General features: G+C 45.2%; 2 protein-coding genes across 6 annotated transcripts; both read right to left on the bottom strand.

The window, feature by feature from the left end:
• Positions 1–41686: 41686 nt before the first annotated feature.
• On the bottom strand, positions 41687–53651 carry SPP2 (secreted phosphoprotein 2). 3 transcript variants are annotated; one of them, XM_056350010.1, is made up of 7 exons: positions 53487–53651; positions 53258–53382; positions 51771–51893; positions 50111–50221; positions 48427–48481; positions 47957–48046; positions 41687–41986 (listed from the first exon to the last, which is right to left on the bottom strand). In XM_056350010.1, exons 1-6 carry the CDS (start codon positions 53533–53535, stop codon positions 47967–47969), a joined length of 543 nt encoding a protein of 180 aa, XP_056205985.1. In that variant the 5' UTR covers positions 53536–53651; the 3' UTR covers positions 41687–41986; positions 47957–47966. The 3 variants fall into 3 exon arrangements, with proteins under 3 accessions (XP_056205985.1, XP_056205983.1, XP_056205984.1); XM_056350008.1 differs by having other exon boundaries at positions 47957–48064; XM_056350009.1 differs by having other exon boundaries at positions 41687–41989; positions 47957–48064.
• Positions 53652–71555: 17904 nt separating this feature from the next.
• TRPM8 (transient receptor potential cation channel subfamily M member 8) lies at positions 71556–120773 on the bottom strand. 3 transcript variants are annotated; one of them, XM_056350268.1, is made up of 26 exons: positions 120732–120773; positions 115239–115343; positions 113629–113702; positions 110648–110804; positions 106670–106847; positions 106140–106312; positions 104771–104945; positions 103632–103699; positions 101546–101743; positions 99146–99248; positions 98059–98177; positions 97465–97755; positions 96243–96338; positions 95271–95400; positions 92545–92690; positions 91694–91806; positions 91001–91217; positions 87307–87398; positions 86205–86346; positions 84648–84819; positions 84238–84415; positions 81401–81591; positions 78975–79074; positions 77362–77395; positions 75351–75437; positions 71556–73430 (listed from the first exon to the last, which is right to left on the bottom strand). In XM_056350268.1, exons 1-25 carry the CDS (start codon positions 120771–120773, stop codon positions 75387–75389), a joined length of 3345 nt encoding a protein of 1114 aa, XP_056206243.1. In that variant the 3' UTR covers positions 71556–73430; positions 75351–75386. The 3 variants fall into 3 exon arrangements, with proteins under 3 accessions (XP_056206243.1, XP_056206241.1, XP_056206242.1); XM_056350266.1 differs by lacking the exons at positions 98059–98177; positions 99146–99248; positions 101546–101743; ... (6 more) ...; positions 115239–115343; positions 120732–120773 and having other exon boundaries at positions 91010–91217; positions 97465–97844; XM_056350267.1 differs by lacking the exons at positions 71556–73430; positions 78975–79074; positions 98059–98177; ... (8 more) ...; positions 115239–115343; positions 120732–120773 and having other exon boundaries at positions 75350–75437; positions 97465–97844.
• Positions 120774–137483: the final 16710 nt, after the last annotated feature.

Genomic DNA, 137483 nt, shown 5'->3' on the forward strand with positions numbered 1-137483 from the left:
GTCAGGACGGATTCTGTTGACGACTTTGAGGTGCTTGCTCTAATTATCTCATCATAGTGACACTTACCATGCAATGCAATCAGCTTCCAGCTAATTGTAGAATATCCCCAGTGAATTCAATAACAACACAGAAGCCGCGTCAGCCAGCATGTTTCCATTAAAGCCCTCGGGCAGTACAAGCCCACCCATCTTTGAACAGCTGGGGAGCAGCGAGGCAGGTCCGCAAGGAAGAGACAGAGGTTGGAAGGGTCCCCAGTGGGAAGGGCAGAGCCCTTGGCCAAGCCCAGCGGGTGCTGTGGCACAGAGACAAGGATGCAAGAGGGGGGCTTCCCAGGCACGCACCTCCTCGGTGTTTTGTTGAGGAGCTGGCTGGCTCCCCACTCAGTGCACCAACTCTGGCGACTGCTGTTCGCAGGCACTGCTGGTGGGCGCTCAGCTCCATCCTTGGTGGAGGCAGTGGCCCTGAGACCAGGAACAGCAGTTTGGAGGTGGCAGCAACTTTTTGTGGAGATCTTACCAAAAAGACAGCAAAGAGAATGAAACCTGAATTACAGTCCCTGTTACCCTGCTTGTCCTGGGAATACTTTACAATCCCTACAGACAGATCCCTAAGCCTTGCACTTTATCATCAGCATCATGGCTTCTCAGATCCTGACAAGTAAATACATGGTTACTTTGATGCCTTTTGCCACTAATGCAGAAAGGGCACAAGGACGAGGAGAGTTCTTTTATTACAGTCCTTTATACAGTAAGTCAAATTCATCTGTGTGTCAGCAGCTGAAAATTCTGTGCTTTTCCCCCTCCCAAGATGTTTTTTGGCTGTATATTCATTTCTCCATCAAGGCATCTTAAAACCTCACTATTTCATTTTATATGTAATGCATGTTAAAGTTTCCCACTGAAATTCACTGCTCTCCATCCCCACTGCTGTGGTATTTTATGGGGCAATTGCTTTGAGATACAGCAGCGCAGAAGAAACAGAAGTTTAACAAGCACAGCAAGACACCAATATTTAGAAAGAATTAAAAAAAAAAATCTCAACAAGAAAGCTCCTTGGAGGAATGCAATTGATTTTCCGGTCCTTCTGCAAGTCTTTCACACCAAGTATTTTAATTAATATTTACCCTACCTACTTAAATGCAATAATGTGTGCAATGTTAAAACTGCAGTACTCAACAATTGATGCTGTTAATTCTACCCACCATGGCATCTCCCCATTCCAGCTACAAGGTAAACCACACAGCAGAGAACAGGCATATTTTTGCAATCTCGCACATGTGCTGAAAATGCAACAGCTGTAATAACACGCTCAAGAAGATAAACATTACAACACGGGAAAGCTTCCCACGTACCACAATGCTTCTTTAAAGCACTGATTTTTGTCTTCCCCTCATTTACAAGAAGTGCCTGCTGTCAGCCGAACTCAACAACTATTTCAGCTGGTGCTTTGCAAAGCCAACAGCTAACAGGCCACCGAAAAGGGCTCTCCAAAAATTCAGCTTGCGCTGTTCCATAGGTGAATTGAAGCTGTATAACCCCTGGAAATAAGGAGCTGGCATGAACAGTCACACCAGCTGTCCTCAGAGAGCACTGGCAGGCATCTGGCCATAGCGTGGTGACCACGAAAGCCAGAAGTAGCAGTTATTGCCACGGGAGAAGTTTCAGCAGAGAATCGGCTCTTTTGGAAGCTGATAAGAACCAGAAACATTGACTCTGCTTTCACTGGCTGTGGCTGTAGGTCAAAACTGGGGAAGGAGGCAGCTCTCCACGTGGACTGAGCAGGGCAGGCATGGGGGGCAGAAGAGCATAATCATGCTTTGTGCACCCAGGGGGACCAGACCCCTCCAGGGTCCCACAAGAGCAGACAGGAGACATCAGAACAGCCATATGTGGCAGCAATCCACATCCCCAACAGCGGCTGCGAAGAAAGAAGTCCATCCAGAGCACCAAGGGGCAACCTTAAATTTGATATGAAATGGCAATCAGCCAGAAGTGGCCCTTCAGCTGTTCCTTTGATGTCTGGGGCAGCAGGAGAGAAACTAAAGAGGGAAGAGCCCTTTCAAGCAGCACCCCGTGGGACTGCAGGCTCCCAGGCACAGGACCACTGGTCTGCTGCGGGAGCTCCTACCCCCTCACATCCAGCAAGCTCCAAGGGACAGCAGCCCACAGCTCTAGGACGCAGCACCTTGTGGGCTGCTGGTTAAGGAGAGGAGCTTCATCCCACGGGGAGGAAATCTGCTCCTGCACAACATCTCGTACAACACTTAGTTTCTATCTCAGCCAGGTCAGCAGCCTAAGCAGTACTCGATGCTTATGGCAGAGTCATCTGCACTGCTAAGAAATGACACGGTTTCTGCCTGGCAAAGACTTGGGGAGAATGAGGAGTTAAACTCCCCCATTGCTACACAGCTTTCAGCCATTTGCCTCTATTTTTGCAGCCAGCCCATTCTCAGGAATGCCCTGTCTGACTCAAATTCAATTACCCTACACCAAGAGGTGGTCACCACTTGGGGGAAGAAAAACAAATACAAACCTTCTTCAAGCTTCAAACTACAGAGCATTATAAATGGAAGAGTCCTGACGTGTATCAGGGGGCCCTATTAAGATCATTATTTGCTGTCAGAATGTCTTCAGGCAGTATGCAGCCTGTTTTAAATATAGATCCGTTTAAAGCTTTGCTAGGGAAAAAAAAGGAGAGGGGTGGGGAGAGAAACCCGAAGTATCTTAGAACGAGGAATGACATGAAGACAGAACCACAACGGCACAGGCAGACTCCGTCAAGGTGATTTTTAAAAACAAACCTTTGTACCTGCACGCACACGTTCCCTGGGGAGAAGATTTTCAGTGGAGAGCTACATCTCCCATGCTCTGCTGCATTTGGTGTTGCAACACCATCAGCAATTCCTCCTCCTACTTCTGGGAGATGCCTTTCAAATCCGTCCTTGGGAGGGACTCTGCCTTTGTTAGGTGCTCTGCAGATTCACAAGTGCTTATGTGCTTCTGACTTACACCTTGACCAAATACAGTTTCCTGGCTTTATGCACGCCCTACCAAGGTCTCTGCACCACAGCCATTCCCAAGGGCTGGGTGCCTACCTGTTGCGATTGAAGTCAGCAGGAGCATAAATGTTGTGGACTGTCCTTTAAGCAGTTATTACAGGGAAAAAAACAGCAGGCTGCTGGCAGGGAAGTTGGGAAGGGTACCAGCAAACACTGCTGGAAAGCCTCAGTCCCTGCTCTGAACTACTGTGCTTTTTCAGAGTGTGGCATAGCCAAGGACATCGCTGCATGCACAGCAGATGTGTGATGCAGAACAGCCCCTTCCTCCCACAGCAAACACCTTTCTGTCCTTCGGTAGCTGCCAGAGCCACAAGTTTGGGTCTCTAGAGCTTTGTTCTCCTGTTCTGGGACACAGCCAGCCTGGTCATCTAGCCTTAGAGCAGCAAAATTCAGTCTTGCTTACACTGCTGAAAATCATCAAGCCAGCTCTGGCTTGCTGATGCTGAAGGACAAGTCTCACATTTCAGACACAGAGCCTACCCCCTGGCTGATATGCTGCAAAGCCAGTGGCACCCTGACATCCTTCGGAGCTGCAGGGTCTCCCGTCCCTTCAGGCTGGGAATGGCTGTTCAGGGTGAGATCCAGCTCAGCCGTGCTGACTCACGGATGCTGCCGTCTGGGCTGGGAGCACCAGCCCCTGTGGTCCCCAGCCCTGCCAGCTCCCACAATCTGTCCCAGCCCTTCTAGTTCGAAGAGGCTGGTGGCTGTGGGTGGAGAATTCCCATCAAGTCTGCTTAAGCATGAGTAGCTAAAGGTGACAGAGCCCCAGACAAGAAGGCTTATATCCCTTTCAAAACTCCAGCTCACTTAAATATTTACTCTGGGGGATATTGTCATTTGTGCACATAATCCCCATGGGAATCCTGAAGCCCTGGCTTGTCAGGAAATCCCTGGGGCTGGTTATAAAATGCAGAAGCGCTTTTGATCATGGGGCAAATGCCAGTGTGCAATGGTGTGTTTTGCCTCTTTGTATTCCCTTCTGCCGGGAGAACAAACACAGGATTCTCTTTCGCTTCTCTCTATGCCGTTGGTGGTGTCACAGCCTTTTCCCTCACTCCTTACGCTCAAGGTGTAGAGCAGACGCCCTCTCTGTGCTGGGGTGCTGAGAGCAACTCCTGCACTCCCAACACCTGCTGCAGAGGGAGGCATCATCGCAGTGTTTACCGCTTACAGCATCCCAGGTGAGAGCAAGCCTGGAGGGCAGTTCTCTCTACTGACATGGCATAGTACTGTAAACATAACTGCTCCGTTCAAAGGACAGACAGAGAGAGACGGGTTTGTTCGGAGTATATGCTCCCATAGCCAGCATGGGTATGAACATCCTTTTGAGAACAGCCACTTTGTAAGCCAATTAAACTAAATCAAATAAAAAGTTGCTCTGATTCCAAAAGAGTGACTTTAATCATGTTTAGTTTCTCCAATTAATCCGGATTAATTTCTACTGCATACATAAGATACAGTATTCTTACGTCAACATATTGCCCCTCTCTAATAAAGAGATCTTTATTAACATGCCCATGGTAAAGCTCATTCTTTTCCTGCATCCACATGACAGTTTAAGCCTTTCCTGGGTATTGCAAACTTGCGGTCAGGCTGTGCGTGGATTCCAGCCTCTTCCATACTAAACATCCAGCCAACTCAGAGACACTGGGTCCTTCCCTCTGCATAACCACCTGCTGTTTACTATCGAATCACATAAAATCACCTGGTGTTCCAGCAGCCACCTATCTCTTGCCTACCCATCTCTTGCAGAGGGTTTTTTGTTTTGCTTTTAGAAATGTGTACACGCTCCCAAAATGAGCTGGCTTGCCTGCCTCCAGGCTAGCAGAGCACGTGGTGCAAAGTTCACCCTGAGCTCTACCCCAAGTAGAAACGTAAGATAAAAAAAGACATCCGTTCAACCCAACATCCAACAGAAGTTTAGCAGCAGACCAAGCCACTTCTCAGCCATCTATGAGCCTGGATTCAGCACAAGACAGACTTGCAGCAGGATTATTGATGCTCTATAAGGCTGCAGGAAAACAGTCAGCTCCTGATTGTTCCGAAAGGGACAAACAATCCTAATTTGGAAGCTGCTTTTTAACACAGTTGGTCTTTCTCCCGCTTTTTAGAAGTCTGTTTTGAGAGTAAATGAAAGCTTTGAAGCAGCGCTGAATCTTAATTGCCCTTGCACGTGCACAGGCAGCTGCTCACTGCCAGACTATAGCTGCTTTTGGGAGCTGCTCAGAAATTGTACATACCCTTTTCTACAAAAGGTAGTTAAAGCAGCCTTAAATGCTTTTTTTTTTTTTTTCATTTGAAACAACTGACTCCGCTGGTCAAAGACCATCCTCTCCGTTGCAACTGATCTCCCTAAAGCAGAATAAAACCACTGGATCAAAAATAAGGGCAGGCATTAAACCACTGGCAGAAAAAACCCAAGCAGCTTTGTGGCAGAGACAAAAACAAAGCAATCCAAAGCTCAGTCCTGTTCCCCCCCTCCAGGAGAGTCATAACCAACCGGTTACCTTTACCAGTCTTAGGAGAACTGTTATAGCCTTATGTCCTGTATCCAATCCAAGGAACAGTGATACTGCATCTCCCAGGTGAGGGACAGTGTGAAGTGAGGAAAATGCAGTTAGTGAAGACCCTGGTTTTGGTCTGCCAGCAGCAGCAGCAGAGGAGAGGTGGTGCACAGCTCCCGGGAGAGTAATCAAACTGCCTAGAACAGGATGAAACCTATTTCCTCTTTAATGAGCTGCTCCACTCCCAAGAGCTACCACACTTCTTTTTTTTTTTTTTTTCCCCTGAGTTAGCTGCACTAACTAAAAATCAGCTCCCAGAGGAAACCAATGTCTTTCCAGCACACAGGCATGGCAGAGGAGCTTGGACAGGCCACCACACCTGCACTGCACCCTGCAAGGATCATCTTGCCTGCATCCCCTGCCCTGTGTAAGCTCAGCCTTCACACTTCTGGTTTCCCAGGACAACCCGGACTACTTGTACCTCCGCAGTGATTTACTGCGCCATTGCAACAGTGGAAATTCAGAGAGCAGTGACCAAAAGTTTGGTTCTGCTCTGTAGTTCACCCAGGGATGTCCATGCTTTCCTCAGTGTGCAGTGTGGCTGCAGAGGTGTGGGACAGGCTGCTCAGGACACTAGCCATCTCATAGGAAGGACTTGAGGTTCCCAAGTTTTTCCCAGAGATACTCAGTTTGCTTTCCAGAGCAGAAGCATCCCCTGAGCAAGCTCCCAGCTCACGCATCCCAGTCTCTTCCCTTGCACCCAACACTGAAGGGAAAGGCCAAGGCTCAGCTCCATGAATACGAAGAAGCCATCATGGGAGATATTTTCTCCTACTTTCTTACAGACCAGAAAATAAAAACCAAAACACCACACAGGGATATGTAAAGACTTCCACAAATCTTTCTGGAAACAGCGGCAGGGCGGGACTCTCCCAGCACAGCACTTCAGCCCTAGACTCCCTTTCCTCCCATCAAACTGATCAACCCTGGGAACTCAAGCTTGCAGTGATGAAGGATTTGCTCTTTCAGGACCCATGTCCTAATTTTTGTGCTGACAGTTCAGAGAGGGCAGTTTGTTGATGCAGGGGCTGCCATGCTGCATGTGCACCTCTGCACTTTAAGGGCAGTGTTTGGGATGAAGAAATCACCCCAGAGCTTCACAGAGGATGAAAGCAGGGAGGGAGTGACCTCAGGCAGACCCAAGAAGCAGATAACTTGTATCAGAGAGACTTATGGCAGATCAGGGACACTTCATGCTTATCTATGCCTGTCAGAAACCATGGGCTTCTTCCACTTTTCAAAAGAAACAGAAGATTCAAAGTCTCAGGCAAAAATATTTGATTACAAAGGAGATATTAGCTGAACTGAAACAAGAAAGCCAAGCCAAGGCTCTGAGCACAAGTACCCCTGCTACAACGTATTGCAAAGGGAAGCGGAGCTACTTTGACACACAAACCAGAACAAAGAATTCCTCTTCACAGATGACAGCTATGCAAAAGCCTGGGTTGCAGTCCACTCTTTTCTGTCTCCATATACTAAGCACATCCCACTGTTCATCTGGCCAAAGCATCTCCAGTAACACTCTGGAAAGCCAGTATTCCTGGTAACTGAGCATCCATTGCTGAGGTGGCGAGCGAAGGGGCTGCACCAGGGGCTGGCGACTCTGCAGCAGAGAACACTGCCCCGACAGAGACAGCAAATGAGGGACCCTGCTGCCCCCCCAAAATGGGTACACGAAAAAATACACAGAGAATAAGCCCTGGGCTAATATTGGAAGGCTGGCTGCATAGTTTGTACTCAAATCAGAAGCAAGACGTAGTCCATCACCTGGAAATGGGGTGCTTGAGCAGAAGGACTGTCACTTGGCAGCATTATCCATGGCACATACTGTGCTGCCAGCACTGCACCTTAGAAGGTGTCTCCCCATTCTGCATAAGCAACGCTGTGACTCCATAGGCCTCCTGAAGGATCCTGACACACAGTTAATCAAAGGAGCTGCTGAGAAGCAGTTTTTTTAGCCCCAGTCCTCCAGAAACAGCTCTCAACAAGTAAGACACCTAGGGGACACCATTTACATTAAGCTGAGGTTAAGTGCTTGTACAGGGTGCTGCTGGCTACGAAGCTATTTCTTGGCAGGGTGGTGGAGAACGGAGAAAACTCTGGCTGGAGGTCTAGGCAGGACACATGGCCCAGTATACACCTAAACGAAGGCAAATCTGGCAGCGTTAAACTGAAGAAAAGGACATTTGTATTCTTAGTTCCTGGCATCAAGGTCTGGAAGGGACCACACGATGCTACCCAGCACCTACCTGCCCCACAGCAGGATCCCTTCTGCTTCAAAGAGCCTCGGTTAGCGTTTCTCCAAAAGTGGTTGTCCAAAAGGTTCTTGCAACACTTCCCACTGCAGTGTTGGCACGATCTCCCCAGGCGTTTTTCCAGCACCACACTATCCTTACCGTATTATTACAGCCCAGTTTGCACTGGGTTTGGCAACCTGGTCTAGGCTGTTGAACCTTTCAGGTTCTCTTGCAGTCAGTCAAGCTTAGCTAAAGACAGGGAGCCTCAGCGAGGCGGGTGCGCTGCAGCACGCCGAGTGCCACGGCAAGGTACCCCACCGCACTCACTCCATGTGCAGGCACTGCCCACACCTACTCACCAGCAGAGTTCCATTGTCCAGTCACTGAAATCTGCATAACTATGCATTTCATCACCTTCACTCATGGAAACCTCAGAAAAACCACCAAACCCCAGACCAACTTTTAAGATCTCCCCAGAAGAAGCCAGTAATGTAAGAAGTTCTTTTTAACCAAGTTTGTTTACATGACACTAAGACCCACCTTGCTACACAAGCCCACAAAGACTGTTACAACTATGATCTCCAGCTCCCACATGGAAGAAACTATTCCCCAGCAGACAAGTGTATCTGATTCCACTTCATTTAATAAGAACAAAATATTCTCTTGCCCATCGCTCAACAGGCCCAGTGCCAACCCATCCATACACATGCCAAGCTTTCCAAGCAAACACAGTAGCTGCTTAAAGGAAGAACAAGGACAGTTTTTACTCCCAAAGAGCTCGGGCATCACTATAACTTTAAAACAGAAGTGCACATGGAGGCTGTTGCTCGTGAACTGTTTGCAAACTAACCTGCTCAGGGCCATCACATAGGTACATGTGATATACAGTGAGCACATTTTTTCACTGGTACAATCTTACTTGAAAGAGTCTATAGACACGTAGGGTGGTATAGGATGCACCTCACTTCAAAGCAAAATACTACCTAATTAGCTAGACACGGGAAGAGATCAGATGATCCAAGAAATCATTAAATATACTCTTTATGCTGAACACAAGTGTCAAGGGTTTGAGAAGCAAGTGGCAGCTCAAGTTTGAAGCCCCCCGCAAGTCATTTGTGGCTTGAGCGTAAGTGATACTAAGCTGTATTTCCAAGCCAAGTCCCAGAGCTAGTACTGATGACATTCAATTCATCCTTAGAGTAAAAGAGTCTAATATCACATTTTAAAAACCCCAAAACGAGATGACTGAATATTTTCTAATACTTGTACACAATAAAATTTATGAAACAGATAACAAAAGCCATCCATCTTCATTTATAAGTCATGGCTTTTGCCTTTGTTAAATTTAATTGCTTCCCCTGTGGCTTTAAATCGAGGGCAGATTCTATTAAAAGTAATTACTTTGCCATGCAGCTGGCATAGCAAAGTTGCTTGATAAAGGTTAATCTACTAAGTGATGGCAGCTACTAAATGAGGGTGATGATTTCCATTAATAACTTCATGGTAAAGATGATGCTGAATTTATGCATACGTTGACATGATAGCCACAGCGACAGCTCCAGTGTCTCGTCAGCTCTTGCACCCAGCAGTCACTGCCCCAACTGCCCAGTGAACCAGGATACACACGGCACTTCTACCATGCGGTCTTGCTGCAGGTGAAAAGGATTATAAATTTATATGCATATTCAATTGGCATACACATTGCCAAGCTACTGCTGAGGACAGCCCTGGACCCAGCGCCGGCAGCATGCTCCTTGCCCACACAGTTGCCACTCACACTTAGCCCCAGGGATGTCTGTGGTCTGCTCAGCACGCTCTACGTGATGAGTTCACACCAAGGCATTTGCTTTCGACGTGGTTTCTAGGGTTCTTCCTTTTTTTTTTTTTTTTTTTTTTTTTTTATGGGAGTAAATCAAATTTAAACTGAAAGGAAAGCTGGGGCAGGAGGCTTCTAATAATCATGAGATGAAGTGGGACAAAATGCAGGAGAAAGGGGGGGAGTTATATCACTTAGAAAAACCCCTCATTTTTCTTTCTGTTCCTCCTCCCACTTCATCTCTTCTCCCTACAGAGCAGCAGCCCAGAAACAGAGCACAGCCAAATGCTGCAACATCCTGGGCAGAAGGCCACTTGTGTCGCACAAATAATGGGAGAAAGGGTAGAAGATCAAAAAAATACGCTTTATTTTCTAATGCCACCCTTCAGCAGTTTGACAGTCCACTGGGGGATTTTGCCACTTCTCCCACTCGTGACCTGAGCATTTAGTTAAGGAACAGCAGCACTGCTGTTCGCTCCAGGCACCAGCGATCAAACCAGGACATAGTTGTCCAGTGCCTGCTCTGGAAGTTTTAAAATAAACCAAGTTCTTTTCATGTTTTTAATGATCAGCTTCTGGAAACAGAGGACCTGATTTTGTAAGAAAGCTGTAGACATTTCATAGAAAGCTAGACTAGCACTCTCAACTGCAGAGTTGTTTTACACTGTAAATCACAAATTACTCTAAATTCAGGAGCACAAGCAAAAAAGGTAAGAATTAGAAGCTTAACACGGTAGCTATTTTTAACATAATACTAAGAGTAACACCCTGCAAGTCACACGCGCACATGTTCTATGAATAAAGCAAAAGTACAGCCTTTGCACATGCCTGGCCCTCTGCAAAAGCAGATGCCATCTGCATGTTGAAAGGATTATTTTCCACGTGGGAGGCCAGAGAAAGAAAAAAAATTGCAGAAACATGCTAGCAAATGCAGTCGAAAGGGCAGGTTGTCTCCTCTTTCAGCAAGCAGAGGTGGTCCACATGGAACGGCTCTGGCAGAGGGAATTGCTGGCTTTCCAGCCTTCGATCATTAATTCCCCATCCAGAGTACTGCATGGGGGCCAAGTGGGAGTACAGCTTTCCCCCTTTCCACCCCAGGCAGCCACCACCACACTCTTGCTCCAAGCCCCCTCTGCACATCCCAGTGACTTTCTGACAGCATCCTCACACGCTGTGTGACTCAGTAGGAACGGGAGCAGCGTGCCTCCAGCTCAGGGTCACCCACAGCCCACCGCACAGCTTCCCACCGCTGGTCAAGCACATACCAAACCCTTGTACAGGTGGCCATAAACGTGCAGAAACTGGTCTGAAAAGCCTCCTGAGCAGAGATGGTGCTCTCCCACAGTCACCCCAAGGAAACAGCCGGATTTTCAGACCTAGAAGTGCCCAAACTGGAAGTACATGGTTTAAGAAGTTTTAGGCAGTGGTAGGGGGGCTCAGGGATTTCAATCACAGGTTGCCTTGCACCTCCCATGGGTAGAGAAAACAAGCATATCTAAGCCAGTAAATACTCACCTTTTCTGTTCTTGAAAAGCATGTTTCAAGCTTAGGTACCTTCAGGGTGAGGGTCAGGGCTGCAGCAATGGAAAGGTGGTCTGGCTGCAACCCTTTCATTGCATTCCACACAAAGGGGTGACTGCTGGATCTCCCCCCCACATCTATATCTACCTTTTAACTCAAAACTCTCTTCCTGTAATCGGGTAACAGCTTTGCATCTCTTTTTCAACCCAAACTTCACAGTTGTCACCCCATTAACCATTTTAATATAAAGTTTCGGCTACTGCAGTCAGGTTAAGTTCCTGTCTCAGTTCCCAGATGGCACATCCAAGCTCCAGTTTTTCTTCCATCGATGAATGCCCACCATAAGCACCTCTCTTACTGGCCCAGCTCCCCCAGCACTGCAAAGCCCAGCCAAAGCAGCAGCTGTGGGTGCAGCAGTGGGGACATTGCTGCTCCTTCCTCTCCTGCTGCACATCACATACCTCTGAGCTCTCCTGCTCCCATCTCGGACTTCATGAAACCACCAGCCCCCTTGTACCCATGAAGGTCTCCTTAGTCCTTGGTTCCTCTGCAGAAGCAAAGCTCTCTGCCTTGCCCTTGTGCCCGAGACAAGGGATCAGCCAGGACTTGTACACTGGGGGTTTCAGTTTCCCTTTGTAGTTATCACTCCACAGCAATAAAAATCTCCTCAGGTCAGATACAAACAATGCATGGCTATAACCACCTATAAATCAAATTCCACCGAAAAGTCACGGGAAGCTCAAATATTCCTGGGACCAGAAAGAGAAAGCAGTTATTTATTCCTGCAGCTATACCAGGCGAGAGCTGAAAAGGTGTTACACTGCTGCCAGCTTAGCTACACATTCAAAAATAAATCTGTTTGCTTGGTGGCAGTGAGAGAGCACGAGTCAACAGGGAAAGCAAAATCAGAATGGAAAGCTGGCGAGGAAGAGGTATTTATTCAAACTCCGGCTGTCAGAAGGGTCTATTCCAATTAAGGGCTGCATTACTGCCTGTCGGCCACCTGGGAAACATAAGCAGCCTTGCCTGCAACTAGCAGGGATGCTTGAAAAAGCCTAGATGCTCCTCACTGTGGGCCAGGTGAAGTAGCCATGCAGTGACAGCTCGCCTTTAGCACACGTGCGATACGCAGGCACGAACGCCCATCACCGCTTGTGCAGCTCAGCAATGCAGAACAGCGCTTGCTAGCAGCCTCAGCAAAGGGCAAGGGCTGTGCCTGGGCTTCAGTTTGCTGTGCAATTACATGAGGGAACAAGCAGCAATTTCACCAGAGTCCTCTCGAGTTTAATCAAGCCTTCAGTAGATTAATGAAGTGGTCACAACCGTCCTGCCACAGTGCCACAGCTCTCGCGTTGCTGCTCCAAAGGCAGCACTACAGAGGAGATGATTAATCACTCAGGGACACAAGAGGAGGATGTTCCATACAAGCATAGAATTGTTTAGGTCAGAAAAGATCTTTTAAGATCATGTTCAGCTGTTAGCTCAGCACTGCCCAGCCCACCACTAAACCACGTCTCTAAGTGGGGCAGCCACACGTCTTTTAGACACCTCCAGGAATGGTGACTCAGACATCTCCCTAGGCAGCCTGTTCCAGCTTCACCTTTTGGTGAAGAAATGCTTCCTAATACCCAATCTGAACCTCCCCTGGCACAACTCGAGGCCATCTCCTCTTGTCCTGTTGCTTGTTTCAAGAAGGAAAGGATTGGGTCCCATTGCACCGATCAGCAATGGAAGCAATCCTTGGTGCAGAGACCAAGTTTAGGACAAGGCAGAATGCTCAAGATGAATTGATTAGGCTGACTTAAACTGCAGCCTCTGGAAAGAGTAAAGCGATGTTTTAAGCCAGCGTTTTAGCATGGCTGGTCATATGGATAACAGTCATATCATGAGAGTCAGGACATGAGTATAACCCACTCTCCTGCTCAAGGTTTGGTTTGGGAACTTTTTTCTTAGCAATAATGCTAAGAAAATTAGAACCTGAACTTACCAAAAGGGAGAGAAAACAGCAACCCGTAAGAGACAGGAGGAGAGCAGAGGCTTAATCGTTCCTGGCAAATGCGAAGAGCAGGAGCAAAGGCGCGGAACAGCCTGTACTGTGCTTTTCAGCTCACTGCAGCACACGCAGAAGGTGAACGCGTGGCCAACAAAGGCCAGTGGAGCAGAAGTGTTACTTTTCTGCAAGGCTGTAGCAGCCTTATAAAAGAAAATAAATAATTGATGCCATCTTCTCAAGCTCAGCAGTGCATTCAAATCCAAAGGCAAATCTCAAGGCAAGAGGGGAGGAAGAGAAGGATCAATCAATCCACTGCTAGTAGCTCCTGCAACGTTGATGAAAGCTTTCCAGGGGACGATGGGGCTGTGCTTCATTCTATCCTCCTGCCCAGCTGCAAGCTGGAGTTTGAAAGATGCAGGCTGGGAGCAGGCTGAGAGTAGCTGCAGAAGTAGCTGGGGTTTAACAGCACCAAGCCAACACGGTCATAAGCTCTCATGCATTGCTTGCGCAAGCCGCAGTAGCTTTGGAAATAAAATGCACGCTCTGAGATGGTGCCAGCTCAGCTGTACAGCTACCAAATACATTTGGCTTGGCACATGGCAGAAATGCAAGACGCAAGACTAGGCTTTGTATTTGGTTCAGTAAAAAAGCTGGCATAAACAGGCTTCAGCCTAGAAGCGCATGCTCCTCTGCAGTTTTTGGATAGTAATATGGAAGTTGCATTGCAACTCAGGCTGGCTTAGTGCTGCCAAAACCCGGGCACCCTGGTTTTCTTCTTACAGTAAAGAATATAGCGAAGAACTGGCGTGTGCTGAATCTTGCCCCAACTTCATGGGTCCAGGAGTTCACTGCTCCTCCCCAGCCTTGGCACATCCCAGACATCATTTGCCAAGAGAGTGCCTCAAAAAATATTCCAGACATGCCCTCAAACTCCAGTTTTCTGTGTGTGTTTCCTCCAAAGGTGGAAGATTTATGGGAACTATTTCTCATGCTATTCATACTGTTCAAACCTGAGGAGGCATTACATTTTAAGAAGAAACTAATGTTAGGAGCTTTAACATGAAAGGGAAAAAGAGGAGCTAAAACTGAATGTTTGTTTCATATTTTTATGGCCACTTGATCTTTAAAGTTCTTTGAAGGGCTATTAATGAAGAGCAATGACTAGTATGTAAGTGGAATATGATTTCTTTGTACCATTTACCATGTCCCATATAGTTCACCCCACTGCTCCCTAGTGCAGATGGGCTCAATGAATTGCTGTGCTTGCATTATAGTCGGGGAAGGGAGGGCAAGGTCTACAGTGCATTACCACCCCCGCCAAAATAAATAAAAGCCTTTCTACAGTGTTCCTAGTGAGAAGGAAATTATCTTGTTCCAGCCCATGGAAGCATCTGCTGCTGCCCTCTGACTCCCCTGGAGATCAAGTAGGGACTGATTTTAACGCAAGAGTAGACTCCAGACAGGCAATGCTGGGCATACGGTATCCATATGAGCTCTGACATCCTCTGTTTATAGAGGTACTGTTACAGACACATGCTAAACCCTCTCTGTTTCTACAGCCAGAACAAGTTACACCAGAAAGACAGTGCATATTCACAAAGGTCTCCCAGGCTAACAGGGACAGGCTGGACGCTCCTGAGGCCGCACACAGGTTTGCAGGACTGCATCTCCAGCAAAGCTCTGCAGATGTACAACCAGCACACCCGAGGTCACGCAGAAACATGTGCAGCAACTTGCGCAGGTAAAACTCCATTTTCTTAACACGCCCACAGTCAACAAGGGCTGACAAGAAACCAACTACAGATGTCAGAGAAAGAGGAAGGGAGTTCAGAGTGGAAATAAGTGCAAATACTTAGAACAAAACAAACTAGATTATTTCATGCAAAGAACAGCTCCATTTGCTGACAGAAGAATCTAGCTGAAAAACCTCTCTGGAGAAAAAACGTAAGACTAATTGCAGCCCAGTATTTCAGTCTCAAATGGAGCCCTGAGGCTGGACCTCACCAGGGAAGCACCAGCAAAGGATGGTGCTTTAGCAGTGTCTACCACAGGAAAAAAACAACCAAACCAAACCAAAACAAGAAAAACCCGAAAACCACCCTTTTCAGATCTTCAGCTAGAAACAGAATATTAGATGGAATAGATCTCCCTCTTCATCAGTCTCTGTACGAATCAGAATGAGAAAGAGTACATCCAACCTCACAGTAAGCTGCAAAGCGGGATGCTCGTGGACACGAAGCCAAGATTTAGCGCTAACCCAAAAACTGAACCTCTAATTCGTCACAGTTTTAATTGGTTTCAGTCCCCAAAGAAATACTTCAGTAAATGTGAACTGAACCTGGCAGCCACACAGGGATGGAAAAGAGGCACACAGCAATTCTAGAGAGAGATCTTTAAGCCACAAGACTAAGCCTCGGACACTCAAATTCGTTTCTGTGGAAAAGCAGTAATGAAATTTTATAGCTGCTTTACAGCCACAGTAGGAGTAGTTGGATTTGAGGAACCTTCAGTGAAAAACATACATAAAACAAACCTTTTTCTTTTTTTCATTTTTAAAGGAAAAAGCTCTCTACTTTAAAAATGAGGCAGGGAGGAAAAAAAATGCTGCCCCCTCCCCCTCCTTTTTTTTTTTTTTTTTTTTAAATCAAAGAGCTTTTTTGCTCCCTTGCGGCACCAGAAAATAAAGATAATCATGAAAAAGCTGAATGAAGCAAAAGTTTTGTGGAGGTTCATGTGTGGATTTGACCTAGATACTGTTAACTTTCTTGTGATTAATTCATAGGTTATAACTTTATACCAGAATGCTCAAACTCTAGCTCTAAAACAAATTGTACGGTGTCATATTACTCGCTCATACCACTTGATAGATCACTAAATAGCTGTGTATTTTAATTATATGAAATGGACCACGATTCATTATTTTCCTTTTGAATCATGCTATGAAGCTGGGTTTTCTTTCATGCCCTGCAAACCGCATTACACTATAAAGGGACTGCGATACTAAAGGAATATTAAACCCTTTGTCAACATGCAAAAAGTCTGTGGGAGGCACCAGGTGCTTATACCCACACTGCACATTCCACTCCACCTGAAAGACTGTTTAAAACTCTTAAAGCTAAAAAACAGCAGGTGAACAAGGATTTTAAAAAAAAAAAAAAAAAGGCAAAAAAAAAAAGCAGGTGAATAGGGATATTGCTTCTTGAGTTCCAGACCTATGGGTTTCGCTTGTCCCAAAACAGGATGTCAAAGTCTTAAAAAACCCCAAAAGCTCAATGAGACTCAAATCAGCATTACTTTTGCACTTCTGCTCCCATCCAGAGCTGGGTTTCTGATTTTCAACAGGCTGCTTGCAGGCCAAAGATAAATGTTTACGGTGGATACATAGGGAAGAAGTGAAGTAGTTTTTATTGGAAAAATTGAGCCTCCTTAGACATATACTAATTTCCTACAAGACGCAGTCTCCAAGATCTGAATGCAAGGAAAATACTCTGCCCCCCCAGTAGGTCCCTGGGTGATATGTTCTTGCCACACTTTAGGCAACCATCTCATTCATCAGATGAAAAATAATAAGTTTTAGCAACTCTGCCAGGGCAGACCTAATCCAAGGCTGATTTGAAGACTAAAAAACCCACTCTGGCTTGACAGATGTGAGAACCTAATCACACTGTGAGTCTCAAACCTACTTGAGCTGGCTGCTGAGGTTTCCTTCATTTCATTCATTCATTTCCTTTCCCAGCTCACCTCTTTCTCAGCTTTGATTGTTTCATGAATACTCTCCCGGTTACCTGAGTATCCAGGGCTAATTTTTAACATTCTGCAGATTTCTGCAAGCAATAAATCTACTGATACCGGCCTGGACAATCAAGAGAGCCAAAGCCTGAAGAGCCCCGTCCTACAGACCCGACCGGTCCCCTGCAGTGCATCGCTGGCTCCACTGCTCATCCTCCTAACCCACCTGCTCACTCGAGTCCGAGTCACTGAACCTGCCAGCAAGGAAACAACCTTGTACCAACGTGCTGTCTGCAGGGGGCTCTCCCTTGACACACCAGCTCTTCTGGCAGCCTTAAGTTTGATAAAGGTCAAGTTTTTCTTGCTAGCCCAGCCATTTCCATGAGCTGGGCCACCTGCACCAGTGCTAGCAGAAGGAGAAAAAATCTCAAACCAACCAAAAGCCCCAAAGCCACAGGCAGTAGACACACAAGCATCTCTTCCTTCTTCCCCCAGTATCCCAACGCCCCTTTTGTGAATACAAAAATGATGTTGCCCCTGTACAGTGAGAAACAGAGCAGGCGACCTCACCTTGCAGGTACCTCCTGACTGGCAAAGGGTAAGCAGCTGTAGGCAGGGCTCATCCCTAATCTTTGAGTGGAAGACAGGAGGGAAAGAGTCCTATAAAAAATAATTTTATGTTAATGACCTTAATGGCTCAGGTTCAGTTACCATTACCCTCACCATCCAAGTTCACATGTATTTGCCTGATCTCCATGCAGTCTCACATGGTCCTGTCTGCTCCACCAACACGTAGCCCAAGCCTCCCTTGTCACCATTTCAAAGCCCAGGCGTTATTTTTTGCTCTGTGAAATGCAAGCCAAACAAGGGAAATCCAAACTTCTACATGATGAAGCAGAAAAATGGAGCTCTCCACAGACCCATGAGCCTTGCACCAGTGTGTGTCTTTTGCAAGATGCTGCATGGGACTCTCCTCAGAAAACAGAATGCAAGGAGTTTCACCACATTTCTGGCAGGTGTTTGTGAGCTTAGGGAGTGCCATTCCAGAACGTCAGGCTGCCTGTAGAAAGACTTTAACACTAGAGCATTCAATCAAGAGATTAATTTCAAAATCCATTTTTCCTAGCCCAACAGTTATCTCATGACCATTTGTGGGGACAACATAAAGTTGCTTTGGGGAGAAGGAAGCAACACAGCATCATAGCCATGGGCAAGGTACATGAATATCTGTACAAATATCTGTAATATCTTCCAGGTGCCTTGCAGGACCGGCAAGTACTGCTTAAAAGCAACACAGCCACCACCTTCTGCCACCTCTTTGTCACCGACAAAACAAGACAGGACTCATTGTTACCACGGTCTGAAGCTTGTCATATTTTCTATATTAGGGCCTGATTATTTGGTCAGCCTCAAATAGGAGAAGTTCCCGAGCAAGAAATGCCAAAGAAAGCCCATAAGGCCAGGGTAGATTTTGTCCTGCATTTATTAGGTTTGATTACCAAGGCACTCATTGTAAGGCAAGGCAGAAAGACAAGGGGTGATGTTCTCTGCTGCTGACTCCAGCACAGAAAGTGGTATTTCCTTCCCTGTGCTGCCTCCTGCACTGCTTGGCTTTCCCTGTTTGGGTCAATAGCCTGGTATTTCTGTGGGTTTTTTCCCCCGAGGCCCTTATGGCAAAGGTTCTTCAAAACTACTCTCCCACTTCCCATAGGGAGCTTAAAGGCTTTCTAACCCTCCCAGCCCACCACTTGCATCGCTGTCTGGCTGGGAAAATGATGTCTCCAGGCAAGCCACAGCAAAGGTCTGTAGATATTTCCTCCAGGAGAAAGGAAAGCAAGGGGAGGGAAACACTGATATCAAAGAAGACAGCCAGCTCATATAGGCATCTCCGTCCGTTTCCCGCTTTAAGTACACACCTGACATAAATATGCCTTGCCCTACAGACAGCATTTTAGATGGAATAGAGAAGAAAGTTTTTCTTCTCACTACTTTGACCCAGAAGGCCAAAATAAAAATATCCCTGAAAACAGACTGGCACAGGTACTAAACAGCTGACGAATGTACTTTCCCCCTAGGCTATGTATGTCTAAATGACATTTGATTCTGCTAATGGCGGGCTCATTAGTATTTAGAAAAGCAAGTGTGGAATGTGAGCTTATTTTGAACAAAATCAGCTCATTAATTATGAATTTTATCAACTACTCACTGAAATTTGTTCTCTTAGCACAGCATAATTGCCTGCAAAAGTGATGCTTCTGAATGAAGAAATACCACGCTACAAAATAACCCACAACCTTCCTTTTCCAGCAGATATCCTGGATTTGTTCCAGAACAGTTACAATGCTGGGAGAATCCTTGAGGTACTTTAAGCATCTTAATCAGAGTAATTGCTGCAGCAAGAAGCACCAAAGGGCATAATTGGGCAAAACATGGATGGGGAGCACTGGAGTGAGCTCGCCTGGCTGCACAGCAACAGCTGCACAGATGTGCTGCACACAGGCGCCGTGGAGAGCCGGGTCCCAGCAGGCTGCTTGACACAGAAGTGTTCCACCAAGAAACTTGTCACTGAGCCTTCCCAGATGTGAAGCAGAAGAGATACTTGGTGCCGTTCTGCCACAGCTGGACTTTGGTACAAGGACTATATGCAATACCAGGTTATACCCCGCCAGGCTATGCACAGTGAGTAAGCCAAACTCAAACACAAATGCTATGCTCATTCTTCAGACTCCCATTTAAGCGCTGAACTAACAGCAAACATCAACCGACAACTCTGCGGGGCACAGGCAGTGCTTAAAATTAGAATTATTCATAGACGCTGATTTTAATCAGCAAGCAAACCATCCCTTCTTAATTTTGTTTAACATGTACACGGGGAGGTGTACGCATACACACATGCAGACCCACCTTTACAAAGGGAGATCAGCATTTTGGTGATGGAAAGGATCGCCCTCAACAGAACAGCATCTTTACATCAGGTGCTTTGTGAACACACAAGTACGCGGCTGTGCCCTGCAGTGGGACCATTAGAGACAGCTGCGACCTTCACAGAGACCCCCCTGCAGCCCCCCCCTGCCCCGGACATCAGCACCAATCACTTATCACAAAGGGTTCGGTACGTGATTCATCTGTATTCAAAGAGCGGGCGTTGGTCTAGAACAAACTACCTCCATCTCGGAAATAATAAAGGATATTATATGGTGTTATCCCAACAGGTGCTGGGGAATTGAAACTAACCTGGGTAACAATGACGGGGGAGTCCTGGAGGAGTTGGCCAAGACCTTCGTTGTCTGCTTAGGGTCTTAACACCAGCAAAGCCCCAAGTGCCTCACTGGTGTGACAGCACCATTCAGATTAGGCAACTGAGAGGACGACCTTCACAGTTAGATTTCTGTTAAGACAGAAACAGTGAAAATGTGCTGTGAGATTTGACTTGCCTCCTTTGTTAGCCTAATGAAAGCATTAACACAGTTGATTATTAGAGAGGCCTCAGTCAGCTGTGTTCATGACTATGTAAAGAGTTTCTGTTAATCAATTGTCAATGAACAACGATATTTCTAGGATCATTTCCAGATGCAGAGCTGTTAAAGAATATTCTCATCGATGATCTGCATTACATTTCCTCCTAATCAAGTTTCCAGTGATATTTTGATTGGGATGAAAGGAGATGCTGAAGCATTACTCAAGCTGAAAGATCTATTTGTTCTGTTAAGTGGAATCCCTTCAAATAAAAGACATTTAAATGGCATGAGAGCTGGCCACAAGGACACACATTGTGCCCCAACACGGGAGAGAAGCACAGTGGGGAATCAAATCTGAGCTGCCAGTCCTGTGTCAAGGTAGAGAACTATGGCAGTCCTTGCCTGGTGAGAGCATGAGACATAATACGTGCTAAAATGAGATAGATTCACAAAAATACCACCAGGCTACGAATACTGCGTACTTGAAGGAAGTGACTGCAGAATGGGCAGCCATCTGTGCTTGGCTTCAAATACACAGCCTGCCAAAGACTGTGATTAATGCTGTCCAGACAGATCTTCTCCTATCTGCTGTCAGCAGCGCTGTCTGTTCCAGAGCCTGCCCATGGCACTAACAACAGATGTCCCTAGCAGTTCAAAAGCTTGCACAAAGCTCCGAGTTTGCATTGCAATTTCTACAGTGTAAGCTGCGCCACTGGAAGATATGGGAAAGGTGCGCTTAAAAAAAAAAAATCTAAAAAAATTATAAATTTTTCTTCCTAGTGTTTTAATAAATAAGCCAAAAACATCCACTTGGCATCTTCTCCACACTGGAGGAAACCTCAGCAGTTACCACCAGGTGGGACACTGAGGAGAGCAGCACAGAAAGGCAGACAGGGCTAGAGCTGAGCTGTCAGCTTGAAGTTGGATCCTCCCTGACAGACAGCTCCCAGCAACGTTCCCTACCGCTAGTTTGGTAAGATTACAAAGGCTGTGCCTCTTGGTGTCCATCTAGGATTTCTTGCAGTTATTCCTATAAGGTACCGTACATCCCATTGGCATTATTGTTGAAATATAGGAAATAATCTCAAAAATCTCCCAGGAGATATTTTTCTAATTACAGTCCTTTCAATTAATGTTTTTCAATTTGTTGACGCAGCTTCAAGCCCAGCCAGGTTAGATGATTTGTTCAAGCCCATATATCAAGCCGGCGATGGGCAGAATTAAGAATCATCTATGCCCTCCACTTGTGCTTTTCCAGTGAGAATTTCACAACCCCCCAGATAAATAAAAAAGAGAACAAAGGAAAAATCCACCACAAAACAGACAGCTGAGTAGGAAGTACATAGTCCAGAAGTACAGCAATAGCTTATGCATATTTGAAATACCCGACAGCTACAGGGTCTAAGCTGCATGAACAGGTCTCAGTAAAGACCTTCAGGGAACACTCTCAGTTGTATTAGCTCGGAGGAGCAATCATCGCAGAAGCTGTGACAACAAACATTCATATGAAAAGCCTCTGCAAAGCCCTTGATAGCTGTCAAGTTTGAAAGAAAGCAGCAGGAAAGCCAGGGGCAAGCTAGAGCTGATGAAAAAGTTGAGAGTTCCTGGAAAGTAATGTCATTACTGGGCAAAATAATTCTCTTACAATGCAGTTGGTTATTGCTGTTAATTAATAAGTAGTGTACTTAATATAAAGCTGTAATTTGAGTAGCAAGCCAGAGCATCAAACAATAAATCGGCAAGTGAGAAAGCATCTCTAGTACGTGCATTACAGAGGGGTCATTCTCCAGGTAGGCAGGTAGATGTCCAGGTTCGCCTCACCCCACTTAGGTCCTCAGGAGAACAATATAACTCTGGTGCTAAATTAATTTGAAAGGACACAAAGCGTGCCGGGGTGCTGAGTTTTGCTCCTTCCCTAGCAATGTCTCTCAGAAACCTGCTGCAAGCCATATCAAAACCCTGGTTACTGTCTGCCAAAACACCCACAGGACACACAAATCTTCCCACCGTTTGCAAGATGCCACGCTAGAAGACAACTGTAGGAGGCAAAGGTCTTAATATTGAATGAAATGAAGGAAAGAATAAGGATGTCCAAAAACTTTGCTGAAAACTCTGGGAAAGGTGGGAGCAAGGCATATAGTCCAGAGGTTTCTACCCAGCAAGTGCTTTTCCTCAGTAGGAAAAGGACTGCAGACCATGAGTTCACTTTGTTCAATGCTGTCTGGGGATCTGTACCTTAAGCATGCAACTCCCACTGGCATTTATTACAGCCTACGTAAGGTAACAAGAACATACAGCCTCCTGCCTGCTTGCCAAGCTCCTCTTGGAAAAACTGCTGATGTCTCAGGCAGATTTTACTGCCTTCCATGTAGAAGGAGCCTTAGCATAGCAAAGGTGATTTCAAGACTCCTTGCAGGCTGCTCAGCCTTCGAGTCCTGCAGAATCCAAGTTCCCACAATTACTGCTGCAAACAAACCTTTCAAAATGCCTGTCCAAGCATTTTATCACCTTGGCTGAAAAGTGACAGGTGGCAAAGCTGACCCTGATTTTGGAAATACTAGTCAAGTTTGAAGTGCAAAACTTTAGGGTAGCTTTTTTTCTGCTTTTCTGTGACTTACTGGAAAATCAGCATGCTATCACATAACCCAAAATAGAGAATTTATGTGTGACACAAAGTAGTTTCTTTTCAGAAAGTGGAATTGGGTCTGTAAGTGTAACAGGATATTTGACAGTCACTCCTCAACATCATTTCCAGATAAGAGTAATGATAGGTATTACAGCTTGTTAGAGCTTGGCTTGACTCATTCTTCACAGCCAGACATGAGCCAGGAATGTCAGCAAAGGATGGTGTGGGGTTTGCCCAGAGGAATCAGCATCTCCACCACAACAGCGTTGCTGACTCCAACTCAAAAGTCTTAGCATTTCTTAGTTTATACACAGGAATCAGGTTTGGTTTTGCAGGGGTAAATTGTAACTGGTACGTAACTGGGTATTAAGAACACTTCTGGAAACCAAGCTAATTAAAGGGTGAAACAGGAATTGTCAGAAACTTATATATGCGTGGTCACTCTCCATATGATCTCAACACTTTACAGAAAGGCTCCTGCCAGGAGGATAGGGAGTCCTGGCTGGAGTGGTTTCCCCTACTTCCCAACGTAACTGAAGTGTACAGAGGGACTGCTGGGTGCAAGTGATGTTTTGCCCCATTCGACAGCCACTTGTATCGGCCTTAGCAGGGTATGGCTGAAGGCAAAGAGCACTGACTCAGAATTGTGGGTTTGCTTGCTTTTTCAAGGACACAACTGACCCATACTATAAGGAAAAAGTTTATCTTGGGGCAGAACAATCCTGAATGTTGCTGAAAACAGACAACCTGTATACTTGACAGCTCTAGTGGTATTTTTGCATTGAGCCCGACTCTGTCCAGGCTATTGAGTGAAGTCACACCATTTACAGCAGCCCCTATCACCCACCCCTACAAGTCTGAGACATGAGCACTGTTTAAACAGATTCTTAATGCTACAAAGAATTTGGATAAAATTAACTACTGGGGGAAACGCCTGGGGGCTGTACTAGGCCAGACCCACGTGCTGCACACATTTGGTGTGAGAAGGCTAGAAATAAGGGAAGCTGTTACTGTGCAGACGGAGACCAGCAACTGGTGCTCACTGCCATCGCCCAGGGACTCTCACCCAGGTGGTAAGCAGCAGTTTTCCAGACACGGGGCTTCCACAGCATCTCCAGAGTCACATCCTGCACTCACGTACAGCCAAGGCCAGCCACTCCTGCGGAAAGGGTAGAGACACCCCCACCCACAGCCCAGCTCCTGTGAGCACGGCAAACCCTTTCTCATGTCACCGCCTGATAAGAATGAAATACCGGAGAAAGTGCCTTCCAGCAGCTCTGGATGGTGATGCAGTAGTAGATGTCAACGTTCACATTGTTGCAATTACAGTCTGCTGTTGATGGTCAAGGAAGGATGATGGGAAGAGAGGTTCTTCTTCTCCACTTCTGGCTCAAGCAACCAACAAAATTTCTGCTTTCATGCAGAGAATGTACAGCTTTTAACCCTGATGAATGCAGAGAAAGTTAAAAAAAAACAAACAACACATTTAGGCTCATTTACTCAAGTTTCTGAGCTGTGGGTCAAATTTAAGTGTCTGCTGAAGTCATTCTCAGGGTGATGAAACAGGAACCCTTTCTGGATGCGCAGCAGCGGCAACACTGCAGCAGCAGTTGCTCCTGCTACAGAAGGGCATGGATTGCTCCAGGGGAGCAAATGGTAAAAGGCTGTGGCAAGGATGCAGACAGCCTTGGGCTTTCACGTTTCCACCCCATGTTTTTGTTTCAGCGTCAGGATCAAAGCCATTTTGAGGAGCCACCACAGCTTCACCAGTCCTGTCCCCCTGCCTTCTTCCAAGCACAGGTCTCACTCTCCAGCAGGCTCCTTGTTCAACAAGCTGCTATTCCATTCAGCCTCAATAATTTAAAATCAAAGAACACAAACAGCAGCAAACATGCACACGCCACATAGGACACGCACCTCGAGCCTCTCTAATTCAGCAAAGGCTTTGCGAGTGTGTTCAAAAGACAAGGTGGGAGCTGTTTCTGAAACTCTTACCTCACTTCAACTTTCACCTGCTTCCCATCCCTGCTCAGCGAGCTGCTCCGGATCAGCGGCATTCTGGCACGCCACATTAATTTCAGCATCTCGTTAGCTCTTTCATTTCCGCTTTTTAGCTGGATGCCAGTGATACTTTTTAGTTGGATGCCAGCGATACGGAGCGTTCACATTTACATTTGGCATGACTAAAGGGTATTCTTAGTTTGTTTTCCTTCTCCACATTCCTCCAGCTGCTGGCTTCATCTCCTCTGGTCTTGCTCTGCCCTTACTCTCTGAACCCCAGGAACCTCCAACTCACAGCAGCTGTTACCGCCACCACCACCCCTAACACATTAGCAAAGAGCATTTTCCTACAGAAATCCTAAGAAATCTCCTTCATCACAGCTGGTACAAAGTGGAAACGTCCAGTTTCCACATGGCAAAAAAACCCCAAAACAACCCACCACAAACTTCAAGAGTATTGAATCTGATATTGGCTCAGTCAAATAGTTTGAGGTCAGGATTAAACTGAAGTGTCTCCAAAAATAGAATGACTGGTTTTAAAAGAGCTTTCAGAAAGATTTTTCAAAGGTGGGAAAATTGTCAGAAAACAAGATTGTAAATGGGCTCTATCAGTGGTATTTTCCTGACTGGACACCTGCTGTTTTCTACAATTAAGCTGGGAACTAGAAGAGCTTAAGTAATCTGCCTTACAGTAAGAAAAGTACCTATAAGTTCACATCCATAGACCAAATAAAAACGTTTCTTGTGGATTTTAGAACAACCTCAATAAGGCTAGACACATCAATAGCAATGCAGCACAATAAGAGTTATCAGGGACAAGGGGAAACAGAGCGCTATATCCTCCTAAAGATCACGGCCAGGTAGTCAGGGGTCTGGGGAAGATGCTCTCCTCTAAGATGTAGGAGCTAGCTTACAAAGGCGATCTCAGGACAATTACAGATGATAGAATCTGCATAAACAGGAGCTTAACATCATTCCATAACAAAGGTCTTTTTTCATCATCTTTTGGCAGGCAGAAAGCATTTTGAGCTCTGTGAGACAGAGGTACGCATCATTTGGAGTTCGGTTTCCCTTGGAGGCTGGCTGTGAGAACTCCCAGTTCTTTTTGCTTCCAGCACTTTCCTGGTATTCTACTCCCTGTTATTTTAGCAGTACTACTGTCAAACAGAACACTCGACTGTCTCATCCAGACATCATCAAGAAGCAATTACTAATTATTTTTTCTGCTATCTAATATGCTTTTGAAGCCTTTGTGCAATATGGGATGCTCAGAGTGTGCATCTTGTATTGCACATGCCTGGTTTTCGCTCTAGGCATTTGCTGACTTTAAATCAGGGCACTGTGGTTACTCTCCATGTTTACAAATCTTTTGGAAAAGGAACCTCAGCCAGTTCTGCCTGGCATATCCAAAAAAATTCCTTCCGAACAAAAAGCTAGTCTACGTACAGCACATTGCAAACTGTGTTCTTAAAACGCTTTTTCCTGAGAAAACGTGGCTGATGGCTCATCAGGGAAAACAAAACCAGGAGGAGGGTAAAAAGGTTCTTTGCTCCAGGTACCCAGCTGAAGTAGTGACAAGTTCCGGGTGCTTGGAGGCTTTGTTCAACGAGCCATCCAATTCAACCCGGCATGATGTGACGTGGGGGCATTTAACACAGAGGATGAACTGGGGCCAGATTTTTCTGTTCTGGAACAAGATCTCAGCTGCCTGGACTGAAGCAGCAGCTCGTACAGCGAAGGCCCATAAGCAGCTGTTATTGCTGTAGTAGCTGCCAGGAAAGAAGAGAAGTGGGAGGACCACAGTCTTGAGTTTGCTTCAGATACGCTAGCCTGGCTGAACTAGAAGCAGCCTATTTTTACCAGCATGGAGAACATTCCTGCCCACCCCACAGGAAAATCAGCCCTTGCAATCTACCCCCAACCCTGCTTGCAGTTGCTGGATGAGCCAAGAAACTAGAATTTCTGAGGTGGCTTTGGGCTAAGTGCCAAAATCCTGAATGCGGTTATATGCGAAACGTTAAAATAACATAAACTTGAAGTGACAACCTACTAAGCAGTCTTTAACTCTCAGTGTTGTAAAGGATTTATTAAACGCTATAATGCACGTCCAGAATGAACAAGGAATTTGAAATAACTCAGCATGGCAATCTCATTACAACCTCAAACAGGACAGTTATCAATTGACCCCCAAATATTTCACAAGAGAAGGAAGGTCAACGTTATTTACCATGTTGGACTCAGAAAGTAAAGCCCTAAGGATAAATTCATTTATCCACAGTCCAGGTTTCTGGTGCCTCAGATCATGTTCTCCACTGCTGGAGCTGCTCTATTGCCTCTGCCCAGTACCGAGGAGATGTTGGGTGCAGAAAGTGCAATTGTAAAATCACGATGCCTGGATCAACACAGCAACAGAGGCTGATGTGCAAAACGATCTCAGTCAGGCTGAGAGGCCACCACTGATGCAGGTTTAATGGGAAATGTTGCATTGGCGCGATTATTGCAGATACGGTGTATTGGGTGTAAGTGGCAAGGCACTTTACTCACCGCTGAGCCCATCGGGAAAGCTGGTGGTTCCTCTGGGATAACCTACTGAAAAATAGGCAACAAATGTCAGAGAGCAGTGAGGAGTGAGGAAAAAAAGCGTGTGAACACCAGGGCCAGAGAATAGGGAGGGGGAAGAGGTGCAGCCCATGGAGAGAACCCAGGGCAGCGGGCGTTTCCCTGCAGCCCACGGAGGGGACCACGGTGGAGCAGATGTCCACGCTGCAGCACATGGAGGACCCCGTGGCAGAGCAGCTGGTTATTGCCTGAGGGAACTGAAGCCCACGGAGAGCCCGCACAGAGGCAAGTCGATCCTGAAGGACAGCACCCTGTGGGAAGGTCCGATGCGGGAGCAGGGGAGAAGGGTGAGGAGGAAGGAGTGGCGGAGGGGTGATGTGGTGGGCTGACCGCAGCATTCCCAGTCCCTTGGCGAGACAGAGGCCATCGCTGGGAATGAAGGAGTGAAGTTGAGCTCGGGAAGAAGGGTGTGGGGAGAAGATGCTGTTTTAATTTTTGTCTGTTTCTCACTATCCAAATCTATTTTAATTGGTATTAAATGAAATTAATTTCCCCCAAGGCAAGTCTGTTTTGCCCATGACAATAACTGGCAAATGCTCTCCCTGTCTTTTTCTTGACCTGTGAGCTTTTCCATCTTGTTTTCTCGCCCTGTCCAGCTGAGGAGGAGCAGTGAGAAAGCATGCAGGAGGGCGGCTGGCAGCTGGCCAAGGTTAACCCACTACGTGTGGAGAGAAAGGGACCTCTTGATCAGAAAACTGAGGTAAACCTGCTTTGGGCATGGAGTTCAGTTTTTGTCTTTCCTACCCTCTTGCCACCCCCTGCATATGATTTCATGTTAAGGTGACAGCAATGACAGCTGATTTTCCAGGTCTCGAGGTGCTCTTCTGACACTGGCGCAATGACTTTTACCTGGGAATCTGCCGGCAGCAGAACTGGCTGGTTCACTGCCACTTTCAGGGGAGCAGTTATAACTGCCTTTCACTTAAATTAAGAGAAGACAAGGTGCAGCATGCTGCACTGAAGTTACATTTCACTTGGAAAAGGTTTTCTATTTTTTGGATAAAAAAAAGTATATGGTTATTGTGAGAGCAAGCAGCTGATGAAACCACCCTGTCAATCTCTTTCAGCATGCCGTTTTATTTTGTTCTGCACCATTTTCTTCTTATATCCTATCTCAAAAAAAAAAAAAAAGTTTGGTTTTTTTTGCATCCTTCACCTTACTCAAAGAAACCTCAAATCACAAGTACAGTCTGGCTTCTGAAGCCAAATTCAGCAACTGCCAGGTTTCCCAGTGCCCTGAGATATGCAAGTCATATCCAGCAGAACAAAAGAAGGATGGGCAAGAAAAAGAGCACGAAGAACAGCTGAGCCTTACCCTCTGCATTCCCAGCATCCAGCGAGCCTGCAAAGATGTGCCCTTGCAGAAGCCAGGGAATGGTTGCAGAGTAGTCTGAGAAACTGGGCTACGACGTCTCTCCTAAGGCTTCTCAGCTACCAAGACCTTACAGGAAATCAGTCCTGCAGGACAACAAGAAAGATGGTGCCCTTGTGTCACAAAATCTCCACCAGTACCATCCAAGAAAAGACCAGTGCACTTGGCTTCTGTAGAGCCCTTTTTTTTTTTCTCTGTCTCATGACGACACATCTTAGAGATCTTTGGTCTCAAGGACTTTCCAGCCTACTCAGCAGCAATCCAGCATTAGATGGCTGGCCTTGATAACATGATGCTTGGTAGCTTTCCATGCCCTGGAGATTGCAGTTGGAGGTGATTATGTGGTTATTTCAGCAAGGGACACCTTTGCAGTAAAGGAAAGGCTGCAAGCTTTGGCTTTCCTGAGGACCAAACGAAGTCACACAGCTCCTCTGCAGCATCAAAGATAGCACAGATTACATGGAATGATCGTACCGAGATCTCATTTCTGTCTCTTTGTTTTCATCCTTTTATTTAAAAAAGATTAAGATTGTGTACATGGGAAAAAACTTGACATTTGGATGCATGCCTCTCTGCGTTCAGCCAGAAAGAGGCATAGCCACAGTGCCCCACTGGCGTTTAACCATAACGTAGCCCAAGCACATGGCAGGAGACACAGCAAATTTCCTCAGGGGCAAACTATTATGGGTAATTATTCACAAAAGTTCCACGAAGATTTGTAAAGGAGCCACCCAAACAGCCTGGCTGTCTGCAGGAGCGGGAGAAGGGAACGGCTCTTGTGTAACACCTCCACGGTTTCATAAGAGGTCCGGACCTGCTGATGTCAATGCCTTGCAGAAGGTCAGCCAGACTCACTGGCTCGTGACTTTGTGCTCACCAAATTAACAAGTACCTGAAATCAGCATTTAAATGGTGATGTCACGCAGCCTGAGTCCCATCCGAGCTTTCGAAAGAGCACGCACTCCCCAAAACACGGTCTTGCTGTTAAGAAGAAAAGAAACAGCAGAGGACAGACACGCAGAAATGCTTTTTTCTTAACCTTTCTCCAAGTCAGACCAGAGCTCACACCCAGCCCAGCGAGTAACCAGCACTACGAGCTCTCCAGCCACACCGTTACGGAAGACTGAGAATACCCCACTTCTACAGCACAGCTACCCAGGACTAAATTCAGAACAGCTTTAAAAAAATCCAACTTTTAGTCCTTTGACAATCCGTTCCATGTTAGTTTATTGCCCTTGGGGAAATAAGCAACCTTCACACAGAGCTGTTTTCCCCTGTGCAGCTCTTGGAGGCAATTCAGGACTGCTAAGCTAGCTGCCTCTCTGTTTGGCAGCAAAAGCAGGAGCAGAGCCCAGGCTGGTGTTGCTCAGAGAAGTCACCCATGTCAGAAAGGGAAAGGCGGAGAAATCTGTCATTTCTGCACTGTACGGCTCCTGCACCACAGTGTCCTCCTGATCAACAACAGCTGAAGAACTGCAGAGCAAAGAGGGAGAAGAAAATCTTCCAGGGATTAAAGGCAGCCACGTTATATCTATATATACATATGTGTGTATGCACGTACATGCACATACATATTTAGCCAGCCATCCCAGCCAGTCGGCATTAACTAAGCAAAAGGTGCTGCAATTTCTGGGAGAAACAGCATCTTCCTAGTGCAGCTTTTGCTATAAGCTTGTGCAGTAGGAGGTAGCCATTTGTTAGGACGCACTAGCCACAGAAAGCCAGCACGTGTGTCCGCAGTCTGGAAATAAAGAAGTCATCTGATGGGCCCCAAAAGCAAACTCCTAATGAACAAGAGTTTGATTGGCAGTATTTTACACTGTAAACATTTGGACTGGAGCAACAGTGATGTATTTGTGTTTTTAACTGATAAAAAAAAACCAACCCTTGAGGGCATAGTTATGTCATTCCAAAGTCTGAATCCATTAATCTAACGGCAGATGCAACGAGTTCCCACAAGCCTCTCTCCAAGTTCTGAAATCTTCCCTCTCCAAGAAGTTGGTGGGGGGTGTAAACATAGATCGATCTCTTATTTAGACTGCGCTGACACAACTATCAGCATGACAGATTAGCTGTTGTTTGAACAACTCACACCAACATTCTGCTTTCCTGAAATAACTATCTGCCAGGAAAAAGCAGAATATCTGATCCCCCAAGGTTGCTACTGCTGCCATACCGAAAGCCATTGGAAGCCCAGGAGACCCAATATTCCCGATACACCCAAAAAGCTGCTCTGCCCAGGTGTTCAGTGGATGGCAGCGAAGGCAAGAGCAAATCCCAGTGTGTGAAATGAAATGCCTTCTCCTTGAGCAGCCTAACCAGAGAAAGGATGGCGGTGCAGATGGTAAATCCCAATACCGACTGACGAGTCAAGCCTCTGAGCAGGGCGGTAGCGAGGGGCAAATTTCAGACCCCGTGGGATGTAATAACACCAGTGTGAGGCTGACTTGAGGGATATGCTTGCCTTCTGGGAGATGCTGCTCTTGCACTCTTTCCTCTCCATCATTCACACCCACATAGCTCCTCTCGGTTTCTGTCTTTGGGATCCAAACAGGAATGCAGTCCCGTGATAGGCTAATCACACCATTTCATTAATCATTTATTTCATCAATCATCGTGAGCCATTTCCCTAGGGCCACCCAGCCTTGCCTACAGCTGCCAAATTTCAGGCTAGTTTCATCTCTAACCTAGTTTCAGAGCTGCCTTGTCTCCCTGCCTTTCATGTTTTCAGCTCACATTTTACTTGCACATTTGAACTGGCTGTCCCTGATCCGTGAAGTGCGGGATGAGGGGGAAGAAAAGAGGGGAGCCAGACTCTTACTATTGTTTTTGCTAAACTCAGTGTCTTGGAACCAGATGGTGGCTGACTTGTTTAATTCTGCTCTAAAAGTGGACTCAAAAGAGCAAGTAACTTCAAACCGGGCAGCACTCCATGCTAGCAAGTATCTACGGGTCCCTAATAGTTGCAAAGCATTTCTTCACTGTATCTTTGTGCAGCAGCATGTCCTGTGGTTACATTAGTTGGGATTAGTGCAAGGGAAACTGGCAAAGAGTATTGGCCCATGCTAGGCACAGCCATTCAGAACATCATTTACCATCTCTGTAACGAGCACTTGCAATATTTTTTAACACATTGGGGGCTGGGGAGGTGCATTTTGAGGACACCAGCAGCACAGCAGTCACACCATACTCTGCACCCACAGGGGCAGCAGGTAAGAGATAAGACATTTGGAGAAGGACGAGAGAAAGCGCTTACAAGATGTTCAGCTTAGCCTTTACTGAACTCTGCCATACGTTACGGGCTGCTAAAGAGTAAATTTCCCACTCTCAGCAAATCACACATACTGGCAAAGAAAGATTTCATGCCTCCTTTTAGCTAGGAACTGAGAAGCAGCTCTTCCATGCAAACACAGCTCTCTTCTGTTTCTCTTTCTCTCCAGAAGGAACGAGGAGGCACAAGGACAAGAAACCCTGTCTTTTGCCAAATTGGCCCAACAGCCTCTAGATGAAACAAGCCCACCTCCATCCAACCACTGCATGTACCAGGGCTGTATAAAGGCTGGGAGATCTGAGAGCGCTCAGGGTTGGAAGGAAAAGCACTAACACCAGGTCTCACAGATGTCTTTTCCTTAAATTAACTGCCCTAGCTTTAAGTACCCTAGACAAAGAGACAGGTTTAAAACTCAGACCCGAGTCTTGCGTTTCCCTGGTTGCTCAGAGCTGCACGTTGCAGAGATCACACAGCACTCCCACCCGCCAGGCTCTTGGGCACGTTGGCTTTTGAAGCCCCTGCAAGGCCAAGCCCGGAGCCCTGCAGTATCATCCGAGCACGGGTACAAATACAAAACAGATGGAGTCTCCTGCATCGCCAGCAGCATCGCCTTCGAACCGTGGCAGACCCCAGCCTACCAGCACGTCCCTGTGGAACGCCAGCCCCCTCCTCCACGTTGCTCTTCTCTAGCAGAGCCAAGACAGCTAATGCCAGTTGATGACAGGCATGAGCACCACACTGAGTATCTGTGCGTTTTGTTCACAGCGGGACCATGCAACATTTTCAATAAATAAAACTCCTAAAAATAGGACGTTTAGAGAAACTTGATTATTGCTGACTTTTTGCAGAGTTCTTTCCACCATAGTGGGACAAGAAATTCAGAAGTGCCAGAACATAGCCTATTATGCAGTGGCAGATAGCAACAAAACAGTAATTTCATTATGAAATAATCAATAATCATTTTAAAGAAGATTCATTCATGCAATTGGGGCAGAAAACCAAGGCCTAATATTTTAGCTTCAGGCTTTTGTTCCACTCCTTTTCAGCGAAAGAACTAAATCTTTGACAGTCTTTAAACCACAGGCCAACAGCAACAACACCCAACCAGTCCCTGGTGGTCTTTCCCCAGACACCCCCACTTCAGTAGGTGTATTTGCAGGCCGTGGCACGTAAGCTTTTTGGACAAAGGGCTGTGTTCTGCTTCACTGAACACATTGCAGATGCACAGATGTGCTGCTCCAACCCTCTGAAAGAGGCAGGCTTCAAACACTGCTCCTGTTCTTGTGACAGTCTCTCTCAATGCTTATTGCATTGACTCATCTATCTGAGTCATTTTCTTTCTGCTAGGAAAGACACTGTGGGGCCTGGGTTATCTTTTGATACTGCCTGTTCCAGAAAACTCACTGTTAGGACCTGTGAACTCTTTAAAACATTCAGGAGCTCAAGAAGCTGAAAATAATTCCAAATTTTTATTCCAAACAAAAGTTTATTTCAGTTCCTTCCAAGATGATAAAAAGTTTGCAATTAGTAAAACAATTCTTAGCCAGCTTAGAAAACCACACAAGTCAAAAATCCTTGCAATCAGTTCCAGCATTTCCTGCAGTCAGTGCTTCTTCCCCTCAAAATACTCTGCAAGGCCATTAAACTAAGCAGGAAAAGTATACAAATTTTCCTTAGTAGCCCCTGCATCAAAGACCGTCCCCAGGGTTTATCCATGTTTTTTCCCCCATCTAGATCTCACAACATACCTGGGAAACCTGCTTGAGGGAGATTTCCCCCCGTCTCTGAACAAGACTGCCTTCAGTATTCAAATATGCAAGAAAATTAAAGACCTTTAAAACATGCATAAAAAAGATTATTGAGCCTTTGCTGCCCCATCATTATGTTAACTGTTGGGCTCAATAATCTTAAACATCTTTTCCAACCTAAATGACTCTGTGATTCTATCCCAGTAACCCACAGGTACCATGAGCTCCTCTCCAGAAGCATGATGTTTGTAAAGGGATGGACAGAACTGCCATCGCAGCCTCAGGGCTTGCCTGCAGCAGCTGTATTGGTCCAGTGCCATCCCTCGCTTTGTAATTTTGTCCACACCAGTTTTTGAGCTGTGACACTTGCTCACCTTCTATCTCGCCTAGTTCACTGCTCTAATACTCTCTTTTGTCCGAAGGCTTTTGGGAAGTCTAAATCAAGCCTCTGCTTTCCCGATCCATCCCAAACGCTTCTGAGCTTTCCTCTGCAGAACAGCACTGGCAAGACTTCACTACATTGCTATACACCAGGTGGACTTTCAAGATAATTTCAATTTAAATGTTTGGTGTGGACGTGAAGCTTACTGCTTTAATTGCCAGGTTTTAATGTTTCTGGGCCCCATTCTTCTGCATAGCACCTCTTTTTGATGAGATTAAGGGCTTTTGTTTGTTTGTTTCTTCATTTAAATCAACAACCTTCAATTTGGGAGGCTGTTATTTTTCTCCATTATTCATTCCAGATCAGGAGGCTCAGCCAGCAGCACCTCCCCACTGCTCAGAAAAAGGTTCAGTCTCCAAAAGCACATAAGATTCTTTTTAAGTTCTTATTAATCATGGCCTGTAATCCCTGGGATCCTGCCAGGCTCTGCGGTTTTGCTGGTGGTCTCCTTCTTCAATTCCAAGTCTCACAGATAGCTAAGGCTCTAAACCAGTTTGGTCTCTGGAGGCCAACAAGAAACCCCAGTTTCCTTCTTGGGCTCTATTTCTTCCAGCTTAACCTCCCCTTGACTTAGTCTGCAACGAACATCTCGACCAATTCCAGGAGCCTGACTTGCTTGGAAAACTTAAGGCCCATGTTTTAAGCTTCCCTTTCTAGCACTGGTCTAACACTGGTTTCCTCGCACAGACTCCCTGCTCTTCACAGCAAACCGGCGATGCCCTCAGACACATCACCAGCACCTTCTCAGAAGCCTTCACCACACGGGGGGTTGCCAAATGCACTGCTGGCCAGCTGATTTACCTGGATTGAAGCTGTGGGAGGAATCCGCTGCTGATCCTTGGAACAAAGGCTACATGTGCTGACGATCAAGGTGGGTACGCACAGATCTGGCTTCAGCATCAGTCTGGAAAACAAACAGTTTTTGGCAGATGGGGAGGGGCACATGCTGAAGTACCACATGATCAATGAACCTGACAGGACCCCAAGCACTGTAGCTCTTGAAGAGTCCAACAGGGTCAGAGCAACAAACTGAGAAAAAAAGATACAGAAGTGTTCTCCTGCTGCTGTTAGCATCACTGCCTTTCAGTAGAGGACTGACTTCCATTCTGCTTCTTCCTCATGCTAGGAAAAGTGTTTCATGTGGCTGCTGCTCCTAAAGATTGAGGCTTACAGCTCAGTCAGGAAGCAGTAACAAAGTCAGGATGGGACTCAAGCGCTGCAGAGATCACTGGTGGCAAGGTCTTGTTTCACCAAGAAAGTGACACAAAGACAGGGTGAAGAAAAGCCAAAGTAGGTGGGAAAGGAACATCACGCTGTGGGGAAAGAAGAACCAGCTAAGACCAGGACAAGCACATTCAACAAGTCACTCAGCATAGTGTTTCCTCCCTGAGCAAAGTTTTGGGCCACCTTTGACCGAGACCATCAGCCAGCAGGCACGTGAGGACATCATAAAGTAGGATGAGCTTTCCCCACTGATGCTGCAGGAAGAAAACTATGAGAGCATATCTCCTCGGCCAGGATCAACTGGAAGACCTTCTAGGGACATCGCGTGGCAGCTCTGAGTGCTGAACCACCAAATCCCAGCAGCAATGTGCACGGACACTCATTCAGGAAAACCGGTCTGAGGTTCCAGTGGTCCACTGGTGCTCGTGTCTCCTGCAGTGAGTCCCCACTGCACCGTGACACTGAGGCAACAATTTGTCCTGGGGAAAGGGGAAAAAAGTGAGGATTTTTAAAGCCACCAGAAGATTTGAAAGGATAAAACACAGCGCCAGCTGTGAAGTGTCAGACAGCAACAAATTTCTTCCTGGTTATGCAAGGGTTAATTAGTGTACCTAATCTTTAGAGCCACTATGATGCCATTGCTAACATTAACCAGCTGCAGCGAGTGAGCTAAGCTCTTGAATAAGAGGACAGAGCTAGAAGCAAGGGTGAGGGGAACAGGTAGAAAACTAACTATAAAATTAAACCCTCTCACAGCGTTTCTCTAGCTTTCCTCTTTCCAAAGGCACCTTACGGCCTGTAGTCCAAGGCGAGGATTGGTAGGGAAATTTTATTAAAGCTATTTTGTCAAAAAGGATAAGTTCTTCATGCAGGAGAGAGAAAACTTTACTGTCCCTAGGAGTAAAAAGCGAAACCATCTTTGCACCTGGAGCAGAACTTAAACTCCCACCCATCCCCTGCTCTCTTCACCACTTAAACAAGATCCTTCTGCCCCAAAGGTCAGGAATCAGAAAGGAAAAAAAAAAAAAATCAGAATAATTTGAAAACTGGAATCTGTCTCCCCTGTGCCAACCTTGCGTTTATTCAATTCTGACACCTAGTGGGCACCACGACCGGTGGGAAGCAGGTGCAGAAGTGCCCAGCACCGCTCCCCAGCACCGAGCTGGCAGGAACATCAGCATCAGGCTGCTGACTGATTCTGCCACGAAGGATGTTCCCTGCCCTTAGCACAGCTGTGTCTCCTTAAAACCCTCCCAAGCCTCTGGGTTGAACTTCCAGACGTACCGACAACTGCGATGTACCGACAACTGCGTGTTCTGTGGTAGAGTCAAGACTGGAAAATGCTCAGGTCCTGATCCCAGCATCTCACTATGAATCAGGACACGGGTTTGGCAATTAAGACCTATCCTTCATTTCAGAGAGATCATCCAGGGGTCAGTCTGGTTTGTCACCCACCTGAGATTAGGTTGCTGACAGTAGAGTTTATGCCAGGAAATCTCCACATTCCTTCAGGATGAGCAATAACCTTCTTTCTAACATGGGCTAGGCTCCATCCAGCTTTCACTCGAGATGATCTCTGCCCTTTGAGAAATTTTTTTAGACTAGTTTCATGTAGTACTGAATCCCTGTTAGCTGCTGGTAATTCTACCCATTCCCAGCTAGACCACATTGCTGTGGGGCTACCAACACACCGATACGCATCCCGTGGTGGCACAAACCATATCAGTGTCAAGCGCTATAGGCAGCAGTTATCACTGAGCATCTATGGCATGATGCCAAAAGAGAGGGTCTGGGAAATGAAATGTTGTGGCCCAAATACCACTGTGTTTCCCCAAGTGTTGACTGAAGGGCAAGAAGGGAACTGGGCCCAGTTTTTCTGCAGCATCGCACCATGGTGTTACCCTTCATCCCTATCGCACCATGGGAATTCCTGCTCAGGCACTGTCAGCATAAAAAATGTTGGGGTGTACAAAAAAAAAAAAGAAAATGCATATAAAAGGATTGGTTCTGCCCTGAATGCAGATTTTACTGCCTTTTCACAGAAAGTAAGAAGTCAGCAGTTTCCCTCCTTCCACAGGGACAAACGGAGGTGCTGGAGGTCTGCGTAGGACACGCTCGCTGTATGCAGGGCAGCTCTCCTGATGCTGCTCCGGCCGCCGCAGGCAGCTGTGGTTCCTCCTACTCATTGCCCAAATTATTGCACATGTCCAAATCAACACAAGTCCTCACTTCTTCCCTCGCCCTGCAACTGCTGCAGATGCTCTGCATTGAAAGGGTAAGCACGTTTTTACCTTCTGGTGAGGCAAGGCTCAAACAAACCACCACAAAGTCCCTGCAGGCAACAAGCCCCCGTCTAACACCTCATGGGTTTGTCCCTTCAGACTTTGCTCCCTTTTTTGCTACCCCGGAGTTTCCAAACAACCTCAAAATGTACAAGAGGAGAATTTCTGCTCTGCACATTCCCTCCACTGCAAGTGGCATCCCTAAGCGGTGCTCTGCATCTTGCTGTTTGCAGCATTCCTCCTTTCTACCCTACACGCAGAATGCTGATGTCCATTGTACAACGCAGAAGCCAGGTGGCACGTCAGCTCACGAACCCCAGTGTAACACCCCGGTTCTCACTTGGCGGAGGCACTGTAATAGCTTGGGAAGGGTGACCATGGATAACATCGCATGCAAACGGCGGCGTCAAAATATTTCTTGGTGGAAGCGCACAAAAAGGGCTCGATGATAAAGTTCTCCATTTCAGCTTGCTCCCCCCCAGGGAGCCTGTCAGTGTACTTGGAGGCTGGGAGTGCACAAGCGTGAGGACGTGGCTGAACACGAACAGAACCAGGACCCCGGCAGGGTTTCAGGCTTCAGGCGCAGCGAGGAGACATTTGCTCTTGGACGCAGTTGTGGTATTTCAGACCAAACTCTCAGACATGGGAGTTGGAAGGGAACATCCGTAGCAACTATCATCGGTATGCTGGAGCAACAAGCGCTCAAGTCAGCGATCTGAGACCACGAAAGACTTGAGTAATGCAGACAAAGAAAATACAACTCTCTAGTGGCAGATAAACATCTGCACAGCAGATGCCACATCAGCATCTAGGTGTTACACACAGCAAGGAGCTTAAAGTACCTGTAATCTATTTTTGCTGGGGGTGGGGGGAAAAGTGTTTTCTCTGCTTTTTTGTAGAGAAGTGCGGATGTGATCAGCATATAGGTGTCCCAGGTATTCAGGAGAGAGCTGGCCTTTTGCTGCTTTCATTACATCTGTCAAAGGGAGATGTTACAGCCCGTGCATGTGCTACGATAGTGCCTGCAGACAAGCTCCTGCCCTCGGTCCCAAGAGACATGACTGCAAACTTCCACCTTCTGAGAAGTTTTTGCTTGTGGGACACCTGTCTTAGCAATGCTAAGAGATCAGGAGACCTTTTTTTATATGAGGGTCACAGCTGGAGGTCACAGGCAACCTCAGTTTTCATTCTGTAACAGCAGTAAGATTTTTTAGCTCAGGCAGTGACGGTGAATGTATAATAACCTGCATGTCCACACATTGCCAGCCTGGCAGCGTATCCCATGAGTGATGGAAACCACTGCAGGACCAGAACCCTGCCAGTGAACATCTGTCCACAGAGGGCAGATAAGGTAAATTAATGATGCTGAAAGTAGCTTCCTGAAGGAAAGTGGTGCTCCACTCTTGTTTGTGTACAGATGGTTATTTCCCCAAACACACTGCACCTGAAAGAGCAAGGGACAGGCTCTGTTCATCAGTCCAGCACCAGCTAGCCCGTCCTTACTTCAAAGACAAGTTTTCTACACCAGGTCTTGAAATCAAACTCCTCAGTCTCTTCTGTCTCTTGTCCCTGACGTACAGAACTACTATATAAGGGTTTTGTAGCAGATGCTCCCCTCCTATCCCACTGATGCAAGGCCTGCCACTGCTCTCTATCAGAAAAATCCAACTGCTTTTAGGCTGAGAGAACGGCCTGTTCGGAACTGGGAAAAGCAAGAGTGAAACAGGGAAGACTACAAGCACAACTGAAGCTGGCTCATGTGTCAGTCCACCTCATCCCTTCCAGGAGACAGTGTCTTAGAACAGCCCAGGAAGTTCTTCTGCTCACCACACCTTTGCCCTGGACCAGAAGACATACATGTCTACACGAGAAGACAAAGGCCACAATCACTTGAGCTTAGAGTTTTGGAAAGCAGCTAAGCTGTTTTTTTCCACCAGTTTTTAAATGAAGAATCATCATTCTACATAAAATCAGCACAAAGGTGTGAAGTCACCCCTATTAGGAAGAAGATGCTCAGCAAAAATTACTCTGATGCAGCAGAGAAACAGGTGATGCAAGGACTCTGGAGCTGCGCATTCACAACGAAGGCAGGAGTGATGTTCCTAGTCCTGTTGATGCAGGCAAAGCAAAACCACCTAGAGGAAGGTTCCCCTGCTGGCTGTAGACCTGATCAGCACCTTCCACCTCCTTCTACTCCCTCCTGCTGCTACAGATAATCACCAAGGGCTCTGACTGCATGTCTCATGCTTTTGACATAGAAATCCCTACAGATCATGTTACCTTGCTGCAATCAGTAGGGAAAATTAACTGAGTCAAACTGCATGGGAGAGTTGCTTTAGAAACAAAAACCTGTTCATTTGCAAAGAAGTGACCAGTTGTGCAACTGATAAAAAGCCAAGGATCAATTCTGCAGCTCCTGTGACTGCCACTTACTGCACAAGCCAGCTCAGTACCAGGGCAAAGCTGCAAACCAAGCCAGGGCACTGTTGGGATTGAACAGGGATGGAAGCAGATCTTAAAACCCAGCTGATCCTTTTTCCTAAAGAAGACATCTTTGTTATGTCCACATGTTTTCAAGATTTTTTTCAGCACTAAACAACACTATTGTATTCCACAAAATACCCGACTAATCGGACTGTTTCTGGATCAGGAAATTCACCCATTATTTTGATCTAGTTTGGCACAAAGCCATCAGGAGCATGTTACAAAACACCTGGCTTGATCTCCAGTGCTCAGGCAACAGACATCTCCTGCAGAGGCCTCTTCCCTGCCGGACCAGGGAAACAGGGAAGGAAAGACATAGAGAAAGACAGGGAGAAAACCACATTCAGTCCCAGAACTGCAAACTCCTCACCTGGTTTCTTTCCACGGTAGCCAGGAGCGGTGGAAAGCCATGCTTCATGGAGCGCTTGGTGAGAGGAGAACTGTTTTGTTGGGATTTTGGCATCGAGTAGGAGGCAGGGAATCAAATCGCCCAGGCAGGTTGGCTGCAACAAGAGTCTCCAGTGCACGGTTTGAAGTGGGGTCCGCAGCTTGGTCGGGAGAGACTCCCCGCACCACCGGGCTGCTCAGTCCTTATAATCCTGCTGATCCAGGCGCCTGCACGACCAACCCAGCTGTTATCCCAGCTACCTACAAAAGAGCTTTTCAGTGACAGCTTCTATAGGAACAGCTTCTGTTGTCTACTTGCAGGTGACTTGCCTAGGTCCAGTGGGGTCACACCTGCTCTAGGTGAACTAGGCAGGCATAGAAGCACAGCCCTAAAACCAGCTGACACCATAACCAAAGAGCAGACTCGGTGGTAAAGCCTTAAGAAGCAAACATGAACACCCCCAAACTGCACAGCAGCCTTTCCCTTCCCAAAGGGCTGCAGGGTGGGCTCTGTTGCCTGGAGTGGAGAGAAAGGGACAAGGCTGATAAGACCTGTGTTCCCAGGAGAGGGACACATCAAAGGTCTCTTCTAAGCTGCCCTTGTTGCAAAGACCATTAGCACCTGACAATCACTGTCATTAACTTCCCTTGGCTCCCCACATTAGTGGTCAAGTACCCATTAAAGCTGACGTGGGCTAAAACACAAGCCTTTGGATTTGTAGCGAGACACCTTATCCACAGCACCCCAGAGAAAAAGGAATTAAGTACCTTTGTTGGTTTGAATGAATTAATAATTAGTGATAAGCGTTACAGAGAATCACAAGCAAACGGAGAGTAACACAGAACAAACAGATGGAATAAGGATCCTTTAATAGCATCATCATGATCTGGTACAACACATACTGGACACAGGTTAGGTGTCTGACAGTCCTCCCATTGAGCTCAGAAGGCAGATATTGTCTGCAGAGCACAGGCATTGAGTGCCTCAGGAGTTCATCCGATGGCCATTTGACATTACAGCAGAAAGGGTTCAGGGAAAGACTTGTCCCTTCATTACAGAATAGTTTTTCATGAAAAAGGCGAGGAAATGGCAGCATCAGGTTCTTTCTTCCCATGCTGAATCTTTGAATCTTGATTCTTCTCCTTCTCCAATCTACTTTAAAAAAAGGGAGGGGGAGAAATGTCATAGCCCAAAATTTGTCTCATACTTCACAGAACTAAGCAAACATCCATGGCCTTGGAAAAAATGTATTCCACTTCACCGAGTTGCTTATTAATTTGATTAGCATCAGACTCACACCATGAGGAATCTGTAAAAAGAAACCTGCATATGCAAAACACTTTGCATGTGCACAAATGTCATGTCAATTGCTAATTAGTGTAAAAAAAACGGGGGGGGGGGGGGGGGGGGGGGGGGGGCGGGGGGAAGAACCAGACTGCTAGAAAAATTAACAACAGTGAAATAAGTAACACGGGGTACAAATCAACACATACTGTAAAGTCTCAAAAGCAGAAATGGTTGAGGCTATAGGCTGATGTATGGTCTTCTGAAAAACATATCTGAATTAAGAGCTACAATATGCAGAAGAAATCTGAGATGTGTTTTTCTAAGGGAACATGTGACTGCTACAGCAGTCTGTAGCCCACACTGTATCTTCAGCAAGTTTGTCACCATGGCAACCCGAAATTTTTATGTAAGACAATTCTGTTGGTAAAATTTTAGGGATAGATTTGTGCCAGAAAGGAGTGTCCACACACTTGGTAGTGATAGATAGAGCAATCCTCTGAGAGCAGCTTATCCAGGAGCGCCTGGGTCCTGCCCAGCCCTGGAGATGGGGGATGCAGGCCAAAGAACCAGGCCTGGCTGCTATGCTCATCACTGGGGACCAAGTGTCAAGAGAAGAAATGGGAACAAGGGAAATTCCAGCTCAGTTTAAGGAAAATCTTCCCCCAGGAGTGAGCGAACACTGAACTGACACTGAACCCAGAGCCCAGAGAGGGTGAGGGATCTATATCCTGGGATATTTAAAGCTCAGCTACACAGCCTGATGAACCTGGCCCTGCTCTGAGCCAGGACTGGACTTCCAGGGGTCTTTCCCAACCTGCGTGACTCCGACAAGTCATTTCTAGTGCTTGCAAACACAACATTGAGCAGAAGGCTGGAAGACAGCCGATAGCCCTTTCTGTTTCTCCAGTGAAGTCCTCTTGGTTTTCTCCAGGAATTAGATTAAGGGGCTTGCCATCAGGCTTTAAAGACATAGTAAAGTCTAAGGAATCATCCAAGGAAGTCTAAGGAATCTGCATCCTCCAGAAGCAGGAACGATGTCCTCAGTGCAACAGTGGGTCTAATCTTTCAAAATAGATCCAGAAGAGGTGGACAAAAGGCAAGACAAAAATCACTGCTGTTCAGAATAGCAACAAGAGATTGTCACAACGATTCTCCTCCCTGCTGTAACTCCTCTTCTTCATCACCACACCATGACCTGGCCTGAGCATGAGGAAAGATCCCGCCTAGGTCTGTTTCAATTCCAGTCCTTCACCTCTGAACAGATGAAAGTACGTTTTCTTCCCTGCTAGAGCGTATCACAGATGCTAGGTGACACCAAGGACTGTCGTAGACAGACTCCAAGGCAGAAGGAATATAATGGTAGCCTGTCATTTCTTCCATGTTGCCTAAGTGATAAATTGCTCTAGTTCTCACTCTCAAAGCTGATCCGATGCGGAGCTCATGCACCATGCAACAGATCCCATTCTGCAGGGATTTTGCTTCCCTCTGATGCTTCACTTTTTTCCCCGGATAGCAATAAGCTGCGTCCTGAGAACTGCAGAAAGTGGGGTGGGTGATCGGAGAGGAAAAACCAAAGACAGAATATATGAAGCCATGAGAATACAAAACTGGAACTAAAATCAAACAGCTTCTTAATGAGGACACTGGGTATAAACGTCTTCTTTCCTTCTTTCTTTCTTATGCACCCTGCTCCATTATTATTTCTATAGAAGACAGACAAACAAGCATCCATTTCACTCTGAAGGTTGCATCCTGAATTTCTTGGGTATGAGAAGAGGCCCAGTGTTGGCAATTATTCTTCCACTGAAAATAAAAAAAATAATCCCTAATATTCAAGGATGCCAGACTATTCACTTCTCTTCCGCAAAGCTGCTAATCAGCTTGTAACAACTGCCATCACCACATTCCCACAGCAGTGAGCTATGCCAGGTGAGAACTCAGTTGGAGAGTAATTTTAAGTAAAACGTCGAAAACTCGAGGAGGAAATCACAGCCCTTTGGCTTGATGCAGAAGGAATTTGATTGTCTGTTAAAAAACACTTTCCTTGTGTGATTAACGACAGTAGGAGAAAATCAGCATTCACAATCTCCAGCTATATTGCAAGCAAAGGCAAGAGCTTTCTTCTTCATTTTCCTGTTCAAGGAAATGAGGCATTGCTGGTGAGACTCCAGACATAAGTTATAGGCTGGGCTCCACCCTGCACAAAAATACAAACTGCCTTAGGCGGTTGATTTTGGAAGAGCAGAGTGTTGGGGCCCTTTTCTTTTGCTTTCTGGGGTTCAAGGTGATAGGTTAGTTTAAGCCATTTTTTAGGCTTCTCTTTGCAATCCAGAGCCACAAACACCATTAAGCAGATTCCAGCTTCATGGAATCCGTAATTCCTTATACCTGTGCACGCTCAAAAAGTCTTCCCTGTTGTGTGTGTGCCGAGCAGCATCCTTTCAGAGCAGGAAAAGATGCTCTTCTCCCCAAGAGAGTTTCAACAGGGGATCGACTGCACGGCTAACATGCCCTTTGCTGGCACTGTGGCAGCAGACACAGCTCCAAAAAGCTCTGCACACACCTGGCAGGCCAAGCTAACTAATGACCTTAACTCTTGTTGCAGGTTAAGGCTGTTAACTGGTGATCAGCTATTGTACAGCAGCAGCTGGCTCTCCTGCTGTCACTCACTCACATGCCTGTGCTATTTTTTGGAAAGACTGGTCCGCAGCATGACATGTGAGTTTTACAATCTCCCCAGTTCCGGAGATGCACTAGGAAATAAATCCAGAAAATCTGATTAGGGCTTGTCGCTGAAGTAAGCTCATTAATCATTGATGTGGTTCTTTCATATGCAGTTTGCTAACTCCTGCAGGCACCAGCAGACTGGTGGGTCTAAAGACTGCAGACTTGGAAAAATTCTTTATAAAACAATTGTACTGATTTTTTCCTTTTGAATATTTATCACATTCTAATAAATAGAGCCACACAGTACCAGTGAGATCATTTAGCCTAGCTTCTTGCATAGAGTCAGGCATAGGATTCCCCTGAAATAATTCCTGTAGCCAAAAAGATAAGAAGATTTAGTTTAAAAAACATAAAATCCATCATGAAAAACTCTGCCTGCCACTTGCCTTAGTAATTTTTGCAGCAGTCAGTTGCCCATACTGTTGCATAAAGAAAAGAATCACACTTCATTTCTTACCTGAACTTGTCTAGCTTTACTTGTCAACAACAGGTTCTTTGAGTAAGAGATGAAAGTCTTCTATTATTAAATGGCTGTTTCCCCAGCCTTCCCCAACATATTCTCAGCTAAACTAAGCCAGCTGAGCTACTGCCATCTCAAAACACAGCACAGATTTCCCATGCCCCCCCAAACACTGCCATCACAGTATGGCTTGTAATAATGCCAGCCACAATCACACAGGTGCCAAAACACAGGAAAAAAGCACAATGAATAACTTTCCCTGGCCTTAAACACATGAAATAATTTGGATGTGTGTGGCTCCAAATTAAACCCATGGATGAAACCCTTTAATTCTGGATACAAGTGAAATTGAGATGTAAGACTTCTCTCCAGACTTGGCAGCTAATAATAAGTCAAATCGATAAAAACAAGAGAAACAAGGAGTTTTGAGGGGGTGTGAAATTCTCCCTTAATCTCCTGATATATCTGCCTCTGAGATGTCCAAAACCTAGGACACTGGTATGAAACACAGCTCTGTAAATCACTTATAATCTATCTTCGAGAGCAAACAGAAAATATTAAGGCTCGAACTGCACATGATTTCAAGAACCTTAAATTTCTCCCCATTTGTTTCATGTTCTCTTTCAACAAGATTCTGCAGCTTGCTTCTGGTTTAGAGATTCATTAGGCATTAGATACAGGAACACAAACCATTTGCTACTACTGTTTAATGGGGATGGCTCCTCTCAAGAGCCAATTTGTATTTTCCAAATGCAAAGAAGAGGATGTCTCCCCATTTTGAGCACATAGACCTCCTTCCCCACAACTTTTCTGGAGGATCAGTTGAAGAAAATTCAATCCATCCACCCAGCTGGACTGAGTTTGGTTTGCAGAAGCCAGAAATGGTCAGGCATTTACAAAATTTGCCCCTCTCCTCTCTGGAACAGAAAGTCAACCTTATGCCCCTCTTCAGTAAGGCTCAGCCTTGCCACACCACCTCCTCGGCTGAAAGGTACCCAGCGGGACGCAGTGCACACGAGAATGCCGTTGCAATCTGCCCAAGGAAGTTCCAAGATATTTAGAAATGTTAGAAATTCCTGTAAGAAGAAAGGCAGCGATCGAAGCAGTCTAATACCTTTTCTAGCTCGTGGATAAACTAAAACAGCATATGGATTTAATGAAATAATTTTTACAAAGTCCTGACCCAGCAGAATGACCGAGTTTTCCTTTCATATCTAGTTTCTAGGAGAGTAGGGGGTATGTCTCCTTCAGCATATATAGGTTACCACGGATATGCTTATGGGTAACATGTGTTAGGTTTTGGTGAGTCATCAGTGCTAAATTACATCTAAAACCGTCTTGTTTCCAATGCAGCAGGCCTGAATTGAGCTCCGCGCACATGGAGCTCGGTTCTGGCACTCTCTGCAGGCACAGAGACCTGCTAATGATACATCCCCCAGCCAGCCTGCGAAACCTTTTAAATCACAAAGACATCGCGCTAAGTGATTTCCTCTTCCTTTCCCAACTACTTTAAAACTGTTTAGCATGCCAAAGAGTGATCTCCCTTCTGTGTTGCTGAAACGCTTTCAAAACCACTTCCCTTTAGATCAGCTCCACAAGATAGCAGGAAAAATAGCAGCAGCAACCAAAGCTGCTCCCACCTCGAGCCTCAGAAGCAGGTCAGCAAAGGTGGTGCGTGTAGGATAGGCCTTGCCAGCTCCAATGAATCAGGAGTGCATCTCATTATCATCCCCACTAATTGGGCTCCAAACATCTCCTTCAGCTTCTCTACAACAAACCCTTGCCCTGGGTAGACTGCATCTTGGTTCTCCAAGATACCTCACTACCACTTTCATTTCTTGTCTGCAGAACTGTGCAGCCTCGGGGCTCGGTTGCGTTAGAGTCGGCACAAAGACGTGCCCGTTCCTCCAAGAGTTTGAAGTATAAATAGACACAAGAAGCCACAGGTGGGAAAAGAGCACGAGCACAAAGGTGGTGGGCGGCTTGCTGAAGGACTGAGGCACCCAACAGCTCACCTGTGTCTTTGCCAATACACAGCCAGGGCATGTTTGAGATCCCACAGCAAGTGATAAACCCCTGCAAAGGGCAACCAGTTTGGGTAATGTCCAAATGTTCATGAAACATTAGATAGAAACGTATCTCTGCCAGCCGAGAGAGATGGAGGCAGAGCTGTCCCATGCCAAACTCAGGCCGACAGACTGATTTTCTTGCACACCATTCATACTATCTGCACACCAGGACAGTGGTGCTCACGTGAGTATATGGGATGGAATACTCAAGCGTGAGTGAAAGCCGTGAGCTCTGTAGTTGGGATGTCTTTCTCGGCGTGAAGCAACAAGAAGAAAAATCAAAACTGTCTTCTGCTGCCTTGACAACCGGTCAGAGCCTTGTTCTGCGAGCCCTTCTGTACGCACAAGAGGTTGCCACCCCATCAACATTTGTCAGTGGTGCTGATAGTGCTGTTTGTGTCCCTGAATTTCCCCGTAAGCAAGACCTACAAATGCCTAGAGTAAAAAGGTTTTTAACATGTTCGCAGCCAAGAGCCATGTTCCCAAAGAGGTCCTCTATCCTGAGCAGTTGCTTTCCCACCCTGCCGCAAAACCTGCAGACCTAGGGTGCATAAAAGCTACGCTTCAAAGTGTACTCACCCAAACCATATTATTCAGTCTTGTCATAGCTGAAATAGCTGGGTTGACGCCAATCTCCATAGCTGCCACCTCTTCTCCTTGAAGGGAAGGCTTTAAGAGCAAATACATCTTTTAAAAAAAACACATGCAGACACACATGATATGCTTTCGAACGTGTGTTCATTCAGCATTCTGCACAAGATCAAGACAACCTCAAAGAAGCACGTGAGCACTGGTTATGAGACCACAAATCTGGCAATCCAGAAAATGCCTACACAGAGTATGCAAACCTCAGCATTGCCCTAATTTGCAGCCTAATGGCCTCATCGCTTCCTTAATGAGACATGCTTCTACAAAGGAAAAAGCAGCTGGCCATGACCTGAGAAAACTGCTGGTCTTCTATATTTTTTTTCTCCCTCAGACAGATGCCCAAACAGATGATCCAAAGGGCAAATGTGCCAGGACAGCCCAGCATGGCAGAAATGGCTTACCTTCTCTGTGACTGCTGCCTCGCCTGTTGGGGTTCATTATCGGCATACGCATCATCTGTAAATTAAAGACGTTTCTTTAAAAAGCTCATCTGTCAAGAAGCCCACCTCTCCTTCATTTCCTCAGGTACTGTGTGATTGATGCCAAACTTCATTTTTAATTTCTCTGAAAACAAGGTTACTGCTGATACTATTGCAAAGCAGTGATGCTGCTAAGGCAGCCTGCAGCTGCAGGTAGGCTCTCAGGTCAAAGTCTTCCATACCTCACACCTTACCTGGCCTTTCTCTAGCACAGATACAGCCAGATCCTGGAGAGCAGTCAGTCTGTTGCAGTCACACAGGGAACCTCTGACTCATTTACATTTATCACAAATTACTCTTTTTAAAGCTCTCTATCCTCTTCTTTTGTTGGTCTCTATCCAAGTACTATGATCCCAGACTCAGCCAACCACAATTCCTTCTCCTATCCAAATCCTACCAGCGCTACGGGAGCTACACCAACACCATCCACCACACTGTGTCAGCCAGGCTGAGATCCCTTGAACTGAGTTACAGCTCTAGAGCAAGAGCTACGGTGCACTTGATGCAGCCCTTGGCAGAAAGAAATACTTCCCTCTTCCCATGCAATAATTCCCTTTGGCATTTATTCCTTATTAACATTGCAGGAAATAGATTCCCCAGCAGGAATACTGGCAGCAGTACTGAATTTTAAGTGATGGTTAAAGAAGACTTGCAGGAAGATATCTTCTTGTGAAAGCGAGTGTTTATACCGAGTGCCCTATTAAACAAGAGTTATGCTTAACCCCCAGAGGACAGACCGAACAGTCAAAACTGTTCCGTGGTTCAGTACTTCACATGCAGTCTTTCTGCTCTGCAAATCAAGGCTTCCTGTGGTGCAGTCACTAGCCAGCTCTAAATAGATTCTCAACAACAACAACAAATTGCAAGCTGATTTGGCAATTCAAACCAAGAGAAGGTGACACAGAATCCTATTTGCTTCAAGTTATTCATGTAGTGGCTTGTGCTTTCCAAAAATAAAAGCTGTCCTCTGGCACCTTGCTTGTGAAGTTGTCTTTGTTCCCTGCAAAATCCCCAAGCACAACGCCCACTGTAGTTGTGTAAGTGCAGCCCAAGTTCAATCGTCAGTTCATGCAAAATGTGGACACCGGCATGATGTGTCCACAGCAGCTAGCAGGAATTCCCAGGTTCGGTCAGCATTTGGTCACACCTTAAAACCCAAGAGCTCAATAAGGGAACACAAATCTCAGCAGAGCAAATGTTCTTCAGCTATACCATGATGACATGCTCAGCTGAGAGCTGGGTTTGGTAACAGAGCCAGAGCCATGGCTATTTGTTTCTGCCCAAGACGTGCCACTCGCTGTTCTCCAGGCACATACTCCACGTGTTAATGAAGAAAGAGTGCTGGAGCTGGGGGCTGTGCCAGCCTGCCGCAGAGATGCACACTCTCCCCAGGCATCCATCACGCAAGGTCAAGCCTCTCAGCTGATGGAAAGTGAAGCATTACAGGAGGAGCTGGATTTCAAACCACAGTCAGTCTCCTGATCAAAACCTCCAACCGCAACAGGAGTTGTTCACACATATACACCTGACTGCCTCTTAAAAGTGGAAGAGCAGAATTTTCACTCCCCCAGGCAGAAAAAAATAAATCATTTTCCTCCTTCCTTACCTCCTCGCTGCTTATTGACTCGGAGCTGGATGTGCCACGATGGCACTGCACCATAACATTCGAGATCAGCTCGCCGGAGACTTCCACAACACTTCTGCAGGAAGCGGCTGGCTGTAACAGATCAGAATAGAGCAAATCTCCTAGAGCAAAGCTACAGTACAAACCCTCTCATGGCAGTCTCACCAGGGGCTGGAACCTGTACAGGGATTTTAAAAAACAATTCCAAATGGAAGAAGCTCAAGCAAGATTATACACCCAACAAATTATCGGAGCAGGCTGCAGCCAGATGAATATATTCTGGCAGCATACGACTACACACATTATTGCTCTGCAATTGCATGTTAGCTGTATGAAGCCTTGAGCCTTCTCGAGATAGAAGAACATCTCCAAATCTTTTTCATGGTGCTGGCACCACCAAACACCACCAGAAGAGTTGTGCAGGGCTATGCTGACAGCAGCTCCAGCTCTAGAAGTTAAGCTGCCTTTAAAGAAATTGTCTCTACCAGCCTGACAGAATCTCTGGCAAAACCTGCACCTGAGTCTGGAAAAGAGATCCTCACGCTATCTTTCATACCGTGTTGCCCCAAGAAGAAAAGAAGAGGGATGGCATCTGTTTAGGATCCAGTGATAAATTCGCAGAAGCCAACCCTCGCATCTTTAAAGAAAACCTAGCAACAACCATCAATTCCATGTCGTCCCATCTACATGCACACACAAGCTGCTTAGCTCAGAGTAGCGATACTCAATGAGATATTTACCATGAAGACATGGGACAAACTACCTCCTAAGGTAGCAGCATGACTCCTAAGCTATGAGGAAAGCCTTTGTGCCATCTGTTCGGTGCCTTCCCAGAATCCCTCCTCTACCATGAAGATGGTGCCCAGGAAGGGCAGAAAAGTTTGGCAGCCATTCACAGAGGAAAAAGAGGTGAGAAGAGTTCAGTCTGGAGCAGCGCAAGCAAGCAGGGATAATCTCTGTGGAAGTCTGACACACAGTATGGCATCACGGCACACAGGGACTGAAGAGCTACTCCACATGCTTTGGTAGTTATGTGCAAGCTGTTAGGACACGACCACTCAGAAGCTTGCAAAGGGAACCAAGTTTTGGCAAAAATAACCATGCACAGAGAAACCCAGATTAGAAGATAATGTATTTACACCAAAGCCGGTCATCTAAGAATCAGAGCAGAGCAAGAGCTATATCAACAGCCTGTTTATTCCAGGCTGAAAAGAGAGTTGAAAAATCTGAAAAAAAATCAGCGCTGTCAGCACAGCATGGGAATCTGCACTACAGAGGGAGGCAAGCCTTTATGCAGGGTCTGGATGCACGATAGACAAAAGCAGGTCAAACATCAGGTTTTCTACTCTCTTATCTTTGAAAAGAAGCCATACCTGTCCCAAAAGACACAAGTGCTTCCACCACACGCTGCTCCAAGACACACTATCTTTTTTCAGCTCGCAGCTCAATTTCCCACTGGCCAGGCAGGAGAGTTGCCCAGCACTGACCCTTCCCACCCAACACCCGCTCCATGCCGCAGGCTGTACGGGTTTGGGGTTTTTTTTCAGAAAGCCAGTCATTCTCCAGCACCAGTAGCGTTCCAGCATGTCCCGAGAACACCTCGCAGGGAGCCGGGGGTCACATTCACACCAGAAGCACTTACCACGAAAGGTCCCATTTTGAAGTCGCACGTGAAGGGGTCTCTCCCTGAAGCTTTGGTGCACACAGTTTCACGAATGCTGAACCGCAGCTCTAGTCTGTAAGTATCACTGTCCAACATGTCAACCTGGTAAAAGGAAGGTCAATGCAACGTATAATTAGCGCCTGTCATTATTCCATGCCCGCTACACGGCAAGCTTGCTTCTTTGTCAAGCAGAAGACGATGTAAGGGCATTGTGTCAGTGCCCGATTTAGAGCAGATGGCTGTGTGAGAAAGGTGCTTTACTGTGCTCCGGAGTTAGGCTTTTCGGCAGATTTGGTAACAGCAAAGGAACAGCTTTCCACAGGGGTTTCACTTGGAACCCCGTAGCCGTTGCAGGATGCTCCCACTGCTCGGGGTCTGCGAGGGGGCTATAGCTGTCAGAGGTAGATACAGCATTACCCCTGCAGGCTACCCCCCTCTTCTGCAGGACCCAGGGTGCTAGCAGCTCTGCTTTGGATATCTGGAGTGCTGGGAAGTCTATTGCAAATACATGACTTGGAAAGCAAATTATACAACTTCAAACAACTGAATTAATTCAGTATATAGAGTCACTCCTTATCAGCTCAGGCACCTCAATGGGCAGTGTGCATGCAACACTACAAGCTTTAGAGAGTTTGGTGGGTTTTCTTGACACGTTAGGATTTTCTTTTCTCCTTCTCACAGTCTAATCAATGCTTTAGCTCAAGATGGGAGACACACACACACGCAAAAATACAATCAAACCCAGCAATCAAACAAATTCCTACTGCTTTCAAGTACTTTTTTTTCCCCTTCCAAAATAGATTAATCCAAAAGTCATCTTGTCATTCATTCTTGCAGAAGACTTGATACATGCCATTTGCAGAAAGAGAGTAGTGCTAAGGATGTTCAGAAACACGGACGTGCTAACTCTGAATTAGGAAGCTTTAACTCCTTAACTCTGGGTATCCAATATAATTCTTAGCAAGGCAAATTAAAACAGGTATGTGTTTCCTGCCTGCATTTACACTCTAACAGACTCAAACCAGAGTTGGTGTTTAGAGACATATGACAAATACAGATTGGAGAAAGAGTCCTGAACACGTTTGGGGTGGCACTTAATTAGCAGTGCAGACATTCGACTGAGACCTTCAGATGAAGCAGGTTACTTTATGCCCAAAGCAAAGCAGTTAGCTGGAGACACTTAAACCCACCAGTTTTGAACAAAATCTTACAAGGTGTCTCTCAAAGATTTCTATTCTAGGGGTAGAAAATTTGAAAACTGGAGGTATTTTTAATTACAAACCAACATACAGAGAATATTTTGGTTCCTAAAGCCATAACTTCAGATAATACCCCACACCCACCCTCTTCCAAGCAGCATCAGAAAACTCCAACTAAATCTGGGTTTCCAGGGTTGGGTGAAAAAGACTTTTTGATCACAGCAAAACACATTTTAGGTAAAGGTTCTCCATCGTCTGTGCACTTACTCTTGTGACATGGCTCCTGACCACACCATAGAGGTTTGTCCCCCATGACTGGGAGTTGATCCTTGCAATGGAAGCATTGAGAGCCTCTTCTGTGATGGGGAGCTCATAGTCGTACACTGGAAACCCTGAGGCAGAGGCACAGTTCCGTTAGAGGTTCACTGTGGTCTCATACTTTTCCTCCCTAAAGCACCGTAAGAAAGAGGATACAGCTCCGTTCCGAGCAACTTACCCGAACACAAGAAAACACTCAGTGTGAGAACAAAAATTAAGATCCTCATAGCGCCTTTCAAAATCCTCTGGTCTTTCCCCTTTCTAAGCAAGGATTTCCAGTGCCTGTTCCATTCCTCTTGTCTTTATATAAATGCAGCCTTGATCCTACACCTGACCTTCCCGTGTCCAAGCTCTGCTAAAGCCATTGCACTTTAAACAGAATTGATCTGAGAGTAAATATTTGCTGCCAGATTTCCTCCATTTAGCAGTAGTTCTCTGATAAGAGATGGGCTGCAGTGCCTGTTTCCCAGGACTGCAACTAGAAGGAAGCACTGAAGTCCCGATATCTCCATAGCCAGAGGCAGAATCTAGTTATTTTGTTCGCTTTTAGCCATTAGATTTCCCTGTGGCAAGTCAACTCTTCCCTTAGCTCCAGACCCAGCACCTCTGTGTCCTGGCAGCAACTAGAATCACTTCCAAGCTGGCATTCCCCAAGGAGGGGACAACTTCCCAGCGTGGAATGGGAATCCACCCACACAGAGCCATCAGACACTACCACCGTGCAGGCCAAAGCATCCCGCAGAAATCTCCCGGACGCGAGGCAGACCCTCGGGACACCGGTCTGGCTGCCTTGCAAGCTCCTGGGGGCTCTGCTCTACATGCCAGAAGAGCTGCCGCATTGTTCTGACCGTTACCGAGCCTCAGCCCACCTCACCAAAGAAACGAGTGGCTATGGACATTTGGCTTCCCCGTCAGATCCCCCTGATGCTCAGGCTTCAGATTCAGCACAGAAATTAATGGGATTTTTGGAAAATTATGGCCTGAATACATTACTGGATACATAAGGAATTAAAGGAACGGGTATGACACCTCAGCTCTCGGCTACCTGGAGCCAGACCGCACCGGGGCCAGGCGTTTGCTGTACCCTCTCCAACACGTAGCACTCAGCTCTTGCAAGCCTTGCTTTGCAGATACAGGCCATGTGTCTCATCACTGTACCTCCAGTACCCCACAACTGAGCCACTGAAACACTTCTAGTCAGGTTCAGGGATGCAGCTGGGTGCTTAAGTGCCTAAAGGCCGTCCGTGGGAGCTGGGAGGGAAACTGCTGCCTTCAAACAAATTCACCCATTGCTGACTGTGTGCAAGGCAGAGATATGTCTAACCATGCCCATTTTGAAGATCCCCTCTGTGACATTCCTCTGCTAACCTTCAAATCACAGTTTCACTTGAATTGTGTGGCACAGGGTCATTTTAAGAACTTCCCAAATAACAAGCACTCGAGGAAAGACATGGGAGGCATGCAATGTACCAGGGCTCAGGGTTAAACAGCGTAAAGTTGCTTCCATTTGTAAGTTGTCAGGCTGCAGGATGGCAGGCGATCACCAGGTTGCACCCTGGGGGAATTTGACTCCTTGGGTGACAGAAGGAGTTGGGTGTCACTCACACTGCAAGTATTTTAGGGCAAAGACCCACAAAGGCGATGCATTTCTAAGACACGCCAGAAGTCACTGCCCAGGTGTGGGCCTTGACAGTCACTGGATTCATTCCCCATTGTGGCTGCAAGATCCTAGAAAAGAAACCCGTTGAGCCAAAAAGTTTGTGCGCCAGCTGGTAGGGCTGCACAAGAGCACAGAGACTGTGCTAGGAACAAGCCATGCCGGGGAGGGACAAGCAGACACTGTGCCAAACAGGAACCTCACCGGGGCCACGTCACTGTCCCATGCCGCACCACGTGCATGCCACCCCACCCGAACACTGCTTTGAGAGAGGTGGATGTGGGTGCCTATTCAAAAAAAAAAAAAAAAGGGGGTGGGCATTTTTAACCAGCCAACTTGGATTTCAGCATTGGGAACACAATCAAAAACACCCATTGAAACTTTGCCCAGGCAAAAGCCAGAGCCTCCTCCGTGCGTCCATTTTCCTTGGTCACCGCAGCTGAAGACACTCTCTCCTGGCTCTTGGACACGCTCATCGGTAGCAGGGTCTGCCCTGCCTGCTTCCCAGTCCTCCCTAACTGCTGCCTGTGCGATGGGAAAGCCAGTAACGTTATTCTGCAGCCACAGCCATGACAGAGTACTGCAACATGGAGGATTTAAGCCGAGATTCTCAAGAACAGAGTCTGTTGCGCTATGCCCAACTTTCCTGCAACCAGAGCCAAGACCGGGCTGCCTCAGATCAAGGAGGAAACCTTCCAACGCATTGTTTGACGTGATTCTTAAGTAATTTCTCTGCAATCAATCGTGCTGCTGCTGTGGTAATGAAACACCAGAAATGAGACGGCTCAAGCCACTTGGATGGAAAGAACTTGGCATTCGGAGCCCCAAGGTCCTGTTGTTTTCCAACACGCTTCACCGGCTGCTTTGGTAGTTTGGATAACATTTAGCTTTCAACTTCATCCCTAGAAAAGGAACCATCTGCCTGTTGTGTGCTGGGACCAGTTAATATTCCACCAGAATTCGAATATGTAAAACTGCTTCCTAACTGCAGAGCCACAGCGTTGTAGCCAGTCCGACAGTAATTTTAACTATTGAACCAACCGCAAGATTTAAAGATTTTCCACTTAGAGTAGCTACTAGGAAATGCTGCCAGCAGGACTGTGGCAATGCTGAGTAGGGCTTGAAAATAAAATTGTTAAGTGAAATGAAAGGTTCTCTGCAGAGCTCTGGCTTTGCTTTGTGGTGTCCAGAGAGCAGAGATGTTTGCGATTCCACCTCTCCCAATCCTGGCTCATTAAGTCTTTAATGAACTTTGTAAATATTCCTCCAGCCTCCCCACAGATACATTACACACTTTCGTAGATTCACGCTACAGCAAAATCTGTTTCATCCGCTGTCCATGTCCAAGGTGCATTTGGATTGAGGGTGCTCAACCCAAACAGAGACTGGAGCTGCAGAAGAGGTAGAGACTGGGAGTGGGCAGGATGGGAATGGGGAGAAGGGAGAGTCTGTGGAGAAAACAGGCTCGGGCACATGCTGGCAGGAGGAAAGGCAAGTCTGAGCAGGGTGCAGTGTTGTCCCCACTCGCAGGTGATGCACCTCCATGAGTATGACCTGCCTAGGGCTAATGGACCAGGTGCAAACACCAAAAGAAGGATGGGGTGTTTTCCTTTGGGCAGAGGGCTGAAAAAAAAAAACCATTCTTGGGAAAACTCTGCTTTCAGTAGATTTAAGCAGGGGAACCAATTTTATATTTTCAGACTCGAAGCGCCCCAAATTCTGGGTTTCTGAGGAGTTCCGAGGTTTTCACCACACCCTCTTTGCACCAGAGACTGTAACTGAAGCACCAGGTTAGGAAACACCACTAAAATTTGTGAAGAGCAACTGGAATTCCTCCTGAAATTCAACGCTTTGCAAAAGGCCTTTGAGGTCAAATTCCTGAACCCAAGACACTTCAGTTCTTGGCATATTCAAGAGAAATCTGTTTCATCTGTGCTGAGGAAACAACGAGCATGGCCTCACAGACAGACAACATACTCTTGAAAGAGCAAAGCATCCTTGCCTTCCTCTCAAGACCAGCTGGTGGCACCTGCTGATAAGGACCCTGCCGCAAATTCCCAGGCACTAGGCGCCATTGTGGTGAGCGCTGCTGGGGCACACGGAGAAAGGACAAAAGGTGAAGCCTTTGCCTCAAAGCAAAACCCAGGCAGAACAAAATGAAGGAGGTGTGAAAAATGAGACCACAAGTGTTTCTGACACATTGCCTTCTGCCTTCCGCATCCCCAGGAATTATAAAGGCTTTCACGCGAAGATGACCCAGGCACCACTGGGAAGAAGCCACAGATTTCATCTGCAGCTTGATGAAGTCTTCTCATTGCAGCAGCAGCAACAGAGCTCACAATGTCTCTGATCAGGATAACATGTTTTTTCCCCAGATTAATCAGACTGCGGAAGTTTGAGAAGACATTTTGAGAATGCTTGCAGCCTAGACAAAAAAAAGTATATGGCACATACATAGTCATCTTTTTGGAAAGGACAAATTTTATAGTTAAACCCTCGGGGACACAAAACCTCTTGAAACTTGAGAGGGGGCGAGATGAAAAAAGACTCTTCACAGTTTAAGGACTAATCTTTGACTTCACTACCAGCAGGTTTCAGATGCCAAGCACCTTGGGTCAGAGGGAGTGGGCTGTACCCAACTTAACCCACACAGCAAACAGACACGCGCTATTTAAGAAAAGAGGAAATTTGAGACCTTCGGTTAGATGACTATTTTCAGACCACTTTCACTCCCAACAATCAAGTCAGCTCTGTTCCCAGAGAACTGGGAGAACAATAATTTGTCTTTGTTAGTGAAATTTTGATAACTACAAGATGTGTTTTCATTTAAAATGTAAATCATCCAGCATCATCACAAGCCTGTATGCTGAGAACAGTCTAAACAGCAACCTAGGCACTGAGGAGCTATTCCTGATGCCTTGTTTCCTGGACATTCAGATGACAAATGAAAGTTAATGATGTTCCTTCTGATAAAAGAAAACCCGACTAAATTCAAAGCAGCATGTTGGTTTGTTGTTTTTTTTTTTTTCTTTTTTCCCTAGCTCTAGCAGCATGGCATTAGCAAAACCAAAAAGCCCCCTGAAAGTTCTTTTCCATGGGTAACTTCATCACACATGCAGAAGACTGTTGTATTGACATCGGTGGAGACAGGTAGGAGAAAGGTTTCTAGATTTTGCTTAGACTAATGGATGCTTTGACACCTGATCCATAGTTCATTGACATCAACAGAGACTCGGTTTTGATTCCCTTCAGATCTTGTCTGCATGTCCCTTGAGAAACTAGCAGACGATCTTGCAGACACTGCCCACCGGCTGCTGAATGTTCTCCAGCCCTTGACCACCTGGGAACGAGAATAAGTCTTTATTATTCCAATTGCTTTCGCACGCTCATGAGAGGATACCCTCTGCCATGCTGGCTGCATTTCTTAACCCCACATAGAGCTTTCCACTGTTAAGGACCTGAAGATTTGGTGGTCAAGAGGAGAGTAACGTAAAGACAAGCGAATATAGTGACACCTCAGCTTCCCACACCTGCAGCATTAAGGATGAAACCAGTGGCATTTCATACGTCTGGAGTTTATACCATGGGAAGTTTCATACTCTGCAAGTTCACCGTTGCTCTGGGAGAACTCTGGGACAACTCACCGAGTCGTTCTATGTCAAGACTGAAAAGCTCTATGTCAAGACCTGATGTCTTAGCAGTAATTTTAAAAAGATTAAAGGAAACATTTCAGAAAGCACACAGAGGGGCAGTGCCTATCCCCTTTTGCACTGCACTTTGGAGCTGCACCGTACACGCCGGTCCAGGGAACGCAGCCGAAACCCACACAGTTTCTCCTGCTGTTGCTGGAAGTGGACTTTGAGAGTGAAGCAACAGAAAGCCCTCATAAAGGCAAACAAAACCTCAATAACACACATTAGATGACTGTTCTGAAACATCACAAGCTGCACAGAATCTCAGGGGGTCTCACTTTATTACTTTGAGCCTTTGAAACTTTAAATATTTATATTGCCTGTGCCTGCCAGGTCAGCAGTAATAGCTTTTACGGTGTCACTGGCACAACTTTGTAGCTGATGCAAGGCAAACATTACCTCCAGACCCAAAGATCGCCACCTGAAAAGCAGAAGAGCTTTATCTGTTTTTAAATCTATTTTTTAAGTTTTGCTGACCATACAGATAATTTTCAAGGTTTTCTCCCTATCTCATCCCTCGGGCATGTTCTCAGATAGTTCTGCTGTTATATCCTTTTGCATTCTTAGAGAAAGTTACTTGTAATCACCAGTCAGACAAAGTCCTGGTAAAACTGGAAATCCTGGGTGAAACCAGGCAAAACATTCACCTCCTACTTCTCAAGCCACCAACTGCAAAGTACAGTCACCAGTGTCATACCCTGTCCCTTGTGAGCTTCATGCTGCCATTTATTGGAAGCGGCTTGCCCTGCTGAAGTAGGCTCAGCCTTTCTGGTATTCAGCCACATTACCAGCATTACATTTCCACGTTGTTTCAACCTTAGCCCTCAGCATTGGTGTAATTCAACACAAACACTGTTGTTTCTGGCTGCAAGTCATGAGAAGGTGTGTATCCAGAGGAAAGAGTCATGAAATCTTAGCATAAATTAGTTTAAAAACTAGTTATTTCTTCAAGTTGCAATCCTTGTCTCAGTAAAAAAAAAATCAGAATATTTTTGCAATTTCCCACGCGTTAAGATCCATGACCAGAAAAATCAGAAGTCCAAATTTCAAGGATTCTCGAATACCAAAGCTGTCGTTTTCACGTTTGGTTGAAGAGCAGCGATGCAAGGTTTTAGACATTAGATTAAAAATAAAATCACTGGTGGCAAGCTCAAGCTTTAAATCAGCATATATTTTAGATAATTACTTTAGTCAGGAACAGCAAACCCAAGAATTACCTAAACAGGCTATTCCAGGCACTGTTTTGTCTCACGTCCTACACAGCAGCAGCCAGGCATTTAACAAGGGATTCAATAGTCTCAGGGCATACATGAAACCACAAAGACTTCAGCTGCTGAAAGGGGCCAGTCTGGTGCCTTAGGTTGGGCTGTACAGGGGTAAGCTCAGAATAAATGGTCTTATAAAGGCTGAATGCACATACCATGTCACATTGGAATCTCCTGTTCCAAGTTCTGTGAGACCCCAAACTTCAGCTTTAACCAGCTGGTATTTTCAAGTGAGCTCGACACCCGTGGGGCGAAATTTAAAGATGCGTTAGTCCAATTCTTTCCCAAGTTGGGAGCAAAAGTATGATTCTACTCAAGTTCTCAGCTGCTATGCAAACATCACAGCATTGAAGGTTTAAGTCTCCAGTGTAGCCTTACATAGCCAGAACACCAACTGCTCAGTCACAAGCTCAGCATCTTTATTGCCACTGGAGGCCCTGGGATCGTGCAAGTTCCTGGTCCCAATGTTAGACAGTCCATAGGCAGTAGAACAGGCACTGACAGAGCCAGAGGCGCTCTCCTTTGCTAATAAAGCCACATATAAACGCATGACTGTGATAAGCAGCTCCTTCTGGGGCATCTCAGCACAGAGCAAGCTTAAGACAAATAATTCTATGACATAATTCAATGCTGCCATTGCAAAGCATCCCTTGGCCACAGCTGTCCCAGCGCTGCTGCTGCTGCATCCTGGCCATTTAAAGCCTTCATCCACAACTGTTGTATGCCCACAGTTTCCCACACAGATGATCCATGCTGCAGGAGCTTCACTACAGCTGCAGACCAAACCCTGGCTGTGCTGTTGGAGGCTGCCACCTACAATGAGGAAGGAAAAGGAACTCTGCAAAGGCCCAGCGTTTACACTGATGTGAGCACAGCTGGAGTCCAAAATCTGACTGATGCTCCTATAGTCTGTGGCACCAGAGCTTCTGCCTACACAGAACATGTGGGGTACCCCACAGGCCCAACATACCCACCAGAAAAAGAAATACTTTCTGCAGCTGTGAAAACCTCTTGGTATTGCAGTGATGGATGCAGCAAGTGGAAGACCACACGGGATACACCAAGGCGAGCTGCAGCTGTGTAGTAATGAAACAAAGAAAACCCCAAGAAATCACTTCTGGTCCCGGTTCAACAGATGGTGCATAGCCACAGTTATGGTAAAAAAAAAAAAAATAAAATCAAACAACAACAACAAAAAAACAACCAAACAACAACACCCCCCCCCCAACATTAAAACAGAAAACAAACAAAAAAACCCCCTAACCCCCTCAAAAAAAAATATCCCCCCAAAACCCACCAGCAAAACCAGGGATGCAGACAGCCCTTATGTTCGTTAAGAGACAGACCTAGAAAGAGCTCAGTGGTGATCATACAACTGAGCTCAGAGGCACTGACTGCAGAAGTTGTTTACCTGAGACTACAGAGAACAAATAAATGCAAATAGTAGAAGAATGATTGGAGAAAAAATGGACAAGGACAGAGCACCACAGCATGCCTGTCTCGTGGTGAAAGCAGACCACATGACAGAAGCCCTCTGCAAACGCACCTCTTGAGGGGAAGCCCTTAGAGATAAAAATCAGGTACCCAACACTCCTCCTCATGCATGAACATAACTCCAGGCAACCGGTAAGCACAAGCACAGTTAGGAGTGGTCAGGAAACTCAGGAACAGCTTGGTAGCTCCTTCTGCTTTATCTGACCTATTCTGGATCCCACCACCAAGCCCCGTGTCCATATCAGCCCTTTCCCCCAGCACCAAGAACACCACAGATCCTGCCCTGCCAGAACAGGCACGGCACGGACACCAGCATCCACTGTTAAAAATTTTAAGATACAGCTACATGGTGTTTTTAAGTAAGACTCGATTACTTGGAACAATTAGTTTTATGAATTCATTCAAGGGCTGTGCTTGGACATTTCACAACTGCTTAAATGAAACAGCCTAAAAGGGACTTGTCTGGCACATTTGCTGACACTTTTCCCTGCGAATCGCTGAGGGCCATGCAGGTGAATCAACTGAGTACAAGCACATTGCTCTCAGAAGAGATATTATCAGCCCAATCTTATTGTTCAAGCCAGGCTACCTAAGCTCACATTTTACAGCCGACAGAATTAAAGCACAGCTCTCTCAGACACACCCCAAACCCAGACTCCTCAGGAGACTGGTCACATTCTCCTTACAAAGGTAAATCCCAAGCAGTCTAAAATTCACTTTTCACTTTTACGTTACATTCTCTTTACCAGGAGCATACCTCAGCTCTAGGAAGTCTTGTTCACGAAGGGATTCCCTGTTGGCATCGGTACCCTCCGGTCCCAGCTGCCATCTCCTACCTGTGCTGTAGCCTCCTTCCTCCTGTCCACCCATTACACAGTGGGGAGCAAGTGGCCTGGCCGCTAGCCCGTCGGCAGCCGGAGCACAGAGCACTAATCCTGTGCACAAGCGACAAGGCACAGAGCACTGTGTGCTACAGACAGACAACGGTGCTGGCCAGCTGCTTCCCACATCTCGCACCCTCCTTTTTGATAGACCCCAGCGGGTGCTGGTCCTCTCCCCCACAAGGGGAACAGTGTGTCCCAGTTACAGCTACAGGAGGAGCTTCAGCTGCTCAGCAAGTACAGCAAAGGAAAGCAAGGCAAGATGTTCTGGAGTCCAGTCAACCACTAGTGACAACCTGCACCCGCACAGAGGGGGGAAATAGTACCAAGAATAGCTGCCAGACTTCTTATGCCTCTCTCATTATAGATTTATAGAGCAGCTCAGCTCCAGGACCAAGGCAGAAAAGGCCTGAGCAGGACAGCCACGGGGCAACTGCCACAGCCCTCTATGCCATCAGTCTGCCCTAATTCAGTCACTATCACTCAAGCAAGAGCCATCCAAACCCGACACAGCTCGATGTCCTGGGCAGGGGGCATGGACCAGGCTCTCTGGGAGCCCAGGCAGCAGGGTCACAGCAACAGGCAGCACTCCTGACAAACCCCTGTACCCTGTGGCCCACCTGGGGACCCAGAGCAGACCCTGGCTGATCTAGTCAGGAGGCACTTGGCTCAGTCACCTCTCTTCTGAGGCAGAGACTCTGCAGCACTATCTTAACTTCCCATAGTTCTGCTGTCTCCATCACCCCTCCTTGTCCGTGCATGCACACAAAGCTTACAACCCCACCTCCTGCAGCTGTACCACAGGAGCAGGAGTTGAATCTGGGTTCCCTATCATGCCACACAGCTTTTGCACCCAGTCGACAAAAGCTAACTGACCCCCCTTGTTCAGAGTTACTGCAACGCTTCTGCCTCCATTCAGGCTCAGAGGAAACCATTCAGATCCTTGCTTTGATTTCACAATAAACTCACAAAAGTTTATCTGCGAGCATCTATCAGCATCTTCAAGCATCATTCACCGCCCCCTTCAACTCTGTTTCCAGCCAAACTGAGCAACCATTTCCAAGTGAACTCTCAGTTTCATCACTTGCAGCCTCTTCCTAAGTATATAATTATTTGGTCAAGTTTGTTTAAACATGCAGCTTGCTGTTCCAAATCATAACTTGCTAGGCTTGGCTGGGATGGAGTTAATATTCCTAATAGTAGCCCACATAGGGCTGTGGTTCAGATTAGTGACCCACAGGGTGTTGGTAACACCTGGGTGTTCCAGCTGTGGCGGAGCAGTGCTGGCACAGCATCACCGACTTCTCTGCTTCTTATGCTGCCTGCCAGCAAGTGGGCTGGGGATGGACGAGAATAAGGGAAGGGACACAAGCAGGACAGCTAACCCAAACTGACCAAAGGGATGTTCCATGCCATGTGATGTCATGCTTAGCAATAAAGCTGAGGGCAGTTTTTGCAAAGCAGCCATTGCTCAAGGACTGACCAGGCTAGTGATGAGTGATGCTTTTGCATCACTACGTTTCCTTTGGTGTTTTTTTTTTTTTTTATCCTTCACTTATTAAACTGTCTTTATCTTAATCTAGAAGGTTTTTTTCTTTTCCTTGCTTTTGCCCTTCCCATTCTCTACCTCATCCCACTGCAGTTGCTTAGCTGCCAGCTGGGGTCAATCTGCCACAGTCACATGCATCGTGATCCATCACCAGCTGTGTGATACTGCCCCTGTTCCCTGAGTGGCTGCATTTAGCAGACAAACCCAATTGCAATGGCCAGCTTCAAGAAAAAAACACACAATTACTTTTCCTGACAAACTAAGCACACAAATATCCTAAGGGCATTCACACTAGCAAGATGCAATCCCATGGTGCTGGCAGAAAGCACAAAAATACACATTTACATGAGAGCAGCCCTTTGGAGAAACATTTTGGGGTGTTGGTGGATGAGAAGCTCAGCCTGGGCCAGCAACACGCCCTCACAGCCCAGAAAGCCAGCCGAACCCTGGGCTGCACCAAAAGCAGCGTGGCCGGCAGGTGGAGGGAGGGGATTCTGCCCCTCTGCTCCGCTCTGGTGAGACCCCCCCAGCAGCGCTGCGTTCAGCCCTGGGGCCCCCAGCATAAGAAGGTCCATGGACCTGCTGGAGCGGGTCCAGAGGAGGCCACGACGACCATCAGAGGGCTGGAGCCGCTCTCCTGTGAGGGCAGGCTGGGAGCTGGGGTTGCTCAGCCTGGGGATGAGACGGCTCCGGGGAGACCTTACGGCAGCCTGCCAGGGCCTGAAGGGGTGGCAAGGAAGCTGGAGGGGGCTTTTTACAAGGACGTGTGGGGATAGGGCAAGGGGCAATGGCTTTAAACTGAGGGAGGGTAGGTCTACATACAGATATTAGGAAGGAATTATTTACTGTGAGGGTCTGGCCCAGGCTGCCCAGAGCAGCTGTGGCTGCCCCATCCCTGGCAGTGTTCAAGGCCAGGCTGGATGGGGCTTGGAGCAACCTGGGCTGGTGGAAGGTGGCCCTGCCCGTGGCGGGGTGTGGAACTAGTTGATCAAGGCCCCTTCCAGGCCAAACTGTTCTGTAGTTCTACAGAAAAGCCAACTCGAACAACAATGACAATGCTCCTGAAGCATCTCCTGCAGCATGAATTACTCAATAATTCAACAGTCTAGTAGTGCTGGAGTTCCTCTGCCTCTGGAGGATTCAGTGCCTGGAACAGCATCAAAGTCACCACTGTCACCGGTGACTTCTTGCATCCAATTTGCATGTAGGTATTTGCCCTAGCATTTGGGCATCAGACCCTAGAAAGCCAAAAGATTGTAGAAGATCATAGAATGGGTACAAAGACTGTTGTCTTCAGATTTGTGGATGTTACAGTTCAAGTTTATGCCTCAGTGATCATTTTCAGGGCTAACAGCAAGCTTTTGGGTTTTTCTTGTTTTTAAGTAGAGATTCCCAAACTGCAAGAGGCAAGGACTTAAGGGAAATACGCTGTCACAGGTCTTAGAGCAAAAGTTATCCAAAGCAACAAATTCTATGTATAGAATTATATATTGCACAGCTCCAGCAAGGTGGGAACACTTTGTGTGTTCAAATTTCTCTAAAAATGACACTTGTGGGAGACAGCTATCGAGTGTTCCCGATCTAAGCTCATCAGCAAGCATTTACAGAGATGAAGTTTTGCAGTTACACGCTGGCGTAAGCACCAGCATCCTCCCAGCACACCTCTGCAAGCCAAGCACCAAACACTGCACAAATACCCTGAATACTTCATAGATCAAGCTCTACACCGATACCAGTCACAAAACAACAACAAAAAAATATGTTTCTAATGTCCAAACAAACCCTCTTAGAAATAACATCTATTTACTCACTATTTTATGAGCAGAAAAGATGAAGTCTGTGAATAAATTATGAATTAAAAATTAGCCCTTTCTTTTAGAAGCTGGGTGCACTCCAGCCAAAATGCTCCATGCTGGAGAAACCAAGAAACTCCCCACCTCTAGCAGTTCTGCTGCAGTCAGTGCAGCCACGTGGTTACAACCTCATTCCGCATTTTTGCTCCGGCTGAAGCCATCCTGTATTTATGAATCCAAGACTTCACAGAAAGCAAATTTATTATAATCAAGGTTTAATTACAGCCCGTGATTAATTTTAGAAATTACATAAATCCTTTTTCACAATACCTGCATACCAGCCACCAGCCTAGGCAAGCAGAACACTTTCAACCTTCGCTTACTCATATATCCTTGCCTAAGCCAGTATTTTTAACTGTATGACATTTTAGTGTCTCCCAGACCAAGCCCACGCTGCAGATAAAGCACAATGTTTTTCAGCTATTTATCATGAAGAGCAAATCTACATCTTTCAAGTAAAATAAATACTTCTTAAAAAAAACCTCACCACCATGTTATACGATGATCTCATTAATATTCCTATTCACAAGAAAGATTTCCTGATAGCAGAAAATTCATATCATAAATTAACAGGGAGATTATTAGACGTACATGTTTCTTAGTTGACAGCTTTACAATGTTGTTATTGGAAATACATTAACATCCTACACAAAAAAAAAAATTATAGGAATGGCATAAAGGAAGAGCTACTACCCACTTGTACCGGGGATGCAGGGAAATAACTTGACACAAAGTTGCCTTGAGACAGTATCATATCAATGTTTAAAATCAAATTAATAATGGAAAGGCAGGAGACAGCCAGGGGCAAAAACATGTAAGCCACCTCCTCTGTGAGGAAATACAGACTGGTTTATTTATAACACCCGGCACTGCTTTTGTACCGAGATTCCTATGGCAGGGTCCCACAGCACACCTGCCCCTCCTGGCCAAGGGGCATCGGCCAAGGCATCGCCCTCTCCTCCAGGAGCCCCAAATATCAGCAGTGGGCCACGGTGCCTCCTCCCGTCCCTGCGGTTCTCCATCCCATGCCAGGGTCCCCACCCCTGGGGACAGATGTAGGACATTTCCATAGGAAAGCAACTTGTACCACAAAGTGTGGAAGGCGTCGGTCAGGCTAAGGGAGACCTGGCAGGACAGGTATATCCTGAATGATATCTGAAGGAACACCATCATGCTTCATATGTAGGTACCCACACTAGCTTAAAATTAGCCGCCTCAGCTTCCAGGACAACCCAGTCTTGACCAGCATCCACATAGGGGTTTTGCTGGGACCCAGGGTGACAGGACTGGCTGTCTAAAAGCCAACGTGGTACTCCTGGCACACCCACAACAGCCTAGTGTCATCCTGAAACCAAACCAACCCTCACATGTCAGCAGGGAAGAGCAAGCAGCATTCAGCTCCTTGTGGGATGTCTAAGCTGTGCTCATTCAAGAACATGTGCCAATTTTAAGGTCTGCTAATGCCCAGCAGTAACAGCTGCCCAAAACTCCTACCTTGCTCTCCTCAAGATGCACAGAAAGGGCCAGTGAGCAGGAAGCTTTGGGAGCCAAACCTTCCAACCATTTCCTGAGGCCAGGGACACATCCACATCAGCTGGTGCCATACAGAAGACTCTCCCAGGTTCATGGCCCATGCATCTCAGCTCTGTGCTGGCCCTGGGACACAGCAGCTTCCACCAAAGAAGAGGCTATGACTAACTCTCCATCTGTCTGCAACCATCTCGTTCTGCATAGAGGCAGCAGCACGGGCATAGAGAGATGAGGCGTCAGAACATCATGACACCAAATTCGTGTATCCCCCAGCTTAGACTGGCATCTAAAGTAAAAAGCAGGATAGATCCATCACCTCTTGGGGCACAGCAGCAAAAGCCAGGTAAATGCATATTGCCATGGATTAAAAAAAGCCTAATGAGATAAGAAGTGTCTGGGTAAAGGCCTTTTAAATCACAGCTCTCACTGCTGTACCGAACTGACCATGTCCCAGGAGCTAGGCAGCCACCGTGACAGTGTATTTAATGTTAAATAATTCACTGGCAACAAAGCAGTCATTTCACTTGGCAGGATTTCTCTTGTTGTGACACAGGTTGGGTGTCCCTCTTGCTCTGGGGCTCTCAGTTGGACAGAGATGCTCCTGCTCAGACCTGAGCTGAACCTTGCTGGCAGGTGCTTGGGTTGGACCATGTTTGGAGTTGGTCTCTGCAGCAGCAGGGAGAACCCAAACCTGCTCGTCACAGCAGCAGCTGTGAACAGCCTTCTCCTTTCCCTTCCCCTGCTGCTCTCTGAACTGCAATGGGCCAGGAGTGCAAGGACCTCAGAGACACCCAGAAAGAGACATTTGTACCTAACTCACTGGGAACTTTTGGAGAAGGACTCTCCTTGGGAAGCAACCCCCTTTCCTCCAAAGGGTTTTACCCAGATCAGTAGCTTTCTTGGGGAACAAACCCAGACACATAAGGAACTCTGGCAAGACTGAATTACTCACGGTCCTTTCAAAACAGACATTCTAGCTCTTACTTCTCCAAGTGTGTTTCCAGGTGTAGGTTCACACTTAAAGCCCCAGGCTCTCTGCAGACACAAGCTGGCTGATATCTTTGTCACATCTCTTGGCTCCTGCCTCCAGTCGTGAAAGCAAAGCCAGCCAGTTCTCAGTGAGAGTCCAGATCCCTATTCCCACTGGATGCTCTTCTAAGCAACATCCAGGACTCTGCTGTGCATTTTGCTTGCTTGCTCTGCTTTGAACAGGCTTTGGACAATGGAGCACAACCTGGCTCAGATCTGGTGTCAGCAAGCCCCAAATATTGGTGGAGGAAGAAGCAGCAGCTGTTTTGCAGTAATGTCCACCACTAAACCATGTCCCTAAGCACCACATCTACACAACTTTTAAATATGTCCAGGGACGGTGACTTTACTACTTGCCTAGGCAGCCTGTTCACATGCTTGACAACCCTTTTGGTAAAGAAACAGAGATCTGGCTATAAGAGAAACCTGAACCTGGATGGAGATTAAGATGAGAAGCTTTTGAATGTCCAGGCAGGGGCAGGAAATTTTGCCTTCAGGACTGAGCCCTTTCAGATGAAGGATAAGCCCACACTGCAGCAGAGTCTGTGCTTTTCACTGCTTGCAGCAGTCTCTCTGTGACATCCCAGATCTCAGCTCCTGGCAAGCAGCAAACTTCCCTTGACTGTCTATCAGGCTGGCAGATGGGCACCTCAGTGCCTCTCAAGCCAGTCACCCACTAGTAGCGCTTGATGCTTCCTTTTGCAGCTTTTTGTACATGCTACCAGGGCAGTTTCTCCCTGTGAATCTTGCTCATCGGTTTTGTCTGCTAACAAGGCTTCACATGCTACTGGTTGCTATGTATGAGGAAGGGGAAAGAAGCAATATCCTGGTCCCACAGGTCACCAGAGACCATGGCACCTCCTTCTCCAAGGCACTGTCTTCTGCTCTTGAAGCTTTTTGTCCAGTGGTCCTTGGAGGTCGGTGCCAAAGGATCCTAGTACTTCTTCTTGCAAAGTTTTGAATAACACTCTGTTTCTCGTTCACCCTCTCTAACACAGCGTAGCCTGCTGATTTTCTCCTGCAGATCCTCTACTCGCTGCCCGAGTGACCCCACCACAGCACCCCTAGCAGAGGTGGAGCTTCCACCCTCCTTCACCCACCCAGGAGGCGGTGTGCAGGCACAGCCCTCCACCTGGGTGGCAGCATCCCCAAAACAAAGCTCTGCCTGGGTAGCCACCTCCACTCACCCCAGGCTATCCTGACCGGTAGCTGATTCCTGTCTGCTGTGGAATGAAGTACTTGGTACTTAAAAAGTAGCTGTGAAGAAGGCACAGACCCTCGCTTCAGAAGGACCCACACAGAGAAGACAAGGGGCAATGGGTAAAAGTTGCACTGGGGGAGGTTTCACATCTGTGGTGCTGCCCTGGGAAGCTGGGATGACTGCTGCTCAGGGGAGGCCCTGTCTGCCGAGATTTGTCCTTGGTCACCCAAGGTGAGACTGCCCTGCCCTCTGCTGCTCCCTGCAGCAGCAAGGCAGGAGCCGTCAGCCCAGCTGGGCTCCTGTGCAATGAATGCTCACTGCAGCTCCAGCTGCTGTTTTGGGATGGTGGCCTCAACTGGCTGGTGGAAGGGTGGACAAGAGATGAAACAGCAGTTATGCTCAGCAATAAATACCTAGGAAATATACAGGCAATAGCAGGAATAAAGCTCTAGGACTTGCAAGACCAGCATTCCCTTGCTTAGCACACCAACCCTGTGTGGAGAAGGCCTTTCTCCTAGAATCCATTGCCAGCTTTCTCCTCTGCAGCGTTGAGACCCAGGTCAGATGGAGAAAGATCCTCTTGCACTTTTGAAGGTGGCAGAACCTTCCAAAGTGCAACTGACTCTACTGAAGGACTTTTCCAACCATGAACTGACCTTCCTCCTTTCCATCTCTGCGCACAGCACAGGGGGCAGAAAGGCACGCGTGCTTCAGGGCCCAAGTTTTGCACCATTTTGCTTCCACAAAGAAAAGACGCAGATAAGGTGAAGAAGCTGGACTGCTTATTCATGGAAGACCAAGCAAAGGAATGAGCTAGGAACAGATGAAGGGGCCAGGCAGGGCCTGAAGGCTGGAGATGTCCCATGGGCAGGGAGAGACCAGGAGGCACCCAGCCTTCCACACACTCAGCTGTGCCCAGGCTCAGCTCTGCACACAGCTCCAGTAGCACAGAAAGCTGGGATGTGGAAGAGAAGGTCTTCTCCTCCTCTGTGTCCTCTGGAGCGGTTCTTGAAGCACTGCTAGTCAGAAACTGGATGAAGGCTTCCTTCTCTGCAGCTCCTAGGATGAACAGGGCTGGAGATGGAGCAGCTGGTGTCATCCTTTTTCCCTTGAAAGGCTGGGACACAGAAGAACAGAGCCAAGGTCAGCACCCAGATCTGCAGGGACCCCAGGAACCCCTTCTGCCAGGGCCACCCCACCCAGCTCTTCCCACGGCCAGCAGCAGAGTCCAACAGGATCAGCCGGAAGGTGCTGGCCACGAATACCCCACATTCCCCTGAAATCTCTTTGCCCTGCCCACACCACCCCTCCATCCATGCAGGGAGCAGAGCCCTCCCCAGCCAGGACAGGGATTGCAGCTCCCCTGCCCAGGGGTTTTCCTTCCTCCCCACCAGCCTCCGCTGACACCCTGCTGCCCTCACCCTCGACAGATGATCCAGAAAGGGTGGCAGGGAGTCCTGTGGGCAACCTGGCCCCACGTTGGGTGGTCTGGGCTCCCACAGCCACTGGGACGTACCTTATTGCCAGTGCAGCAGCTGGGGCCCAGATAAAGCAGGGCAGGGAGGGACCCCAGGTGGCTCACCGAGGAACCCAATGGCCGCCTCTCTCAGGGACTCCTGTAGGCTCTGCAGGTGCAGCAGGGGCTGGCACACTACTCATCCACTCTGCTGCCATGCTGCTTCAGCTGGGGAGAGCGTGAGGGGACGGAGGGAAGGGCTGGTGCAGACTGTCCCCCTTGGCCCTGCACCAGGACTGGCCTCCTCTGCCAGGACACCCGAGATGCCCAGCCAGCAGCCGGCTGGTGTCAGGGTTTGGAGGGAGCAGAGGGCTGGGTGCTCCCCAGGGATCTGTGGTGCCACCCCCGCTGCCAAAGCCCAGCTGGGCTGGGGCTCTGTTGGCACCCCTGGGTGTGGGGAAGGAGAAGACACCGTGGGGCCACATGCCCAAGGGAAAGGAGCATGTGTGGGGTACAGGCTGGCAGCAGCGACGGGCTACAGCAGTGGGCAGGGGCAGACTCCGGGGTCTTGAGTCTTCATAACATGGGTCAAAGTTACATTCACCATTTTACAGGAGAACAGATCACTAGAACTACTGGCAAGTTCACTGCAGGTTTTATCTATAAAAGGAATAAACTAAGGAGTACAACGTTCACATTCAAGACATACAAATGACATAGGAAAAGATTTCTAGAAAGGAAACTTATCTCAATTTACATTGCAAGCTCACTGCCATGGAAGTCAATGAAAGCCAGAGTCCTTCATAAACATTTTTACAGGAAAGCACACATATTTCCACATGTAAACAAGTAACGCTGCTATTGGTAGTGCTATATCTCCCAGGGTCGTGTAATGCACAGCTTACAGTAAAGTTAGGTCACATGAAGCAGGAAGAAAAGAGCCGTAACCTTTCTGATAACCCCTCATTACAGTTTTCCCTCTAAAACTATTCCATTTTCAACTGCAAAGACAAGCAAAGCAGCAGCTCTAATGAAAAATGCACGCATGTGCTGGCCTCCCCAGTCAGTAAACTGCACCTCAGTCAGCTGCACCCTGAAGTGAAAACATCCCCCACGTACAACAGGGCTCCATATCCCTGTACTGAAGCAAACACCAAAACACACAAGAAAGTCTTGCCTTTACCATCTCGGACAGCAGACACGAACGGAGCATGCTTGTGTGCACAGAGGCAGGCCTGCGGGCAGGCTTTGGTTTCTAGCCAGGCAAGAGATGTCTGTCTTTGCACCGGTCAAGGTGACTCACCTGGGAAATGTTCCACTTCAGCCAGAATTCCCCTTCCACCCACTAACTACTCATCTGGATGCCTCACGTGGCACCCATCTCAGCACCCATATATATATATATTCTGCCTGACAGCCCTCAGACCAGCTGCAAGTCATAGTAAAGCATATGGACTATGATAGCCATTGCCAGGCATAAGGAAAAGACCTAAGCCTTCAAAATCAAACATCTTGGCAGACCATTCCTAGATGCCGGGGATGAAGATGGATACAACGCTTTGCAATGTAAATAAATGCCATTTCAAGTGGCTTCCCTTCAGCTGGTAGCGTACCCAGTTATACCACACAAAATGCCACAACACTCAGCTGCTATTTTAGCCAGAAAGCAGAAAGGGCAACCTCAGCATAGAAAGCATCGCAATATTTAAAACCGGCCATCAATCACTGCTTCGTTTCAAGATGCAAACATCCACAGACATTTGAAAAAGTTAAACGAATTACAATGCTCCCAATACACAAATTGTCACTTAAGAAACCAGCAAGGATTGCACACAAGGCCTTCAGAAACACTTTTTAGATTAATTAAGTCTCTCCCATGTGGGGTTGTAATAGCTGAGCTTCTGCAGTTCTAGGTGGAGTGGGAAGGATTCCACACGGTTCACGTGAAGTCTGAGATGTGGGTGCAGGGTTGAACCAAAGGCTGTCTTCCCACCGAAGGATGGGGCTGAAATACGTTCTGTCATGCCAGCATTACAGACCACAGCAGGGCTGACGGACAGACCATGCAAGTAACAAGCTAGGCCTGGCTACTACATGAAGGAAAGGGAAAGGAGATTGATTCATTAAGACAAGCAATTAGTGGCTAAAGGAAACCCACGAACCAGCCCCTTTGAGTGAAACTGAAAAGCGAAGTGATTTTGGCAGTAGCAGCAGCACTCTTGGAATTAGGAGTGCTTTTTAACAGCAGCTGACAAGAACTAATTGCTGCCATTGAACATTGGGGAGATGAGGAAAAGGGAAAGCTTGGGTAACGTGGGAGGCCAGCCAGGAGATACAGTCATCTACATGTTTTACCACCATTTTGCAACAAGCAGAAAGGGCCGTTTCATCAAAAAAAAATAAAACCGGAAAAAATCCTAGTGAGTCCTGCTGAAACATTGACACTGGTGGATCAGTTACCGTTTGCCTGGTGGTTACTGTCAGTTCAGAGAAATTCCTCTTGATGAATCAGTACCTGTGTGAGCAGAAGAAGAAATTTTAGAGTAGACTTCCTAGTCTGCCTCAATATTTTGCTTTTATCCTCATGACATTGGCTTGGAAAACTGGATGTCTTGTACAACACTTGGGATCAAGGAGCTCTTTGCAGCACCCATCCAGAACAGGGTGTCTTAGTGGAGGAGCAGAGATTATTAGTTGTCAGGAACTGAAAGCACCTGCATGCAAAGTGTACCTGGAATGGCTAATCCAGCATCTCCTACTGAAGACAGTCAGCACGGATGCAAGTACTCCCTTTCAGATGAGATGGCATAATAAACATGTTTGCTACCTGTGAGACACTAACCCCTCTGTTCACACGGTGATGTTAGTACTGTGGACTGCTGAGGCTCAGCTTCAGAGTCAGGACAGCTCGCATGCGAAACAGTTCTATCACACCTGGGATACCATATAGAGAGTTTGCCTGGCATGAACTGGAAAGGCCCTCCATCATCGCAAGGCACTTATTATCTATAATGAGAGGTCATTTCCACAAACTCCATCATAAACAGGTATCTTCTCTTCCAGGCTAACTGTAATTCATTCACCCCTTTCTACAGACTACATTAAGACTTCCAGTTCCTCTTGTCACTGTTCTGAACACTCTCCAGCCACTCCATCACCTTCCTTGAAGCTTAGTGCTAACACTGGATTCTGTACCCAACAGAGGATTCGTTGCACTGTGAGCAGCAGGATTACTTCACGCATCACAACAAAACACTAGCTATTTAATATTCCATCCCATTTCAAACACTTTTCTGTAGAACCACCATCTCAGCAGATTTCCCCTCATTTCATGCCTGTGTAGCCAGTAATTCCCAGGTGACTATAAGATCTGCATTTGTTCTTAGTGAATTCCAACTTCTTTTTCAGTCAAACCATAGCAACCTTTGAACTGAGCCGGTGCCGTTTTGAGCGGCGTTGGACTAAATGACCTCCATAGTTCCAATATTCTACAGCCTATTCTGCAGGTAACTTGGCATTTACTGCATCCAAGAAAAAGCCCAGTAACTGGTGATCCTTGTAGATTTTATTAGGTGGTAGCAAATTATTCATAAACTAAACAACTTCAGGTCAAGCAAATATGAAGTTATCCCTGAAAAATGGTGAGACAAGTGATCCAGGAATGTTTGGCACAGGTACAAGTTGTCCTACAGAGAGAGGAGCCAGCCTCTGATGTTCAGGCTGATCAGATTGTTCCGGATTATCCTTGTCAACAGCTACGCTACTTAACCTGGTGTCTTTAAAGACGACAGCATTCTCCGCATCCATCAATATTCTGTCTGGCTTTCAGCTCTTCTGCAGAACTTGATGGAAAAGGACACAAGGTTCATGACTAGACACTGAACTGCAGCTCTGCAGACTTTGGGTCAACCCTTCACTCTACAGTTTATTGTATAGGACACAGGAAGGCTAAAGCAATCCACCATATCACCCCACTTTGACAGTGGGAAAATAAACCTTATTCCTACCCACAACGCTGTCTTTTCTACTTGGCTTTTATATTCCTTGAGTTAAAATGAACCAAGTAAAGCATCCAGCACAGCAGCTCCCAATTTTCCACAGGGATTCCAGCACAAATACAACTGAAATAATCTTGGGCTATTCAGTTTTTCTAAGGCAAGAGAGCAAAACAAGATATTTTAAAACGTGCCAAAAATGGTTAGAAACACCAGATGGAAAATTGTATTTTTCAGAAAAAAAACAACCACCAAACACAACAAAAAAACCCACAAAAACCGAGGAAGAGAATATAGGTCTTACTTCTTTTCCAATATTAGACAATATCAATACAGGAATTAATAATTGATACTAACACTTCTTCCAGAGACATATCAATTTAACACCACAAATGCTGATAACTTCCTGAGGTCAGAGAGTGAATTTCAAGAGGACTTACCCTGCTCAGGTAGCTGTTCTTGGACTTCAGCCGCATTCATTTGATTTTGCTGGAAATCTCTTTCAGAAGGCCTTTCAAATCAGACAGCTTAAAAATTAAGACAAAAATAACAGAAGTTTTGTTTACATCAAGTCAATCTAACACTCATTCCAATAGACGATCACAGCTTGGGATAATGAAAAAGAAAAGAACAAAACAAGCATGCAGTAGTAAATACCTTGAAATACCCTAGAAAATACTGTACAACATCAGCAACAACAGGCATAAACCCCCTTACCTGAACCCCTGCCTCCCTGGCTAGCCTGTGGACACCAGCCACTACTCTGAAAGCAATAACCGACAGCTTTTTGTATTCAGTAGTCACACTGCGGTGGCAAATGAAGCAGCATTAATATTGTTTTCACAGGAAAGCAATGCTAATAAGTAATATAAGTAACGAGTAATTGCCTCTCCAAATGTTATACCAAATGCAACAGTGCTTGAAAGGACACTCCCAATTACAGTTTTCATCAGTGCAATTAATGCAGTGAGCCCTACTGCACACGTATTTCGCCTAGTTAACAAGCAGGCATCACGACAGATACAAGCTTCCAACCATACTCCATCTTTAAAGCGGAGAGTGCAGATCAGTGGAGTTTTGCGGAGCATTCATTCTGACACACGGAGCTGCCCTCAAACCCTCCCTGGGCCATAACTGGAGTCCAGTATTCCTCAGGACATCCACATCAAGGTTAAAGAAAAGTTTACCCCGTGATCAAGGCTTGTGCCTAGGGCTCAGTTATATCCTCGGACTTGTTTTTAAGGCATCATCTCAAGTGAAAGCCAACAAGATACCTCTGGAGCTGCTCACTCAAGGACACTGCTCCTAAGCACTGGCCTTAGTACATTTCTGTCACTAAAGCTGAAGGCATGAACAGACAAACCAGCTTGCAGTAAGGTATTCCCTCGCAGACTAAGAGGCACAATTTAGGTACTACTTTTCAGTCAAGAATTAAGGTTATCTTCCTTTCAGTTTCAGGAGGAGCATCGCTAGACACACACTTGGTCGCTCATCATTTCCATTTCAGTCTTGAAAGCACGCTATTATTTTGCAGTCCAAATTATTTGGCAGCAATCAAAATAAATATTTTGAAGTATACGTGGGCCTTTTCACCCTTGGACTTCTAAAAAGTCTGTTCACACCAAAGCACTCCCCACTTCACAGGCAAAATACGCAATTCAAACCACCCTCAAAAAATACCCATTGTGAAGGTCTTTTCAGTATCACAGTCCTAAAAAATGTGTTAGTATGACAGTTCTGATAACTATGTGCTTTCTTTTTTTAAAAAAAAGTGCTTCAATTTACTAAAAGTAAATTGCTAGCTTTAGATTGCTTCAACACAGGATGCTTCTGTGAATCAGATGAAAATTGGTCAATTTAATTGTAATTAAAGGTCTTCCTACCCTACAATATATATAGAGCATCCTTTGTTTACCTAGCAGGTGTTGCCTGTGCTATCCGAAGCACCACCAGGCTTGCCACAATATAACTGACCTGCCACTTCATTTTATAAGCAGAGGCTAAACAACAACAACAGCGACGACGAAGGATTAATTACCTCATGCCTTTAGCACTAGAAGCTAAACTTGACAGAACACGTGTTGAGAGGGGTATACTCGTAAGTATGCAATGTCCTTTCTTCCTATTGGTGTATCACAGGCTTGTTACACAGCAGAATACTGCAGTTTTGTGAGACAGAAGTTTTTACTCTATTCCGTCCAATAAAGAATACTGAGAAAACACTACTGCGGTGCTACACAAGTATCTTTCTTCTTCATTTTCCAGCACAATATGAAGCTACATATGGAATCAAAGGTGCAAAGGAGCATATTTAAAAAGCCCAATTAAAATGGGTCCTGTCAACAGTAACAAAGACTTCACGTGACTCTTGGTGATGTTAATTTTCCTTTTGGACCACTACCCACTTCACCAGATAGAAGCACACCCCGCAGAGCAGTCAAACACAAGTACCTTTGCATCCAGTTGTCTGAATCGATGCACCATCCTGAAAACAGAAAGAGGACACAGAAGAAAGGGCTGAGTCCAGGTATTAGAGAAGCCTTGACTAACCCTCCTCCCCTCTTTGCAAAACTGTGCGGAACTGCTTTGCAGAAGTCTATCTGAAGCTAAGATATCAAGTTCTCATCTTTGGCCAAAAAGTGGTGCTAAGGCAGTCGGAGTCTGAAGCTGTCAGAAGACTGACCGCTTCCCCGAGTAGTCAGAGGCCAGTTACAAAACAGACTGTCTGCAGACACCCCTACTTGGGAACGCCAGTGTTTCATCCTCCCAAGAAGGCAGGGCTGCAGGAGGTTTAGCATTGTTTTTATTACAGGTATATTAACATATGAATTACTGTTAGTGCTGTGCTATTCCATTTTCCTTGTCAAGACACTTCTGCTTCCAGTATAAAAGCTATTTTTTGTGTGTTTGGCTTCTTATCCAATGCTTACTGCCTCCGGGCAGTCTTAATGTAAACACTTACTCGTGAACAGCAATCTCCAAAGCAGGGGCAGAGGGGCATAAAGGAGTCTGGTCTTTCCTCCCCATTCTCATCAGCTCTTCCCTTACATTTGATTTAGTGAAATATTCAACCTGCTGGAAGCTAGCTACAAAATTAAGCCATCATACACAACAGGTCACTGTTCTGTTTTCTAGCTTTCTTTATATTTCTCCTTCCTCTCATGCTATTACTCCAAGAACAGAGACAGATCCCAAAGATAAAGTGTCGTGAGTTGGTACCCGAAGAAGAGTAGTGCAAGTCACCAATGTTCAAAACCCCATCGCTTCAAATAGCATCTTCCCTCCCCAGAGACCTTTCCTACTCATGGCTCTTAAGTACAGACCTCCTTATAAACTGATGCTGTGGGAATGCTTGATATTCCAGGTCTAACACTAAATATTCTCTGCTAACTGCATAATCATAGAATCATTTAGGTTGGAAAAGATCTTTAAGATCGCTGACTCCAACCATTAACCCAGCACCGCCAAACCCACTGCTAAACCATGTCCTTAAGTGTCACATATACAAATCTTCTAAATAACTCCAGGGATGGGGACTCCACCACCTCCCTGGGCAGCCTGTTCCAATGCTTGACAAACCTTCTGGTGAAGAAGTTTTTCCTAATATCCAATCTAAATTTCTAATGTTACAAAAGTAGTCAGTTACAGCACTGCTTTCTTCGATGAGATCTCAAAACACTATAGGAAGACAACATTTTCTCCTCTGATGGAAAAACAGAAAGACTCCAGTACAGAAAGGTGAAATCATTTGAAAATTACTGTGACAGCATTTGGAACAAGTGTTTAATACATCTGCCCAGCTACTGTGTGCATAATATACCATTATAACCTTTGCAATATTTCCATTAGCATTTTACCAACCTAATCAACTAATTCTGCAGACGGTCTGCAGCAGCAGACAAAAAAACCCTATCATTTTACTTAAAAATAAACAGGCATATTTATGCTGGACTTATTTATCTACTCGTTAGTATGTAAACATTTAGAGCGGCTGAAAACTTGCTTCCACTAAAAATATTCAACAGAAAAGTTAAGAGAGCGAAGACAAAGAAGGGCAGACGTACTCTTCTGATGAATCATTTGCTTTGGTATTGATTTTGACAAGGTAATTTTCCTTCATGACAGCTTCCCATGCCAGAATTTCATTGTCCTCATTTTTTGAGCCTGGGAAACGTATGTGAAGAAAAACAACAGCACTAGATTCAGTTAATTTGTCTTTCCGATGCTAAAATGTAAAGAGCCTGGGTTAGTGCTTGCATTAAGTGGCTAATGATTCCCTTTCTCTGCATCCAGAGCATTTGCAGCCCCACTTCCCAACTGTGACACAGCTCTGACAAACATGACATTAACACATTCTACTGCATGCTCCTGGCATCCAGAGTTAGTTAAAAAAAAGAAAATATGAACAAAAACCTTAAGAAGCTCCAAAAGTCTTTCTGGATTTTTTTTGAGTTTCGGTTAACACAAGTGCTTTGTGGAATGGCAGCCACATCAACAGGCATAGAACATACCAGAAAGCTCCTACCTGGGTTTGAGCCTTCCATTTGTTTCTACACTATCCCATATTGGATCATTAACAGTAACATTTTAAGGACCATGTTATGACTTATCATTGAACTAGAGCATTTCTAAATTATGAAGCATTGACTTCTCTAAAAAACATCTCCTGTTGATGGTGTAAATTAAAGTGACACAAAGCAAATCACTTTGAGGCATCAAAGTCCTCCAGGATGCTACTTCTGCATTTTATCCTGTTCCAACAGGACAGCACAAACCAAACTGGTGTTAATAAACAAAAGTTAATGGTGCCAAGAGCAGCCCACAGCTGGCAAATGACTGAAGTTCCATTTCTTCCATCCGGTGCTCCTCTGCCCTCACACAGCCTGTTATTCTCCCAGATACCAACAAGCATTTAAGCACCCAAGTCCCAACCATTTCCCTAAGAGGGAAAAGCCAGGATTTTGCAGCAGTCAATACATTAGTGTGCTTTCTCCGTGCAGTTCTCGGTTCCTGTCACCAGCTCAGCCACTATCATATTCTGGCTCTAATGAATTCTTCCATTTGCTTTTAGAACTGCAACATTAACTGTGCATCACTTGGGCAGAAATATATGCTGTTGAGCAACATCCCCAGCAAGGAAACCAAACAGGTTTTGTTTTTTGAATGGGGCAGGCAAAACAATTTAGTCAGTGCTAAGGAATCTCATACCCCAAAGCAGGCATCTTTCTCCTAAACTAACGACAAATCCAGCTTGTGCTGCAGGGCAGCAGTCAGGTTGCTGATGGATGGGAGTAAGTCTGTCAATTAACTCAACATATCCTCTCTCATCTGCTTCTGAATGGCATTTAGGAAAAAAAAAAAGAGAGAAAAAACACCATTTGTTGGGAGGGGAGAGGGAAATCTTGTTAAAACAATTCATATCTGTGCCCTCTGACAGAGTAAATAAAGGGGAAACAGCTAGAAAACTGACTGAGCTGATTCTGCATTTTTGAGGCAGTTTGCCCATACCCAGAGGGCCAGGAGACATCCTATTATTCTCTGTCAGTCACTAACAGGCAGAAGAGCCTTTAAAGACAATTTTCCTGTACTAGGCTTCCCTAGCAGCTACTAGCTGTATTAGCTGGGAGATTGTAACAGAAGGACAAAAAGAAATGCAACTCCAGAAGGAAGAGTGGCAAGCAGAGGCTAAGTCCACCTCTTGTACTAATTACCTAAACATTCAGAGCATGCAAGATCAGGGATCTCTGCCACTGGGTAACAGCACAGGAGGGATACACTACCAGATGTTAACGACAAACGGGATGGTTTACATTTTCCATGCAGACCATGAAGATAACTTTCAGCTGCTGCAGGCTCTGAATACATTTATTCAGTGCTTCATAAAAAAAACCACCCCAACCCTTTCAAAAGCTAGGAAGCAGCATAGGTAGCCCTAAACTGACAGGATTAATTTGAAGACTTCATTGATGTTTTAATTGATTTACGTACGTGAGGTAATTCTACCTTGAAATGGCTTGGACAAGAAAACACTTGTCCAAGATAATTCTGCATGGTACTGAAGTAGAGCAGGTCTCACGGTACAAAACAAAAGCTCTCTAACCAGACCGAAACCAACGCTACTGGGGACCGGGGATCACAACAATGCTCAGCTGAAGTTTTAGCATAAGGAGTTAGAAGTGTAATTCTCCAAATCCCAGAGAGCACACCTTGAGTACTGATGAAAGATTATGGCTGAGAAGCAGCCAGGGGCTTTGATCTGAGTCTTACTGAAAAGATTTCCAGCAATGTAGTGGATTTGCATTCGATAGAGAACATGAATAAGCTGCTCCTCATTTCCAGTACAACAGCCACCTCCTGCAAGGTCTACATCACCCTCGAAGATTTCCCACCAAAACACGAGCTCCTGCTTTAAGCACAGTATGCCAGGGAAGGGTTGCAATGCACCTGCCACAGAGCTGATGTGTAGGTAGTAAGGAATAATCCAACTCACAACAAATAGATGGCTCTTTGCTTTCCTTCTTACAGCAGCATTTGAAACATTTCCTCATCACCATGAATATGTAAGCAAAGATGACGAAAGGGAAGGGAATAGTCAAACGACTGCAGTATTCTTGGACCAAGAAGTAACGCTGGAACTTCCACACCTGGTCATTGTTCTCTTGTACAGATCCAACAGTGTAACTAACAGGTGGAGAAAGAAAATACATACCGCATTAGTTTTTCACCAAAACCTCCATCAGAACCAAATAACACAGTGTTTCTCTTTATTATTCCAGGGCATGTTTTTATGAAGTCATCCTGGAGCTGGTAATTTTTACCAATTAGGAGGTTATTGAGTTTGTACTCCTTTTGAGAGAGAAATTTGAAAATGGAAGGAACTAAGACAATAGAAAAAAACACCCTGAAGTTACAAATACACTGGAAAAAATACTCCACATATTTTCACCACCTTAGCTCCAGGCAATTTTCTTCCAGCCCAGACACATGAGAACCAGATACTTCTTCGCGAGATACTGTGTCTCGTTAATTCATCAGCTAACTCCTTTCTAAGCAAAAAAAAAAACAAAAACAAAAAACAACGAACCCTAGAAATAGAGCATTTTAAAAAAGTGAAAAGCTCCTGAGATTTTTAGTAGAGGCATTAAGAATGCTCCAGGCATGGATCAAACCTACTGTAGTAAGCACTGTACAAACCCAGCAAAGCAACAATCACAAGAGGAAACAGCTCACAGACTGCCTGACCTTTCACTGCTGACAACAAACAGCAGATGGATGCTTCCAAAATGTCTGTGGTGAGATCCTAACGGACCCTTATATGAGACAAGCTAAAACCTTCACCTGGTGGAAATTATCTTTTGTTTCAGAAGATAAATACAATCCTGAATTTCAGAAGTATCTAAATACGATATTCACCCTTTTCAATTAATGGATTCTGGATGCAAAGAGAAAGCTGGGTTGTCTGTTGTTTAACATATCAATGTAATTACAACGTAGACACTGATGGGACTAGTGTCTGATAGCCATCAGCATCATTGAAGATTGACAAATACTTTGTACACACTAAGCACAAGAGAAGCGATCGCAGATTTCACACATTTCCAACTGCATCATGAAAAAACCATCTGGGATTGCCATTTGCCCACTGGGCTTCCCGACTTCAGCACAATCCAGCACTCCTGCTTAAGCTGTTCAGTCTATTGTTAAAATGAGCTATGAAAAACTCAGAGTGTTGTTAAAGAACTCATGCTGGTCCTTCCACTAAATAAACTGGACTGGCAAAACCTAGGTTTTTACTGGCATAACTGTATGCACTAGAGCGTTTATCATTAGGTGCTGTTGAAGTAAGTGTTCTAACAAATACCAAAGGCTTCTATGGTAGAGCTGGCTTACTGCTATGCTTTCCTTCATCAGTATGAATTGCTTTCACCTCTTCTGGGGGGTACAAGCATTGTCTGCTGTCCCCAGGTCCTGTGGAGGTTAGGAAAACAATACAATCCATATATCTACCGCACCAGTCCTAGCTGCCTTGCCAAAAATCACATTTCTGTCTTTGGAGTCCAGCTCAGCATGGGAGGAAAGGTTCAGAGCACAGGGGAGAGCAGATCCCAAAGCTGAGGCGTTCTTAACTCATTATACTAATACAGCTCATCTCAGGCCAGGAAATATTGGCACCGTCATTCAGAAGGGAGATCCTCCTGAGGCAAACCAAGAGTCCTTAGCAGTTCCTGTAAATACTCCTGTTGCCAAAGCAAATTCCTGCCAAGCCTGTCACTGCCAAGGTATCATCAAAACACACAAAAATAAACATAGTGGACCTCAAGAATGATGCCCAGGGGTTGTATGTATGTTTGTTATGCTGCAAGGGAGTGTAAAGCAGAAAAGAAGCCAGGTTGGGAAGGAAAACAGAGACACAGCACCGACCCAACTGCATCCACAAGTCAGAAGTGAGACAGGAGAGCAATGCACTCCCAGCCTGATATGAAGGACTTGCCGTTACTAACAACTCCGTGTCAGAGCTTGAAGTGTAAACAGCAAAGATTTCTGGAAGAAGCTGAGGAAACTTTCTTCTCCTCTTGCTGGTCCCAATGCAGTCAATATGTATTAGACAATGTGCGCAACAACCACCATTTTTATTCGGCAAAGCAGTGCTGGCTGTATGATGCAGTCAGCCATTACTAGCACCACATTTCAGGTGTCTGATCCAGAGGTGATAGCATTTTTCAAGACAAAGTCCTTTTGTATGTCCCAAGGAGATGTGGCCCATTGCCTGTCACGTAGGTCAAAACAATAAATAGCAGGTCCACCAGAGCAATAACAGATCATCACACAGCAGTTATGGCTAATAAAACCATAGAGTCAATAAAACAAGTTCTCCGTAGAGTCAATAAACCAAGTGCAATAACTCCTTGTTTATTCAGTCTAACAGGTCAGTTCTGACCAGTTCATACTTGGTAAAGCACTGGCCCAGCTGTCACCCCCACTGGGAACCAGAGGGACTTGTACTAAGTCCACTGTGCAAAGGATGAAGTAGAGAAGCAGTAAAAGGACAGGCAGCAAACCATCCCCAGGACATGGGGATTTTGATCAGACTGTTGTGAGAAAAGCTGAGTAACATTGCCTTTGTTCATCTTCCCACACCATACCCTTAACTTGAGAGCTCTGTTTCAAACAGGGAACCCGCTCCAGACCACTCCCAGCAATTCCTCTGCAAAGACACAGGCAGAGTCCAAGACCCAGCTTCCTGCTGTTTTCCAGGACTTCATTACCTTTCTCAGAGGCATACTGGTACAGAGATCCCAAGGAAGCGATCGCTCCTTTATTACGTACCCAAACATGGCCACGAGCAGGTTCACAAGGAGGATGTTAGTCGAGAGCATGTAAATGCAGACAAGGGGAATGGTGATCCACTCCGGGAAACGGGGCTGGTTGTTGGCATCCAGCTCCACACACAAGGGCTTGGACTCATTCCCAGAAAAGGTGCAGCGGTCAAAGTTGTAGGTGGTACCTCAGAGAGTGAGAGTGGAGAGCAAAGAGTGAGCCCTCTCGTCCTCTTACTGTTGGGTCCAGCCCCAGGTGCTGCCACTAAGGACAATACATGTAGCCACCTCCCTCCCCATCAGACATGAAACCTTGCCTCCTTGCTGCTGAGAGGAAAGGGGTCAGCATAGGACTGGACAACCACTGAAAGGACAGAACCTTCCACCCATCTGGGAGAGGTTCCCCCAGAAGATACCTACCATCAACATCATCGGGGTACTGGCCAAACATAGCCAAGTATGGCTCGTAGATAACAGATCGAAATATCCACTCCCAGCGGTGCTCATTCTTCCTCAGGATGCCTTGTCTAGCTACACCAAAGGCCACCATCCACACAGCGAAGAGGAAGAGGAAGAAGAAGACATCTATCATCTGAGAAAGGACCACAAGCAAATGCATCAGTGTCTCATTGCATGCCTGTTGCAAGCCACACGTGGCTCTTTCTCCCCATTTTGATGTCAGGGTACCATTTTAATGCAAGTTTTCAGATCACCGCTCCATAAATTTAGTCACCGACACACACGTGCAAATAATTACCATTCCCACTCAGACACCTTCAAAAACATGCACACAGCCATAAAAACCAAGGCACATTTCAGAATATAGGATATGCCCCTGGCATCAAACAGGCCTCACCCACAAAAGCCAGGTCCACATACAATGACTATTTATGCACAACTATAGCTACAGACCCCACAGCCAAGTGTCAGGTGAAAGCAGCCACCACTTCTGAAAATGCCACTCTGGATGGCTTCAAACCAGTATTTATAGTCCAGACACTCTGGCTGAGTTTCATGAACTTCCAGCTCTTGACAGTACACAGATAACTGAAGACTGGTAATATCCCAGTGGAGCTTCCCCTTTTGTTGCAGACCCACCTCCACCAAGATCTGCCCTTCCACTAGCCCCAAGCACCTTCATGGTTAGACTTACTAAAAAAAATTCACCCTTTTTGAAGGCCAAACAAGAGAAAGATGGACAGGAGACAAGCCTGTGTTGTTGCTTGTGTATCGTAAGGCACTGTAGGACCAGGTAATCTCTAGACTTCAGCTTTGCAGCAGTGGTACGTGGCAAAATAAAGGCTTTCTCGGTAAGCTGCAGACCACGCTGTTACTCCCATTGTCACCACACAGCTGGTCTTTAACCTCCACATACAAGATTGGCTCCAGGTGACACATACAAATACGAGCGGACATACCCCCGCTCTCCAGCGCTCTTCATTCCCACACCTACAGTAACACACATTAATCTACATGGAACCCCATTCTCTTCCTGTGACCTTCCCCAGCCTGCCAGCAAACACCCCCGCCAGGCACAAAGGGCAGGATTAGCCCAGCCACTCCCCGAGAGGCTCCTGGCCACCCGCTTCTCCAGTTACTTGTGTGATGGATGCAATGGAAAACAGAAATCCTCCTCCTACGCCATTTATTGTCATCTTTGGTGAATGCTCACGTGAGCGACACGAGTGATGGAATACACCACTGAAACATTTGAGACATGGAAGACAAAAGCTACCAGGAAAGAAATTTCCTCTTCTGTTCTTCAGCCTGATCTTTATTCTCTCCCTGTGCAGAGGGAGAGAAAAAGGCCCTGCTCTTAAGAAGACCCTATTTAAATCTTAATTAATCCTGTTTAGCAGATTTAAGAGAAGGTGAGAACTTGCTGCCATCATCAGAACAGTGGTGATTTTCACTCTTGAGGAGAAAAAGGTGTCACATCATTTATTTACACTCTCTTGAATAGCTGCCAAACCTTACCATCCTCTGCAGCATAATAATTTTGGGTCCTAGATTCCTGCTAACTGTGAAAATATGGATCAGCCTCAGAGTAAACACTATGTAGTCCAAACAGAAAATGACTCTCCCAGAATACCAAGAGCTTTCATCAGATGAGTGAAGCCTGATGGAGACAGTAAAAGAAAATGAATTCAAGCACTGGGTAAAGCATGCAGAAGTCTGGTAAAAGTACAATGAAACACTGAAACGAGGAGTGGAAAAGTGAGTAACTGGAAAACAGCATAGCTAGCCAGGGCCCCATGCCCTCTCCCACCCACTCCCACCTGATGACTGGTGGCAGAAATGGGGAGCGCACACCTTGTTTACACCCTTCCTATCTTAGCTGCATCATCACTGTCTCCCTCTCCCCCTCTAGAACTATTAACAGCAAAGAAATCTTGTACCTTTAGCACAGCCCTCCAAAAACATCAGAGTGCAATGACCACCAGAACTAAGCTACAGCTGACGGAAAAATTACACTGTAAAATGAGTTTCCATTGTTTCTTTGTCATGCTTGTTAAATCACCCATTCATGTAAAACAGCTTACGTGAGCTAATGAGTCTGTTAGACTATTGTAGGTAAAAGGGCAGTCCCCTTCAATAAAACACACGAAAACTCAGCGTCCACGTTGCCATACTAAATAGTCAATAAAAGGGAGCCAAGGAAAATCCCAAAGAATTCTGCCTCTGAGATATTAACTATCCTACCCTGCAGCTTTGCCTGATATGCTCTGTATAGCCAGTCTTGAAGGCATTGTCATGAAACCTAAGGCTATTTCAAATGTCTTTTTCTAACCATTAAAAAGAGCTGTCCTACTAGCCCAGAAAACTCTGAATTAGGAAAGACGCCTTTGATTCCAGGGATAGACTCAACTTCCAATAAACACAAAACAGAAAATATTGCATGTGGATATTCCCTAGTTAGTTTATTTCTTTATTTGCTTTTACAGATTTAGAGTCAAGACTTGCCAGTATTTGGGGCCTTCTTAAAGAAGAGGGGGTTTCATGAACACATTTCCTACAATCTCATTACAGGTTGCTGTCAAAACCCGGAAAGCAAGCCACAGGAGAAGGTATTACTCACCTGAACACAATCCCTGCTATGAAGTAGAAGATTGCTAGTGTATCCATAACATTCCACAGATCTGAGAAATACTTACTGCCGTTCATGTACCACTGGGAAGGAAAAAGAGCAGAAAGTAATCACCACACAGCACTGGCCAGCCATGGGGAGCTCACCCATCTTCCCCTTATCTCTCCCCACTGAATGCCCTCATGGGTAAACATACCACCCATTGCAATACTAAGGATTGTTCCCTTGTCCTATTAATTTTTTGTCGCACCTAATAGGTACACCAGAATCCAGATCGCTTTTAATTTCCCCCAAAAGAGTTTTCAATTACTGGCAACACAGTTTTGCTGTTAACTTCTAACAGGGTCTTCTATGGATCAAGACTTTCTGTGTTTGGAGCTCCTTAACACATTTTCTCTGGCAGTCCAGATGCCCTAAGCTAACACTATTGCACTGGGACCAGTTAAGCACATGGGCGGCAAACACGGCACCGCAGTGTGAGTTACTGTGCTCGAAGGGCATAACCCAAGGACACGGGTGCTTGTGCGTGGGGAGAGGAAGGAACAGTTCTGACAGCAGTCAAGACTGACGTACTTCGTTCTCACACGTGTAATACACAAGCTGCCAGAGGACCTCGGGGTAGATCATGGAACGCTCCAGCAGAACACCTGCCAAATGGGTCAAAGGAATCTTGGTGTGACCCACTACGAGCAGATCAAACACTGCGGGCAGGCGGGAGGGTCGCCGTCGTGGTGCAGTTAAGTATTCTGGCTTCTCTTTCTTCACAGACCTCATTCAGTTATCTGTCCCTGGCTACACGCACACGCTTTTGATCAAAGATGCATATTTAATTTATTCCTTTAATTACCTGGCTCTCTATTTCTGAATTGCAAGTCTAGTGAGAATTTCTGCCTATTCCCAGGCTGACCAGCACTACTGCACCCTGGATCCAATGTTCGTGCAAGAGCCAACTTCTGGATCCGACTCAGAGGTGACTCATTAGGACAAGTAGCTTAACCAGGAGAAACCTCTGCCAGGCATGAAAAAACAGACTTGAGTCCCTGATGATAATTCTTTTTAGTTTTCATGGAAATAATCAAGGCTTAGTAGAGTACTGATCAGTGAATCTCTCTATAACTGACATATCCAAAGCAGACAATTCTGCTCAGCACTTTTACAGGAAACAGATCAAGGGGAATTTTCTTCTAAACCCAGAAGAAGCTATAAGGAGAGCCCCACCTTGCTATTCCAGTTGCACAGTTGTTGCATATTCTTCATGTGATGGGATGCATTGCTAAAGACGGACAGTTATGACACCTACTAGGGTGTCAGCCTCGAGATATTACCAGAAATTATTTCAGCATCTTGGGACACCTTCCCCCACACCTATCTTACTCCTTAAGGTACCAAAGATTCAACACTGAGTAGGGACAGCACGTCTGACACCCAGGACATGGGGTTGTCTCTGTCTAGTAACTCCCTAAACCAAAGGTAAGTCATCTTACTACACAAGACAGTGACGTGGTGTTTTATGTGAATGGCCAGACACATACGGCCCAAATGCCCTTCACAAAACAATGACCATATTGCTGCACTACAGCTCTATTAAACGCAGAAGGTTTAAGTCTGATGCCTCTTCTATTAAGGGCACAATTGTGCATGGATGAAAAGAAACGAGTTCTGGTCTAAAGCAGAAACAGAGAGAAAACAGAGGCAGATGTGTGTAAACAAGTGAGAACAACCAAGACCTCAGTGCAGTTCAGTCCTTCAAATATCAAGCAGTTCCCACGCTAAGAGTGAAGATGCACAGAGGTTCTGTCCACGTTCCTTCTCCATTTGAGGAAACGGGGCTTTCCTGCACAGCCCAGAAGTCTACCCACTCACCTGGCTGGAGGCTACATCCACGTGGCTAAGAAGATAGCAGGAAAAAGGCATCTCCAATTTCACTATTGCCATGACAGCTCTAAACAAGATATAAGAAAGCAGCTCTGGCTAGTTAAAAATATCTAGGACCATCAAAACTAAAAGAGAGCTGAGCCAGTGGCTTACAGTTCAGATACGGTGTAGTTCTCCTGAAGGGTGAAACAATCTGCTTTGAATTTGGAACAACATTTAGCAGCTGCCACCCCCACAGACACACCGCTCTAACTAGAGGGCTGATTTCACCGCACAACCAGTGACATGACTGCAGCAGCAACAGTGAGACCCCAGGCAGCCGTACTTTTACTTCTCCTTGGATGTGAAAACAAAACCTGAGGTGTGTCTTTTAAAAAAAAAAATATTAAAGAGAAAGATCTTATTTTGACTGCAGAGTTAGACCAATGCAAATAGAATCTACCACCAAAGAAGCCAGGGAGATCCTGAGAAGCTTAGAGGACTGGGACACTGCTCTGTGTACTGCTCCTTAGTAAAACAGGTTTGCAGCCAGGACGCTGGCTTAAGTTAACTTTAAATCTTCAATAAAGTCTCTGTTTTAGCTATCTCCAACTCCCACAATCAAATTGGTACAGTCTGGCCACCAGCTGTCAATGGCATTACTGGGATCTGAAGCTGTTCTACCTGCTCAGAGTAGTGAGGAATAGTGACAATGGTAGGAAAAAAGGTTTCTATCCCTAAGGCTTTCCCCAGGACTTTTGCTGGGTATACACGGGAAGTGCAAGGACAGGTCCAGAGACACCAGAACCTAAATCAGCAGAAACAAACACTCCATTAGTGTTTCATTGCAAAAGTGTCTTTTACTTTTCCCCCAATTTCCTTTAACAAGTAAAGTTGCCTTAAACAGGGTACCACCTTGACTATTAAAAAGGAAAAAGACCACACAGCAAGTTAAGCACAGTAACATCAACACTAAGCAATGTCATTTGAGCTCATGTAAGAAGTGTTATTGCAGGGTGGTCTGATCCAGCAGATCACCCACAAACACTCATGTGGAGACTAATTTCTTACAGGATAATCAGAAAGCAGCACTGTGCTGAAATCACACACTCATTTCTCTCCGATTTCCCCCCAGTATCTTCCCCCTGTCCTGAACGCTGACTGGGAGAGACCAGCTTGCCTGAAAACCGCTATATCTCATAAGTCCCCTTACATAAAAAGTGAGAAGAATATCAGCTATGTGGCTGGCTATAAAGGCAGTCCCACACACTGTTCCCACACCGTACCAGCAGCGCAGGCAGGCCAAAGCTGGTCCTCGGGACTACGTGAAACTACCAAGAACTGTATTTCTGATTAAAAAATAAGCAGAAATACATAAAGGTATGTTGCTCATCAGTCAGATAAAGGGGGAGGGGGGAGATAGGGAGAAGAGAGGCAGGAATCACTTAATCTAGAGGTATGCACCCAGACAAATATGTTAAATCTCGTGTATTCTCAGGTGCTTTGACAGCCCAAGCCAAGCATTCCTCAGAAATATCTCCACTGGCATCAGCCTATCCACACAGCCTCAAAGATAATACACATTCCTCTTGGTGCATGAGCACTGCAGCTATTGAGGCACAAGCAGCATTTCAACATGGCAGGGAATAAAATAATTAACTGTGCCTTAAGTTGCCTGAGCACATCTCCCAAGAAGTGGATCCCCTGTAACTTAGAAGCAGCCTGCACTGCCTTACGCTACTAGGCGGGGCGGGGGGGGGGGGGGGGGGGTGGGGGGAAGCACAAGCCTTTTAAATCTAGCACTAAACACTTTGTTTGCATCGCTGCCTACTTGTCTCACTTCATCACAAAGCAGAACGAAGACCAGCACATAAAGGATCATCTCCAGGACAGTAGGCTCCTTCTGGAAATCCATAAGCAACACGTAGGCGAAGAGCAACAGGAAAGCGATGTAGAAGATGACATTCCAGGAGAAGACCACAAAGGGGGAGGTGAAGAAAGACACATAATACAAGAAGAGTTTCTTACTCTTCTCCACAGGCTTTTTCCTGAGGAATTAAAAGAGGGAAAAGGTCTCAAAGCATAGCTTTTATGCCTGGAAACATTTGTGCTCTTCATCAAAATGAAAATCTGAAAGATGCAAAGTCTAGCCCAGGCCATCACTGCAAAAGTAATGCCGTTCTGCAACCACTGACTTCAGGCATGCAAGTAAACTGGCATATATTAACTCCGGATCAGAGTGAGGACATGATCTGTTAAAAGCTCATTCGGACACTGAATACCTTTATTTGACAGTGACTGAACACTGGAATAGGATTCCCAGGGTGGCTGTGGCGTCTCCATCCTTGGAGATATTCAAAACCCTAACTGGGCACAGTCCTGGGCAACCTGCTCTAGCTGGCCCTGCCTTGAGCAGGGAGGTAGGATCAGCTAGTCTCCAGAGGTCTCTTCTGGCCTGAATTGCCCTATGATTCTATAATTAATTGACTTGCTTTGCTTCTGCTAATAAAAGCCAGTTGATTACCTGAATGAGATGAAACCGCACCCTATTAAAGGGAAAAAGAACAGGCACAGTATAATTTTCCAGTTCTTAGTATCTCTTGAAATCTCTCCATACCACTGCTTGGAAAGGAAATTCTGTAGGGAAGAAGAATATATCCTCGTTTGTTCTAACAGTAACAAAATAACGTAGGAATGCTATTCCAGGACATTTGTTTTGCTAAAAAAATACCAACCCAAAACTTTGAGATTTCAATCAAAATAACTGGGATTCCCATTTCAACAATACAGAAAGCTTTCTGCATCAGTAACAGGGTACTGGTTCCTTAATCCAGCCATCCTCCAGTCTACATGACTAGGAGTTCAAAACGCGGCTGAGCAGGGCTTGACCTGATTTATAAGGCACTTTATGCTGGGCAGTACATCCACACTGTGCATACACAGAAGTCACCTCAGGCAGTCTTATTCATCCAGCTCATTATGGTTTACAGCTCTAAATCAAGTCTACCCTTCCTGGCTTAGCATTTGTGGGCAAATCAGCTACCTCCTTTTTCAAGGAGAGGAGCCACACACCCCGTGTCCCCCACCAGCCCCAGTCAGTGCTCTCTGGGATGCATTTCACAGCACTGCAGACATTGGTTCTGTGAACATGCTGCAGGACACGGCTATGCCGTCACCGTGCAAGGCTCAGCATTCACAGGGCTGGGAAACCTCTCCCAGAGGTTCTCAATTCCCTGAGGACAATTCCTGAGCATCGGCCTTTCGCAGCCTGTTTACATGGATGTAGCAGTTTCATAGCAAGAACTTTCACTTTTTAAAGTGATCCAGATGACAAGAGTTACAATAATCTATGCACCTCCTTTTCACTGACATTACCTGCACCCCTGGCTGTGCAATGAACTGCTGGTCTTTAGCTTCCACTGCTAGTTCCAGGCAATTGCTCCCTCCCCAGGCTTCACAGGAGTAAGTCAGCAGCTGCTCAGCTAGATCTTCGTCATTGCTGTAGCACTCTGTGAACAGCTCTGGAGGAAAGAGGCAGCCCCACACTGAGCTCCAACTTCAGACTCAATCCCCCACCAGCTCAGGTGCAATTGTCTTCAGTGACTTCCAAAGCATATATTTATAATATTAAAGCATTCAGACACAAGAACATTTTCAGCACGATAAAACAACATGTGCATTGCTTTACAATCCCATTTGCATCTATTAGGCTTTCATACAGAATTCATGTCTGGATGGAAAACTGTGATACTAAATCAGCTCACACACAGATAGTATCGAGTTCTGCACTAAAAAAAATATGAACTTCTCCTACTGACTCACTATACCTGCTTGTTTCATCTTCTTTTCATTCATTTATCACTGATCTAGTGACTTACAGGCAGCCGCCTCAGTAGCCCCACATCAACAGCAGGGCTGAACAACAATATCAGAATTTGATGCTTTTTCACTGGGAAATGCATTGCAAACATACTTGTTTTAGAAAAGCCATGAGCATCTTATTCTATAGATTTTTGCCATTAATAATGCACATAGAGTGAAAAATTACTTCTCTTTCCAGCTTTGGATGTCTCCCACTCAAAAGCAGTTCTGTTGATGTATCTGTGACACAGCACAACTGCCCCGAAGAGTGATCCAACCTCTTATAAAACACACCAGCCTTCACTAGAAACTCTTCTCTCCAACAGTGCATTTTCCCAGTCATTTCACAAACGGCTGTTACCATAACTGGGAGGATGCAGACATACAGCAATACCTTTGGCTGGTGTTACTGCATACACTGCAATATGCAGAGAGATCTTAATAGACAGACTTCTATGGGACCCGTTCACCTCTCGGTGTCTTGCTAAAAAAAAAAAAAAAAAAAAAAAAAAAAAAAATCAAGCCTGAGGGATGTAGATACTTTTAAGAAAGCCTATTTAAGCAGTTTTCACCTTGCCAAATAGGAGATACTTTCTGGTAACAAGCAAGATACTTTCAGTGTGGTCTTGCACCGTTCCTGAGTGGCTACTGAAATAGCTTTGCTGATGTACACACAAACAAAAATAAGGCTCAAGCTCCACAGGTCAATCTAGTCTCCATTGACTCCAAAGAAGGAACAAACATGGTCTGCTTTCAGGAGCGATAAAACAATATCCATCTGTAGAGATTTAAGTTTTGGCTAAATGAAGCCATGACTGAACTGATTTGTTCCTGGTGGTAACACCACCTCAATGAGAAGACTGGACTAGAAGCCTCCAGGATCCCTTTCCAGCAACGTTTCTGTAGCGTCCTATTCAACCTGCAGGGCTACTGCACTTGACCTGTCAGCTAATCTGACTTGTGGTGACAGCAAATTGCTGGGCAGCAATGCAGTTACAGATCCGTTTTCTGCACTAGGCAAGAGAACAAGACCACAACCTGTAAATAAAGCCCCAGAGACAATACTGTGTTGCGTCTTCCTCCAGGTTTAGAAACCAAGGCGCTGTACCACAGGGTACACCACAGATAACATTGTCGGTTCGACAAATTAATCCCTGCTCTGGTATCTGCCAACTGTGCTGGCTTTCATCTCATTTGCATGTTTCTCTGAATAATTTGCAGAATAACTAGACACTGAGGAAATACCAGAATTATTGCTCCAGAAAATGGAAGTCCTAAAAAAAACCCCACCAAAACAACCAACCAACATAAAAAAAAACCCCCATCCTCCTGCTCTCCTGTCACCCATTACCCTCATTAAATAAGAAACTATTGGTCACTCTAGCCCATGAGATGCAGAGCTCAGCTCTGAATCACTGACAATATTTGCAAATAGAGAAACTGAAGGTCATACCAAAAAAACACCCAACAACTGAGCTAGATTCTACATTCTCAATGAGCAAGAGCATCGTTTGCCGTCTTCAAATAAGGAAAGTATTATGCTTTTGCAGTTCAGAACTTCAGAATTCAACCCGCTTTTTACCCAAAATTTATTCTGACTCCCCTCAAGTAATCCTGCAAATTTGAAAGGTGGCTCTTCTCAATCTGAGTATCACCACCCATCATGCAGAATGCATCTCTTGTGCTATAGTCCCCTTCCTATTTCTGGGCACCCCTCTTCAGCCTTGCCTTTAGAGCCAGGTAGCTTTGCTTCCCAATGAAAGAAATTCTCTACCCCCCAAAAAAACCCCCACAACACTCACTTTTGGAGGCAAGCTGTTCAGACAGGACACACAGTTTCTACTGGGAACAGATGGTGTGGAAGAGATTTCCAAGCAGCAAAAACACATTTTGACATTAAAGGGAAGCATTTAAAGTTGGTTATCTAGTTTTCTAAATAAAGCTTTCTTTCTACTTCCTTTTGAGATGTCATTTCTCTTTAAAATTCAGGCTGGATTTCTGGGCAGCCAGGATAATTGAATGAATAATCTTGCCTTGCATTTTGCTGAACAAACCCAGCAGGTTTATCAGTTTTGCTTTGCACAAAATAATAATAATAATAAAAAAAAATCACTATGCAATCCCTGGTACACACCAGACCTGGAGATCATTAAAAGAAGTAATGGTCCAAGAAACGAAACAATTTCCTGATCTCTGACCCCTCCTGTTAAATCTCTAAAGGACTTAAAGAAGGTGCTTACCTACTGCTCTTGTCTCATACTCATTAGCGAGCTCCTCAGACTCACCAGCAGCATTTATATCATTCTTCACCTTTGCCATGCTTTTCAGGAGTTTACTGGCCCCAAGAGCTGCCAATGTGCAACCTCTGGTCTATGGAGAGAGAGTTAAGTCACGCAAAGCCCTCTGCAAAGGGAATGTGATATACTTTTTAAAATGTATTCGCCCTTTTTTTGCAGCTGCTCAGTTTCCAGTCAAGACTGGCAAATGAAGATCCAGTTCCACAAAACAAACTGTAACCATCAGCGTACCGGTTTGATTAACAACTTTGCAACTAGTTTGGAAAGGTGTTGTGTTTAGTAGTCATATATTAGCTTTGCATCTCTGGCTGAAGACTCACAAAAGAGGGTCTGGCGTCTCACAAGCTCCATTACTGTTTTCACTGTCCACCAGTCTGGACCAGTTGGGTGTACCCAGAACTGCCCAGACTACATTAGTCTATTCTACTCAAAATGTACACGTGCAGGGAAGCAGCACTGTTTTGGACACACAGGTCAACCTGAACAGGGGCATCCATTAGCTTTACTTGCATAAGCCTCATATTTAGAGCCTGTGAATTATGTATTTGATACAATCATCATTAAATGTAATTCTTAATCAAAATTATAAATTATTTCAATCAAATACCTGGGATAAGAACACATCCATATTGTGGAATGGGTGGGAACTCGCATCCAAGCTTGAATGTAGATAAGAACACACAACTATAGGTACCTGCTAGCTTGGACTGCTGACTCAGCAATGACCCTGGGAAAGTATGAAATCCACACCCAAGCACAAAATGGGTAATATTAAACCTACTTACAGACTCATCTAGCAATTATCTCTTGCAGTTTTGTGTTTGAACATGGATCCAGCGCCTTCAAAGGCCTATAAACCAAAGACAAGGAATGCCACTGTACTGTTTGTAAAGAGGAATAAATAATTCAACTTACTTGCTCCCAAATGACTTTAGACAACTCTTTCTTGTTCTGAAGAACCGACCAAATAAACAGAGCTTGCAACGGGTGCCTTGTGATAGGACACTCATCCTGAACGAAAGAGCAACAACTCCTTAGACCTAAGCTCACCAAACCGTTTTCAACTGGAAGAAATCCTAGCCTGCCACTCTCCTGCTTTTGTATTTTCTTTCTTTTACAGCCAGCCCACTGATCCTCTCTCCTGCCTGCCTAGCACTTGTTACACACTAACGTGAGTTAGGTTATATTTTATATTCACATTAAAGCCTTACATTTTGATGTGGAAGACTCAGCTTCCCCGTTTTTCCTGAAGCTGGCATTAAAGGACACTTGGGTCAAAGTCACTTTCTGCTTTAACCCATGAGCTTCAAATAGCCTCGTTCACAGCTTGACTCTGTGTTTAAGTAACACAGATTAACATCCTCTGGAAGGAATACTAACTTTACACCAGTAAGTCTTTTGTGTTTAAGCAAGACCCTGAATTTCACATAAACTTATACAGAGAGGAATTTTTATACCACCATCTTCTTTGCATTACAGCAATTAGCCCCTGGGGATAGCAAAGCCATCACGAAATGACTCCTGTACAACAAAACTTTTAACCGTCACAAACTTTGGTGGAAACTCTCAAAATTAAGCAGAATCTTCAAACCAAGCTTCCCCCAAATGTCACGTGCTGCATTGCATCTCTGAAGTCAACAACTGATTTCAAAAGTTTCCTATCCAATGCCTGAGGTCCAGTTCTGAAACTCAGATCTGGATCTGATGTTTGGACCTACTGTGCTGCGATAACTAAGAAGCCTAGTTCTACCTGGCAATGAAATAAAGTCCAGAAGGTGCCTAACATCCTTGCAGCAAGCAAGGTTTAAGGTACAAGTGTCTGTACCAAAAAATAAGAGCCCAAATTCCTCACACCCAGCTGGCACCTCTTACCAGACTCAATCCATACCGGTATAAATTACAAGCATAACTAGAGCAGTAATTGCTCTAATGGAAAATATTTTAACACCACACCCAAACTCACCCATTTTTCTTGTAGTTAAATGACCCCTACATGCATTTGTAAAGCAGGGCAGTATATTAAATGTAAACCAAGGCTGAGACCATTAAAGCAAATCTGCTATACCAGAAGCAAAACATCATTTTTGGTTTTTCCTTGCAGGGGATGAACAGTGGAATCAAGATGTTCACCACTTACCGAAAGATGTATTTCCATCTCATCCTTGTTATTTTTGTCATCTCTTTTGAGACCTCTTCGGAAGTCTTCAACCATCTTCCACACAAATGTGAGGAGGGCATCATTATAGGAGTTCTTTGCAATCTGCAGGTTCTTGAACACCAGGCTGCTGAAGTTGTTTGTGTAGAGCTCTCTGAGGACCTCTGTGGTAAGGAACTTCCTCAGATTCAAGCCATTTTCCAGGAAAAGTCGGACAAATTTGGGCCTGTCTTTCACCAGGGCTGTGAACATGACATCCTGTAGGTCAGCAGACTAGGAAGAAAGGGAAAAGCAAATATTAGGGAGCACGTGAGACACGTAAAGCTTACCTAAGGGCCTGACACATGTGGCTAACTGCCACATTTTCATCAGGGTCAGTTTTTTCTGTATGCCTTTGTGGGATGGCCTAGAGTATTTCTGGCATGGGCAGATAACCTTTGCAATCAGTGATGTCAGTGCAGAGAGGAATAGACACTCTTGCTTATCACAGAAGCTGGGGTGCTGAGATAGTGGCCGCTGTCCCAATGTCTCTCTTCCCACTGGTCCCATGTCACTGTACTCAGAAGTTGTCTGTACCTCCCAGTTTCGGTCATTGGTGAAGATCTCATCACTGGCCAAGTCCAACTGGTTCCACTCCAGCAGCAGCTTCAGCTGCCCGTTCCAGTTATCCCTGTCATGTTCGTTGGTGCTGAAAGCTGCAGAGGAGGAACAATGCTCTGGGTAAAAGACCGGACACAGAAGAGCTCCTTGGCATACTTATTTGCCTCCGCTTTTCACACGTTACCTGACAAGACCCCTGTCAAGTGCATGAGTCTGAGGAAAGGCACATCATCCCGACTGGGTCTTAGAGGATGCTGGGGGCATAAAGACGTATTTATGGCCCAACATAGGCCACGAACAAGCAGCTAGGAGCACCTCATCAACCAAAATTAGAACAACATTTCCTCCAGGCTCCTCAGTGTCCTGCCTCCTTTAAACAAAAGGAATTCTGCAGGACTCCCCATGAGGCCTACACAAGAAGCGTAACGAAAAGCTGTAACATTCATAGGTTTTCTCCATGCACAGGCAGGTAAATTAGGCCAGCCCAGCAACCTCCACCGAGAACCAGTTCTGCTCTGCTGGAGTAGTAGAGGTCCCAGGCCTGAATTACTCACGGTAGCAAGTTATTGGGATTTGAAAGTTAGCAAGCAGCCCTACACGTTGACTGTTAATTAGCCGGATACTTCTCTCCCTGCTGAAGGCCAGTCAAACCTCTTCAGCCCACATATATACCAAAAGATACTTAATTTTACATTGCAGCATGCTGAGTAATCCACTTCTGCAGTATAACCAGAAAAGATCCTTTGCTTGGCTTCCTGACTCCCTGTTGTGTGCTACTTTCAGAGATGCTGTACTAGTGTCCCCAAAGCTCTGCTAAATGCCTTCCCAGTTATCTGGACTGGATTTCAATCTTACCCAAACTAACAGATCCCATAATGCTGCTGTAGCCTGTTCACATCACTTTGGACAAAGTCCACACCGTGGCAGAAGCCTAACTTTAGAAAGATAGCACTGCTCCAAGGAAAGCTGTTCTAGAAAGTAAAGAGCCACCTTTTGCCATCTATTAAAAAAACCAAATGCACAGAAACCCCAAAACAACACAGAAAAAAAAGCAATTACTTGCCTTTGTACAGAGCAAACGAAATGGCATTGCTCACAATTTCATCTCCAGCTTCTTCTATTTTGATAACTGTCAGTAAATGAGGGTTCTCAAGGACTTCTTTGATCTACAAAAAGGAAAAGTTCCATTTCAAAGCAACCTAGGCTGTTTAGTAGTTGATCTCCCGGAGTATCTTTAAAAGAAATTTCCCATCACATCATAGCAAAGCTGCTTCTCATCAGTCCTATTTCTACATACAGTTAAAATTTAATCAAGTCCAGATAGAGGTAGATAATGAGATTTAAAGTTGAAGTACAAGATTAATTATCTTCCAAAAATACAAATAACTGTGATTCCCCTATGCATAACCAAAAACATATAGTCTCAGTAATTAGAAACTACTCATAAAGAAAAAAGATTGTGACAGCACAAGTTTCAACAAATGTCTAGCAGTTTATGAGAGAACAGTTTCTACCTCCTAGTGCTTTGTCAAAAACAGAGATCATTTCTCCCATAACCAAACCTTATAAAGTTACTTTCATTCCAGCACATTGAGAACAAATAATCTTAGCAATCCTTGACTGCAGGAAGAGGTACACTCCAAGGCAGCTCAGCAGAAGCTGTGAGGAGTGTGGCCAGGCGACCAAACAGGGAAAACCACCTCCAGCAGCTCCCCACACCCCATGCAAAGCTCCTTCTGCAAACCAGAGGCTCACGGTCTGCTCGGAGGGCAGCTCTTTCTCTTTAGGTTTGGATACCACAGCCCCCAGCCTCAAAGTGCAAATTCAGACTCAGTTTCTGCAGGACTCTCTCTGCAAGAGGCCATGCCCCGTTCCTGCACTTTTTGTTGTAAGCATTGAGGCTGGAAGACATCGCTGAGGACCCAGTCCAAGCCTGCTGCTCAAAACAGCCAAGTGGAGCAGGTTGCCCAGAGGAACTTACAGGTTGTCCCATGACCTCACTCTGCCAAGCTCTGACCAAGAGATTTGAATTTACCACAAACAATAGCTGCTTAAACTTAAAACTTCAGTAGCAGAAGCTTGCTTAGTTTGTACCAAAGAAAATACACACATAACTTTGAGTATCGGAATTCCTTTCTGGGGGCTGCAAAAAAACTTGCAATAGTACATTCATTTAAAAAAAAAAAAAACACAAAAAAACCAACAAAAAACCCACCAAAAACCAAACTAAAAAACCAAAACATCTTCCATCCCCCATCACAAACTTTGAGGTTTGAATATGCAATCGCTCCCCACGCCCTGCTCCCCACTGTGAGCGTGGGTAGGAGATAATTAACCAAGGGAGGAACACAGAATCAGACCCCAGGATAAAGCATAGGGCAGTTAATTGAGAAAGTCAGTTAGCTCGAGTTAATGGATTGTTCACTGAGCTGAAGTGTTCTTGGAACTAAGACTTCTGAAAAATAACAGGACACTAAGATTTTTCTGGAGCTCCATTTTGTTCTATCCCTGTTAAACAGAGCAGAAGTATATCTAGAAACAAGTCCACCCGAAGGTCAGATAACCAGAGTTACAACAGTCTCCTCAGACCAGCCCAAGCAACCCAAGACAGCAGACACTCTCCTTACTTCTCCAGTTTTCCCAGCCTCCAGAAAACTCTTGTAATAAACAGTTCTATATGGGATCGCAACAGTGACTACCATCCTGAAGGCTCTACAGAGGCAGAGGTCAAAGAGGCAAAAAGGAGCTAAAGAAAAATTTGCTGGTGCATGCCGTGTTGTACTTTCAGCTGCACCCCATGTACGTGGTATTATTACGTCTATACAGAGTCCCAACGAAGATGGTGTAGGGACGTTACTATGGTGAACAAAAAAAAGACCAAGTCCTAAACATCCCACCCCTAGTCTGTAAGGGAGATATGTCCTGCCCAATATCTTAAGGGATGTGGGAAGAAAGACAAGAACCTTTGAAGAAATGAGAGAATCTTGAAGTGGAATTCCTACAATCCGAGAGTCTGTGGGGTAGCAGCAATAACCCTTTGCCTCTGAGCAATTCAGCAGGATTGAGCGTCATGAGGCCTGATTCAGCAAACATCCAATTTCTCTACCTTCACAAAGCACACAAAGGAATCGCAACATGAACCAGCACATCAGCCAGTGCTCCAGAGGAATCTCAAGCACCTGGGGAGTACACAGTTACAAAACATCTGGCCTTAGCTCTCCTGTACCTTGACACGTGCTGTCTTTCCAAAAGATGACAATCCCCGCTCCTTTTGTTCCAATTCCTGTAAGTTACAGGACTTTGGAAATTTTCTTTTTTAAATCCCCATGGATTTAAGGAGCCCCAGACAACCTATAGGTATCACCTCCTGATCTGGAAGTCACTAGCTGCTCCCAAACTCCTGTTCCTTCTACCCTTCTCCTGCTTTCAGCCCTGCTAGCTCCCTGCAGTAGCCCACACTTACCCACTTGATCCAGCTTTCCGTCTCCTCCTCCGAAAGCCTGGAAATGGTACGAGGCAGATACCTGAGCAAGCTCTCCTTGACGCATGTAGAAGCAAGAGTGCCTTCTGCCTCCATCAAGCTAGCAATAACATCAGCGATCCGGCCGGAGCCTTCCACCACAACACAGGGAATTTTACTCTTGATGGCCACGTTGATAGACTAGGGAGCCAGAGAAGGAGAGGTGATCGCCTCAAACATGACTGTGTTGTGAGAGCCTACTATTTAGTAAGAAAGCCTAGAGATTTTATGTTTGCCTTAAGTGAGAAAAACAGAAAAACCTGTGGTCCAGAGCAGCATTTTTATTACTGCCTGCTGATAGCTCACCAATGCACAACTCTAAAAACAGCATTCACTCAACAATAGAGGGCTGTGAAGAGCCCTACAGAAACTGAGGGACAGAAATCACCATCTGCCAAATTTTAGAGTTGATTAGCAGACCAGGAAAATAGCTAGTAAGTATGTGTTACGTATCATTTCTTAACAGTGGGTTTGAGGCCTCTCCATACATGTAGCTACAAGGCCGCCCAACTAACTGTGCTGCATGGCACATAGAAACGGCTCCTTCGGTGACTGCCAAATCCTCTCTTACTGGCAGTTTGGAGCTAAAAGGAGATGGACGTGTTCAACACGTCATTTTCAGCAAAGCTTTGCTCCAAAACCTGAATAGATGCTTCATTTCAGCTTAGGAGCTCTGATTAACACACCCAACTCTGCATCTGTATTCACCTGTAATCTACCTGTGGGCAAAGCTAAAATTAATCACGCAAATAGAACTGAAACACCCAGGAAACATATAGGGAGGCTGGGATAATGATCTGAAGTTTCACAGAGTGGTTCAGACTAATTTAATAATGTCACAAATGAAGTGGTAACAGAGACTCTGCTTTGGATTCACATTGTTTGTCATCCTGAAAAGCAAAACAGTTTGATTAGCCTCAATATTAACAGCATAGCTCTGATACCAAGATCATCTCTTCAAGATAAATCATTATATATACTACCCTGCTTCAACTTCACTGTCTCAAACACTGACATACTCTCTTCATTGTACCTACCCTTTTGCCAAATCCAAGCAACACTTTTCCCAGCTCTTTCTCAAGGTCCTTCAGCTTAGTCTGCATCAGCTCTTCTTCTTGCTGTTAGAGCCATCTCATCCTCACTGTTACTGTTCCCTTCCCACACAGCCTGACTGCACATCCCCTTGCTTTGAACTCCCCAGTGCCAGGTCCCTTTGCTCCCTCAGTCACACCCTCTTCACTCCTGCAGGATGGAGGGGGAAGTAGCAATCCTGGTTTTTAACACCGAGACAGATCTAGAAGTCATCTCTTTTTTCACCCCTTCCTTAAGCGTCACTTAGACATCCTGTTTCAAGAAACTTCTTTCTATCTTCTCCATTCTGTTTGTCCTCTTCCTACCTGTCATCTATTTGAGGATGCTGCCTGCTCCCTCCCCTTCTGGGCTTAGAAGGGTCAGAGTCAGCAGGACCCTCCTGCCTTGTTCAGCTGGCTAGGTTTAAACTAGGTGCAGCCCACAGTTCTCAGGAGCAGCAATCACAAGTCAGTAAGAGCAAGCTTTGGCCTGGAGTATCTCCAGCATAGTCAATATTCCCTGTATGTATACAAGAAAGCACTAATTTCCACTGAGCATGGTCAAGCCAAGTTTTCCCAAACCGCAGTTTAGGAAATTTGTATAAGAAGGATCAAGAGCTACATGGCTGACAGACTTCTGATTGCTGCTCAAATAAACACAAGAAACAAACATTCCTGCTCTGGATTTGTTAGGGAAGAACTGAGACAACTGAACTCTCCAAGCCAAGGGTTTTCCAGGATGTCAGCCTGAGGTAGAAACTTTGCACAGAAGATTTTGACTGAAAAAAACTTCACGAGCTTAAATGAATTGCAGGCAAGATCCTTCTATAGCAAATGCTGGGCAAGCTTCAGTAGATAAGAAGACTGTCTACCAAGTTGCTTGTGGAGTAACCTGTCTGAAGTATCAGAGCGATGTCCCTACTGTCACTACTGGAAATCAGTAAAAGAAATAAACTTACTTTCAAGGTCTCTTTCCCTCCACCTTGGGCAAAACACACAATTGGAATCTTCCCACCATAATTAGATTCTGTGAAACATGCCAAAAGGAAAAAAAAAAAAAAAAAGATTCAACCCATTAATGCAGTTTAAACAACTTATTTTTCCAGAGTACAATGAAAGAACTTCCAAGCAATTAATGCAAACACTCTGATACTAGTTCACTGTTGATTTTGCCAAATCTATTAACAGCCCTTCCTATTTTTAATGAAAACTCAGTTTTGCCTAACATTCTGTATAGCTAGCCTCAGACAGTCTTCTCCAACACATGCTTTTTTCCTCCTAACAATCATAATTTTAACTAGCTCCAAAGTCCCCAAAACACGATTTTATTGTGTTTACCTACTGATTTGACCATTTTGAGTCTAGGGGCAAGGTTTTTATCAGAAGTTCAAGATTCAGAACATCTGACTTCACATTTTCGATTATAAAGGAAAGCTAAGAAGCCCATAATTTTAGGAGCTAGTGTTTAAAAGACATACCAAGTTTCATAATGATTCTGGGTGCTTCATCATGACTAACAGCAACTATGCTTCAGTTGAGGTACACAGTAAAAAAAACACCCCAAAACACCAAAAAGCCTCAGTCAAAACACTCTTCAACTCAGAATTTCCTGTCAAGGCTTTTGATTTTTTTTTTTCCATTTTGAGAAAGAAGGGGCTGAAATAAATTATTTAGGAGCATGCTGCAGATGGATCAATCACCCTCTCAACTGAATATTTTGGGAAAAGTCTCATTTCAGCTCTCATGTAGCTGTGCTTCAGCTACCTGGAATTCAGTGCCAGGTAGGAAGTAGACAGAAAGGACAGCAAGCCCAGCAGGAAAGGAGGGAAGGGCTGTATGGCTGAAATCGTTCATTTGCCGTGTCCCACAGAGCTCTACTGTGACATGAAGCAGGAAGATGAGGGGAGGGGTATTGCTCTGAAGGGGGCTGGTTGTCCCTGAAAGTGCTGAAGATGCAATGAAGTTACTGCATCCCTTCCAGTTCAGCATGCAAGGGATGTTATCACTACTCTTCTTCCCAGAAAAGTCACTGTGCGTCAGCCCCAAAGGACACAAGGGCTAAGAAGGAGGAGGTTTGCAACCTGATGCCCACACCTACCTGGGATAACTCGCTCCGAAATGTACTTTTCTAACTGAGTTCGTACTTTTGCCTCTATCGTTGGGTGCCCATGGGTGCCATTATCAACAAGTAAGAGATGGGTGTGATTATTATCCAGGCAATACAGGGGGTCTCTCTTGAGATCATCCATTATGTAGTGAGCCAGGTAGTACCCCTGGAAGCACAAGCACAGCATTTAACAGAGATCCAAGGGCAGAGCATGCACCAGCCTTCAAGGACAAGCCAGTGACAAGCTCAACCCCTAGCCACCAACTATTCCTCAGTAGTTAGGAGTCTGAATTTTCTGACTCAAGGCACTGCTCACTGGCAGTTCCAACAGCAGCAGAAGACAGCGAGAAAAACCCCAGGCAAGAGCACAGCATAAATATTTGCATAGAAACTTTTCTTCTTTACAGAGCGGCCTGGTGTGTGATGATCCTCTCAACTTCATCTCAGCCCATGGAACAGTGGAAGTTATTTGCAACAGTTTAGTCCTTTCAGAGATCCAGTTCTGCAACGCATGCTTCCTTCAGCTACCACAAACATTAAATCTGTGGCAAACTCACTTTCAACACCTCCCCAGATTTTTTGTAGGTTGGAAGGGACATCTTGAGATCATCTAGTTCAACCCTCAAACCTCCTCAGAACCCTCAGTAAACCAAACTTTTGTTTATCTAGCAGGATGGTTTTTAGACACGTTCTACTGTGTCTAGTAGACAAAAGACAAGGGGAGCTATGCCCATGTTATCTGGCAGGCAGAACAACAGCATCAATGAGCAAGCTCCTTAACAGTAGCAGCAGGTACAATATGTCTCAGCTCATGGGAATGCCCACCATGGGCGGGCGTGCAAGGATTTCACAGCAGCTAGAATAACCATGAAAGAGGTTATTCCCTAATGCAATGCCAGATACGAAATTAGAGCAGCTGAACCTCCACACACATGCTAAGCCCAGATGAAATCCTTCCCACCAGGCCAGATGTGTGTGACCATCCTGAACGTGAGAACGCTTCAGTTTCCTCCTGGTTCTGGGAAAAGCACCTGATGTTCTGTCTCACTGCTATGTATGTTGAAGAAAAGCTAGCCCCAGGTTGAATTGTTCAGGACACAGTAGGTCAGGCTAAGTAGACAGATGTGCTTCTACACAAGCACTGCACTGGAAAGCATCCTGCTGAGGTCTGCATCGCCAGACATTGAGCAGAGCTTGACTGACCACTCAACTCGGTCATCACATGGCTGATAACATCAGCCTACCACAGATACCGTCATCGCCGAGAGGAGCGGTCAGTCAGGGACATAATCCATACAATTGACAGCTGAGCCTCCTCTTAGTTCCCCCTCTCTCCCCCCCGCCGATACTTGTTTCTTACATCATTGTCACCACTGCGAATCAGACTTTCTCGGTTGGAAATCATGCCCCATGCTGCTATGCCAATAGCCACCACATTCTCCTCTGAGCTCCGACTGATGGTGTTGTCTCTGACCACTTCCCCGATGTACTTCATCAGTCCATAATGTGTGCCTCCTGTGAAAATCCAGGCCCCTGGGGGACAACATTCAATAACCTGGGGAAACGTAGCGGAATACCCACCCTCCTAATGCATTACCTTTGAGATACAACCACCCAATCCCCTCTTAAGATCTTACCTCAGAAAAGGCATTTATTCTTCAATTAAACACAAAAGATATGCTACACAACTGACCTTAGGTTATCATGGGCATCCGATGGCTAGCTCTCAACCCTGTCACTTCCAAACTGTTACGTCACATCTGCCCCAAGGGCACCAGCCAAGCAGGAACAAACCAAACGCTCTGCTTCCCTGCTGACCCTTCGAGCTGCTGCCACTCCAACAGCGTTACGCAGCAAGAAAATAATACAGACACATATGCAGGTCTTTACCTTTGGACTGGGCAATGTAGATCAGTCTGCTGAATATCTTGCGCATCCGGGGCTTGAGCGCAAAATTCTTTGCGCCCCCGGTGACAGAGATGACAAGGTTAGGGGTTTTCAGGTGCCAGTGCTGGGTCATCAGATCATACAGTGTTTCGGAGTCTGTGTCGCATGACAAACGGATGTACTTGGTTGAGAGAAAATAAGAGAACAAATACAGCAAGAGATAAATAGTGATAGCTAGCAACAGACCAGAAATTACATTTTCTTCTCTAACGTACAGTCTTATTCCAACAACCAGTTGAAGAAGGGTGAAGTAACTGTGAATTGTTTCTTTCTCTAAAGCATCTTTATCCTTCCTCTACAACTAGGCACCCAATCCACCTTCTGCTCAGAGAAGGCAAAAGGACTGACCTTGGCGTTCAGAGGACCATTGGAAGGATGAACAAACACCAAGGAAGTTTACAGTATAACAACATTAACAATAAATAACAATGTTATTTATATCTTAGATTATGGATTAATGGTAGCATTGTTCAACGTGAACTAGTAACAATTACAGTTGTATTTTGATTACACTACTAAAGCCTTAATTTAATGAACTACAAATTCCAGGCTCCATTTGGATGGTGTCCCTACATAACATATATCCATAAAACATTTGAAGTATAATATATAAGAACTTCAGCAAATATGTAGTAAAGCCTGAACACTGTATAACAATGCCAAAAAGCACACTAAAAAGATAATCTGACTTCAGATGGACCTACTACGTCTTCATTTATGTGAAAGGTCCTCTGACTTTTTCTTGCTATGCTATTCAATAGGCCCTTTACGATTTTATCACTGTTAGTAGTTTATTGTGATGGACTTTTGGAAGACCATCACGCCTATACAACCCATATCAGGGTATGAAGAGGAGTAACATGGACCTGTATCACAGGGGATTTTGTGCAGATTGCCCGATATTTGCAGGAGAGCAAACCCAAGGGATTGGTTGGAGGAATAAATGTCCATTTCTTGAGAAGCATTTAACCTGAACAAAAGCACATGTTTATTCCAGAACAAGTTCCCAGGAGCAGTTATTGCATCTGGGCTCAGAACAGCACGTCACAGAGGAAGTCTAGCAGGCTCCAGCAGGTACACAGGAGAGCTAAGGGACTCCCACAGCTTCTGCTCTAAGCAGCATCAGTCACATGGAGCCTTGGGTGTTTTTCAGGAGACGGTCCCAATAGTAGTGGAGCCACCTACCAGAAAAATTAACTGCTTCACAGAGCCAGTAAGCCATCCCCACAGCAAATCTTGTTAGCTCTGTAGTTAGAAGGCAATTCTCCTAAACCCTACTGATACACCAAGTACCTGGTATCTGTATGACTGCCTTTGCTCCATCAACAAATTAAGGTTTCCAGTTGAATGACTTGCTGTGTTCACCTAAGAAGTCATTTTTATCTTTTATATGGTGCTTGCTTTAGATAGATGCTGAAGCTGAGCTGCCCGTACAGCTTACGTCCTTCTTTCGTACATCTCGGCGCATAATTGCAAACACACCTCGGTTACACCTAAGTTCCATTCCATGCATCAGCAACTACACCTCTGGCGGCTGCCACGCGGAGCCCTTGGCAAGGCTCCACCGGAGCGGGCGACCCCCCTCGGGGCCACCACTCGCCTTCTCCGAGGTGCAACGGTGCCACCTGCTGGTACAAGTGGCTGCTGCAGCCCGACCATGCCCGATCCGACCCTCGCAACACGGGCGATGCCAAGCGTTTCGGAAGCTGAACTCAGAAAGGTATTCGGAGAAGCATTTCTCAGATTGATGGCTACCAGAGCATACAACGCAGCTAACCGCAACGTTCTCAGATGTCACAGGACCTGTGCAACACGGCAGGAAAAGGAGTGCACAAGCAGCACTTCGGAAGCGTAGAGATTTCACTGGTCTGTTCACACGTAACATTCCTGCTCAGAATTTTTTAAGACTCATCTGGCCTAAAAAGCGCAATGCAGGGCATAAAACCTCCCATCCCTCGCTAATAACAGCAATTCTGGTGTTGCCTTGGGTTTTATGTCCTCCCCACTGCACATGGGATCAAGAGAAAAATATTGTGCAATGTTTAAGACTAGCAGGTGCCTTGCAGTACAGGGAGTGAGAAGGCAGAACAAAGATTAACTCCAGCCAGCACGCTAGTGGGATGGATTAGGTGACTTACGTGCAGTATTTGAACAAAGTGTGCTCTCAAACACACACAGCGGCCTTAAGAGTCTTCATGAAACAACTATGGGCACACAGAAACTGGCTTCCAAGGCGGGAAGGGGGACACAACTAAGGAAAGAACATTCAAGCTTTGAGAACTCAGAAATGTTGCGAAGAGTGAACCATTTCTTCTTTCAGTAAAGGTATACAGCAGCTTACAACACTGCAGTATAAAACTAAAATATGCACATCAAGAGATAGGTGAAGTACTTGGACCCATCCAAGCGTGATTCAAACCCGTCAGTCTTACTTCCCACTGAAATGCCTCTTGTTTCTGCTACTTTGCATAAAACAAACCCAATTAATTTACATAGCATGCTCTGATTTTCCTCATTGATTTTGATTGTCACAAGCAAGCTGCATTAACAGTAAATATCGGTCATTTAGAAAAGGCAGATGAGCTCAGCTACATGTGATTCGTCACACAGTATCAGAATAAATCAGAAACAGCAACATCAGCAGTTTTCTTCTTTCCATGCCTCCACTGTCCCCACACCAAGGAAAAACACGGGGGGGGGGAGGGCGGGGGGAAGGGGGGAGGAACCCAAACCAAACCTCTGAAGTGCCACTGATACCTTAAAACCCCACTGTGAATTTACCATCATCGCAGGATCTCCACCCTAGCAAATAATCAGAACTGGTTATGGGCCTGAGCAACCTGGTCTATGTGGATATGCTTTGAGCAAGAGTTTCGGCTAGAAAACTCCAGAGCACCCTTCCAAACAAAATTACTTTAATGAGGATGTGGGACATGCAAGCCCCATTCCAACATCCCACAACATCCTTCAGTGTCCAGCCTAAGGCCTGAGATATGACTGTACAGCCGCAGACAGCAACGATCTGCACATAAGGCAATATGGGTCAGCAGGCTCGGTAGGCAGGCGTTAGAAGACATGTTGTGCAATCTTAAAGCCATGACAAAGCACGAGTGATGATTTTATGGAGCAGCAAGCAGGTACTGAAGAGTACAGATCCTCCAAAGAAAGGTCTTACATCCCTACAGATATAAAATCCCTATGGCTGTCACCTCATGGATCCTGCTGCACCTTCAAAGGCAAAGCATGTTACATGTGCTCCTGTCCAGAGAGCTGTACTGGTGTGCACCCCCCACCATTTTCTTTCTAAAGTGTAAGTTAGTCCACATGGGGAAGGTGCAACGTTCCAAGAAACAGCCTTGTCTTGGCCTTAAAGTCAGACTGTAAGGAACAAAGCATCTTAATCAGGACCTTGATCATTCAGGCACTTAATTCAGGTTGGGTTCACTGATAAAGATGAGTGAAAGGGTACTAAGTTGTTGCTCAACACCATGACATTTCCATCCAGACGGGGACCACAAAACTGCTGCTCCAACTGCACATGGATACAGTCACTGCACAGAGTCCCAGTGAGAAACATTCAGAATGGTATTACAGGCCAATTGCAATAAAACCAGTTCCGTGAAAAAAAGAAAAGTAAAATTCACTCATTCTTCTGCCATGCCTGGAAATCTCTATTTGCTCCCATCATCAGCCTATGAAACAAACAAAATAGAAGAAACTATTCTTTGTTTCCTATTTTCAGGGCTTGAGAAACCAGCTTGTCTCCTTTGTAGCATAACTCCTTCCATTTCCATTAGAACAAAATAGACTTTAGCTGCACCTTCCCTGCTTTTCAGGGGCTTCCACTGGCATTGGGTTCAATACTCTGAATACGGTGCACCCAACAGGTGCCTGATGGATACCCTTAATACAATCACTTACCTTTCCTCTTTTTCCCATGTTTTCAAACTGAATGTCCCCAAAGGCATCAGTAGGAAGCTCCTTAGTGTGCTTCTTGTAGTTCCATTTTTCGTTGCTATTAATCTGGGTGCCCTCTACGTGTTGATTTTCAGGGTATCCACATTTACATAAGTTACCCCTGAAAGAAAAACGAATAGACATGAAACCCCACACTTACCATCCTGAGCACAGAAAAGTAAGCTCCGATATGTGCACTGACAAGGGACAGAAAAAACAGCTGACACCACAACTTCTGTTCAATCTGGACATTCCCGAGAAGCGTTACTCTGCAACAAACCTGGAGCTGGTAGAACACAGGGTGCCTGCAGCAGCAGTCATATCGAGGGCAAAGCCTGGGAGCAGGGCTGTGCCAAGACAACAAGCCTAGTGGCAGGTGGAGCTACAAACCCAGCTGTACGTGGGACTCTACTTGGATTTGCTGCCTGACAAGTTAACAGCTAAGAGGAACCAACCTTCAGCTGAGACCAGCACTTAATCACGCCTCCTGCCCCTATCATCTGCTTCTGTGCAGCACCAGGCACCGAGCTGAGTTCATCTCAGGAGCCAGTCTGTGCCGAGAGATCTGCCAACACCTCTGGATGGACCTCACCTTTGTGACCTCTTTCACTATCACAAACCAAGTTAGCTCGCCAGAAGCTTAATTTGAAACCCTACAACTATGCACAGAAAAGAAGAAAATTAACGAGAGCTTGTCATCAGACAACACCGGCAGCGACCTCATCGGCTGCTAACCTGCGCACAAATGGTTTCTTTCGCTTTCTGTGCTCTCAACCAGATATGAAGAGGTTACTAAGTGTAATTGTTTTCCATGCAAACCCAGGGCCTGACTGGTGTCCAAGTGCGTCCAAAGCATAGTCACATCAAGATGCATGTCTGGTCTCTGAGCAGATTTGGCAGGCAGTTTCCTGTGTTCCCAGCACATTTCCCACCCCCACCCCACTCGCCTCATCGCATGTCATGGTGTGCGGTCACTAACAATGCCCTCTCCACCAACACTGAAATTGCATCAAGGGGTGGAAAAATCTGCAATTTTGTTATGTGGGACTAGATGGGAAAGCTAGGAAGCTAGGAGAACTCTTTTCCTAGGAAGAGCTGCAGCACAATCCATGAAATCTTCCATATATCCTATATCCCTGCTTCCTCAGAGGGCATGGAGAAGGGGTAGTTGCTTACGAAAGACAGGACTGACAACTGCAGTCAGCAACAGCAACAGGAAGGAACAAGTGTGGCCCCTACACTCTAAGTTAACAAGAAACATCAGGTAAACACTCGCCCAGTGCTAATTTTACTAACAGCACAAAAATGTAGATGAAGAGGAGAAGCAAGAGGAGCAATGCTGTTAACAGCACTGTGCAATCTGGCAATATATGGGGGGTGGGGAATTAAAAAAAACAGATGCATCAGTCCAAAAGGATTAATATGAGAACATGAATTTATGTGCTTACAGAGGCCTTTATGATTAGCTTGCAGCCTGCAAACATGAGACTGAGAAATGCCCTCCTGTGAAGATTGCTGTAAGGGTGAGTCCCAGTGTGCCTCTCTGAAGGACAGAAAACTTACATGGTTTCTTCCACTCCACTATAACTTGCAAATAAAAGCGGTTTACCTTAAAAACGGATAGACAAAAAACCCCAGCAAGTATCAACTTGCAATCCTTTCCCAGTGGGCTTATGTAGGAAGAGAAGCTGATAAGAACCAGCTCTCCCATCTTTTGCTGGTTCTTTGCCAGACATCCCATTTTAGATGACAGAAGAGGACCCTAAGTAAGACTTTCTGAAATGAGACTAATTTCCTTCCCTCCCTCCCCCTCTCTCCAAGGCATTCTTCCTCCCAGCTTCAGAGCAGAATGGGGTTACTGAGAGCCCTTAGAATTCTATATTAAGACTTCTGCAGCTGCTTTAATTCTATCACTGTTCTCCTGAAATTGCAAAAAAACCCAACAACCCAAAACCAAAACAAAAACAACAACCAACTATCAAAACCCAGAAGCAATGTTATGGTCCTCAAACTTGCATTGCATAGGTATTTGTGCCTGAAAACGGAGCAAGTACGATATCCTATCTTAACAGAACATCAGCCTGAGCAAAAAAAAAAAAAAAAAAAAAAAAAAAGACTGCCTTTCTCTGCTGTAAAGGCTTGCGCCTGGAATTTGTGATTTGGGTTTAAAATGAAAAAATTTAAATTATTCAAGCTTCTGATGCATACCTATGTTGTTACACACCAATGCCAGTACTGGTACTGCATTCCTAAAAGCACGTCTATACTGCCACAATTATGCTTCAGATAGGGGATTTGATATCAAATCCCCTTTCAGAGCTGCTGGAAGACATGCTGACAGAATCATCCCCTAGTTTTGCATCAAGTTACTTGTGTACTAACTAAAACTGATACAGTTCCAGTTTTACACAAACTCCACAGAGTCTAGAGCAGTGGCCTCCAAAGAGGGGAGCATATGACATGAACTTTAAAAAAGAAAAAGTATTTATTTCATCTTTCTCTCACCCTTTTTAAATTGCTATTTTTGTGTACGTTTTCCAATGTACATAATATTATACAGTAGTAGATGTATATAGTTTATAAATAAACATACATTGAGGGGTATGCTAAAAATATTTTTCTGATGGGGTGTGCAATCAAACCAGCATGGAGACCACTGGTCTAGAGCTAGGAGAAGCACTCCAGTGTCTGTCCAGCCATCAGACTTCCAGCTTTTGACCACCACTGCAAAATACCCTAGGCATAAGCAAATGAGCCAAACAAGTGACAACAAAGAGTTGTACAAGTGAGACTGAGGTGAGGTTGCACTGCCAGATTCAGGCTCCTTATAAAATCAAAAAAGTTTCCTCCCCACCTAAACCCCACCACACGGCTTTGCAAACAGAAATACTCTCAAGCTCCCAGCCCCCCACACCCGTAGAAAAAGAGAAAAAATATTTACTTACATTGACTTGGTGTCTTTTGTGAAAAAGACACACTCTCTCTTCTTAAAGTTTTCTTGGATGAAGTTGACCAAATCCTTAAAAATATTTTTAAAATAAAGCTTATTTCTGACAACTCATAAAGCAGAAGAAACCTCAGCAACAACACAGTTGGTTTAAACACAAAGAAAATGGGTGCAAATTTGTAAGTCTCCTTTCTCAAAGCGGATGGTGGAAGGCAATTAGAAAGCACTGATGGGAGCTAACAGGACACAAAAGACTACTTAAAATCACAAATAGGCATTCCAAAAAAACCCCCATGTCATACTAGTATTTTTATATCTATCAAGCAAAATATATACTCAAGAGGCAAAAGGTATGGCTTCCCCCTCCAAAAAAATAAATAAAATTGAACATCCAAACAGATTTGATGCCCTAAGAGCTGCTGGAGAGCCTATTTGAGTTCCAGTTTTTAATCCAAAAGACCCACCTAGAAATCGTTTTACTTGAATTCAGTGGCACAATAGAAGTAGCTGTAAACTACACAGCATTTCCAAATAACTTACAGCACTAAAAATATTTTTCAAATAGTGGTCAAGTGCTGTAAACACTGCTCAAAAGCCTATGGGAAACACTGTTTCTTCCCAAGAAAAAAACCCAAAGACATCAACATCCTATTGGGTAGGGGCTATTTTAATTCAACAGAAAAAGACCCCAGTAGAAGACCTGGATAGAACTTAAAATCATGCTTTGTGTGAGCTTAATAGAATGCAAAGTCTCTCCACCTTGTTTAACCATTATCTCTCATATTAACCCTAAAACTCCACAAGCGCAGGGGAAGCTTTCGAATTCAGGCAACGCAAATTCATTCCTAATCTGCCTATAGGAGCTAGGAAATGCAAACAAAAATCTCCATTGCTGATAAAGGGTTGGAGGGTTGGTTTGGTTTTAAGCATAGCTTAGATTTGCAAGGCAAGATTTAGCTTGGGATGAAAAGGGAAGACATGCAGCTGTAGTTTAGTTTACCATTTGCACAGAACACTCATAGTTAAACAGAAGTTAGAGGAAGTTACTCCAAGTAGAAAAGTATAACGTCCAAAACAAAGACAATAGAAGAGAACATAATTAGCCAGTAAAAGCCACAATGATGCAAGACCAAAAAAATAAAAGGGAGGGGGAACCACTTGCTAAAGACCTAAGAGTGAGTCATTAGGCCTCTTACAAGCCCATCAGAAGCAAGAAATCTGCCAGGCAATCACTGTGATCAGCAAATCATTGAGGTTTGAAAAAGATGTTGAACATAATTATATGTTGTCTGCCTTTGCCTTCAAGTTGTGTGAAGAGGTTGGGGTTGTTCTTTAGAGGCAGAGGATTTGTGTCTAACTGAAACGTGAAAAAGCATGTTAAAACATAAATGACTAATAACGTACAATAAAAAGTTACAGGGATCAAAAGGAATACAATGCATACTTAGACTTTCACTACTGCTGGAAGGGTCAGGGGCTAGGAAAACTTCTCCATAAAAGAAAACTGGCAAATCCATCATCCCTCTCCTGATGTGATGCAATTCATAACCACTGTGGCCCACTCCCAAGATAACACCCAAGCTTGTCAAGAATGCAGCAGATACTCACAGCGTCACTGCAGGACACATCTGTGCTGCGAGACATGCTGGAATAGAGGAGCCTGGAACTCTCAAAATTGCCATTTCTTCGGTGCCTCATGGTGCCCATAGAAACCTGAAAGAGCGTGGCAGAGGAGGAGGTGATGAAGCAATGGTAATTTCTTTTAGTAGGTAAGAAACAGCAAGGGTACTTAAGTGCCCTAGGAAGGCAAGGGAGATGTTATTTGTATCCAACATAAATAATTAGGAAGTATATCAATTCCTAAAACATGAAACTAACATTCAGAGAAAAATCTTTTCTTTCACACCACAAAGACTTTCCTCTTTCTTTCCCCACTCCAAAAAGAACTCCAAGTCAACATGCTTTGAGAAAGGCGCATGCCTTACACACCATCCCATTCAATTCATTGCCATATCTTAACTCTTGCCCTTCCCATCTCTGATGCTCAGGACTTGTGCTATTCAGCGTTGATACACAATGAGCAGTCCCTAATTCAGTGTCTTTACAAAATAAAGGGGATAATATGAAGAAACATTTCAATCAGCAAACTGGAGTGTAAAAGGTGAAGAATCTTAGAGTAGCTGCAGCACCTGAACATGATCCCTCAGGCCTCTGTCCACTCCTGTAACAAGGACTGTCAACATGTGCAATCTGAAGAGTAAGTGGCTTTAAAGTTTGTTGGATCCAAAAGTGAAGAAGTCACCCTTGGAAGCAAACGCACTTCAGTTGCCCACTAGAGCAGATACCTGTATGGGCATCACTTTGAAGGAGCATCACTTCATTTGCACAAAAGCACAGGGCAAAAATTTATTTATGCTACAGCAAATATTCCCATTCCCTTCATGTTACTTCATGAATAATACTGGAAAAGGTCTTTTCCTGAAAGGAAGGCTGGCAGGCAGCTAACACAGTGAGAACAAATTCTATTTCTCCTTCCAACACTGTTTTTCTCTCTTGCCTTTTCCTCTCACTGTGTACAGTGGGCTTGCCCCTTAGGTGATACTGCCACTGTATGGCAAAAAGCATCCCCCCAGAAACAGGAACATGCATTCTCCAGCTCTGATGAAGCATCCCTGTGTAAACATATTTCTGAGATCAAAAAAACAGCAAGTGTGAAACAATTTACTTGGGGCACTCAACAAACTGGGAATGGCACAGGCAGCAAGAAGGTGTAGTCTTAAGTAGAACGATGGAGTGTGACGTGAGCAACCCCTAAAGCAAGAAAGAACAGGCAGGTTTTCACAAAGACATGTACATTTATACTTCACAGTTATTTTAAAAATACTACGAAAAACATTGCACGTTGAGGCGGAGCACAGTTGACTCAGTGTTGTTTACTGTGCATGGTAGAAGTCCACAAATACTTCCCCCAAATTCTTCAGCGTGCCTGGGATTTCAATCACTCTTTTTATCTCTGTTGAGTGATGGAAGAGCACAAAAAAGGCTCTGTTCCCCCTTCCCACCTTCTGCATGCAACAGGAATGATTTAAACCCAAGAAAAAGCGAAAAGCTGGAAAGTACATTTCATTGTGGCTAGATACTGGGGCCCAAAGAATGGTAGCATTGGAACTGGCTGCCTTGGAAAGAGATGGAATCACCATCCCTGGAGGTATTTAAAAGACATGTAGATATGGCACTAAGGGACAGGGTGTAATGGTGGACTTGGCAGGGCTATGTTAACGGTTGGACTCGATCTTAAAGGTCCTTTCCAAGCTAAATGATTCTATAGTCGTATTGCAACCTGAGTAATTGGCGCATTGCAGTGGTCCCAGCTTCTGAAGTTCTTTAAATCTTATTTATTCTGCACTAATTTAGTGTTGTATGATAACAGGATGCCTAAAACGGTACCTGCACTCAATTCAGGCACAGGTTTTAACTTGACCACTTGGAACCACGACCTATGGAAAACCAGTGTTCACCAAAAGCTTGGAAGAACAAGTAAGTGTTACAAGGGAACGGAGTCTCTCAAAGAACGGCCAAGAGCACAGCATTTCACACAGACCTGGCACTACTGTTCCACGGAAAGAAAAGCCTATTCCAGAGTCAGGGCTCCCTGCAGAAAAAGGCAGGCAGGCTATACACCCTCTGCAAAACATAAAACCAGAACAGTTAAAATCCCATCTCAGGCCTCCCAAGCCAACACTGAGCTAGCTTGCATGCCATGGGAAAATCACGTAATATTGCAATTCAGGCACAAACCCAAAAAGCTGGTACATGGTCTGACCATCTGGTTGCATTTCATGTGGACTCCACAGATACCTGAGCTTCTAAGAATCACACCACCACCCACAGACCCCCACCATGGGCGTTTGGGATCCTCAGCCCAGAGGAATAATTTAAAAAGCCCACTCCTTTTCTTTGAAAACCAACAGCCTATAATCTCTTCACATCTCTTCATCTCCCATAATGAACTCTCCCTCAAATTTCACCGTTGAAATAGATCCAAAAGTGACTTTCCAAAACATGTGCCATTGAGAGCTACAGTTGTGTTGACCTAGGCCTTTCACAGGGGAACTCTCTTCAGCTGCAGATAAATGTCAGGCTGTACACACTTGCTCAAGGTCTCAGGGACAGTGGATCTGCCCCAGACCGATTTGTTTTCTCATTCAGCACTGCAGAAAGGTGTTAGGCTGTTTAAGTAGAAGCTGCAGAAGAAAACAGACCACGCTCCTACTCTGAAGTTTATCATCTCCTTTGCATAATTCTCTAGCACTTCCACCTCAGAGCAAGGACAGAAGTCTGGCAAGCTTTACACCAGATTCAGGAAAAGGCTTTGTAGCCAACTACAACAGCTCAAAGCAAAACACTGGAACGAACTGACCTCCAAAGAGGCCACCAGTCTGGTTGTGCCCTGCTTCAGATCCCCAGAACAGAAGCGTGCCTTTATTTGCCCAGGAACTGCAAGGGTCTGTAGAAGGAGCGAACGTCTGTTCCTTTAAGGGTACCTGCTCACGGGCCTTTTCAACACAAAAGGAGGAAGCCATAAACAAGATCACGCAGAGAAGAAAATCTGACTGATAGACAACAAAGGAGTGATGAGACCCAAACCTGATATACCACAATAAGGGTATGTGGAACGGGGCAATGTTTGTTCCAGTGAGGTTATCTGATGAGGTGGGCTTGTCAGGTGGGATGAGAGGGAAGCCATACACAAAATATACAGAGGCTCAAACCTAGCAAGCAAACATCATGGAGACAAAGATAAGAAAAAACACCTTGTCAGTCAGTAATTGATGAGTTAGCCAGAAGCTTTGTGCAAACTCGGACTTTACAGCTGCTGAGGATGTAAGCTGAAGTTCAAGGATGTTGGAGGGGGGCCAGTGGAGCCCTGCCAGCTGAGGAGGGAAAGGCAGACAGGGGAGAACAGAGGAGGAATTAGCAGAAAGGGGTATAAAAGGGACCCTTTGCACATGAAACAGGGCTAGTGCACTTGTCTGGCTGAGCCTTGCACCTGCACCTGATCGCTGCAATCTCTCCTGTCTTAATAAATTATTTCTTAACTGTCTGGGCAGGGGTGCTGCGCAGAGGGGCTGTGCCAGTGCTCAGAGATCTACCAATATATGAGTGCCAGTCAACCCCGAGAGTGCCATGTGTGTGCCCTGTCTCCCCTGGCCCAATGGGAAGGGGGCCAGTAAAGGAATATGAAGCACTAGAAGCTTGCCAAGAGCAGCCAGGCTACCATTTCTGCTCACTGCTTTCCCAAGATCATTTCAGGGCCAGTAGAACCTCATGCTGGGTAGCCATGAGAGTTCCATCAAGGAACCACCTATGAATTATTTAGGGACTTGGCCAGCGTCACTCGTTCACTGACAGATGCAACCCCAAACACTGGTCTTCATAGTCTGGTCAAATAGTCTGGCTTTACCTTCCCTAAATTTGGGACCACCCATTGCCTGGCTGTAGGCCTGCCTGAATTTTCACGAAGCTTCCAAATGAGTCCAGGGTCCTGCAGGTAATGACCCCCTTTCCCTGCCTGACCCTGCCTTCAGCGCAGATCAGGAAGGTCCTGATAAATAAAAAGTGCTCCGTCAAAAGACTAGTAGCTCTCACTGCATTTCCAAACAGGGCAAGCAAGCTATAAGACGAACAGCTGACTTTGCTGCTATGACAGGTTTCACTCAGCACCCCAAACATTTTTAGCATCCTTCCTTCCCTCCCCAGGCAGGACACGAGCTTTGCACATTTTACCTAGCGCAAGGATGTTTTCCTGGCATGAGCTAGAAGCAAAGAAGCAATTAACAAAGCTTTAGCAGTTTCTCTTCTAGGAGGACACAGTGCCAGAGGAATTTAGATGGCCACAGCCACGAAGCAGTCATCCTGCCCTCATGAAGTGCTAGCTTTGGTTAGCAACCAAGGCAATGGCTGAGAAAATAGTCCCCAAAACCACCAGATTGTTCAAAACAAAGCAAAACCACACACCCACACCCTCCACCGTATCACTCATTTCACTGAGGAAAACCAGCATCTGCATTGGGGGACATATTTCTTAACAGCCCAGAAAGCAATTCTTAGTTCACAAAATTGATTTTTTTAATGCTGTAATTCAGAATAAATTTCCACAGGGGGAAATACATTTTGGTCAGGAATCTATGCAACTTATTTATTGACAGAGGTTTACTTTAGTTGTTGATCCGTTTAATAAGTTAACACCAGAAAAGTGACTATGGACGTAACTGAGAAGATTAAGAGGAAACAAGGGCATTAAATTATTCATTCAAAAGAGTAAAGGATTTCAAGTTTGCCTTGCTGCATTTGTAAATAATTTATAAGAATGAACACGTTGCAAACAAAGTAAAAAAAGTTAGCAAGGGTGCAAAGGAATTCTGAAAACCTTGGACTTATTTTTAAATTTAAGTTCTGAAGAGCTGCATTGATACCACCGAGTTTAGCTGATTTTTGTAAGCAAATCTCATTAATTCTATCAGTGTTAGAAATAACACAGCAACCGTGCACACTTTAAAAGATGTGACACAGCCACAGTCTACGTAACAGGCAAATTAATTCATTTTCTATTGTATTTCCAATCCATTAGGTATATAAGAAGACATTTTTAAAGCATGGACTACTGCATTAAAGCATAACTTTAAACTAACATGTTTTTAGAGTAATAGCCATTAAATAAACACTAGAATAATCCTCATACTATGAGTTTCACAGCATTTGAAGCAGCATATTCCAAGGAAAGTCTTCAGCTCAGAGGTGACTAAACGGAGAAGTGACAGTAAAAATAACTAATTCTGAAGAAAATTTAATGAATAGGCTTTTAAAAAACCTGTCTGCAACTGACAAAGCAAGACCAGCTTCCCCTCTAAGAAAGCAGTCAGATAAATCTAACCACTATTTGCACTAACATATTTCTAGCAATTATGTGAAAGCTGTCAAAAAGAAAAGACGTTACCAAACTTCAGATGCACAGCTACCTCAATTTCAGCATATTAAAAGTATATACTCTTCAGTACAGCAAAAACCATGCCTAAACACGTACCCCTGTAGAACACTTACCAAAGTCTCCAGAATGTGCCCCAGCAATCCTACTGAAATCATTACTCAAAGAGGAAGGTTTTGATATACTTTGGCTTGCAAAGCCCCACCTTTTTTATCTGTGTCATGCTTTCCTTTTAAGGGAGGGCACAGAGGAAGAGATAATGCACGGGAGCAAGCAACAGCAGGATTATTCACCAATTAATAACGAAGGCACACATAATTGCAGTAGGGCACAGGAAATAACAGTTGCAGGTTATTTCTATGAGAACAGCGATGTTTTGGTCCCACCTGCTACCAAGGTATTACAAAAACTAGAAACAACACTGCAGCTAATTTACACAATCAACAGCACTATTAGAAAGCCAGAAGTACAAGAAAATGCTTGTGGGAATAAATAATTAGATATTAATATACCAGAAGATAATGAAACAGTTCTAAAATCAACACTTATTAACATGATTTACTACAAGGTTGTTGAAACACTGGTGAGTACAACAGAGGGCTTTGCAGCTACCGACGGTTTGACCCAACAAAAACCTTACTCTGTTCCCTAACTTTTTGTTTGACACTTATCAATGTAATCTGGTTTTCTTCGGCCTTTAAGTTAAAGCTATTGACTTCGGCAAGAGGAATTTCTATTGCTGACATTCACAGTGCCTCCTTGGAGAGCCAGACTGTTCCCAGCCCACTGTCCTTGCAGAAAGCAGAACTTGGTGTGCTGCTGGAGAACCTTCTACATCCTTGTAGTGACCCAGTTTGGGCAGATATCACCACCCCACCAGCCCAAGCACTCCCCCACAATCCTGTTTTGCTTTGCACTGCAGTGGATGAGCATGCAAGGAGAAAATACATCCAGCTCTGAAGGGCAGAAGCTTCTAATCCATGAGCAATCCCAGTGCCAGAGAAAAAGAACAAAGGCATACCGTTCAAAAGGCTCAAGACAAAACAAGTTTGTGTTGCAATTACAGATCTGCTGTTGAAAACACAACCGTTAAAACCAAGTTGAAGTGTTTTGAGTTTCTGTTGATGGTCAAAAGCTCACAGTGATATTTCCTGGTAATCGGAAGAGTCTCTAAACTGTTCAGGTGTGTTCTGAAGCATGATCCCAGAGCACCCAGAGTAGGGAACTCTGTGCCATGCACTGGGCGCCCTCCGCTCGCCCAGCTCCAGGCTTTTCTCCCTTGGAAACCAAATGGAGGGAATGATGCACATAGGAGTCTGTTCCCAGTGTACAGTCAGTAGGGTAGGACACGTAAGTGGATAGCCACCAAAAAAAAGCTCAAAAAGACTCCTGTAGCATTTTTTTGTAAAAGTAGGAGTGAGAAGTCTCAGATGCACTTTTCCCTCCAGTCACAGTGAGGCAGGTGCTGCTGCTCTGCCAGGACTCGCAGCACGAAGGACTAATCAATCCTGATAAGTTATTCTGCCAAGAGACGCTGGCAGAAGAGGGAATAGAGCTGGAATTTTCCAACCTGCAGCCTGGCCTCAGAGCAATCTTTCCTTTTGTGATGGAGATAGCTTTACCTACCTTCCAACTCACATTACCTTGGCATACGCACATCTGCATTTGCACGAGTTTTTACTTAGAGGCTTAACTTCATACTGCAGCACCTACCAGCTGTGTGCCTGCTCTGCAATACACACTGCACACCAGCAACTAATAACTTAGGAACAGGCAGCTGCCGTGTACTTCACTGCTCCATTTTCTTTCCTTCTTGGCTTGGTTGTCCAATTGGTTCCACTATGAAATAAGTACCAAATGGACTGTAGGAGCTTAGACATCAAACACCACTAGGATCACAAAATGGTAACTGCACAAAACTAAGTCTTAACTAAAGCCGTAACGCCTGTAATTTCGTACACGTGTCTCCACTTCCCCTGTCACATCAGAGCTATTATCACACAAAGCCTACCTTAAGCCGATAGTAAAAAGCGGTTAAGAGTTTAAACTATTGGTGGCTATTGCAGTTTCCATTTTATTTGCACTGCCAAACTGTCACAAACATTTTCTCTCATTTCCTCACTCAATCCAGACCCCACAACATAGGCTACAGGTTCACCATCCATCAGAGAAACTTCTCCTAGAACTCCGTACACCAGGGACCTTGTATTTAACGCAGGAGTCACCACCATCCTGCCTGCCTCTACCACACGTGTTCAGCCCAAAGACATTACTCATCCAAGTGATCCACGACTGCTAAGAACCACTCAGAAACACATCAAAGACGTGCAGCTAATCCTAAGAGAGAGATAAATCACTTCTATACATCTTCTGCCATCCTATTTCACAAGAACACAGAGCTTTCAGGGACAGACAGAAACAATATGATCATGCATCAATACTACTGACGTACTGAACATGAATCTTTATTGTGGTTTATAGCTGCAGTAAGTCCCTCAGTCACTAACCTGTGAAACCAGTCTGGCTGGTAACAATAAGAGAAATTAATGAATACGTAAATACTCATTAGTTCAGTCATCTCTTAAAAAAAAAGGAGCTGCAGAGCTGGGGAACAAACTCTTCTGCGTGTTTCTCTCATGCACAGCAAACCTGGGGACCAGACAGATTTTTGGGGCCACTTCATGGCTCTCAGGTGTAGCAAATTCCTCCATACCTCAAGTAAGAAACAGGGCACCCTGAGCATAAGTCAGAGATGCTCTCCAAACATATCAGGAAGTTTTAGTCTACCTGGGCAAAGATGGTAAATGTTTTCTAAAGATAAAAGCTCTTCCATTGGCGATTATTCACACTTCCCAGCATTCCTGCAGTCTTGGTCTGAGAATACATATGCAAGTATTCCAAACCTACAGGAATTACATTAAATGCACTAATATTTACTGCATTCCAGAAACATCAGGTCTGTCTCCACCAGAAAATTTCACTAAGAATTTACCAAATGGCACAGAATTTGCCGTCTCCTAATTCACATGAAGTATAGAGCTCCAGTTTTGGACTAAACAAGAGGTGAATATTTGTGAACTATAGGAAAGGGGTTATTGTGGATCCTGACCAAAAATGTTATGTTTCTACGATCAGTGAAGTGAGAGCCCTTATCCTCAAGATCAACATTCAGAACACCAGTGTCATTATCTATGCAGAAATGAAAATACAGCGAGCACCTGTATTACTAAGACATGGAAATTCACATAGATATTAAATTATTGTCCATTGTACTGGGAACAGAGAAAAAAAAAATGTTTCTGCACATCAGTAAGCCTTATGATCCTTTAAAAAAAAAAAAGTATAAACAAGAGAGCATTTAAGGCAAATGGTGCCGAAGAGCTACAGGGATTTCTTAACCCTGCAGCCTCCACTGTGCAGAAAGCCAGGTACTATGGGATTCATTTCAGTGGTTGGCAGTAAATCACTTTCTATCCCATCACCTGAGAGCTTAAGAAGGGCTTTTAAAGGTGAAAGCAGAATTGACAGTGAACCTGTGAAGTTAACCAATATATCAATTATTTTATAAAGTTTCTGCGGGGTTTTTTGATTGTTTTTTGTTTGTTTTCTTAAGTTAGTCTCATTTCACCACTCCAAACGAAATTTTTAATGCCAAGGACACTGTCACAGGCTGACAGCATTAAAATCACCACTACTGGCCATGAAACCCTTTTTTAGGAACAAGGTTGTTTTGGCTAAGCTTTGAGCCATACGTTATTAACCCACAGTTTAAAGACAACGTCTTACTGGAGGTTTGTATATGGGGTTTCACAGCATAGCCACCACAGAATTTAATGGATTAAAATATTCTTGGGTCATCTGTTCCCACCTGAAACTCGGAGAGGAGCCCAAGCAAAAATACAGATAGGTTTTGCAGCACTATAGAAGCATGATGGATCAAATAGTCAAAAAGGCAAAATACTTCTGCTGAGTGCTAATCACCACCATTCCCTAGTCTAAATTCTCCCCATGGATCACCAGAGAGAGCAAAATGCCAAATACTGTCGTAGAACAGCCAGGGTACTTCGTAATTACAGAAGCTAAAACAAAGTGTTACATGGAGCTTCACAAAGAACATTTCTATCACAGAAATCCCCCCGGATTTATTTTGCTTTGGCTGCAAGCTGTTAACACTGTTCCTGTTTGAGCAGGAAACACACTGATGCAGTTGCACACAGAAGTTCATTTACTCTGTATGATGTGCGTTCTGTACCCCCTTTTATCACTTGCTATAAAAGACCCACTTTTTCCCTTTTTATCCAGACTGCAGAAACTCACCTCAAGCAGGGGTAACAGCTAGCGTGGCTCCCTAGCCTACCCTTTTTATGTAGCGATTTCGGATTCATAACCACTGGGAAGAACAAACCCATCCCGCATCGCGTTTCCAGCTTAGATACGGCATTTCTCAACAGTGTTAGAAGAAGAGGGAGAGAAAGCGATACAAATTATTCAACGTGAACTAGAATACTTTAGCACTTCTCAACCTCAAAAGCACCTTGAATGTCATTAGCATGAGCACAACAAACCTGAGGAGAAATAAAGATATTATCTGCCATTTTAACCCCATGCCCTTTGTCTCTCTACCTCCCCTGCTCCTTAAATGCCCAGTTGTTCTCAGCGAAGCAGAGAAGTTCTCTGTGTCTTTTGCTATTTCCCAGCTCTGGCCAAGGAGAGCATCTGAAGCTGCTGCCTGGGTGGCAGGTCAATACCCTAGCAGCAGGCACCCCAGAAAAGCATTGAGATCAAGCAGAGGAAGCTCTTCAAATCAAGCAAAAGGACAAGGATAGGCTTCCCCGCCACCCCTTTTTTTACCAAGAGCAGACAGATCTGACTCCTAGTCCTGTGCGTGTGGACCACTGGGATGCACATTTTGGATAATAGACAATTTGTTGACTTCACTTCTGGTTTATAGGAAAGCTCAGTAAAATGAGGACCTGCAGAAGGTATTCTTCACTGCAAGGAAGGTCAACAAGACTATTTGCACTACAGCAGAGTCCAATCTGAAGCACAGATGTGGTAGGTCCCATTACAGTACAACTTTGGCAACAAAAACACAGATAGCAGAGCTTCTTTGGGGTTTGGGTATTTAAGAATCTTGGAATAGCCTAAAGAGCGCTTCTCTGGGGAGATAATTGCTCAAGAGACATGGTTCTGTGACCAGGCAACACTTTCTGGTTACCCATTTCGTCCTGTGTTGAGGAAGGCAAGCGCACTGGCTGGAGATAAACGAAGACACCCAGCTCCAGTGATTCTTACTCATTTTGAATGGAAAACCTTGTAGAATAGCATATTTCCAGCTGGCTGCTCAAGTCACAAGGATTTAATATTAATTACTGAAAGCAATTTTGTTATTTTTAGCCATTTTCCTTTCCAAGGTATGTAGCAGAATATTCTATCAAGTCTACAATGACACGCTAAAGGGCACGCTAAAGAGAACAGAACCTAGTGCAAAATGGCAACATTTTGGCAATATACAGGTATTTGATCTGTTCAAAAAGGGATTGTTGACAGAGTCCAAATCCATTAGAGGCACCTCGTATTAGTCTGTGTGTCCAGTTAGTCTCACTTAAAGAGGACAGCCTCCTAGGCAAATGGAACTGGGACCTCTCGAAGATAGAGACCTAGTGTTATGGAATCTTGAAAGCTGGGTTACAACAGAGCAGAAAGCTGTGATCCTGCCCTCTCTTATTACCCATCCTGCTGTTTCACAAGCATTTAAAATCTTTTTTAATTTAGGTTTTAGGAATCTAAAACCTTTAATTTAGATTCCTAAATGCAGACACTTGTATTTACTTTGAGAGCACACTGCATCTGGAGAACAATGGGTGAAACTATTCCAATATGCATGTTAGCCCAGAAAGCTTTAAAAGTGCATTTTGGTGTGAAATATTAATAGGTATGAACAGAACACTGTCAGATTCTTTCTGTAAAAGCCTTAGAAATAAAAGAAATCCACCAAAAATGATTATGTAATTTTCAGCTTATGAATGTTCAGAGTGACTAGCAATCGTGCACCTCAGGCTTTTATGCACTTAATTTGATGGAAACGTTCTGAGAAAGTGTTCATCAAGCTTTAAAAATGAGGAGGAGTGAGGAGATTAAAAGCATAGGACACTTTAGATCAGCTAAAAAAAACCCCAGAACACACAAAAAAGAGATAAGCAAGCCCCTAGCCTCACACATACTAGTCGATTGAAGACTGGCTCCCAGTTTCAATGCAGGAGACTCACCAGCTTAGCTTTGCTACAGCTACGTGGATTTCTTTAAATTCAACTAGGATCAAAATAAAAAATGTGCATTAACCCAAGATAACCCAGGTGACGAGTGTCACAGAGAAGTCTACTGCATTTACACAGCAGTTCTTTAAGGTACGGGCTTGGCAATGAAAGCTGTCAAAACTAAAAGCCAAAAAATTGAAAGTGGTAATAATTTCTCTTCACATTGGCATCAAAACTAAACTTCAGCAAAACCGCCTTCTTTAAAAGGAAGCATGCATACTTCAGTAGTGAAGTATATTTGAATATATCCAAAATGTTTAAGAAGAATATCAAGTTCATTCGTTTTTATAAGGCTCATTGTAACATTGCTGCAAGATACAGAAAATTTCTTTAGTAATAACTGGTACCACGCACTGTTGCAAAGTTCATAACTGAGACACGCTAAATATTTTTCTATTTTGAGGGGGGGGGTTTATGCATAATATTCATATGCCTATTTTGCATGCACTGAGATCACACATATAAAGCAAAGCTATATTATATGGCACAAAGACAAGTGGTAACACTGAAGAAAAAGCTTTCACAAATGTTAATTTAATCAAAAGAAACTGCTCCAGTGAAGAAGTACATCTGTTTTTACAAAGACACATTACTAAAGTATGCTGTCAAATTCATCTAATCATATTCTGTCAAAATGAACATATGCTTGTGACTATTTCAGTCTCCATTCTCTGGAAACTGGATGTAACATGCAAACCTCATACATCAAATTTCACACCACTACGTGGATAACAGTGTGTGTCAGCAGCAGGCATTTGATTATCTCCCCCTATAAAAGGTACACTTAATCAAATCTCTAAATACATTCTCTTTGGTAAAATGCCCTTCATCTATGGAAAACATAGAATCAGTCTCACATAAATGGGAAGGTACCTCTAGAAGCCCAGGTAAATCAGAACTGAGCAAGCTTGACGAGAGTCCAAGGAGCATCTGAATGATGCTCTTTGTCATATGGTTTGGTTTCAGGTACTCCTGCAAGGAGCAGGGAGCTGGACTCTATGATCCTTATGGGTTCCTTCCCATTTGCGATACTCCGATTTTACGTATGGCTCTATCTCAGAGAACATCAATCCCACAACCTCTCAAGACCGTTTTTCCCCCATGTTTGACCACTCTTGGGCTGATTTTTCCCCCTTAGTATCTACCTGCAATTTCCTTTGTTCCACCTTAAGTCCATTGCCCTATTCCCGCACATCTCTGAGAAGTCTGGACCCATTCCCTCTACACCGTCCCACATTAGGCACTTGCAGACACCATTAAGATCCCCCAGCACCTTTCTCAGCTTAGCTTTCCTCATGCATTATGTGCACCAGTGTGCCCACCCCAGGCACCCTGGTGGCCTCTGCTTTGTCTCACTTCAGTACATCCACGTCTTTTTTGTACTGATGAGCTTCAAACTGGACACAGCACTCCAGATGTGACCTCAAAAAAAAAAGCCAAATAAAGAGGAAGAATCACTTTGCTGGACCTGCTGGCCATACTCTTGCCAATAGACCCAGGATGTCATTGGCCTTTCTTGCTCCAGGGAACTCTGCTGACTCATACTCGACTATTTGGCCCACAGATTCTTTCACCTTCAGATGCAGCTAAGGACGTTTTTGTTAACCTAGGACAGGATTCACCAGAGAAGAGACCAATAGCATACAGTCAATTATATACCCCTAGTATAGGTGCAAGCTTAAGTACAAACTTGGTAATTTTAGGAACATACCACCTATTACAATTCCTTGACCAGGCTGACCAGGGATAACTTGTCCAAGTCCTGTTGCTTTCTTTTCCCGCTGTCCCTTTTTGTTCTGTGGCAGCAATCATCGACCCCATGGAGCTAACATGAAAGCTGTGCCAAGAGAAGCGCTCAGCTGAGAAGCGTGGTTGGAAATGCAGGTCATCCAGAGTGACAAATTTAGGGTGCCCTGACTTGATGAAAACTGCACTTCCAACAGCAGGTACTGGACTACTGATTAACAGCACAGAACAGATGTGGGCACAGGCTAAAATCACTTACCAGTCTGTAGTAGCTGTTGGAAGTAGCCCAGGTGCACATGCTGCTGTTGTAAAGGAGTAGGACTGTCAAAGACATGGATATTTTTTACTTTTTCCCAATTCAGCCACTGTCTGGAGGAACCCTAACTTGCATCATTCTCAAGCCCTTCTGTGTAACAACACAATTCCATGGAACGTTTTGTGGGAAGCTGTTACCGGCCCCAAGATGCCCTAGGATTCCAATAACCAGAGAGATAACACGAGCAAGAAGCTGGATTTATAGTTAACCTAAGGCTGATAGGCATAAGAGAACAACATCAGGCTCTCTTGAGGCAGAGAAATCAATTTCTTGGATGCTGGCAGACACCCGTGAAGGCTGTCCATGTAACCACAGACAGCAGCTGCCTCTGCATTGTAACAGCCTGACCACAGCATCCCACACTCCGCCTGTCCCATTTCCCCACAGACCCTCCACGATACCTCCCAGTGCATAGTACAAGTACAAACAGTAAACACATATCTTAGGGTACTCTACAGTGACAAGAACACATCGCATGTTGACACCTCACTTGCCAGTGGTTCTATTTAAAACATGGTGATTCCTGAACAGACCTGATGAATGAAAAAAAAAAAATATAAAAACAATCAGATAAACTCCCTGCTCATTAGCCTGCCAAGCCCTGCATGTTTCACAAGCAAAACTAAGAAAGGAACAACTTGACAAACCACTCTTCACACTTGCTTTGGGTTAGCGAGCTTTAGCAAGCGCTGTATCTTGTATCTACAGTGGCCTTTTGCTTAAGGAATTGGATTGTGGAGCTACAAATATCTCAAATCACCTGTGCTATTCACCCCAGATCACTCTGAACAACTTATTTTCTAAAAAAAACATAGTGATGAGAGGCTAAGGACACCCTTCTGTTTTGCAGTACAGAAGTTGGGTTCAGTCACGCTTGCTGAAATAGGAAGTGATGAAAAGTGGCAAGGAACGCAGAGAAGACAAACAGAATACAGGAACCCTTGCCAAGTCAACAGGAAAAAAATAAATTAAAGAAATAGTCAGACTCCAGGCTTGAGGTGGGAAAACCTGACTGAATTACCCAGTTTGAGTGGTCTTCACACAGAAGACCTAACTCCTCAAGCCCTCTCAAAACGCTTTGCATTACTCAGTATTTTGTTCTCAGCCCAGCTGCTGCTGGAAAGTCAGTTTGAGAAAATTAGGAGGATGAGAAGAAATTGCTTCCAAGAAATTCAGTTCAGATCAAAGTCAGCGAGAACTGTCCACCAAGACGGGAATGTTCAGAAAAGTTTTGAGCTCAAAAGTCTTAAAATAAGCAGCACTAAAGGCTACATTAATAGACAGAGCTAGCAGCTCTGACAAGAATTTCAGCACACAGGGAGAGGCAAAGAGGAAGAGATATAGTCAATGGAAAAAAAATCCCTTAGAGGCTGAGGTCAGACTGATTAAGACACTGTTTCAGTCAATATCCACTAAAAACCATAGTTGAAAGCAAACAAACACTAAATATACTTTTTCAGAGTCTTACAAGGAAAAGACTCATAGAAAATGTATGAAGAAGCTTCCAAGTAATTATAGATTAGCAAAGGTATACTTCTTTCATTGACCATTATTTTAATTAATTATTAATCAGCTGCTTCTGTCAAGCCTATGTGCTTAAAAACACCAGGCAGTCTGTTCTTTACAGGAGTAGTTTATAAATTTGATTTTATGTCCATCATGCAACACTAAAATGAAAGTGATTTAGAATAAACCATGAATTTGATACACTCACACATTTAATAATTCTCCCAAGACCGTAAGGACCTTGGTGTCTGGGAGTTGGGTGGCTCTGATAGACTTTAAGGGAAAGAACAGCACAAGACCAAGGTCAGGCACAAAAGTGAAGTGCATAACATGTCTGTAGTTACACTTCTGGAGAGCTTCTGCAGACATTGCTGATTCTGAGACATCCCCTGGACTTCACACACAAGAGTGGAGAAGAACACAAAGCATCATTTTCACCAGAACAAGATTGTCTAGCTACAGTCACAACCAGCAGCAAAAAGGGACCAGAAACACCCCTCTTACTCTCCCTCTCTCCCTTCTCCGAGCATATATCAGTTCTGACAATAAGTGTCTCTAGAAGGCACTGGTATTGCATAGAGAGTACACGTTTCTCATAGGGGCTGTAACTTCTCCAAGTCTGGTCACATCTGCCTGTCTTCCAGCATGTCTATAGCAAGTCAGCAGTGCAAAGCATTCACTTGTTCTTTCCCCAAGACACTATATTTATTAGGTTAAAGTTCACCCAAAGTCCCAGGACCCAAAGTTTCCTCCTAAGGACAGCTGGTAGGTTTAAAGCATGCTAGATTTACTCCGTGCTGTAGCTATCCCGGTCCCTCAGTAACCTGCAGTGAAGCCAGAACAGCGCTTTGGCTTCGGCGCTGCCATCAGCCTCGGTCCCAGCTGGAAGCATACCCTGAAGAAAGTTCCACAATACAGCCGTAATACTGAACATGGCATCATCTTATGGTGATCAAGATGGGGGCTGAAAAAAGGCAAATATTATCTTCACTTCATCTCCACAGTTAAAAAAAAATGCACCAGAACAATTGCTTCTGTGATGTCCATTCTCGGGGACAACGCAATTCCCTTTGATGCTCTCCTAATTTTTCTTATCGTTATAGTTACTCCTACAACTAGAACAGACTTTAGCAGAAAAAGTTCACCACTCTCAAAGCTGAAGGGGAGCCAAGCATGCCTTCAACAAGGATCTGGGCCACCTGCCGACAGGCTATAGAGCCCTGAGGGCAGTCAGAGTCATGGGGTGTTCTCAGTTCTCTGGGTGAGGAGAAACGGTACGAGAAGGGCACCGATACGCAGGTCAACAAGTGGTTGCGGAGCTGGCGTTGTTTTTTGTATCTGTGACCACAGGACACTGCAGATCAGCTTCTGTGTAGGAGAGATGGGATCCACCACCAAGTGGGGAAATGGTATTTTTGCCAGTAGAGTGGGGGAATTGGTAAAGAGGGCTTTAAAATAGAAATAACCGGGGGGAGAGATAAACACCAGCAGCACTGTGAGGGAGTGACAGACAGGGCCAATGAGTGAAGGCAAAAAAAGATATTTTTTAAAAAACGAGCAAACCTGGTCAGTCACACCAATTGATGAAGGCATGTGCGTGTGAGAATGCTTACTCCAGTGAGATCATCCGGCTGGCGACCCTGTCAGCTGGGAAACCAAGGGAAAAATAGGGAAACCAGAAACAAAATATATAGACACAGACCTGACAAAGGTACCATGGAGACAGTGACAAGAAACAAACCTCACCAATCCCACTAATTGATGGGCTGGCCAGAAACCACAGGCACCACTTCCAGCAAGATCAGCATGAGCCAGCAATGGTGTGTGTCCCATGTCCCAAAAACCAGCTGCGGGGGGGGGGGGGGGGGGGGGGGCGGGATTACTGTGAGTGAGGAGTCAGAAAACTGGCAGGGGAACAGGCTTATAAATAGAAACCAAAACGTGAGCAGAAGTTGTTTGCTGGGATTAACCTCCCTGCTTGCAAAATCAACCGTTAAGACCTTTAGGCTTGGCAGACTTGAGGGCAAACTTGGCCTATAGGTAAATAAGCCATTTGATATTTCAGTTACCTTCCAGGCCATTCAACCCTAAAGTAAGCCTGTGCATTCAAAAATACTTTAAAATGCAGATAGGGCAAGGCTGAAGTTCTCCAGGCTCTTTAAGCCAGAGAGATATTTTAAATGGATGATTACTGAAGTCTGCAGAATTTGCTGTGCTTCTTAATACATGGCAAATATCAAGAACTGTGAGATTAAACAGTACTAGCACTGGGCTAATTTTAGCCAACTATTTCTGAACAAGAGTAAGGGTATTACAATGAGCTCTTCATTACAATTGCAAATCTTTCAAGGACTGTCAAATTTTCCAAGGTTCAATGGATTCCTACCATTACACCAAGGTGTCTCACCCTCACTACCCTGTGGACACCTAGGACCAAATCTCTTTTTTTGCCTGTTTCACTGCAGTTACAAAACACCACAGCTTTGTGATTCTCGCCGCCTCTACGCAAAGTCTGAACATCCAGGTCTACGTTGATTTAAGTTTGAGGACCTCGACATAGTTGTAGAGTCTTTGTCTGGGTTCACACCGAGAGCTGTGTGCTCTGAAGACTTTTTAAAGATAAAGCATATAACTGGGCACTATAGACGATTTGAGAAAGCCTAGAGCGGGTAGCCATTCCACACAGATCCTGTGGCAAACAGAGCTTTATAGCTAATCCTCTACAAAAAGCTGAATTAAGGACAAAAATCCTGATATGTTGCATAAATAAAATTAATCTCAGCACACAAAACAGCAAGACAGCTCTATTTATTCAACCTCCAAAGGTAACCTGAAGTACCACAAAACCTGCCGGCTGTATCGAAGTGCAGCAACCGCCCAGTCTTTAACTGGACTGTCCTGATCCACCAAGGCACCAGCAAGCCTACAGTCCCTAGTGAAGCTTATTTATCACAGAATCACAGCATGGTTTGGGTTGGAAGGGACCTTAAAGATCATCTAGTTCTAATCCCCCTACCATAGGAAGGGACACCTTCCTCTAGACCAGGTGGCTCAAAGCCCCATCCAGCCTGGTTACAGAACAAAGTGATCACAAACAAGCCAAACCTTCTGTCCCATCTCATAAGGGAGGATCTCCAAGGAGTGAAGAACCACCCAGCTGCAGCAGTGAACGCCTATCACCTTTTTGTCCTCCTTCCCTCCATGTATCTTCTTGCGTGCCACCGATGTTGTAGGCTTTAAGGGGAAGGGAGTAATTGTGCTAGTTCCTCATTTCTCCCTATTTGCAAGGTGGAAGCCACAGCAACGTTAAGATGGAGTCAAGTCAAACACACCTCTGAATCAAACGCTTGCACACACAAACTCTTTCACCTCTCTGAGCAGTAAATCTTGGAGCGAGCAGTAACAGTAATCCTTCAAAGACTTGCAAGTTTTCAAGCTATTAGCACTGGTAACATTTTTGGTCTCAAACTCTCACCAGAACATACACACCCCAAAGACGTGGCCCTGAATTTGATGAATAACTGCAATTATTTGTAATGAATAGGCCTTTAGAAATCACAGAAAAAGAAAGGCTGCAGAGTACACTGACAGATGAGGACCATTGAGACATTTTACACAGAGCTGTGGAAGGGAAATGAGAAGAGTAAGAAATATTGTTAAAATATAAGAAGGATATTTAATACAACTTCAAATACCTAGATTATAAATGCATATACCATCTGCTAGCAATTTTTTGAATTTCAAAGAGTCTCAATCAAGTCAGCATCATTCAGCTTTTCACACCGCAAGTGGCAATATTAGAAAGATCCGTTCTAAACTTTCACATCATCTTCAACTCTTCAGCTTCTCTACTCTACCAGATGGCTGAAACCACAAAAATAAAGCATGTGTTTGAAGCTGCCACTCCCTAATTTCTGAGAGAATATATTCTCGATCAATTGAAAAAATAATGAAAACATTTATGATTTCCAGCTTCTCTGAAACTGCAGAGAAAGGTTTTCACTCTAACAACTTGTATTAGCTAGCCTGGAATCTGCAACCAGCAACATTTAAAAAGTAATTTGAAACTGAAAGAGTACTTTTGGGGAAAGTGTCTCAAATGTCAGACAGATCTATTACAACAGCTCTTGACAGACTAATCTATAAGCCTTTCTTTTTTAGTGTGATATTTGTATCGATTTTTAAAATAGCAATCCCATTATTACACATTAACAGCATGGATAAGCATCTCTCAGAGTATTTAGTATTGCAACAGGATAGAGAGAACATGAGGGCAGTAATTTTCCATCACACAGAAGGTGAGGTTCAATTGTGAAAGGACCAGCTTAACATTTGGTATCTGAAAATAAAGTCCTAAAGCAAGTTTGCAGCCCAGAAGCAGCTGTACTGACCTTTTTTGTTACCAAACCAACCCCATACATGCTACTCCGCTCTTTTCCCAGCGGTCAGCTCCAACATCTCCCTTGCTTGCTGCACTGCCTCTCTCTCACAGTCAGTCATGGAAATTCCCTTTCTAATGCATCCAATTAGGGGGCTGGGGAGGGGGCTGGGGCACAAGGCTGATGGGGGGAGGCTGGGGGCACTGGGGGGGGTGTCAGCCTGGAGAGGAGGCAGCTCAGGGCGGACCTTCTTGCTCTCTACAACTACCTGGAAGCAGGCTGTAGGCAGTTGGGAGTTGGTCTCTTGTCCCAGTGACAGGGCAAGAGAAAACATGTCTTAAACTCAAGGCTTGGGTCCTTCAACCACCAGAAACGTGCCATGCCAGAATCACATGCAGAACCTGAACCTGCCATCCACTGCCACCATTTGTAGTGCACCATCTTAATGGGGAGGTGCAGTCACGGGCTGTTATCCGTTCAGGTTGATAAACTATCGGATAGAAGGGATTATCTAAGCACACACACACACAAAAGAGCACGCTGGTGACAGTTTCCACATGACATCTGTTTCCAAATTCGGTCACCCTGAGTGGTCACAGCCTCACAAGCAAACAGCAAATGTAAGAAGGATCTGAAAGGTGCCAAGAAGCAGTTTAAGGAAGCCTTTTGATGGACTTTTCAAAAACCAAGAAAAGCCTAGGGAAAGTGTAAGGAGCAGGCCTGAAAGAATAGGGGGAAAAGTGTAATCTGCCAGACTGCAAGGGATTTCCTCCATAGGAGGATGGCTATGAAAGATGGGCAACCTGGGTGGATGCCTTTGAGGCCCCTGGCCTTCCCTCCCCATGGAAAGGAAGCCCCATGTCTGCCCCATCTGTGGTCTGGGAGCTCCTGTCCCACATGCTCCGTGACTCCATCCTAGAGAGGCATGGCACCTCTCCACGGGGCTGAGACAGGACAGCCTTCCTTCCTGGCATCAAACGAAAACAGTAAATGATACAAGAGCCACCAAACATGCAAACAGACTTGGTATCTCCATCACACAGACCAAAAGGTGGGAATACACCTTTCAGGCATGCGTAAGTACAGCAGATGATGGGCTGGGAAGAGAAATGCCAGCTCCCAGCTACGTGTAAGCTACATGCAGCAACTGCATCAAGGGGAGAGTTGCTTGGCTTTTTTAGTGTGCCTACTAAAATTCAGGATACTATGAAATCCCAGAGCTGCTAAATCAGAAGATTCCTGTCAGTAGAAAAAAATGCCTTGACTCTACTTTCACATGATAAATTTGTATTCAAGTCCAGCTGTGCTGGTACAGGACTATAAAGGTTCAGAACACCACGCAGAAAAATTCCAATGGTTTGTAGGACTTCACACTGTCCGGAAATAACAGCAGATGATTTGCAGGGTGTACCATAGCCATGCACTTTGCAGCTCACATCTCACAGATGGCACACAAGCTTGCCAGCCAGGCATGAAGCAGAATAGATGTGCCTCACCAGGTCCAGGCCACCCAGAGGCAGCGTGCTGCATACATGCTTTTCCACAACCTCCAGTTACACCAATTGCAAGCCAACATTTTACCACCAGCATGAAACAAGCTGCCATTCCTGACGTACTTTCCCAGATGAGCATGGAGCACCAAACTGTGCAAGTACTAGGAAGACACCTAAGGAGGGTAGTATGGCCCGCTAGGCTTCAGCCACTCCTGCTCCTGCGCCTGCTGTCTCCCAGGCACACCTCATCCCTGCGTGCACTTCCCTCCCTTTCCCCTCAGACCATCCCCACTCATGTCCTGCAATTACTTTCTCAAAGTCCCCTCTTACAGAACTGGAAAAGAGTAACGAGAATGGACCTAATCGTTGCTCCAGCTTCTCTTGGGTGGCAAATAACCCTTGAACATCAAGCTGGAGACAGCCAGCTTCACACACGGACATCCTGCCTTGTACAGCTCCAGCACCTCCCGCCTTGCTCCTGCACAGTTTAGCAACTAATGATCCTACCTCTGCCGAATGCAGCTGGAGCGGCTGGATCGCCTCGGAGCCTGTGCTGGGTCTGACTGGGACAGAGTTTATTTTCTTCCTAGCAGTCCGTATGCTGCTGTCTTATGAATTTGTGACTATAACAACATTGACAACACACCGATGTTTTGGATATCACTGAGCAGTGCTTGCACAGCAGCAGGGCTGTCTCCTTTTCAACTCTGCCCCCTCAATGAGTAGGTTTGACATGCACAAGAAATTGGGAGGAGACACAACCAGCACAACTGACCTGAAATGACCAAAGGGACGGCCCACAGCATGCAGCATCATGCTCAGCCAGGAAGGGGGGAAATATTTTACTCTTCCTATTTTGTTTCCCATTCGGCTGAAGGGAAGAGGAATTGAGTGTGCATCTGTGTGGTGCTTAAACCACAGGATGTCATTGGGCTCCCAGGTCTTCCATCCTCTCTGAGGATGCCACCTACCATCTAAGTGCACATCAGTCCACATTCAGTGGTGTTCCCTGGCATGTGCTGGTTGCAAGGGGAAAAGCCTTGAGCTTCAGAATCTGACGTGCAGAAACCTATTGATAGAGCTCAGAAATGCTCAGAGATTTTCCAGCTAA

Source organism: Falco biarmicus, chromosome 8 (genome assembly GCF_023638135.1).
Source record: "Falco biarmicus isolate bFalBia1 chromosome 8, bFalBia1.pri, whole genome shotgun sequence".
Lineage (NCBI taxonomy): Eukaryota > Metazoa > Chordata > Aves > Falconiformes > Falconidae > Falco > Falco biarmicus.

Excerpts from the sequence above, each read along its gene's own strand:
- TRPM8 (XM_056350268.1), bottom strand. The coding sequence starts at position 120,773 with ATGATTTCAGTAGGATTGCTGGGGCACATTCTGGAGACTTTG. Across the intron at positions 110,805-113,628 it reads ACAAAAGACACCAAGTCAAT|GGGTAACTTATGTAAATGTG; the intron begins GTAAGTAAATAT and ends TTTTTCTTTCAG. Across the intron at positions 79,075-81,400 it reads CAAAGAGCCATCTATTTGTT|GCTCAAAAAATGAGGACAAT; the intron begins GTGAGTTGGATT and ends TACGTTTCCCAG.
- SPP2 (XM_056350008.1), bottom strand. The coding sequence starts at position 53,535 with ATGAGGATCTTAATTTTTGTTCTCACACTGAGTGTTTTCTTGTGTTCG. Across the intron at positions 51,894-53,257 it reads TCAGGAGCCATGTCACAAGA|GTTGACATGTTGGACAGTGA; the intron begins GTAAGTGCACAG and ends TCCTTTTACCAG. Across the intron at positions 50,222-51,770 it reads TCAAAATGGGACCTTTCGTG|CCAGCCGCTTCCTGCAGAAG; the intron begins GTAAGTGCTTCT and ends GATCTGTTACAG.